This window comes from Anas acuta, chromosome 2 (genome assembly GCF_963932015.1).
Source record: "Anas acuta chromosome 2, bAnaAcu1.1, whole genome shotgun sequence".
NCBI lineage: Eukaryota > Metazoa > Chordata > Aves > Anseriformes > Anatidae > Anas > Anas acuta.
In genome coordinates this window covers 92,024,901-92,169,079 of record NC_088980.1, presented here as the reverse complement: position 1 = coordinate 92,169,079, position 144,179 = coordinate 92,024,901, and the positions used below count along the sequence as shown (strand labels likewise).

The 144,179-nt window shown below is 38.5% G+C and overlaps 1 protein-coding gene and 1 long non-coding RNA gene across 10 annotated transcripts; one reads left to right on the top strand and one right to left on the bottom strand.

Moving 5' to 3' along the window:
* Positions 1–45,043: 45,043 nt before the first annotated feature.
* Positions 45,044–110,581, bottom strand: LOC137850808 (uncharacterized). The gene is made up of 3 exons (XR_011092825.1): positions 110,508–110,581; positions 50,453–50,597; positions 45,044–45,219 (listed from the first exon to the last, which is right to left on the bottom strand). It is a non-coding gene; the product is annotated as an uncharacterized lncRNA (long non-coding RNA).
* Positions 110,049–120,079, top strand: IRX4 (iroquois homeobox 4). 9 transcript variants are annotated; one of them, XM_068671222.1, is made up of 7 exons: positions 110,051–110,298; positions 110,785–110,892; positions 115,563–115,721; positions 116,640–116,891; positions 117,260–117,366; positions 118,287–118,609; positions 118,794–120,079. In XM_068671222.1, the coding sequence occupies exons 3-7, from the start codon at positions 115,677–115,679 to the stop codon at positions 119,543–119,545; spliced, it is 1,479 nt and encodes a 492-aa protein (XP_068527323.1). In that variant the 5' UTR covers positions 110,051–110,298; positions 110,785–110,892; positions 115,563–115,676; the 3' UTR covers positions 119,546–120,079. The 9 variants fall into 9 exon arrangements, with proteins under 9 accessions (XP_068527329.1, XP_068527323.1, XP_068527326.1 ...); XM_068671225.1 differs by lacking the exon at positions 110,051–110,298 and adding an exon at positions 110,305–110,698 and having other exon boundaries at positions 115,656–115,721; XM_068671221.1 differs by lacking the exon at positions 110,051–110,298 and adding an exon at positions 110,305–110,698.
* The last annotated feature ends 24,100 nt before the right edge of the window (positions 120,080–144,179 follow it).

Sequence of the window (144,179 nt, the reverse complement as noted above, 5' to 3'; positions counted from 1 at the left end):
ACCTCAGAGTAAGTCACAAGTTATTCTTTCTTCTGTAAATATCCTAAGAAGTAGTCATCAATGGTACCTTCACTGTCAAGACTGACATTCACTCAGAGTACCTGGAATTAATTGTTGTTATCTGTTGCTGGTGTATTTCCTATCATTACAGTCACTTTGATTTACCTTATCATGATTAGATATTCTATAATATAACTTTCTATATCTGTTCCGTTGGACGTAAAACTCCTATCTATATGTATTCTATGTGTGTCTTCTTGACACACTTAGCTTCTCAATTTGATTAAAATCTAGGCTTTGTTAATCATCTAACATGAGTTTTATTCCAAAATAATTTAAATTAAACAATATTGAACACCCAAAACTAGCTTTTTTGTAGTTTTTCTATCATGTTCATTTTCTTCATGAGGTCCTGCAGCTACAAAGTGAACCACTGCTTATGCTTTCTTTCATGTATTACACTCATCTCACTTCAGTTACTCCCTTCTTCCCAGAAAAAAAAAATAAATATATATATATATATATATATATATATATATATATATATATATATATATATTTGTACATTTTACTTTTGATATTAGGTCCTGTTTGGAAGCCAGAGTAAAGAAATGCAATAGAGGTTTACTTTTTTAAGTCGCTCTTTAGCACTGTGTACTCTGTATTTGTGCATATGTTACAGTTGTATATTTTGAGATTTTCTTACATTGTCCCACAGGATAGGACTGTGGAGAACTTCCAGTTCCAGTGGCTAGCTCTGTGTTAATGAAACAGGTTCACAGATGTACATCTTGGAAGGAAAAAAAATGCACTTATACCACAAAGATGTTCAGAGAGCATCTACTGGAGGCTATCAAGTAAGGAAAGTACAACCTTTTTTTAATATCTAAGGCTTCTATGCCAGTCATATCTGTTTGGGAAATTCATCCCACACTCATTAAAAACTTTGGGGTCCACATTCACCTGGCCCTGCTGAATAACTTCTTAGTTCAACTCCTGTACTGCTGTTATATCTACCAGGTGCACTTGCCAGTTCTGTCACCTCTACATGTCTTTGCATCTAGCAACCCATTAACACTCATTAAATTAATGTATTTTGGGATACTCTTGAAAGCAAAGAACAGAAGATGTAAGAAAAATGAAGAAAGCAGTTGTACAACTGGCAAAGAGCATTGGTTCACCAGTTTATTCTGAAATAAAAATGCTGAGAGCTTCAGCTATTTATACTGTGTCCCTTTGTGTACAAAAATAAAAGGTCTAGAAGAATTTTATCCTGCTGTGCAACATTAAAGAATTAAAACAAAAACCCATAAAGTACCATCTGCAAATGACATTAAAAATAGAACAATCATAAGTAATAAAAGTTAGATCTTGCACAATTTTCCACTATTTTACAAGGTCACAGTTTCCATCTTAAAAAAAAAAAAAAAAAAAAGAGAGAGAGAGAGAGAGAGAGAAATGAATAATTTTCAAATACAAAATTGCAGATATTTAGAAAAATAAAGTAATACATTTAGCTATTTTTAAGACTATCCTTGAATCCTTGATTCTGGTGTCATTGTGTTGGGTCTGTCTGAGCTAGAGTCAACTTTTCCCTGCAGCAGCCCACACAGTGTTGTGCTCGTAGCTGGAACAGCACTGATATCACTCCAGTGTTGTGTCTATTGCTGCATAGTGCTGTCACAGCATCAGGACTACTTCCAAGCTCCGAAGTGCCAGCAGGCTGGGGGTTGGCAAGTGATGGGGAGAGGACACTGCCAGGGCAGCTGACCTAAAGCTACCAAAGGGATATTCCATAACACCTGATGTCACACTCAGCGATAAAAAGGGGGGCTCTCATGGGGGAGGGGGCTGTTCCTCCTGAACAACCATGATGCGTTTTGAGGCCTGCTTCCCAGGACGTGGCCGAACATTGCTCATTGATGGGAAGTAGAGAATAATTTTTTTCCCTCTCTCTGTGCTTCCGCGTGGACTTATTGTGTCTTTTATTTCTTTTTCTCCCCATTCCCTTTCCCTTTAATTAAACCGTTCTCATCTCAAACCTCGAGTTCTCTGTGTTGTATTTTCTCCCCCTTCCTCTTTGAGGAGAGGGGGAGTGAGAGAGCAGTTGTGGTAGAGCTCGGCTGCCCACCTGAGTAAAACCACCACAGTCATAAGTTTCAAGATGATTTGATTATTTTGGTAAATTGAAAGTCATTTCAAATAGATTAACAGTGATGGAAAACCTACTTTGCAGCACCTGACCACAAACCGCTCAATTTAAGTTCATGCATCCCAGATATGATCAAGAGGTGAGCCAGTTATAGTCACAAAGAACTTCTAGTAAGAGAACTTTATAATAAAACAATCCCTTATATATAGTAAAATATAAATTTCAACAACATTAGATTAAAAACAAACAAACAAACAAAGTTAAGTCCAGAGATTTTACTTAATCATCAAATCAGCTGACCTCACAATCCAGGTATAGGCTAGATGTATAACCACATCTAATTCAGCATTTGGCCACTATGCCATTCACAAGGTCTCAGACCAGAAATCATCTTGTTTATAGAAAACATCTTGTCTATAAATTCCCAAGTTCCAGAATTATTCCCCACAAACTCTATGCAAGTCCAGGAACCACCGCAAGTCCAGAAACCACCACCTTGATTGATTTGCGGTGTACATTTAAATTCCAAAAACAACAAGAAAGAAGCAGTTAACAGCTCTAAGATCCAATTTAATAGATATGTTGAGAATATGTGCAAGTTTCTACAAAATAAACTTTAAAAGGTGGATGAACCTCCCTCGCACATCATTCACACTGAAACTCAGAATCCATCTAAGGAACCTGAAGGTGCACAAGTCCGTGGTACATGGTGAGATACATCCACAGGTCATTGAAGGAACTGGCAGATGTATTTGCTAAGCCACTGTCCTGCTTGAGAAGTTGTGACAATTCAGAAAAGTTCCCACTGACTGGAAGAGGGGAAACATAATCCCCATTTCTAAAAAGGGAAAAAAGGAATACCCAGGGAAACACAGGCCAGACAGTCTTACCTCTGTGCCCACCAAGATCCTGGAAGAGATCTTCCTGGAGATAATGCTACAGTATGTGGAAAATAAGGAGAGGACTGGTGACAGCCAACATGGCTTCACTGAGGGCAGATTGTGCCTGACAAATCTGGGGGCCTTCTACAATGGGATTACAACATTGGTGGATAGCGGATGAGCTACCTGAACTTGTTTTGAAATTCTGAAGGCATCAATTCCTGGGCTATACCACTGTCAACTTGACTCCAGATTGACTTTGTGCTACATATGACAGTCCTCTGAGCCCAGCTGTTCAGCCACTGTTCAATCTACCCCTCTATTCACTGATATATACAGTCATTATATGAACTACTCACAACATCCAGGAGGCCTTTGTCTTTCTAGGTTAGAAACTAGTCCCACCTCTCTGGACTCAGAGCTTCTTGTTGGAATGATTCTTTCTTCTTTTCACAAAATACATTTTTTTTTCTGTGTTAAATGAAGCATTTGGGACTGCAGCACTATGCAGTTTAGTCAGAGTCTGTATTTCTGCAGTGCAATCACAATAATTATAATTATATATTCTTTTAACACACTGTTGAGATTGTTCATTGTAAATAAATATTTCTATAGAAGACAGAACCACAGGAAAGACCATGTAGTTGTATATACATTAAACAAAAAAATCTTGTGGAAGCAAGAGGCACAAATGAAATTGAAATCTATTATTTAATTTACCAAGGCACAGTTATATTTCTCTGTAATTAATGCTCACTGGATCATTCAATGACTGTGTATACAAGTGGTCAAGAAACTTCAAGGGAAGAGGTAATTTTAAGTTTTTTCTCTGCCTCGATTGACAATAAAATAGCATATATAACGTGCAATAGTTTCACCAAGAAACGTTATGAAGTTTCAAGGAAAACCTTATAGGATGATCCTTATGTCATTTTTGAGAGCAGCAGGTAATCTGGGTTGAATTCAACATTCCTGAGAAGTTCAATAAACAAACAATAAAAAAGAGACTGAATGTCAGAAGAGGAACTAGTTCTTCTGGTTGCCATTCCAAGACAGGGATGGATTAGACTGACAATTAGACTTCATTAACAAATGGTGTTTATACCTAAAGCATAAGGATAGAAGATAATGAAATGCTGGGATCTTCATTATCCTTCAGTAGGTAAATGCACACACACGCAGAATGGGCTCATAAAGTGTGAGATTTCAACTGATGATGTCAGATCTAACATATCTTTTGGCATGGAAGAGAGGAAAGAAGTATATCTGTGAAACCTTCTGCTGAAATAAGAGAAGAAAGGCATTGCTACCTGAAGATGGCACTCCCTGGAACCAAAAAACAAGTCAATGGACTAAACAGACTTGTGAATATGAAAAAGAACTGAGAAGGAGGTTTGAAACCCTAGAGAACACAAAAGCAGCAAGAAAGAAGAAAATGGATTTCAGCTCTGAAATACAACATTGAGAATGCAAGTTATTGGAAATTGAAGGGGAACCAAGTCAGTACACAGAAACAACGAAAGACAACACAAGGGACATTCAGAGACCCAGACAGAATTAAAAATGGCACACAGAGGTGAGAGATGAACATTTACTAAAACATATAGAGGCAAGCCTGTGCAAATTCTGCTTTCTACATAATGACTGAGGTCACCAAAGGGGATCAAAAAAACAAAATGGTATCAGATCTGTCAAGTGCACCTGCAAGAAGTCCAAAAAAAAATATCAAGGACTAAGTGCTTCAGGGAAGATTTTCAAAAAAAAAAAAAAAAAAAAGGAAAGAAAAACAGATGTTTGTATGAACTTCAGGAAGAATACCAAGTCTCTAGAGAAGGAAGTAAAAGCCCAGTAATAGAATAAACTAACCAATAACTAAAGGATGACTGGTATAAGGAAGATTCTGTAATGCTTGACTGTTGGAATGCACTTATTGAAGGAAGTCATTTTTCAAAAGATAAATTTGACTTAAATGCCCAAGGGAATAGCTAACTAGGATCACATTTGACACAACTGATAAGAACAGTTTTAAACTGAGAAATGATAGATCTCCAAACACTAGTCAAAAGACAAAACATAGTGTAAATGAGAATTCATAAATGGATTAAAAAGCTTGGTAGCAGGAAAACATGATAAATAAAAAGAATTAAGATTGAACAGCAATCAGGTAACGGGAAACAACTTGACTGAGTCTACTCTGTACAAGCAACAGAATAAGAAAAAACTATTCTCAGGAGCTTTCTCAACACAATGGAAGATCTTAAATACATTTATAGAATGTGGAAATGAATGTGAAGGAGAAAACAAGCTTAACAACATAAAGGTGAATACTAGGGTACAGATATAGAAGGACAAACACAATTCAAGAAGGATAATATTTTGGGAATACTATTTAGGAAAATAAGCAATGCCCACATTATATATGCAACAAACAGTAAGGTATTATGAAGAAAGCATGGTTCTGGATAAAAGCCATTGTTGGAAAGATAAGAGTTTCTGCTGGAAGCAAGGTGAAGTTTTATGGTCAGTTTCATGGTCAGTTACTAATATACATAGAAATCACTGTAACACCACTGGGAAGAAAAATGCTACTAGATATTGTGGTAATACCAGAGACAAACGTCCTGACAAAGATTAGAACTGACTACATTGGTAATAACAGCTAATGATATCAGTAGAGCCAGCTCATTGTTGGATATTACAACCAAGAAACCTCCACAACAAATAGACAGAGCTAACAAAAATTCACAGTATTTAAATTTGATTTTGTCATGTAATGAAGATTTAAATAGTTTATCACTGGCAGATGAGTTAGCATAAATTAAATCAAGTGGCTAAAACAATAATTCTGTAACTCAATAATCAACTTAAAAAGGGTGAAGTAGTCTACTGGCTATAAGTAAGCCACCAAACACAAAAAGGATTGTCAGGGTCATCTCACTTTTGTGACAATATGGAAACTGAATGGGACTTGTCAAGTATTTTCCTTGCATAGTATAGCAAAGCTAATAAATAATAATAATAATAAATGACTTGGTGAATTTGAAGAAAGACAAATGACAGTCCAAATTGGGCAAAAAGCGCAAAAAGCTAAATTTGCAGCTGTTTTCAAACAGCTTGTGATGACTGGCTTTGGAACAAAAACAATATGATTAACAAAGAAGTACGGAACAGAAATTAATGTGAAAGAGGTAAAAGTAACAAAAATTCAAAGCACTGTGTATTCTTAGCTGGGAAAGAGGAAAGTTTCTTCATAACAATACAACTGGATATAAGGAAGAGAATGCAACTTTCCTATGGCTTTTTTCTCATTAGAAGACAATATTGTTGACAGGTGACTAAGTCCATCATCACGTTTATATAAATCCCAAGAACAATGAATAACAGAAGGCTCAAAAAAGCCTTGAAAAATTGAGCTTTGACATGTAATACAGCACAGTTTCTCAGGACCTTTAATTTTCATGAAAATTGTTCTGACACATTTTTTGCCTTTTCATAACCTCAAAAAATAGGACAAGCCAGAACACAGTAACTTCACCACTCTACCACCGCATGGAAGTACAAGTGTGCAAGATCTGGGACTGCTGATAATTCAGCAACATTCAGAAACACCTTTCATTCAAAACATATGCTCTGATCTATGCATACTTCAAAACTAATTCAGACTTGCTGAAAAATTAATTCAGTAAAATCTCCTGCACTATCACATTGTATTAAGCTTCAGACATCTCTTTAAAATAGCACCCTCAGCCAACAAGCAGTGATTATCAATACACATTAAAAATAATAAATAAATAAAATAAGTTCTAACATAACAGTACAAAGACTTCGAGAATTTCAGGATACATCATCCCTTAAGAGCTCTGTTCCACCAGCTGTCCAACAAAGTGCTGACAAACCTCAACGCTGGTGCCATCCAGCAGTACGCTCAAGGCATAATTATCCAGAGACTTGGGAGACTTAGACAGCAGAAAACAAGCACAGAAGTCGCTTCAGTAACAAAAGCAACTTCCAAGGGGAAAAAAAAAAATGAATTACGAGAGAGAGAGATAGAGAGAGACAGACAGACAGACAGAAAAAATGTCCTCTTTCTGCTTCATCAGGCTATGCAGACAGATCCATTCTCAGGATGTCTCTAAACTCAGGACATCTAGGTTTCTACCTGTCAGTTAGACAGTTTCCCGGAACCAAATTCAAGCTAAGTCTATTTTATCCAAATAGAAATTACATATCCATGCTGTAATGCTGATTTTGGTATACTCTGCAGTGCTCACAGGGAACAGATTGTGCCACAGTAGGGTTCTCATTTCAGATGAAGTATACTTCTAGGTATTCCCTCTGTATAAATCGACAGCAAAATGTATTCTGAGTATTTCTAAGACAATGGTAAGCTCTTTCACTTTCTCTTTTGCTGCAAAACTCCAGCCAGACCCAGCACTCAAGCCTGGAAAATTTTTAAGAATTCATGAAATAGGTATCTTGATGAAAAATTCTGTTTTATTAAAGAGGTCTTGGTTAGGGGGCATAAATTAACCTGTAAATAAAAATTCAACTTCTTATGTATACAGCCTGTGTAATGAGCTCAGATTTAATGCATTATTGTACAAAGAACAGTTATAATAAAACAGTACAATAATGTTTCTCTTAAAAATATTGTTATTACTATCAGCATTTTACTTTTGAGTTGTGGAACACAGCAAAGCAACTGAAGATATAGGGCAGCAAACACCTGAATGAATGTTTTGGAGATATCATCAATGCTATGCTCCAAATGTCATCACTTTTTCTCTAAACCTCATGGGCTCTTTCCACTTTAAACACATGTTCAAAGTAGTATGAGCAGAAGCTGCTGAATTTCTTCAAGTAAACACTGTACAAATATAAATGTGTTTATCAGTATCTATATCTATCAGTATCTATATCTATATAAATTATTTATTAGTATCTTCTGTTGTATACAGGTTATATCATTCTGTTTTAACAGAATTTATAACACACCTCGTTTTCTTAAAATGTCTTAATTAGTTTTACAATATGCAAGACAATGGAGAAGCAGTCCCTAACAACCTGGTATTGCACTATTTCTTTTGGCTAAATGCCCAAAGAAATCAACAGGGATTTTTGATTAAGTAAGGAGTGCCAGTTATGATACAATAAAAGCATAGCATGGAACATTCACTGAAGCTAAAACATACTTGTATCTTCACTCTCTGGAACTGATCTCTTCATTTTCACTTTACAATATAGTTCTGCTAAACAACTGGTACCCCATCCCTCATTTTTATCCTTGAATTCTCACTAAATCTGCTAAGTACTGCTAATATATATGAATTGCTTCTTTAACTAGTCTTCCTTGTACAAAGTAGTCCACTGGAAGCTTTACATTTCAACATATTGAATACATAGCAGGGAAAGAATGTCACATTGATTTTTATGTACAGTGGATATGTTACAACTAACATCGAATGAATTTTTCTTTTGGATCTTGATAATGACAAGAAGACACAACCAGACAAAATAGGCACATCAGTAGAAAATGCTCATTCAAGTCTTTTTTGTTAATTTGTTTTGTTGTGTTTTTTGGTGTTGGTCCTCAAAGAGAGAATGTCCAGTTTTGCAATCTGATTTCAGAGAAACATTTAGATCTGTGCCATCAGTTAGAATGACACTAACGGAACACTTACTTATCTCACTTCAGGAGAGGTCACTCCAGCCCTGGATCCAGAAACTGAGGGTGTCCAGCTACCATGTGGGAAATCACAGAATCACAGAATTTCCAGGTTGGAAGAGACCTCAAGATCATTGAGTACAACCTCTAGCCTAACACTAACAGTCCCCACTAAACCATATCCCTAAGCTCTACAACTTAAATCTTGCATGCCAGCCTTGTCCTTAGCCATGCTTTCACATACAATCCACCTTGTTCAAGTGCTCTACTGTTCTGCAAGTAACAATAATCTGTGGGAGCTCTTTCCCACTTTTACATGTAACTACAGCCTGTTGCTCAACCCTAGCAATTCCTGATGATTAATTTATTACAGCATCAGGGCTGAGAAACATTAAAGTGACTTTTTGAGCACACTATACATATATATACATTGCATATTGTTAAATACATTTTATTTTGTAATAGCATTATTTCTACTATACCTCTGTATTTTGCTTGTACATCTATTTAAAGAATGTTATCCTTATCAACACAATTTTAGCATGTAAAAGGCTCTTAATTGCATGCCTTTGTGTATATACAAACATGTCATATATCCACACATCATCTCTGTACATATATATATAAAATGTATATATATTTGAATTTTTCTCAAAATATTAAACAAACATTTTATAATTTAGCAGAGAATTAATAACTTATCTAAAGGTTCTGAACCAACTGAGGGTTCGTTTTTGTTTTTGAATTAAAAAAAAAAAAAAAAAAAAAAAAAGCTATGAAATGTTTATTGGTAATACCATAAAAATAAGATTTGTATTTAATTTATTTTCCACTGACCATAACTGATTGCCTAGAGTTTTTTTCTAGTTTAATGACTTCTATATTTGATCTTTTTTACCAAACATATCACTGGTTTCAGACTAGAACTAGGATTAATCTATTATTTGCCCTATACTTAATGCAAGAGTGACTTCTCACAGACACTGATATGTTGCCCAGCTTTCAAGGATAAAAGATAAACCAACAGCCCAAGTCCTAAAATTCAGTAATTATCTTTAGACTAGCAACTACCATGAGCAAAACTTGCCAAGAGACATTCTAGTTAAATCTATGCACATATAAACTCAGAAAAATAACATGCTACAGGTGTAAACGGGCTGCATTAAATCACTTGAAAATTTATTAACTCTGCTTCTCTCACACAGTACAAATGATTACTTGAGCACCCTCATCCCCTTTCATTCCCTGAGAAAACTGTTTTATTGGGTTTCCTCAGGTGGAAACAGTCAAACCCAATGTAAAAACTTGCTGTCCCTGCCACTTCCTCCTCTTCCTTCTCCCATGCAACACACACACACAAGTCTAAAATGTGTGTGGCAGCTGTTCATTCTAAGACCCAGAAGAGCAGGTCACACAATTTAATTACAGGTGGGAAACTGGAAGAATTTTGCAGGACAGGAAGCTACATCACTCCCCATTGGCAGAACAGTAGAAAAGAAAATGACTTCAAGTACCAACATAAATTTAATTTTGGTTGCCAAGAGAGTTCATGAACTATGAAACCACATGCAAACCCCCCTGTGCTGGGTTTGGCTATGGAGGATGTTGATTACGGCAGGTAATTCTGTAGCTACCCTGGGAGGAAATACCTTGGACTCAGCCAATTTGGCAATATCTAACTCATCTTAACAGTCTCTAAACTGTATATTCCCCATTCAAGACTGAGACTTTATCTCTTTCTAACTAGAATGCACTGAATTAGCTGCCTCTTGCCACTGATCTTTTAGTGAAGACTGATAAAAATAAATAAATAAATAAAGACACCTGCCTCCTAGGTGTCATTTGATCAAAATAGTCCCCACCCACAGAATAAGAGTTTCCTTGATGTTCCCATTAATGCTAGAGAACATAGACAATTATTTCTTGCTATTCCTGAAAGTTGTTTCCTCTTTTGTGCCATTATGTTGCTCGTTTTTATGTGCTTCTCAGAGTAACCTGATCTTTTCTTTTCCTCTCTGCATCCTTTTTTCACCTGAGGTAAAAGAAGAACTCATGTTTTTAAAAAGCTATCTTACTACGTTTCTTATCTTTTATACAAAATGAAAAATTATTTATATCTGTACTACTTGTGTATTTAAGGAATCTCTACCCCATCCTTTAGCTCCCTTATCTCTCAGACAACTTTCCAGAAAATTATAACATCCTGATATTTGCATTTACTGAAGTCTATTTCCCTAAAATCTACCATTTCCATTTCGCTACTAGTCTTCCTAGGCTACCATCTCCCAAAAACTGTTATTTAAGTTATTTTCTGCATAAATAGTCTCACTTTACTCCCCACTCCCCACTGCCCCCCCCAAAAAAAAATAAAATAAAATAAAATAAAATCTAGGGTACTTTCACCTCTAGTTTTTTTACACTTTCTGTACAAAAAACATCACCAGTGCATTTCAAGGACCTGTTCCATGTCCTAATATATTATTTTTCCAACACAATCCAGGCAGTTAAAATCCTCTGATATAAAATAGAATAGTTACATTGGAAGTGACCTTCAAAGATATCTAGTCCAGCTGCCTGATCACTTCAGGGCTAACCAAAAGTTAAAGCATATCAATTAGGGCATTATCTAAAGTCCTCTTAGACACTGACAGGCTCGGGGCATCAACCACCTCTCCAGGAAGCCTGTTCCAATGTTTAAATAATTTTTTCCTAATGTCCAGTCTGAACCTCTAAAAGTGCAGTTTTGTGCCGTTCCTGGGTGTCCTGTCATCAGCAACCAGGCAGGAGATCGCCTCCCTCTCTGCTTCCCCTCCTCCTCCACAGCACATAGTAGAAAGTCACATTTTTGTGTTTGTTTGTTTGTTTTACAGGATTTTTCACTAAATCCCATGCTCTGGGAGTTTCTACTAATCACTAGTGAAAACCCTATCTAGCTGATTTTGGTTTGGTGGTTTGTCATGAATTCCCATTATTAGAGTGGTCTTGCTTTTTTTCCCTTTCCCCATTAATTCACCTCTGCATTCTCAGCCTCAGAGTATGAACATACCTCCTTGATATTTCCCCAAACAAAGCTTCCTATTAACTTCTCTGTCATGTCACATCACCTCTTCTCTTTCAACTAAATCATACCTTTGATTAAGACTTTACGCTTTCACCTGCTTATTCCTTCTTATCATGGTCATCCAAGAGGTCCCCCAGACCAAGAGAACAGTCTACATGGACATGAATAACACTTTATCTGTTAGTTTTAGTGCTGGTCCAAGACTGTTATATGTGCAGTTGGGCTTTTTTCATCCTCATTCTATTATATAGAAAGCCTTCTTACTAGGTTATTGAACTGGTAAATTCAATAGTAACTAGTAACAACAAAATTTTCCTTTTTTCTTTAAAAGTGCTCTACCCTATGGTCACAGAATTGTCCATTATGTGATCATACACTTCTCTCCAGGATATCTGTAACTGTGTAAACCCTAACTTGCAAACCTGATCCACCCACCCTGCTCTCAAATGCCAGAAGTTACTTTTGAACTGCTTGGGATCATTTCCGGTACAATGTTCAACGTGGATGTACAATACTGGGTAGCCTGAATGAGCTTCATCAATTGTTGAGTATTTGAGGTCCAGAGAGGAACCATACATCCTGGACTGTGAGGTAAACAGACCAGTCTCTCCATCAGTCTCAGCAGACAGTCATATATTGCTTCTTCCTAGGTTCAGTGGTGGTGAACCTTACCATCTATTACCTACACAAAGTTTTCTTTCTGCCATGGGTTGCGAATCTGCAAGTGTTGCTGGGACAGTGTACTTTTCTCAGATCTCAGCTTTTATTTAGTACTCTGTTGATTTTCTTATCATCACTGATTCTTCTCAGACTGACCATTTAGTCCTGCAGTTTGCCTATTTGTTTTCTGAGACATTTCCTGATGATACAATGTCCACAAAGCACTTCATCTCCTTGGTAATCCTCACTGGCAAGGAAACATAGCAGGAATCTCCCATTCACCTCAGAACCAGAGAGGAGTGTTTGGTCTCTTTCTGAATGGCCCTCTGCTATATACCACAAACAAATAAATAAATAAAAAGTCTAGGAGTGATACAGTCCTGGCTCATCATACGATATGTTCATCATTTTTTCTACATTACGTGATATTTGTTAACTATCCTTAAACTCCATTTTTGCTACCGCTATTTTTAAAGTCCTTCACTGAGGTCAGATCTAACTTGGCTAGAATAGCAGCAGAAATATCTGGATTCAGACTTCAGCTCCCTCATATCCATTTAGTCTATTTATTATCAGACTTTTGGATATCATCTGAGCTTTCATGTCATCTTTTCTTCCTTGTTGTCCTTTGTTTCTAGCTCTCCCATTACTTGCCAAATAGTCTTTTCAAACCTTTCTAACCAAACTGGAGTCTTACAACCATGACGAAATTGTTCCAGTGAAGAATTTAACCATGAAAGGTACTAACAGAAACACCCAATGTGATATTTTCAACAACGGATATTTTGGTTATATAATAAATTAATAATTTTTGAGAGAATGTTCAAAGAACAGACAACTTTGACTTTGTACAATGTCAGCTCATTATACTGTGCTTAAAATACTTCTGAAAGGATTATGCAGTGTGTTTTCTAAAGACCGTAAGTGAAAAACACCAAAGCAGCATTAAAAGCCCACAGTCCAAAGCTTTTCTTTAAGAACATCTTCAAAACAGTCTAACAGAAATGGAGGAAAAAAAAAATAAAGTGTATCTTACTAGATTTGCATTTTTGCACAAACCAAGGATAGGCAGAACAAAATAGGAGTGACATAACCAAGAATCTCTTTCCAAAATGTCTACCACTTACACTTTCAGTCACCATGGGTCACTAAAGGGGGAGTATTGACAGCTCCATTCTTCTGCTAGCAGAGCACCATAGCCACATCCTGCAAAATCCCAGTCAGGATAAGTAGTCACATATTTTTATGCTTTCTGAGGCTACACTGGATTAGGCTGAGCCTTGGAATCTCAGTTTATGCAAAACAATATTTTCCTCTCACAAACTTGTGTGTTTACACCGATATTTTAAAGAGTTACCCAAGAGTTCCGGGATTTGTTTTTGGCATATAAAGCTCAAAAAGCATTTAATTTGATTCACTGAAAGCTGAAGGATCTTCAGAACCTCTGCAATCTCTAATTTCAGCACCTGCAATTGTTTGCACACATCAGGCTCAAGAAATAAACAGCTTGATAAAAAGCACAAAACACATTTCAGATCATATTTACTCAAAGAAAGCCAGAGAAAACGTGAGTCATACAAGCTACTGGTATCTCTATGTAGGGAACAAATAGAACTCTGGTGATTTTGAATCATGACATAAGCTTGGAACCCTTATTTCCATTTTGCCAATAAACATATTAACAAATCACTAATTGTTCCTACTTTTGTAAACAATTATTTAGAATATAAGTTTAAAATCTATTAGTTTTGATTTTATCAAGAAGTTTCTAATCATGAAATGCATATGTGTGTGTATATATATATATTAGTGTTAACATGTAACTTCTGGTATCTCTTTTCTAACACTTTTCCATTTCTTTTACCCTTTATGTACGCTGTAAACTAAATACCCAGCCACAACCCACGTGGGCAAACCTATACTAGTTTTCAAACAGCTATCTCAGGTACTCCAGCATTACATATTTTAGGTGTGTTTCACTTTCATCTTTATTTTGAGTTTTATAACTTGAGTTAAATTCTATCCTGCCACAGCCATACTCATCAGTTGTTTAATGCAAAGGGATACTATTTCTGCCTACACATCCTGTAATCATATAATCTTCCAAGGACTATGTACACTTGCTGCAAGCCATGAAAAGTAAACTTATCCCTCTCCAGTTTTGAGAATAAAATGCCATCAGCTTTTCCTCACAGTCTATCATAGCTCAGACGTCAAGTAATGCCATGCCTGTGACTGATCAGGACATTTAGTACTCTGCAAATTTTCCAGTCAGTCAGGAGTCTGGCCACCAGGCTTCTTGATTCTGAAGGGACAAACACAGGCAGAATCCTACTTATAGAAATTCCTCATACTCATAAAAAAATAAAAATATCCTTTTAACTTACTCAATGCGCAATGGTGCATTTACATCTCTTTTTATAAAGTTCAGACTTTCTGTATAAGCAATTGATCTTGTTAGCCTTTTTTTTGGTTGTTTCAAGACTATCCAAGACCATGCATGCAAGAATGTTTTGAAACCCAAAGACAACACAGCTGTTTTTAACCATGTCAGTGCCAAGTCACACTCGAATGGATTTCTTTCTTCATGCACAAAAGCAGCTATTTTTAAATTCTGTAAATCTCCACACATCTGGGAGTGCTTACAGTACTAGTAATCCCTATATAGTATATGTTGTCATCACTAGTGGAAATTCCCCCTCCTTGATCGTAGCACCAAAGAACTCAGCATCTTTTTAAAGCAGCTCTGGTTTATTTGGGCTTTGCTTCAGATTTTTGGTCATATTCTTATCACAAATTACTAGAGATGCTTCAGTTCCAGAAGTTTCTTCCAAGCACCATGAAGTTAATCACAGAGTGCTTAAATATTGAGGCATGTATGCCCTACAGTATTCTTTATTATCCTCTCACTTTCTCACTTTTAGGTCATGCAGTTTGCAATTCAAAATCCTGAAGAAACAAACTACAAATAGGAAGCAGAAACAGTGAACAGCCATATTTCTTGATGTATTTCTTGAATAATCTCCAATAATTCTTTCTCCCCTGATAGTGGTACTTTGTCAGATGGCTAACAAATGGTTCAGTGATCTTTAGAAAACAGCTTCTGCTACCCCTATCCATTATCTTCATTTTATTCTTCCTTTAAGGAAGTGGTACTGTTTTCATGCAATTTGCTTCATCTCATACACACCTGTATATGGAACTTCCACAGATGAAATTTTAGGATGCTATTCCTGCCTGTTAGCTATACAAATAATAAAAACTGAACAATTATCGAAAAAAAACTTCATCCATTGTTTTTGTTTTCCAGGTTTCTTCTTCAAATTTCAGAGGTCAAATCTGAAGGCTCAGTTCTCTCAGTTTTGGATAAACACATATTCATCAACCATGACCTAATCAATTTCAAACAGACTGAAAGGTTCACATGGTGGCAGGGAGTAGCAAAGGCCAGCTACTCCCTAAGGCAAATCAAACCCCAAGCCAACAATGACATAGTGCAGGCAGTGCACTAGGTCACTGACCAGGTCACAGTCCCACAACATCTGAAGACAGCACACAGAACAGGGTACTTACTAGTAACAGGGCCCTCTGACAGTCCCAGACAACGTAAAGTGATGAAACAGGTCCAGGGTCCATCCAGGCAGCAGTCAGGAGCAAAAGACAAGACCAGAGGTTATAATAGGGGTCCAAAGCTCATTCAGAAAACACAGACAACACTGGAGATAAAAAATAATGTACATCTAGCGGCATCTATCCAAGAGACAAGCTACCTACAACATAGGTCTCCAGTCCATCCAGGAGTCACCTATGGCATAACTAAAGCCAGACCTGAAGTCTCAAACCTAAGCTGAGTGGAGCTTCTGGACCCACAGCAGGGGGCCTCAGGTCAGACTGCTCAGGGCCATGAGGCCTGTTGGTGTTCTCAGGTCCCTGATATGTTGTAGTTTCTAGTTATTTCCTATATACTTAATATTTGGTTTTCATTTGTATCACATCTATTTTTTATTTAATCCTATTTTGAAGACTGAGCCATTTCTAACATAACAGTAGTTAGTAAATGTCCAAATAATTTGTCCAAACAGTCACCATTCTAGCATATTTCACACACCATTTTAGGATTCACAGCCAAACCTTTGTTATTACCCTTCAGCTGCCTAGACAAGAACTAAATTTTTAGGATCACTCTATTATAGGTTTATTTACTGCTTCAGTTTTATCCTTCCATTTCTCCAACAGCTGAGTGATTTTCATATCACGCACTTGCAACTATCAGTTCTACACAAATTTATGTGTGTATTTTTTTGGGCCCAGGTCCATTTTTGTTGCTTGATTGGTTTGTTTGTTTTCCATAAAACCACCAGATAACTGAACTGGTTTTGTTGTTTGTTTGTTTGTTTTTTTTCATAATTTTAAATTACTGCTGCTAAAATATTGGACATATCTAATGGGCCTGTTTTTCTTGGACTTGGTTCCGAAGAGCACTCACTGAGTGCACTCACTCACTACTAGATCTGAACAGCCCAGTATCTTTCAAAGACCATGATCTACTGTACATGCAGAGCTTGGCCAGGCAAGCTGATTGCCAGAAAAACACTCCATTCCTCCAGCTATGGTATTTCAATTCACTCATTCTGACCATTTTTCAAAATTGGACACTGAACTGAGATAAACAACTGAGGGGAGACCTTATTGCTCTCTACAATTACCCAAAAGAAAGTTGTGGGGAGCTGGAGGTTGGCTTCTTCTCACAGATAGGACAAGAGGGAATGGCCTCAAGTTGTGTCAGGGAAGGTTCAGGTTGGAAATTAGAAGAAATTTCTTCTCAGAAAGAGTATCTAGGCATTAGAATGGGTTGCCCAGGGAGGTGGTGGAGTCACCATCCCTCGGAGGTTTTAAGGAAGGGTTGGATGTGGTACTTACAGACATGGTTTAGTGGGTGGTGTTGGTGGAAGGGGGACAATTAGATGTTGGAGGTCTTTTCCAACCTTAATGATTATATTAATTATTATTTTTTTCCTCATTCTTTTCTATCTTCTGCTGAACTTTCCATGGGCTGCAAACACATATTACAAATGTCTAACTCAGGGATAGTGCTTGCCCAGTCCCACACATTGACAACTAACTTCTTCTAAGGACTATAGCTCCTTCACTTGTTTACTGGTGTGATTTGTTTACTCCTTGAGTCTAAATTGAAGCTTCCTTCTGGTCAGTGGTACTATGTTTGTCATTTAGTACCATGATTTGGTACAGCTTGGTCCTACGGGAATTGGGATCATTAGTTTGTGCTTATACCTGTAAGTTGGCTCTATTACAAATCACAGATGATGGGCTCATATACTTTTGTTCAATTAAGAGGAAATATATAAAGCAAAATGTTATAAATTAATTTATTTTATCATAAGCCCAAATCTTTTACAGACTTTTGCTCTTAAGGTCCTAAGCTGTTGGTCCATGCTCCACTTATCAAATAATTTCAAACAATATTACAACCTCTCTTTCTCTGCCTCATTCTTAGTCAATTCAGCAACTTTTATGTATGTTGGTCCTCTTCTTGGATATGCCTTTGACTTACACTCAAGTCACATTTTCAGGTGTACCATTGTATAATTTTTGGCTGTTCCTTATACATCTCCTACATTCATGTTTGCAAACAGGAGCCTCAGTAAAGTTTTACCTGGCTCACTCAAATAATTTAATAGTAAATAATACAGCAATTGTTTAACTCACATTACATACTCACCTGTGAATCTGTTTATAAGGCCTAGACTAACATTTTTATAATTGTTTCCAAGACTGCTGCTCATGGCATACTACACTTAAAAATGAAAAGCTGAGTTATGCTTACATCTACTGCATGTCACTATCGCAGGCAATTCCTACTCTTATGATGTCCTTTTTCACAGGTATCTGGGAATCTTCACGCTTTTTCCCTTCCACATAACCCCCCCAGTACAAGTTCATTAAATAAAGAAATCTCAATTACCCTCTGGGTGCTGAAAAAACACCATTATTGCTGCTACCAAATACAATTTCAAGCCCACAAGCTTAATCTACTCACAGATTTATTCACAAAGACTTTCATGGTTTCTTACACCAGCAAAACCCAAGAGCTCCCTGCCCAGTGGGACAACCTCCAGGAGCAGACGGTAGATTAAACAATCAACGATGAGGCGAGGCCGGTGCTGGAGCGGTGGCCGTGGGGGACAAAAGCTGACCCTGCGGCAGCCCCGGCCTGCCTTCACCTCGCTTTTGCCGTCCCTTTGGCACCAGCTCTCACTTCCCCACCTGCACAAACGCTGCAGGGGAAGGGGGTGGCAGCGCAGCGCACCCACCCCGCTCTTCTGCCCGCTGAAGTCCCCGCGGCCGCCAGCGGAGGGCGCCCGCTCCGCTTCCCCGGCCGACGGCCGGCCCCGAGGGTCCGCGGAGAGGCGGCGGAGGAAGGGATGGAGGAAGCGTCCCGTAAGGCCTCCGGGAGCAGCCCCGGGGCTGGGGGAGAGATGCGGGGAGAGCGGCCGGCCTGGGCTCCTCGCTGCAAGCGGGGCTGTCCGGGGGCAGGAAGCACGCTGGCCCCTGCCTCGGCTGTACAGTGTTGAGCGGAGGCAGAGCATCCTTCAAGGCGGCGGGATAACGAGTTTTTCTTTCGTTTCTTTTCTCAATCTCTCTCTCTCTCAATTTTTTTTATTTTTTTTTTATTTTTTTTTTTTTAGCAAAACTCGCTGCATCTCATTTGGTAATTTAACGGTGTGTGATTTAAATCAATATAAAATTCAAATACTTTTGTGCCACCTGTTGGATTTTACCACTAATTACATGTAACTGGAAGTACACTTCTGTATGCAATGTGGGAACTGCTTCCCACAAACGCTGCTAGGTGCCCTTATGAAAATGCTACTTTGTTTGCTTCTTAAAAATATTTACTCTCTGGGCAGACAGAGAGATCTGGTTTTCCTCATACAAATCTAATCCATAAATTATAATCAGCACTCAATGAAAGCCCCAGTGTACATGGGTCCAGAGTTCTCGTGATAATGCAGTAATTATTTGGAAAGGTTATTAAAGGAGAAACTCCACTTTGGAAGCCCAGAAAATGAAAATAACTGGTTATCACCACACAAAACTGTACATGCACCTGGCAGTATCCATGGGCCAGGAGTACAGCAGGCCTGCGCTTTCCTCATGCCAGTGAATACACAAGTACCAGTACTACTGTTCAGACTTAGTCATGAGTGATCATGTAACACAAAGCATGCCAAATGTTGAAATTTACTCGAAAAAAAAAAAAGTTTTCATTTTCTTCAACTGCTGTCAAGCTGTAGTGTCAGGGAACATTTTATTATTTAAGAATACACTGTTTTTCTTTCACATTACAGTCGCCAGATTTATTTTTTATACATGTATATTAATATTAGTTTAGAATGTCTAGGTGTAAAGGAAATGCAAGATGAAAACATTCCTATAAGAATCTAAAAACTAACTAGTGATTTTAACTGGATTTCACTTCCAGAATAGATAATGAGTTGTTGGTTATCAAGTGTCTTGTTATGCCTTCCCTGTGTATAATCACACTTCAGATACCTTACTGTTCTTTGAGATCAGAAGGTCTTGAAGCACGTACAGAAATACATGTGCATGGGGAATGAGTGACCTGCTCTTTCTCCATACCAGGTGTAACTTCTAAACTCAATTCAGGAGGTCCCCATGATGCCACTTTCATACAGAGAAGAGTGAAATGCCCTGCTGCCATCTCTGCTTCTCATGCAATGCAGGGTGACTCCTAACACTTCAAATGATTGAAAAGAACACCAGATCCCAGAAGAGTTCTTCCATGGGGACACAGGAATAGCTGAAGCTCCAACGTTTTTTCAGTTTTCTTCCATTTTCATCTTCTTACATCATTTTCTCATTTTTAAGAGTAAGTGTACAGAACTATTAATGTATAAAATCTGGTTTCTTTTTCATTTTTGCTTACCAATACAAATGTCTTTGTGCCACATATTTCCAGTGTATTCTACATTTATGTTACAGTGCAAAAGTGTAAAAAGACATGAAGTACTGTTTAATGAAAACATGCAGATGTTTTCTAAATTGTTTGTGTTTTTTGAACCAAAGCTGGCAAAAGACTGAAACACAAAAGTAAACTACAGAATGAATAAACAGTATCAGGCAAATAATATATATAATGCACTATTTCAGTGCTCACATCTGCCCCTCTAATTCGCAGAAGACTTTAGTGATAAATTTAGTTGTCTTCTCTTAGCAAACAGTATCTTTAAAGTGACTCTATTGACCCCAATTTTATCTACTTTGGATTTTATGATTACTCAGATTCAAACTCTTCTTTGGTTTTATGAGGACAATTTTCCAGTGTTTGAACAGTCAGAAAAAATACACCAAGTAAAATTAAAGTGTTTACACACCAGTATTTTGCTCTTGGCAAGTGCATAAGTGACTTCACAAGATGCAAGTCAGTGCACATTACATATTACACATTGTCTTTTTAGGCCAGTCTGCAGGCAACATCAGCACGTCCTGGGGCTCCAACACAATGGCTGTGTTTTCACTTAGTTTATAAAGACTCATAAATAGCATCTCCGGGTTTAGTTCCTAATGTGGTTAAAAAAAAAAAAATAGTGATTCCTTCTAATCTGAAGCCCAGTTATTTAAAAATGCACAACTGACTTCACTTTCTTTAACATCAACTTCCCTCTCATGTGGATAATATTAATTATTTGTTGTAAAATTATTGCTACATATTAAAATAAGTCAAGAAGCAGGGAAAACAGAGTCCTACACCAAATGAGATTTTTCTTGCATGGAAAAAAAAAATAAAACAAAACAAAACAAAACAAAAAACACTTTGCATTTAAATATATATTTAAAACAAAAATGTAATTAAAGTGATGAAGTCTCTTGTGCAATGGAAGTTACAATTTATGGAGTATTTCTTAGAGTGGAAGAGTCAATAGGTTTGGGAAGTGTAACCCAAAATACAAAGAAAACCTCAATTAATGAGGAAACAGTGATTTTTCTAATCCTCTTTCTCAGCAAATCAGGATAGACTTCTTTGATGACGGTTGTGAGAGCAGGAAAAGTATCAATAGCCATGCTTTCTTGAACAAAGAACTATACAAGATCTAGAAGCAACATTCCCCAAAAATATTAGACCTGCAGAAGTCATGATGACATATACAATCACAGCTACATAAGGTCACAAGGAGCACAAGTACAATCATTTGCTGTAGAGGAGCTTGGATCCTTGCCTAGGAGGGATAGAGGAAGGGAGGCTGTACCTCATTGGTTGAGCTCTTCTTTGTAATTTGAACTGCAGAATAAGGTAGCCCTTTACAGTGACATACATGCCTAGAGGTGAGCCAGGAGAAGGAAATCTTGCAGAGAAAGAGAAAGAAGGGAGGAAAGATGAACCCCTTCTCCTTCAGCCAGAAGAACCATCTATCCTAACCTCAGAAGCCATCTTAGCCTCTCTCAAGTTAGAAAATAAGGCCCTTAGCCCTTTTGTTAACCTCTTTTTAACAAAGAGCTTAACAGTACCAATCTTGCAACTTTCATCAAATGACATCCTTCCCATTTTTTCCGTGATTTCCATTGCTGTGCTATGATTTCTCAGATCACAACATAACTAATCTTGCTGCCTTTATTTTATGCTCTTCCTTAGTTCTAAAGTAGATATAGAAAAAAAAAAAAAAAAAAAAAAAAAAAAAAGTTAATTTTGGGAGCAGAGGGGTTGGAAACCTATAAGACTATAAAACATATTTATCTCTTGGAATAACAAGAGGTACATCGGCAAGTCAGGCTCCAATTATTGTTTTTCTGCTTTCCTGATAGAGATACTGCATGGACTCCAAACAGGTTATAAAATATCTTCCATAGATGTGAATATATAGTAGTGTGGACAGAGTTTAGAGAAATTTGTACAAACCATCTAGAAATATATTGGATATAGCTTTCTGAGTTAGTAGCATAAACATTTTAGGTGGCAGTGTCTGTGTTTCAATAACTGTGGGAGGAAACCTGATTTCAAAAAGTGCATTCATCTTCCTAGACAAAAGAAAAGATCAGCTTCCCAGAAACTTTTGTCATGGAGTCAATTCTTGCACAATGACATGTAGTGCTAAATAAATCATTTTTTGAATTACAAATTGTGAATCCATCACCCTGGACAAATGTTATTCATTTGAGGGCAGGGGGGGAAGGGATGACCTAAGAATAATTGTTTTACAAGTATTCAAAAGAGAGTCTGATTTGTCACTCCCATTTTTCAGTGCCAGTGGATCATGCTAAAGTTGTTGCCAGCTTTTAAAATCTCCCCTTTGACTTTCAAGTAATGTGTGTGTGGTTAAAAGCCAATTAGGGAACAGTGGTGTGATTTGGTGATGCAAGGCAAATGGCACAGTTTAAAGTGTCATTAAAAATCTACTTTCTTTGCAGCTTTAGATAAGGTCTCTCTTTCCTTTAGTCATGCTTGGATGTTCTATTCAGTGTAGTTACCAGACTGATATTAACAAGAATTAATGTGTAAAACTAATGTCCTCTCTTTGCATTTTCTAGCACAATCTCTTCAAGGTAAGACTTTTTTTTTTTCAGCAGTTTAGAAAGTGCAGTGACCAACTGTACATTCAAGCAAAAGAAACTGTTCTCTCTGGCCAAACAGTGTGACCCCATCTTCCAACACTGCCCTCACTAGCTTTATGCTAGTCATATTCTTACCTTCAGTTCATATTAGTAGAATTTAGCTATATGTGTCAGCATGAAACAGTCAATTTACCTGACAAATCATAAAACAATATTTTGTGATGTAAAGAAACTATGGACTCTGCCAGTGTGCCAATCAATATACATGTATATGCACAATAAATCATCAAATAAAAATATGAGGGCATGGGACAAAAATTAAAAAAAAAAAAATCCAAATGCAACCCACATGACAATCTATCAGAGATTGCTTGAAGAATCACAAAACATATTTGGAGACAAGTAAAAAGTTTCTGGGCTCTGCCAGGATGCTGGGCCAATCAATCACAGTGCAGTTGATGAATCACAAAACACATTCTGCAGCGTGTCAGTACACATACACAGTTGGCACCATTCTCATCACCCTGAGTTTGTCTCACAGTTAAATGGAGTGAAGGTAAGCCCTAGAACTGTTTTTTCTCCCATCTATTGACCTTCAAGACCAGCCATTCTTAAATCTTCTTCTCCTGCCCTTTGTTAAAAGTGAAGATTCTAGACACAGGTTCAACACAAGAACAAACAAGTTTTTGATATCAGATAGGTTGATAACATGCCACTAAAAGTTGTTGAACATCAATTTTGACAACAGAACAGACACCTGCAAGAGCAGTATTCTCTTCAAAGTTTTCTATATTATTTACATATTATGAGAAAAAGTAAATCCAGAATTTAGGCCACTGTCCCATCCGTAAACTTTATACTTAGTCTACTTCTGTCTCCATTGTGATTCATTACACCACGGGAAGGTGGGGGGAGGCATATTAAAAATTTTATTCTGTCTTAACTAAAATCATTCAGCGCAAAATATTTCTCTTCTGGAGCAACTGAACTTTTTGCAAATTATATCAAAATCACCTGGGTAAAATTAAAACATTGTCTGTATGATATTTTCTATTCAACTTAAGAATTTTTAGATAAAAATGTATGTCTCAAAAAGCAACTTTTTACCAAATCTTACCTCTTGTAGAGTTTGAGTAGTCATTGTGTCCTTCTATCTAGTATTATTTTAGGGTGAATTTTGCTAGGCCAAAACAGACCTTACGACACCAATGGGAAAGAAGTTTGCCTACAAAGCAGTGGCACTCACTTTAAATATGTATATATACATGTATATACGCATGTATATATATACATATATATAACAAGCAAAAAGCAAGCCCACACCCATGCCAACTTTTTCTACAATCTCAGAAGATGCTATATTTAAGGACGGTTATATGATGAATTAGTGAAAAGTACTCCTGTAACACTTATTCCAATTTATATGAAATAGTTTACTGAAAGAGTAATCCGGGTCCTGATTATCCAGGTCCTGATTCCATGAGAGTATGCTGTCCAGTTCTTATGAACTCTTTAACCTAGTCATAATTTCATTAAACAGATATCTCATCATATCAGATATCCTAATGACTCTTCAGCATTCATACAGCATGGTACAGAGAATCCTACTGTACAAATTTCTTAATACAGAATTCAGAAACATCCTAAGCTGTGGAAAATTTAACTAAACCAAGTTGTTCTAACTAAACCGTATATAACATGAAAAATAATTTGGTAGAAAGAAGTTTGGTGCCTTATGCCAAGAGACAGGAAATCCATCACTAATTTCATAAAAGTATGAAAGAAAAATGTTTTGTTTTGTTTTGTTTTGTTTGGAGTAGAAAAAGAAAAGGGGAAAGAAAGAAAAAAAAAAGAGAAAAAAATGATTGTTATATAAGAAAAAATCTTGATATTTTCTATAACTTTTATTACACTTTAGTATCCATTAATAATTTATTATCTTCTGATGGTTATTACCATCCCTATCATTATGCAGAAATTGCAATTTGTGATGGCATCAGGACAAGAAGCAATTCAAGTTGTAATATGTTATTTACAAAGGACTACACCTTAAATGTAAGTTGGTAACTACCCTCAATTTCTTTTGATGTTGAGGTGATGGTAAGCATGTCACAAGATCTATAAATAATATACTCTTTTTTCAGGAAATGCTTGCGAAGGATCATAATTTCTGAAAAACGTAAGTTTGTACATATACATACACAACAAGGTTGGCTGGTATCTTTTGTTATCCTTCTTAATAATTAACTCTTGTCATGATTAAGGGTTCCCAAAACCTTCTACATATAGTTCTGTCTCACATTAAAAAATATGCTGATAAGAATAAATAATGAAGTAGAATAAAAAATGATGGAGTATATACATATGACTCCAGAGTCTACTCTTGAATCTGAGCTGTTTTATTTTCATTTATTGGTATTATACATTAAAAAATTACTCCTCTTTTCCTATGCACATAATATAGGCTAAGCTGGCTATGATTGGCTAATATTGGCTATGATGTAAATCACTGAGGGTATGCTGACTGATATGTCAAAGAATACAACCCTTTATATTCATTATTTTAAAACACACTTTTCCTACTGTGGTCAGTGTTGTTCATCTCTTTATTTCTAGGTAAGTCACATCACATTAAGTGTCAGCCTTTTTTATTTATATGTCACTGAATTAAGCTGAAGAAGATGCAGAAAACAATGTGACTATAATACTTAAGTAAAAAAGATCTAGTTCAGTTCTCTTCGTGAAGAAAAAAAAAAAAAAATTTAAATGTCTGCCAACACAGAAATACATTGATTTTTCCATGATTTTTCCAGCCACTGCTTGTTAGAATCATCCCTAAGAAATAAATGATTAAACTTGGAAAAGTGAATCCTTCAGAATAAATAAATAAATAAAAAGGAGAAAGGAAAAAGCTAAATAAAAAACAAGGCTTATTGTATACAGATGCTGGTTTATTCTAGCAAATGTGTGCCGGATATACACAGCTGTCTTTCTGTCACTTTTGATCCACCTCAGTATGTTTCCTCTTTAGTTTTATCTGTACATTGTTGAAAGTGTTAGAATGAAAAACTTTCACTTCTCTAACGTCTCTCTACCTCATATTTCTGTGTTTTTTTTATGTGTCTGTTATGTGGGAGTCACACACAGATGACATGTTCAAACACCGATTGGATATAAAGCTTGTATCTGAGCTCACAATGAAATTAAATAGAAGTGTAAAACAATAATAAGGTGGAGGTGCTAGCCCTTCCACCAAAAAAAAAAAAAAAAAAAAAAAAACCTACTGATACTTTTCACTTAATTGCCTGAAGCTTATGATTTAAAGGCTTGTTTTCTCAGCTGATAGCCCCAAGCTGTGCCCAGTTTCTCTACATATAAAAGGATAAGAGAGATGGTGACAAACACACCCCTTTTCTGAATCAGAGGAACAGTGTTCTTCTTGTTCCCTAGGCATGAGTCAGTTGAAACCTGAGCCTCAGTTTTACAGCTTAGTACTTACCAGCTGGCTTTCACGTGAAAAGCTTTTAAAATATATACATCTGCACAAATACACACACACACAATGTAAGATATATTTGATTCCAACAACAGCTACAGATATACAAAAAATGTGATCTCTAAATCATGCTCGTTCTTACAGCTGAAGCTTTTTGTAACTTCTGTGCACCTTGGACAGGGGAACAGATTGTGCCTCTCCTCTTTTCATCAATCTTTTATGTATTTGAAGGATAATGTCATATCCCCCTTCAGATGTTTCTTCTTTAGGATAAATGACCCCAGGATGTTCAATTTCTCCTCATAGCTGATATTTCCAAGTAGCCCAGGCTGGATAGTTTGCTTTTACTGACACTTTGAACATGTTGATATAATAGAAGGTTTACTTACATATCTTGTCAAGACATTTCCGTGTTATATTATCTCAGTGAGAAGTCTACCCTTCTTTATAACAACCTGGCATCACTACCTAAACAGGTTATCCAATTTGCTGCCCCCAACCCAGTTTCACTATGCACTCAATAAAGTGGATGAAAATATATCCACTTTCAGCCCAGAGTGAAACAGGACAGCCTGGTAGATGCAGTTTTCTCTACTTACTTGGTTTATTTGATCAAAAGAATGTAATATAGTTCCTCTAACTTTGTAGATATGCATATCTGAACAAGTAACCCAGTATCTCCTTGTAGTTAGTGGCAGTAAAAAGAAAGAGGCAATTTTGTGATACAATTCACCTCACTCTGATAGACATATCTCAAGTAGGTCAGATGAATCACCCCACGATCTGATTCAAAATCAAGAATGTGAACAAGCAAAACAGGTAAACAGAGGAAAACAGGTTTATCAGGGCATATGGAGAGAATATCGAGAATGAGAAGATATCAGACAAAAGATGAGAGGAAAGAAAGTGAATATAAACTATGAAGACTTAATTGATCTTTTAGAAATAGTTGCTAAGAAGTAGCAAAGAAAGAGTGTGTTTGAGTATTGAATGGAGATAATTAAAAGAGAGAAATTAAGCCACTTAAAAAAAAAAAAAAAGTGATAGAACACTAAATGTTAAGAGCTTCTCAACTAAGCAACTGAACAAATTCACATGGAAAACTCAACTGCTTCTACTTTGTACCTTCAATTAAGAAATACAGCATTTCTGCTGGAGAAGTAAATCATTTTGTCATGGAAGATGTAAGAAAAGGAATTAAGAATGGATGCATGTGAAAAGAAAAATTGCAGTGTTGTGGAATAGATACTGAAGTGTGAGAAAGAGAGAAGTAGAGAATGGAGGAGAGAGTAGAGTGATTCAACTGGAAAGGCATCAGAATAAAGGAGACAGGGGAAGGGAAGGGAAGGGAAGGGAAGGGAAGGGAAGGGAAGGGAAGGGAAGGGAAGGGAAGGGAAGGGAAGGGAAGGGAAGGGAAGGGAAGGGAAGGGAAGGGAAGGGAAGGGAAGGGAAGGGAAGGGAAGGGAAGGGAAGGGAAGGGAAGGGAAGGGAAGGGAAGGGAAGGGAAGGGAAGGGAAGGGAAGGGAAGGGAAGGGAAGGGAAGGGAAGGGAAGGGAAGGGAAGGGAAGGGAAGGGAAGGGAAGGGAAGGGAAGGGAAGGGAAGGGAAGGGAAGGGAAGGGAATCAACAAAGAACCATGGGCTGAACCATACATTAAAGAAAAGGCAGACAAGTCAGGCTGGATTAATTTTATGTACCTTGAGGAAAAACTATACTGGAGAAATATTCCATGTAATTAAACTGAAAATATGCCTTTGTAAGTTACTTTTATTCTTTATGCGGAAAAACAAAGAAGTACATTGTATTACAGGAAAACATTTGTATGTATTCATCTTGAAATACCAGAGACCAACATTTTGCATTCTTATGTATCTTTTGCAAGATATGTAAAGCAAAAGTTTTAGGTGTTCTTTACTCAAATTGGCGTTCAAGTAAGTTAAAAATATAGATAAAAAGAAAAAATGTAGGAAGGCTCTATAAAAAATTGTTCTGAGTTCTATGCTTTCATCACTTTAAACACCTTACCTGGAGGTTTTCTGTATTCATCTCATGTAGAGAAGAAATTGGCCCAAGAAAAGAAACATTCCTGAATAATGGGAAGCAACATGTGTGTATTTCTGAAAACAATGAAATTCTTTGAACGTCTTCCAAAAAAATCCAAGTATATGCACATATTCTTCTAGCTAAGAGGAGAGCTAACACTGTATTCCTACATGTTGTTTTTATTTTATCTTGTTTATTTATTTATATAACTCCTGTTTTGTGTGTGTTGACTTGATCCATTAAGTATAGTTTTGCTTGGGTGCTCTTCTTTCCTGCCACCATCCTTGGTGGATCTCAGGAAGGAATTGTGCCTTAGGGAAGGGGATGAAAATTTTTACGGGAAATCTTGTCAGGTGGGAAATGGGCATCATCCATTATGATGTATCTTAATACTACCATCCTCTATCATGTCTTGTGGATCAGCCCATGAAGGCAGAAAAGAACAAGGATGAAAGCAGTACTTTCTACACTGTTTCCCCTTTCTCAGTATTGCTCATATTTGAAGAAGTTGGAAGGAGTCACTTAAAGAATGAGAAGATGACAATCATTAAAAGATCAAAAAAGTTAATACTGATGTTCTTTCTTCTTTGCTCCTGCAGCCATTTCACATTCCCTATGTCGCAGTCAGTGAAAATGACTCTTGGAAACAGAAATAATACCAGGTCTTACCTTGTGACAATAAGTTTTAAGTTCTTTCCTATAAGGAATAACTTCACTTACCCTTGTATTAACTGGTAAAATATAATACAGGGGCACAGCTTAAGAAAAGAAGTTTTGTGACATCTGAAATTCTTGCTTCTCAGAAGAAAACTCAGAAATGTCCAAAGAAAGTAGCTCCTTCAACCTAAATAGTGCATGAAGTTCTGCAGGAGGTAAATTCAGCAGACCTAAGGTCAGGTAATAGAGGCATAGAGCAACTGTGCTCTCATTGCTCTAAATCTTAATCTCATGGTCCTACTCCATTTCCCACCAAGGGTTATTTAGAATGCAAACATTCCTTAAAACACTGTAAGAAGCCAAGAAAAGGTAGTTGAAATACTACTATTAAGTTGAAGAAGTCATAGGAAAGATAACTTTAGAAACAGCATGGAGTCTATTTTTCTCTCCTTGCCGCTTACTATTTCAGACAGAGAAATTTTAGAATGAAAAAGGCAGACAAAGACAAAGGTACTGAAATGTCTCACTTTCACTTCCCCATTTTGCCCACATTCTTATAAATTCAAGAACAAGCAAAGCAGCAAAAGTAATGCTAATGGCAAGGAGCAAGGGAGGTATCAAGTATATTGGCAATCATCCCTGGAAACTGGACAGGTACTGAGGAAAGGCAAAGGAATTTGAGGGATGAATGAGCAGCATTTCACTAACAAATAAACTCAGTGATGTCAAAGAGGTCAACCATCTGTGTTTTTGTAGATTATAGGACTGAGTTCTTAGATTTTTGTTTAAAATTCAAAGGTAATTGTAGAGAAAGTGATAGAATAAGATATAAGTATCACTGGTACCTTGAATAAAACCTGTCTCTCCTTGAAAACTGCAATACATTGGCAAGATGTATAGAAAACCATAGTGTGTTGGTTTTTTTTTTCCTTCAACAGTAGACTCAACTGAAACCAAATCTGGTGTACGGAAACAGACCTAAGCCTACAAATGCATTCATCTATCTAGGTGAGTTCTGGCTGGTGAGTTGTTCTGCATTATGGTTTTCAGAAATACCCACATATCCATTTCACCTTTAAATAAAGGCTGGGAAAAAAAATGGGCCATGCATCACTGGAGAGGTCAACATAGTTATGTTCTCATGTCCTGAAATAAATCATATTATAAAGATAAGACTTTGTGAAAGAACTTTCTGCTTCCAGCTTCCCTATATAAAAGAGGAACTAACAGATATAGTAGGCTTTCAGATAGTCTCATTAAGGGAAAAATACAGTCTTTGATGATATCCAGTCACAATCTATGAATTCATTTGTTTATTGCAAATATCTGTATTATTTTACCTTAATTTACTGGGATGAACAGTGTAATATAGTCTAAGGCAATATGGTTTTGTATGTTTACTCCAAGTGTAAATGAAGCCCCACGTACTCATTCAAAAAATAATCCTGTATAAGAGCCTATACATAATATATGTACTAATTCTGTTCAGGAGCTGAATCCTCTAGAAGCCTGGTGCACTTCTAACACCAGTAGGAAATCCACACAGTTTCTAGAATTTCAATCATAAAAATGGAATAAAAATATTTATCACTAATGTTAGTGTGTGAATTGAGTAACAGGTGGTATTGCTAAAACTGAAAAAAGCAGGTCAATATGTTGGAGAGAGCAAAACATAAGGAGCACTTCTGCATGCCTTTGGCTTCAGTGCACAACCAAAACTTTTACTTTAAACTGCCTTCAGAAGTAAGTTTAAATGGTTATGGCAGCAGTTTTTATACCGCCTTAACCGTAAGAATTAAAAAATATATCTGTTCACTCTTACTACAGTTTAAGGGAGAGCTGATCTCAGGATAATCCAGTTAAATTGAGTTTCATTGGTTTGCGTGTGATGGAGATATATTGTGAATGAAGAATAAAACCTTGTGTTTTGTTTGAGTTGTGGATTTAACTTATTGTTCCTTTATGGTTCTGCCAGGGTAGCTGAATAGATTATTTGAGTTTGTTATATCTTTGTTGAAGCAAGGAATTAACAGCCAGACTTTTTTTTTTTTTTAACCTTCACAAGACAGTACTAGCTATTTCTTCATCTGCTCACATCAAATGCAGTAGGACTGCTTGAGAAGCTAAACATTTCTCTATTTAATTATGCAGTTATACATTCTGGTATCTGTGGTTTTGTTCCAAAGCAAAGTACTGTAGCATTTGTTCACTGATTTCCCCATCATTTTTATATATCTAAATGTATTTTTTCTTGCTAATAGATAGCTCAGAAGAGATTGTTCTCTAGGTTAGGTCTTAATATTCTTATTTATTAACTTTTCCTGGATTACTTATTTTGTTAATTCTAAGCACTATATAACAGTATCTAAGGACGTCATCTCCATGCCCTTATTTCTGTTGCTTTTCATTTTTCACAAGACTCGTTAATAAATTCCAATCATTCACTAAGATGGAGACATGAGCTTGTCATTTCTACCCATTAAATTTCTGCTCACTCAATTCTGTCTTCTGGTCAAACACGCTACATTCACCCAGTAGTACAATATGTTCAAGACCTATCCATAACATGAGGTATTCCCTCAGGCTGGGAGGGGTGCTCTCTTTACTGGAAGAGCAGACCACGAGTGCCAGCTTGTCTACATTCTTACTCTCACCTGTCCACCAGTATGGAGAGCTAGTAGCAGTTCTTTCACTGACTTTATGTCAGAATACCTGGTGTAGTAGAATAAAAGTGTGCAGTAGTGAAAAGTGCATAGCCTTGATAGCCTGCTATCAAGTATTTAATTTTTAAATGCAGAATGTAGAAGCTGCCCTTTCTGGAAACAATCCACCAGTCTAGTATCCCAAACTGGAACTTACAAGATGAATTCCAGTTCTGACAACTTCTTTGTTTGCCTGGTTATCTAAATAACATATTCTCCAAGTATGAGTATTTTGTAGCAAAAAATAAATATCACAATCCTTGCTCACTTGAAATGAGAATAATTTGTATATTAAGATGATTGGAATCATTTAAATAACACATATGTCAGGTCAGACCAATGTTCAGTTCAATCCAGTAAATGCTGACAATAGCCAATGATGTATTTGGCGAAGAGGTTTGCTGTCTGCCTGGGGCCCATATTCATGATATTACAAAGAGGCTACCAAGTCCCATGGGTCCCAAAGACTACTACCTCTTCCTACTTGAAAGAGTAGGATCAAACAATGCTGTAACAAGGAAATGCTGAAATATCACAAAAGATTTTATGTCCTTTGAAAAGATTTTGAAGGGATTGGGAGCACAAGTAATGTTCTCCTCTGTTCTCTCAGGTGGTGACTGGGACCCAGAAAGAAGGAGATAAACAGGCCGAGTAAATGATTTGCTGAGAGTCTGGTGCCTTGCCCAAGGTTTTGGGTTCTACTATCTTGGATGCACTTTTGAGGAACCGGGCATGCTGATGCTGGATGGGGCACAGGTGACTAGGTGGGGCAAGAGTGTTCTAGGTAGTAGGTGGCTGGGCTTATTAGGAGGGCTTTAAACTGTATGCAGTGGGGGATGGGGATGCACCTCTGAGTGAAGAAAGCATGCCTAAGAACACTATCACTCTAAGTAACAATAGGGAAATATTTGTGAACTGTCCCAATGCAATCAGGAAGGGTTCTGGAAAAGTGATACAACCAATAACCCAGCTGACATGCCTCTACACCAATGCACACAGCATGGGAAAAAAGCAAGAGGAGTTGGAAATTATGGAACAATTAGACAACTATGGCCTGATTGCTATCACAGAAACATGGTGGGATGGATCACATAACTGGAACATTGGAATAGAGGGCTACAAAATCTTCAGAAAAGATAAGACAGGGAAGGAATGGAGGCGGTGTTGCCCTCTACATTAGGGAAGGGATTGATTGTGAAAAGTTACCTCTGAGAAACATCCATGGGCAGATTGAGAGATTGTGGGTGAGAGTTAAGGACACATCAATAAAGGACAGTTTGTCGTTGGGGTCTACTACAGGCTGCCTGATCTAGGGGAACCTGTGGATGAGGCATTCTTGCTTCAACTACAAGTGTTGCACTTGCACGTGCTCATCCTGATGGGGGATTTCAACTACCCAGATGTCTGCTGGGAAAACTACACAGCAGGCTGTAAGCAATCCAGAAGATTCCTGGAGTGTGTTGAGGTTAAGTTCCAGGTCCAGGTAGAACACAAACCAACCAGAGGAAAAGCATTACCTGAGCTGGTGCTCACCAATGTGGAAGAGTTCATTAAAGATGTCAAGACTGGAGGCAATCTGGGCTGCAGTGACCATGCCTTTGTTGAATTTGTGATCTCAAGGAATAAGGGCCTGGAAAAGATCAAAGTCAGGACCCTGAAATTCTGAAGAGCGAACTTCAAATTGTTTAAAGACCTGGTAGCTGAGATCCCCTGGAACACTGTCCTTAGGGACAAAGAAGTTGAGCAGAGCTGGTAACTTGTTAAGGAAACTGGCTGCTCTTGGCTTGGACTGGCGTACACTTCATTGGGTTAGAAACTGGCTGGATAGCCGGGCCCAAAGAGTCATGGTGAATGGAGTCAAATCCAGCTGGAGGCTGGTCACTAGTGGCGTTCCCCAGGGCTTGGAGCTGGGGCCGGTCCTCTTTAATATCTTCATCGATGATCTGGATGAGGGCATTGAATGCACCCTCAGTAAGTTTGCAGATGACACCAAGTTAGGTGCGTGTGTCGATCTGCTCGAGGGTAGGAAGGCTCTGCAGGAGGGTCTGGATAGGCTGCACCGATGGGCTGAGGTCAACTGCATGAAGTTCAACAAGGCCAAGTGCCGGGTCCTGCACCTGGGGCGCAATAACCCCAAGCAGAGCTACAGGCTGGGAGATGAGTGGTTGGAGAGCTGCGAGGAAGAGAAGGACCTGGGAGTGATGGTGGACGGTTGGCTGAATATGAGCCAGCAGTGTGCTCAGGTGGCCAAGAAGGCCAACAGCATCCTGACTTGTATCAGAAACGGCGTGACCAGCAGGGCTAGGGAGGTGATCGTCCCCCTGTACTCGGCTCTGGTGAGGCTGCACCTCGAGTACTGTGTTCAGTTTTGGGCCCCTCGCTACAAGAAGGACATGGAGGTGCTTGAGCGAGTCCAGAGAAGGGCGACAAAGCTGGTGAGAGGTCTGGAGAACAAGTCCTACGAGGAGCGGCTGAGGGAGCTGGGCTTGTTCAGCCTGGAGAAGAGGAGGCTCAGAGGTGACCTCATTGCTCTCTACAGGTACCTCAAAGGAGGCTGTAGTGAGGTGGGGGTTGGTCTATTCTCTCACGTGCCTGGTGACAGGACGAGGGGGAATGGGCTTAAGTTGTGCCAGGGGAGTTTTAGGTTGGATGTTAGGAAGAACTTCTTTACCGAGAGGGTTGTTAGGCATTGGAACAGGCTGCCCAGGGAAGTGGTGGAGTCACCATCCCTGGAGGTCTTTAAAAGACGTTTAGATGTAGAGCTTAGTGATACAGTTTAGTGGAGGACTTGTTAGTGTCAGGTCAGAGGTTGGACTTGATGATCTTGAGGTCTCTTCCAACCTAGAAATTCTGTGATTCTGTGATATTATATAAGATCTTTGTTTTTTCTTATTCTTACCATGCATGCATTGGTTCCAGCTTTAAGGAGGCAGGGTGTCAGCTGGTAGGAAAACAGGCATGGAGAAGTTCAGTCTTCAACTCAGTCTTCAAAGTCTGGGAGTTGAGAAAGAGAGAGAGACACAGAGAGAGAGAGAGAGAGAGAGGGAAGATGCATACAATAAGGCAAAGAAAAAATGCAGAAACCTATGTTTCAGGGAAAGAACATGTGACGATGACTGAGAGGACTGGTAGACCCGAAAGTAGCCTGGGACTGTGGGGAAAAACAGAAAAAGCAAGTTTCAATAACAGAAAAGGTGCAGTGGATAACAAAAAAGAAACTAAAAGGAAATAAAGAGTCAGAGGGATTCTCCAAAAAGATACTGAGTACCCAGGGACAGAAAAGAAAATTGCCCTCCAGAAAAAAAAAAAAAAAAAAAAAAAAAAAAAAAAGGGCCAGGAAAGGAACTCATTTAAAGGACAACTGACCGAAATTTTGCATTTAAAACTGTAAAGGATGTAAATTTGTTTTCCAAGTAAGCCAACCTGAGAGGAAAGTAAATTTCTACAGGGAATAATGCCATTCCAGTTCTACCATTTGCTATTACACAGTGAGATGGAAACATCACATATGCTGGCACTGGACGTGATGTAAATTACAGAACAAATGCATGTGTATTTTAGCAGTGCTTTAAGAATTGAGAAAATAATTTGCAAGTATACAGCCTGTGAAAGAAAATGGTTGTAAACTTTCCTATAAGGCCACCAAAGGGAATTGCCCATGTTGCATGCTGTACAGACTGTGCTTGTTAGACAACCACCTTCTCAGCAAGACCCAATGGATAGAAGATCTAATTGATACTGTCAAAAAAATCTGTTGCCACATTTCTAAACTCAGTAGCTGTTCACAAAGCACTGAAATCTGTGCATCTGGCAAAACCTCCCTCTGACCCATAAAATTGCCAGTTCAAACATTGTACTTGTGAGAAACAATTGAGGGATGATTTAAAAGCATTGTTCGTATTACAGAGTTCTCTCCAAACTAAGGATGAGAAAGTTATACAAGAAATAGTAAATTCCAAATCAAATTGTGCTTCACTTTTGTTTGTTTGTTTGTTTCTCATTAGCAGAATTGATATTTCTTGGCTATTTTTATCTGTTTAATTTGTAATAAGCACCAGTGATAACTCTGAAGCCTTCACCGTATAGAGTACTGCCAGCAAAAAACAAGATTTCCAATTATGAGCTGCCAAATTCCTTTAACCTTGTTACAGAAGATCTACTCAGAATGACAAATTAATTCATTTTCCTTGCCAATCTAGTCACTGTCGTCTCCACTGAGACTGTCAATAACTGCCAATTGCACTGCTGAATATTGTGATATTTTGTGAAGCACTTGGCATGCTTGCTTGTGTCAAGGGACAAGAAGTAGATTTGAGAAAATCACCTGGAATTTGTACCCTACAGAACTGGTGAAATCTTATACCTAGGAAAGTCTTCCATGTCTTTTAAAATATATAAATAAATAAATAAATAAAAATCTTAAGAACTGGGGAAAAGAAGTCTTTTAGAGTTCAGAAAAATATGGTAAAATGACCACTAAAAAATTAATAATGCTGTGTTAAATTTTGCAAAGAATATTAAAACCATATATTCTTCTTTAATCAGAGAGATGATCCTTTAAAAAAGAAAGCGAGAAGGAAATACAACACAGTGACCCAGATTGCTACAAAGTGTTTGGTACAGCTCAGCATGGGAAGTTATTAGCTAAGCAGGAAAAGATAATGATAAGTAGAAAAACTCTAAACTAAGTAGTAGGTGAAAGGAAGAGGGCAATGAGTCAATGAGTACTATTGAAAGAGGATGTATCTGGGTAGAGTGAGGATTAGTATAGGTGTTTTTTATAGATTGGTTCTTGGATATGCTTTTTTATCTGTTCAGCATTTTCATTAATTGTCTTGGCACAAGAAGTAGAATTGAGCTAATTAGATATACTGATGACAGAATGTGGAGAAGAACTGTCAATAGGGAGAAGAATCAGGACTCTTCAGGAAGTATTACTTTAATAAAATCAGATGAAATTAAATAATGGAAAGTCACAGTGAGTCACCTAACTAAGGAAAAAAAAATCTGGTAGGACCTGATCATTTAGAAAGGAGTGAGGAGAATTGTCTGGGTATATGAAGCAATCACAGTATCTACTTTAGGAACATTTGCTGATTGTATAAAAAAAAGTACAAGCACAGGATGTTCAGGTACTAATGCCATTGGTAAAGGCAAAGATAAGGAGATGTTCATCAAATCAGAGAAGTTTCCGGCAGAAGTTACTGGCTTTTTCAATGAAATTAGGTTTTGCAACTGAATTTCCACCCAGCTTCAGCAGTTACTGTCCTGGAGTGTCAACAGCACTACCTCTTGTATAATCTCTTAGGCTCTTCTTGATACTTTTTAACAACTTAAGTAAAAGGCACACCAAGCTGTAGTCAATGGTGAGCTGATGGCATCATTCCACTTCCCAGAACACAACCAGTAGCTCCTTTTGATGATGTTTACTCCCATGGCTTCTTAGGGTTTTGTTTATTTTTTCTTTTTCTTTCAATTTTGGCAAACACAGGATGCAAGCTCTGCATCAAGGCTATTCCTATGTTTCCTTCTTATACTTCTTTATGAGGCTTTTTACTGCTAACCACTTTGAAGAGCTGGGGACATTTGAAAAGAGTATATCTAAGTGTTCTTTTCCATTTCCAGAAGTCTGTAAATGAATCATTGGGGGGGGGGGGGGGGGTCAAATGCTAACAGGACTTCCAGCATAAAAATCTCAAAATTGTAACACAGTTTAATAAATCCATGGGCTTCCTTCACACCTTTTGATCTGGACCATTCCCTAAGGGCTCCTAGATTCAGTCTGGACCAGATTTTCAGAAGCCAACAGCTCCTTGATAGAGGCAGTAGCAGTTCCTGCTGGCTGAATTTTTCTTGCAATTGGCATACCATCCTGTTATTGTTATCTGTTTGAAGATAAGCTGAATATTGTCTCTGAATATTGCCTCAGAGTAAAAGCAATCAAAACTCAGCACTGCACTTCCATGAGAAAAGTCCCCCCACCCCAGGCACTTTATACAAAAATAACAATACCTTCCAGTTCAGGGCTCAGATGGCAAAATACATTGCTGAAGAGTGTGGAGAGGTCTGTTTCTTAAGGGAAAATTAAATTATTTCTCTTTTATTTTTCTTAAATGATATGGGACACACAGCTTGCTTAGCTCCTGGGGAGTCTTTGTGCTCACCTAGGTCCAGAGAGCAGCTCCCCAGGCAATCCTTGAGGCTGCAGGAGCCTGGGAAACTCCCTGACAACAGAGGGATAACCTGCCCATCTTGAAACATTAGGCTGTGTCCCAGAGAGGCTGTGTCCCAGAGAGGCTGTGTCCCAGAGAGCTGCAGCAGCATCTGCAGTACCAGGGCAGACATCCCTCATTCACAGTGCACTTTGAAGCTTTCTGTCTTTCCTCCACTGAGTTTGACAACATTGTCCAAACGTGGTGGATAATCCAGTCTCAGAGAAATCCTCACCTTGGTCCCACATGGTGTTCACTAGATCAACAGCTGAGAAGCCAGGCAGCAGTCCAATGGACTTCATTCCACACAAACATTTCCAAATGATGTTTTTCCAAAGTCTGGTTTGATTTTGTTGAATTAGTTTAAAATAATTTATGCAAAATTCCTAGGCATCTTTAGGCAATAATTCTTCTCAAAAGCATAAATAATACTGGAATAGCTCTTGGGATAATCCACTATTCATAGAAATTACAGTGTAACAGTACATGCTAAATGATGTGGCACAAGTTGTGCAAGTTGGTTTGTACAGTTTACAAGCAAAAACTCATTCTTAACATAAACAGCAAACTTTTTTTTTTTTTTTAGCCCTGAATTACTCGTGTGACCAGGCTGCAGTCATTTGTAATGTTTTATAACTTATTGTCAATGTGATGTTTCATGGTTTGTGTTCAGTGCAGATCCCTAAGCTTATCTGTAACCTCTATTTCTGCTAACTTGATGATACAAACACTTTTTTGCACAGTTTCTGCAAACACTGAGATGCACCATCTCTGCAGACTGTTAGTTTCTCTTTGCCAATTCCTTGCTTCACAAGGGCTGAATTTTAGAGATTTTCTTGGCCTTTTTCCACTTTAAGCTCCCTCCCTCACAGTCCGTCTCCCTAAGACACATTTCATTTTCTGTCAGGATGCTGGACAACAGAGCTGGTTTTCTCTCCCATTGAAGAGGATCTGGCAGCATACCACAACCAAATCTGTTGGCTGGCATTGCTCACTGCCTACCAGTGGGAGATGATATAGTGTGGCTCATGTATGGTGCTGTCTGTAATTAACCAAATGCCTACAGTTCCAAAGCTAAATGTGCATGCTGGGATGCTCAGATCTGTGATGCTAGTTTCTGTGTTATCTTCAGCATCTTGGTTCAGGGCTTAAGGAGATTGTTCCTCTAATTTCTCAGTGGAGTTTCAGTGCTTGTAAAACAAGAAGAGTTTTTTAACATCTTTTAACAGCTGTCCTAGTGTTTCAGGCATTGCCCATAAAAAAAAAAAAAAAATACACAAAAGTCTTCTTTTTTTTCTGTACTTTTCCCTGGAAGTAAATTTGGCTTTGCTGTTGAACTCCTTCGTTGCTAATACTGCTGATTTGTTCAGGGTTTTTTTGTTGTCCTAAATCCTGATAGACCAACCATGAGAAACTATATGAAACTGCATGTTTCAGTGAACATAACCATCTGTGGACATGTCCAAGTTAGGAGAGCATGCAGCTTAACAGATTTTTATGTAGATCATCATGCAAATTATAACAAAATGCTGTAGCAAAATCTGCCCTTGCATTACCAAGAAACCATGTCAAGATAATCATATAGGATGAACTCATGAACCAGTCAGATAACTATCATCATTCAGCAATGAGGTGTATTTTCCCACTGCTTTATTACAGAAGGACTGGCATCATTCAGCACATGTGAGTCTATCCTGCAGGACAGCTTTTCCTTCATTTAGAAATCAGCACTTGTTCCTTGACCCACTGTTCTACTTCTTGCTTGGTACCCCTTTGGCTTCACTTTCAGGTAGCTTCCTCCTTTATTTCTATCTACGCTACTGTCAATACAGTGCAGTCAGAGACAGGTCAAAGGTTTCTACCACAGATGCCTCCTATATCCTGCCCAGGCTGTCTGTTTACCTCTCTGAATAGGATTAATCATACAAATGGGTGCTGCTGAACTGTGAACGCGTTTTTCATCCTTTTATACCTCCTGTATGACAAAGAGGGTGGCCAGAATGTGCAGCTGAGCATAAAAACATCTTAAATGCCATTCATTAAATATTTCCTTCTATAAATATCTCTTTCTGTATAACTTTATTGTCCAATGCCATTAGTGAGGTGATATTGAAAAGCTATAGTATAGCTTTTTATGTATTGGAAAAATAAAACCAAAACACAGCATCATACTGTGAGCAACACTGAGAAAAAAAAAAAAAAAGTATTGTTATTAGAAGTGATATACATGGTAGGGCAAGAAATTCATAATATTCTTTTGAAGAGACCATATGTACTTCAGCACTTATGCTTCATCTTCAGCACAATAATTCTGTCCAATGTTAGCCCACAGTCCACTTTTAACCCAGGAGAAACAACATTTTTAAAACCGGCCAGATGAAGAAGGAAAATAACATTGTTATTTAAAAAAAAAAAAAAAAGACAACAATAACAGGAGCTAACAAAGAATATGTAATTTATTTATTAAGTTTATCATAGGAACAGATGTTATTAAGTGTTGCTAATCTCTGAGCTAGACTGACTTCTGAGCAAAAATATCACAAATACTGCAAAAATAGCACTGCACAAGCAATATCAACAAATAATTCTAATTTTTTCATTCAGAAATACCAAATTCATCAAAAACAAATCTTTTTCCAGGAGTCTTTTAATTTCAGTATTTTCCCTTGGATTTGGGATTAAATTTTTGATCCAAATTAGAGAGAAAAACAGAAGTCCCCAAGTGAATGTTGAACTTGGAAGTCACAGGTGTAAATTCCTGTCTATATCAAACAGAAGGAATTTCACTGCAGAGCCAGGATTTGGTTTCACATGAATGCCATATTGCTATTCTGAGGATAGATGTTGTTTTAGGTTTTATATCAAGAAAAAAAAATGTTATGAAGTCTTTTGTTTGTTTGTTTGTTTTTCCCCCCATATGGAATGAAAGCAAATTTTCAGATCTTCCACATTTTTTTTTCCACTGAACTTGAATTCTCATTTTCCAACTAGCTCTACAATCACATGGTCCATCTGATATTTTAGTGCCAATCTTACACATGTCATAAACAGAGTCTCCAGCTACAAAATGAATAATTTATATGAAGGGAGTGAATCCCAGAACACTGCAAGTTTCCTGCATGAATACTTTTGTGCCTCTCATTTGTCACACACTTCACTCCTTATTTGGTTCTTGTCAGATTGAGAGCTAAGGCCCAGAGTAGTTGCCCCAATAGGAGCATCTGCTCTTCCTTTTTTTTTTCCAGAGTCTACAGGAGGTAAAAATATGACACTGCTATGCTGAGAGTGTTTTATTATCCTCTTCATATCCGCCCTGTCCCTCAGTTTGCAGTCAAGTAAGGAAGATGGAAACATTTCTTAATTCTTCATGGGTTTGCTCATGGGTAGGATGGCTTCTGGCACATTGGCCCCATCCACCTGAACTCCATGATTTAGATAAGATTGGATTCCATGGTTTAGATAAGTCCTATGTAGAGAGAGAGTAAATGAAGTAGCTTTTATATTTCCAAGAATAAGTGAAAAGAAGGTTTTTACAATTTCATTATATTTTTTCAATTTGTTAGTTTTGTTCATTTGTTTGTTTGCTTGTTTTTCCTATTCTGATAAAATACCTGATTTAGTGTTTAGAACACTAGTGGGGTGATTGCCAGCAGAACCTCAAGTGTCAGTGTTACACATCATGGGGTGAACATGTATCTGAACTATTCCCAGATGAACTACAGAATTCTCCTCCAGAACTACAAACCCAGGAGAGTCTTGGAACAGGAAAATGTATGAGCTATGAAAATATATATATATTATTGAAAAAAAAAAATGAAATAATTATGAAAAATTATTATTGAAGCAGACCTACAGAGAATGATCTTGAGGGATAGGTACAAATTATGGAGGGTACATTCAGCAACATAGGGAACAAAGCAATATAAATTACATGCAGAAGAGACATAAATCTAACTGTAATTAGGTCAGATGTGCACATGTTTGTAATAATGAGTTTCTCAGATACTGCTGCATATTACGTAGGTGAAGTACTACCCCTGCCCCTCCACTTTGATGCTCCTCCCCAGCTCCAGGCTGTGACTCCAGGTTTTAGCTGTGTTTCACCAACCAAGAGCTCCACAACCTGTTGCCTACAATAGCCTTGATGCATCTCCAGAAGGCTTTGAGTGTTTTTTCTGCCTTAACTGACAGGAGCAAAGCCTTCTGGGATAATTAGTGCTGCTTCAATTGGACAGGTAGCGGATGGGAAATAAACAGGTTCAAGAGCTCAGGGGACATCCGTGTTGCTGTAGGCAGGGAGGCCATGGAAAATAAATATAGCTAAGCAGTTGGAGAAATATTTATTTATTTATGCTCCTTTTCTTTTAGATGGGAGATGAGGGCCAGCTCCTATCTGAACTCTTTTTTTTTTTTTCAAAATAACTTTCAGTTCATTTTCATCCCTTGAAAATGGCATCCCGCATAACTCTATGGCCAATTACAGTGATGACCCATTTGGAAATGCTTTTCCTTATTGTTAACTGTGAAAGGAGATAATTTGTTACATAAATAATGAATTAGATGTGTATTAATTTAGAACTGCTTGTCTGAATGGTTTGCAAAGCAGCTGTGTGATTTTAGGCAGTCATATGCTGTCAATTAACAACTTATTTTTAAGCCAAATCTGTTTAAGCCTATTATGTGTATCACACAGTGTGGAATTTCTTCATAGGTCTTACTAATTCTAGCTGTATCCTATTGGCTGCATAGTAGTTTGTACCTACAAAAGATTAGCCAAGTTAAATTACTGACAGACAGAGGGAACTTCCAGCTGCATTCCAGTTATTAATCTGATAGTGATACTTTCCCTGTTGTTGAAAGGCTGGGAGACCTCATTAAATTCCCTATTTTTTTCTTTAGGAAAACATAATACAAAAGCAGAAAGGTAACATAAAAGTTACATATTCATAATATATTATCAATATATTATTCAATTAAGAGATGGAGCTTTTCAGTTCATAGTTAAATAAGAAGCATGGCTTATATATATGGCTCTGATTGCTCACTGTCTTTCCAAAAGCAATATGCACTCAAAATTTTAAAGAACTGATCTTCTGCTGCTACATAATTTGGGAATATCTAAAAATTAATTTTAAAAATGTTTCTTCATTATAATAGATTAATTTAAACCTTTGACATGTTTCTTATGATTATGATGTGTTATTTATCAAAAAAGGGCTTCCACATCTTGATTGCTCTGACCTTGCTGAAAGCTAACAAATCTTGAAAGGTTGACACTGAACAGTATAATTTTTCAAAGCTTCCCTTAACAACACAAGTTTTCTCAGCTCAGTATTTCTTAAAAGGTAATCCTGAGTATGATAGCATGACTGAGCCATTTTCTTTTATACTTGCCATTAGAATATTCAATATATGTCACTTTATATTTTGGACTGCAGTATGCAAAATCGCTGTGGGTTATTTTCTGGTAAAGTATACCTTCTTTAAGTGTGTTTTTTTTTTTCTGGGGAGGGGAGAGGAATGCCTTGAGATATCCACTTCTTCCAGCTGTGGAAGGAAGCTCTGTTGAATACATGAATTCTCATAGTCCTGACACCCTTACTCTTCTTCATTCAGATGTTCTTGCTTTCTCCATTTCCTCATGTGTTTTTTTTTTGTTTGTTTGTTTGTTTGTGCTTTTTTTTTCTCATTATTTATTCAGTTCTATTTTACCTCTTCAATCTATCTGTTCCCTCAGTAACAAATCAAAATTTTCAAATCTAAAACTCAAAATTCCTCCTTTCCAGCTGCATGGAAAAAAAAAAAAATCTCTCAAACAAAAATTTTCAAAAAAAATTGAGTAGGAAACCTGCAGAAATAACTTAATCAAAATTTCTTCAGACATTTTTGCCTGCAGACAAACCATTTTACCTAACTTTCTCAGTGAAAAATGAGCTTCAGTATCACCACTCTCTGACCTCCCAGTAGGGAGGTCAGAGAGTGGTGATTCAGCTGTAGTTACGTTGGCAAAATTGCTGTTAACATGAGAATTGCTGTTACATAAGAGTAAATGGAACTGCCATAAAACTGGAAGGCAACAATTAAAAACTTGATAAAAAGAAACATCTTCCTAAGCAGAAAATATTTCATGCACAGTTTTCCTTAGAACAGGACATCATTGACACCAAGAGCTTAGAGCAATACAGAGAAATACAGCAATTTCTAGTGTGAACATCCAATCACATTAGACAGATTTCACAACACTTAAATGCCTGGTATCTAATCTACAGGTGTCAGACCAAGAAACTTTCTTAACAACAGATTATTTAATAATTATCTGTAATAAGTTTCCAAACCTTCTGTTCAATCATTTGGCTATTTCAGTGGTGGCAGAGAAAAGGTAACACTCCAAAATAATAGCTTGAGTCTCCCTCGTTGAATTGTAAGCAAAACAGGTTGCATCCATAGATATTTTTTTTGTTAGGAAAAAATCACAAAGATTCATCCTGTCTTTTTCAGAGCAAAATTCTTCTTCCCAACTAAAAAGAAGTGCTATTATATTGCATCCCTTCCTCTCTATTTTCCTCTGTTTCCATTTTGCCCTTTCCTCCTCTCCATACCTCCACCTGCACTCCACTCTTTCACTCAAACTGATTAATTTTGATTCCTCAGCTAAGTTTCTATGATAAGCCAAGCACCCAGTGAAATTAATAAGATTTTCATGACATTTATTTTCAATTTTCTCTATTGTTCAATTTGCTCCTATGATTGTGCAGCTGAAGAACAAGGATAAAATGTCAGAGCATTGTACAGAGCCAAACCAGCCCCTTTGAACTTTGATTTTACAGCAGAAGCATCAAAGAAGAATTACTACTCTGAGTCTTTTTATCAACAGAAATTATGAAAAAGAAATTATAAAAGAGCATATTCACATTCTTACCTCAATTTCCCATTCTAACTTCAGGAAGTTTCTACTGACTTTGATGATGTAGGATTAAGCCTTTGGGCCCAGATTCTCAAAGGCACGTAAATGTTGCAAAGCCAACATTTTTCCCCCTGTATCCTCATGGATTACTCAGCCCAAAAACAATTTCCCAGGCAATGAACGGCAAGAGTGAAGGGCTGACAAAAAAAAAAAAAAAAAAAAAAAAAAAAAAAATCAGAAATCAGCTGAGCAAGTATCTCCCTAATTCAGCCACAGCTGAAGAATAAAGAATTGGAAGTAGGCATACGCTTACTCCATATGCCTCTGCACAGTCTCTAAGGTTCCTAAATGCTTTTTTTTTCCCACCTTCATTCTGGACACTTTGGTGTGTAAGGCTGTATCTTTGATGGCTGTATCTCAGTGACAATGGATGAAATATGCCTGATCCCATGACATAGAAACCAATAAGTAAAAAGGTGGATGTGACCCAGACCCCAAACAGTCATCTAAGTACACAAGGCTGATTCACCTAAGTGAAATGCAGTTATGATGCAAGCATGTTGTTTCTGGAGCCAGTTTGCTCATGATCAAGTACCTCTCCACAGTCTTTGCAGACCTGCCAGGTCTCCTGGTGAGGCTTTTCCACTGTCTGTGAACTATTCCATGTTGAGAGAAGACAGTGAGCAGACAACCTGTGATTAGAGGACTGACTTGACATGTAGGAAGGTGAAATTCAAGCCCTTGCCATACAGACTAGACTTAGATCTAACCAAAAACCCAGGTGTGGGCTGAGGCAGGGTTCACTCACAGGTTGGCCTCAGCATTTCAGCTGTGTGTTGTCGTTGGCCCAACTACAAGTCTTAAACACTCAACCAATCAAATGGTAGCTTGGCAGAGATTTTGATGATTTCAATGTTGCATATCAAGATGGTGAAGAAATATTTTGGAGAGCTGGGCCTCAGTTTTGCTCACCTTGAGGACCTTGCTTTTCTGTTTCCATCTTACTGTGATACTTCAAGGAGAGGACACCCTTGCCCTATCCTTGAACCTGCTTCACCACATGGGGTTATCAGGGTGATGGGGTTGGCAGATTGCTGTCCCCATCACTCTGCTCACCTTGGTAGGGCAGCCCTCACTGTTGGGGCAATGCCTCTTCTGTCCCACTGCCACCTCTTGCCCTTTCAGACCACCCATTCCTCCTGTTCCCTGGCACACGAAACACAAAATAGCTGAGTGAAGAAGTATTTCAACTGCAGGGGAATAAGAGATTTCCCACTCTGTCTATCTGGCTGCTGCCTCTGACTCTCTCCCCAGCTGTATTTGTCAGGCCCACCATCTTTCACTGTGCTCCATCACCTCTCACCCTCCTCTGCTGCTCTGTTTTTATGGTAACTCATTTATAAAATGAAGACAGTTATATTTATAATGTAGAGCATGCAGGAATACTTAATCTTTCACTCCATTTTTTTCAAGTGTGCCTTACTCAGACGGGGACTGATAAGATGACAAGTGCTAAAACAATCTGTGAAATGATGCATGGACTTTTAAGCAAATTAATAAGTGCCTTGGAGCAAAGATATATATAATCACAGAAAAACCTGACTCTTTTCATAGGAGATGTATTCTTGAAATACTGTTTTATCTGGTTAATTAGAGTTAAGGGGTGGAAATGCTGGGTTTCCTGAGATTAAAGTAAAAATTTTTAATATTCAGATGGGAATTTGTTTTATATAATATACTACATACACACTTAAATATTAAAGTTTGATCCTTTAATATTTAACCAATGGACAGTCCACTGAGACATCTCTTTCATTTCCACTGGGGTGCTGGTACAAGCACCAGCTAGTTTTAATAGACATCACACATTTAAAAAAAATAGGCACAGTTAAGTCACAGTTCAGCTAAGAGCCATGGGGCACAATATGTTGCATGGGTCAAAAGCGCACGTCCTAAAGGAACTAGTGAACTAGAACAGTGTCTTTGTTATTAATCCGGAAATTGCATTTTTAGAACATATATTGCTGACTATATAAGTCTCCTTTTTTTTTTTCTTCCAGTAATTTTTTTTTTCACATGAACAGAGAAAACATCTCTCTTTGTTCCTTATAAAGATCTTTTAACTGTGCTCCTGTTCCAACTATGCAGTAACAATTCCTTATGCATCTTAACATTTATGTTTATGCAAGCTAGAAATGTTCATGCTTATACCAGACATCCTTAGCACACGCTTCCAACTGCCAGTGACCTGCACCTGACCTTCTTCAGAAATGCAAGGTAACTTGGCTAGCTCTATTTCTGGTCCTTCTGAAAAAGGATTGTCAGGTCAAATTGTGACAGTTTAAGTGTGATGTCTGATATTGACTGCTGTCCAGCAGGGACTGTAAGCACTGTGTCTCCCACTTCATTCAGGACCTTACTATTGACTTGCACTATCGTCTTAAGGTTAGTCTTTTATCTCCTGTGCTTCCAGGCAAAAAAATAAGAGGCACAAGAGAAAACTGCTGTAGCACAGCCCAATGACATTTCTCTCATAGGGCTTGTGACTGTGTGACTTTAGTGAAAACTTCAGAGTAAAAATCTTTCTAAAATGAGACAGAAAGGTAAGGAAGATATCAACATCCTCCATTAAAAAAAAAAAAAAATGCTGTTTGCTGTTTCTAACACTATTGCTGAAATAATATTTCACCTTTTCCTTCCTATTTCCATCTTCCAGACTTGTCAAACCACTTTCCTAACTCCTAAATTTGTGCTTCCCAATCCTTTCCAAGAGTAATTCATATCCTTCCGGTAACTGCCATCTGTATTTTTTTTGCCGTAAAAAATAAATGCAGAAGATTAGGAGCTTTGAAGTAACCCTTCCTAGAGTAGGAAACTGAAAATGCTTAGGAGCACTAAGGATCCCTGCTGGTTACTGACCATGGTATCTGGCAAAAGGGCAGAAGACAGAATCATCTATAAATTCTTATCTTTCTCCTTTCCAATTTAGCTGATTTGCAACATATATATAAATCAGACTTGAGAACCGAGGGCTTCAAGAATTACATCATTCAGTTTGGTCTCATCTTTCATTTAACTTACTTTAACAATGGAATAAAATGGTCTCTTCAAACTATTCAAAATATTTATAATTATTATATGTCTTGAAGATAAGATTCCATTCAAAAAATAATTTGTAACACGTCTGTTATTAGTGCTGTTTTATCTAATTGGAATGATTTCTGTTTAAACTTTAGAAATGCTTAGGTCAACAGACTATCTTTACCTTTTAAGCTGACACTTAAGCAGTCTTTTTGCTGCATGCAGCAGTTGTATTGGCTACTTTGACCCAGGGCTGTTGGTAATGATGACCACCTTGTGTTTTCTCACCAAGAAAGTATTTTTGCCTGGTACCACTGTTTTTTAAATGTTGTTTGGTAATTTGACCAGTAGTGCTTGTGTGTATAAGTTCATAAATTTCAAGAGTCAGAGAAATGTTTAAGTTCTTGCCCCCTTTTGCAGGAAAAAAAAAAAAAAAAAAAAAAAAAAAAAAAAGCAATTAAAGTAATTTATCCATTAATTGCAAAATATATATTTGATTCCCTAGTATAAGAAAGAACAGATACATCTTCAGTCTAAGTGGGTGGCGTTACATCATCCCCTATATTTTATCCCAGGATAAAACCATAGAATATTATTTTTCTTGCACGCTTTCCAGATGTAGTTCCTTACCTGGATTATTACAGGATTTGACTTTTTTTCACCTCTCTTACTAGACAAGAAACTATACCTAAGCCCTGAGGAAAACTTTGCTGAAACAAACACATCAATAGTATTTTATTTTTATTTGGATTTAAAAAAAAAAAAAAAACAAAAAAAAACTCCTGCCTCATTTCACATGTGAAAACTTTGTTCAGTGTTGGCTTGAATAGCTCAGACTACATCAAAGACTTTAGCAACAAGTATTCAGTTTTTACAATGTTGATTCACAGTTAGTCTAAACATATTTTAATGCTTCTTGAAGCACAATACTATTTTTGAAATCTCAAGTATGCCTCATTGATCTTATCCTTGTTGTTTTTGTTTTGTTTTTTTTCCCCCAAAAAAATCATTTTATTCAAGACAGTAGCTCAGAACTTTCAAGTTAAATCTGACAGTATTTTATTATTAAACTAATTGTAGCCGTAAGAGTCAATAGGATAAAAGACAAGTCTTTTGCTATTTTCTGGCCTTCAAACATGATCATCCAGAAGAAGTATTGAAAGGTGAAGTGTTGATATGATAATTTTTCAATCTACTTGGTTATCATGGGTATTTACAGATTCTGTACATGTGCCATTTTATATTAGGAAAAATGTCAGTTAACAAGATGTCATAGGAAGATGCCAGCTACAAATTTTGTTAACCAACATGACATATTACAGAAGAGAATATTCACGAGGTTTCAGAATGATAAGAATATTTTTCTTGGATTTTGAGTTATGTCAGGATATTTCCATGAAGAGGTGTTTTAAAATATATATATATATATATATATGTATATGTTTTCTATTAATTCTAGCTGAGTAATGGAGCTTATTTGCTATTCCTGAGGAGACCTTGGTATCTGAAAAAGTAATGGAGTGATAGTCACAAAATATGCCTTCAGGCTGACATGATATTTCTAAAAATAAACTGGTTTTCTGCAAATATTTAAACAATTAAGACCTACATTGAAAATGTAACAAAGGTAGGTATATGTTAAGGGGTGATTCATGGCAACTATAGTTTTAAATTGAAAACTTCAAATGAGTTTGTTAATTGTCTGCCATAGTTAGTGCCATATAACATCTGCAGAACTCACCAAAAGCACTACAAAGGTCAGGATACAAGCATTATTTAGCCTTTGCTTTTTATGTGCAGGTACTGAGCAACACCAACATCATGAAAACAACTGCAAGTTTTAGAGAATTCACTTGGCATTTATGTTGCAATGGCCTTTTTTGGTGCAGTGCAGTAAAAACTAACCATATCCTTAACTATCAATTTTCCTACTTCTGGACTACACTCCTTTGTCATAACTAATCTGTATAATTACTACATGATTTATAACCCCTAACAGTATTTAGGAAAAAAAAAAAAAAAACAGATTTTTTTTAACCTTTCCATTTAAATTTATCAACCATCCAATCCACCAATTCTCTTCCAGTTACTATACTAGTTATTTTAGTGGCCGAGATGTTTTCACTAACTACTGTCCTCTTCAGACTGAGTACAAGCTTGTGCCATGTTTAGCCCCAGGCAGCTCTCCAGAGCTTACATCAGATTGCAAGCAGGCAGTGATGGTGAGGAGGTAAGGTACCTTCTGGCTTTGGGTTTATGATGAACAGGCAGCTGCCCAGGCTGTCCATCCCTTCATCTGCAGTGAGAAAAGAAGCAGTGTCCACATGTGTCAGCATGTCACAAACTTACCTCCTGTTAGGTTCTGGCATCCACATGACTGATGTTCTCCTTCTTTGCTCATGGAAGCCATCAGAGTTCTCACACCATGCTGCAACATCCAGTGCCACTTAGGTCAGGTGTTGCCCCACTGTAGGTTGAGTGCCTAACAGGCAAGCTGCAAGGCAAAAATAAAATGACACCTAAATGGAGAAATAACTCCTCACCCACCAGTGGGGATGATTACCTTTCTGAGTAACTTTTCAAAATGAAGTGAATGAGGACAACCTCTGTATTCAACTATTGCTTTGGCAAGGTTGTAGCCCAGTCTTCAATCTATTTAGTCTCTAGCAGCACTGGCTGACAACCAGGGGAGAGGAACAGCCCTCAGGAACCTGTGACACCCCCGCCACCACTACTCTCCCCAGTGTTAGCGGACAGTGGACAGTTCTGGGGAGGGTCTGGGCCCTCTGTTTCTATCAGGGCTATGTAGCATGGAAATGCAAACAAAACAGCAATGACCCCAGCACACCCCAGTTGTGCACAACCCAAATAGATGAATGAACAAATCCCTCTCAACTCACAAAGCAACAATTCCACACATCAACAGAAACACATAGGAGATTAAAAATCACAGAAGTACAGAACATGAATATGGTGCAAATCTCCCATGTGCTATGAAGGATGTATAGGAAGAAAAATGATGAAATCTAAAGAGAATATATAAGGGCCCTATTCACCTTCTGCTCTGTAGAAGACAACTATAATGAGACTCTGATAACCACTGACATGACTGGCCAAAGGATGAAATCTGTCAGCATCATTGTGTTCTGTTGTGCAGAACACCAGAGTCTGCACAACAGAAAGCATGATTTCCTGCCAGTAAGAGTGGAGAGTATTCCTAGGATTTACCCATTACATCCCAGAAGTGCTTGAGTTTAGAGTTCTTTCTTCAAAAATCCTTAAAGAGTCCCTATAGTCCCTATATATATCCTAAAGATGCATAGTCCCTATGTACCTTTCTCAGGTAAATTTTTATTTCTTCTATGGACAAGAATGACATTTATAAATTAGGGTTGTATTTTCTGTAAATCCTCTATATTTTGTATTTCTGCTACGCAACAAAAGTGTTAGAATTTAATAAAATGCAAATTGTTATATGAATTGTGGAAAATATTTCACATTGAGAAATGCAACTGCTTTTAAAACAGTGCCTGCAATATTTTGCTGGATCTTTATACTGCAGTATCTTTTTATTTGTTTGTTTTCACATTCACGTACCACATTTGTTTTCTTATGTATTAATTTGGTCAGTTGTGTTCAGCACTTTCACTTTTCATCTTGCTTCCTTTTTTGCTTTAACAGATGAAATATTTCTAGCTGCAGTCTCTTTGGAATACCTTTTCTTTTGAGACATGATGCAGCATGTCTGGCCAGCTGGAACTAAATCTATGAAATATATTACATATGTAACATAAGAATAGTATCTCTTTTCTGTTGCAATAACTTGCACTAAATGTTGGGGTCTTATAAGAATAATTTTACAAAAATTCTCAATCTCTTTGTAAGCATTGGTACAAGAAGTTAGCGAGTTTGGTTTCTGTTTGTTCTGTGACTATTGTTTATTGTACCTTGTTGACATAATAAATGCTGGTAGCTGTACTGTGTACCTCGGGAAACACTCTGGAGGGAGAACAGGACAACATCCTGGACATGTTCAGCATGAGATGCTTCTAGGGCATGAGCAAGAATGTGAACATAACACAGGAGTCTGAAGAAGGATGAAAGATTTGGCACAAGTAAGGAATCTCCTCTACACAGAAGGGAGCAGACCTTCTTCAGGTTGCCAAGCAGAAAAAATACTTTTTTGAGCATGGCAAGGAATTTGAGGAAACTAGGCGTCATTGGCTGTTTCTGATCTAAAAGGCAAATGAGGGGGGTACCTTGCCCTGCAAGGACACAGTGGCATCGGGGGGGGGGGGGGGGGGGGGGGGGGGGGGGGCGGACATGGAGATTTGCTTTCAAAACCTCTTAGTTAATATAGATCACCTGACAGACCAGTGATCCCTCTGTACAAAGAATTATCTTGTTCTGGCTAATCAGTTTTGATCCTTCATAAAACCTGTCTTTAGTCCCAGGGAGATCTTCCTTGTGGCTGGACAAAATCTTTTCTAAAAGTCAGAGCTTTCCCACAGTCTGGCCAGTAACAGTTGGGCTTCTGCAATTCTGACTTTATTCTCACCTAATAGTATTCCTCCAGTTAAAAACAGACATTATTTTCCATCTTATGTGCTTCCCAGGAAACCCAGAAATATGAACATACCTTGATAAAATTTACCTTGAAGAAGCTAAGGTGAATGATATACTTAAGTCTGATATATTATGTTCTTTTTCAGAGGGTTATTTTGGAAACTTTTATGCATGTTAGAACAGAAAGGACAGCTGTTGCTAAGTACCATTTACACTGTCACAATACTTACGTTTTCTAGTCTACCCACCTGCATGAAACCAGACATACAACTGAAGTTATTTGCATCATACCGCAGATTATACTGTTACCTGCCTCAGACCCAGAAATGCTGGCTGAACCGGAAGGGAGATTGGAGAAAGATATAGGATCCCACCCCCTTCCTATGCCCTCCTCATGAGTGACTAGTTACGGGTGTTTTAAAAATACCTGTTCATGAAGAGGAAGTAGCCATGAACTACACATATTTTCAATTTTTGTCTGTTTCTGTTTACATTAAAATCCATCAATCATATTACTTGGTTGTCCCAAAGTTAACAAAGTTGTCCAGTTCAAACTGAGTAATTCACCCTGAATTAACAAGTCACAAGTCTTAGTTTCATCTGCAAAATTTCTATATACTTCTTACATCCTTTTCTTAATAGATTTTCTTCCAGAGAATTGATTGAACTGTGTAGGCCACACACAGAAAAAAAAAAAAAAGAAGAAAAAAAAAAAGTAACTCCAATACTTTTTAGAAATATTTACTTCCACCAAGCCAAGATGATTGTTAGCAAATCTTGTGCTCCTGTTCTATCTAATATATCTGATTTCTGGCCTCAGTGACACTTTCTTAGGGCAATCTGGGACTAGATGGTTGTCATCAAGGCCACCATAGCTTCAGGAATTTTTCAGATATCTCCCCATCATAGCACTGTGCATCTTCCCCATTACAGCACTGTGCATTTGGAGAGCACTATGCCCAATGCACATGCTGAGAAAACAGAATAAAAAATGTATGGCAGTATACAACACACACTGTAGTATATTCATTGTTTTTATTCTCCATTTACCCCATGAACCCACTGCAATATTTTCAGGATAAGACAGGCTCCAAAGGGGAAAAAGGTAATGGGCAGTGGGTTAATCTGGAAACCACTGTGTGGGGGCCATGACAACTTCAGTGTCACTTCTTCACATTCCCATTTTGCCACATGACATTTTAGCCATTGTTATATTTTGTCTAGGAGAAGCACACAGCTGATAGTCTCATTGGATCTGGGTTCATATTTTTAAGCCTCATTTACTTTTTTCCAGACTCTTGTATATCCCTTTCTGGTATAATATCCTCTCTGTTTTCCTTAAAGCAACTGGCAATAGGTACTACAATGATACCGAGAACATGCAGTTTTAAATTTTCTTATTCATATTAACTGTTATTCATATTCCTGATTAATGCTTATTTTATTTTTTTAAATTATTTCTTTCTTTATATATTATGTGCTATTTTATAACTTACAGAGTTGTTTCTTGGTCATGAAATACAGTGTGAATAAATAAACTTCATTTTCTGATTAATAGTTTGTAAACACCTCTTTTGATATCTGGACATTAGGGCTTGATACTATTACTAGATGATTTTATTTGGGGATAAAATTAACTCAATCATATGTAAATCACTTTCAATATAGGAGCTGCTGTGTTAACATTTATTTTAGTTTTATTCATCAACTTTGTATGCAAAATAATTGAAGAAAACTTTTCTAAAGTCTATCAAGAAAGAGATAACATGCCAATATTTGCTAACATGCTATTTCTAATATAGACTGTTAAGCACAGAAAGTATATGTAATGGATAATGGAATGTCATTTGTTTCTACATTTCTGAGGTTTTTCAAGCTGCAAGTTGAGTCTTTTGTCCTTTCTGGCTGTTGGCATGAAGAAGATACATACAATTTCCTGTGTTCTTTTCATAAAACATGTCAGAACAGGGGATAATCTGTATAAAGTTGCCCAGCAAATTTCAGTGCATCTTGGACAAAATATTTTCCAAGCACTGAGCTGAAGTAAGTAATGTTTAGGACTGCTATTTTTTGATATTCTGTACATGTGGCTATGCATAAGTTTGTTTGTATTCATGCACATTTATGGTTACCACTACGTACTGTTTCCTCTGCTATTACAGAATGCTTTGATACAATATTTTGCATAACCTGTATGAGTCGTTGCTGTGTTAATCAGAGCCAAAAAGTATATCCTTTCTCTGAAAAGTGCCTCTATCTGGATTATTTTTTCTGTGGTTTTCATTAATTTGAATGTGTTTTCCTCATATCTTTTTCTGTTCTTCAGAGTTTCTTTCCACCAAAGAGGTATTTCTTGTGTTTATAACAGATGGTGCATTTAAAATAGTAACTAAAGTAATGTCAATTCTTATCATTTTGGTTGAGTCATTTGTTCAACAAACGGCAATTTAACTGTTATCTGCATACTTCAAGAAAATATGTTTATGGCAGTCAGACATCATTGTTTCTAAACAGCATGACACTTAAAACACATGCATGCTTCTAGTCTTACAAACAAATTATAGAAACATTACAAATACTACTAGAAAATACTTTTCTATAGATTTGTACTACTTTGCTCTCTCCTGAACATGCTGTGGGCTGTTTTCAGTAGTAATTACTAAATCTATCTGTTGCTTTCCAGTGAAATCATGATTAGCTCTAATTTTAGGAATCGCATTTAACTGTGTTACACTAATTAAAATCGTGCTGTACATGACTATCTTTCTTAAAGACACTGATAGCAGTGGTTGTTGTATAATATATGCATCAAGTGTACAGTCATTCACAAACATGTTTATGATTTGACTATTGTGTTCAGACTACATGTATACCTGCAAATCCCATCAGAACAAGGTAAGATCTGTAGTGAGTAAGAGATCTCTTTCATTCAGCCAACTTATCGATTATCTCCTTCTACAAGTTATTTACTGCATTTGCCACAAGTGCTGCTGAAATGAATGAAAATCACACCTGCAAGTCAGCAGACAGACAATTCCCATAGCTTTTACGAATCTTAACTGAAATGAATTAGCGTGTACATTGAAACTGCCTAAACCAGAGCTAAGGCCTGGTCACTGCGAAAAGCAACTGCTGAGGCAATAAAAAGGATGATGCATGAGACTGCAGGGCAATGCAGTACTTTGCAGTCTGTAAGTAATTAAGAAGGATGTTGAACAACATCCACAAAAGATAAATATCTTAAAAACAGAAGATTCAGAAAATTCTCAGCCAAGAATTCCATGAGAATTAGCCAAAAACCTCTTCTTGCTGATATTCATCTCCAGTGCATCTTGCAATAGCAGAAAGATTCAGATGCCTAGAGAGCATTAATCTTGTGAAAGCTCTCAATAGAAGCGCAAGTGGATGACCTGTGTTACTAGGGACCAGGGAACCTGGTATTAATCCACAATAGATTAATGAAAAAAATCATGTAGGACTTACATCACAAAGAATTAAAAGATAAAAACTATGAATACTACCACCAGTCATAAAAATAAATAAATAAATAGATAGATAGATAAATTTGATTATTTGAGGAGAATGTCTCACAGACTTCAAAAAGCCATCTGCAAAGTTATATATCTATTAAAAAAATAATAATAATTTGATCATAACCACAGCCTAAGAAACTACACCCAGTTGGGGGTGGGGAAAATTACTTTCAGAAAAGCCAGTACATCTAAGTACATAGATGTATGAAGGTAAGCTTCCATTATGGTGATTTAGCAAAAGAGACTTTTGTCATCCTCAGATAGACAAAGAGCTATAAGTAGGAAAAGTCCAAGATGATTTTAGCTAGCCATATAGCACTGGTAAAGCTAATGGGAGCATGCCCTCCAGCTTTAGCATTCTTGTTTCAAGAAAGATGCTAAATGTGCACAGAAAGTGTCACTCTAATTATTTGAGAGATAAAAATAAATAAATAAAAATTCCCTGCACAGATAGAATAAGGAATCTGCCCGACTTCTCAAAAAAAATAGTGAGAAGTGGTTTGCTTGCAGCATATAAAATGTGGCAAGATATATATGTCAAGAAAATAATGATCATAAAAGAAATTTTCATAAATCAGGAAACACAGATCAAAAATCACCAAGCGAAATCTAAGCACAAGGAAATTAATATGTGAAAATGATCTGGATGTTAACTACAAGAGTGATTAATCCCTGGAGCAATGACCAATGGACATGTAGTTTCCCACATCTTAATGTCTTCACGTAAAGATTGGAAGCTTTTCTTTAAGAGCTACATAAGTCAAATGCAACATATACACCAATTAACAACAAATGATTATTACAGAGCTCATTACAGAGGATCCTACTCATACTATACAAGCGATTGGACTAGATGACCTACTGATTGCTTGTCTTTCAACTCTAGATTTATGTGAAGACCTGAACTTCCCATTTCCAACCCAACTTCCATGTATTACAGACACACAGGTGTTTTATGCTTCCTTGTTTCTCACAGAAAGCCCACTGCTAATGTGACCATGCGTGAATTACATGCAAATTCTTTTTTAAGATAGACCATTGCTTTCTCTGAGGTGCAAGCCATAATGGTCCTGATATAAGGTAAGATCTAAATAGTTGACTTAATGGTCATTAGGAATTTAATTTAAAAGATTTTAATTGAAAACTACTTTCTGCAATACATTTACTCATATAATCTGTTCTGCAGCTGTCACTTAAGTAGTTCTGAAGATTCAGGTCTGTATTATTCTTTTCTTTTGTATGCAACAGTTGTAATTAACCCCATTATGTAACCTGCTGGTGAAATAAATATGATTTTGCAGGAGATACTGCACAATTTGGGACAGGGAGAAGGGGTAGACATGAAGAATCTCTCTTTAACTCATAGTTAAAACTAATGATGACAGACTGTCAGGAAAGAAATATGAAGGTATATAATTATTGGCTGGCATGCCTCAGGCATCACCCAGGTGTTAAGAATACATAAAGGCTGGGCATGCAAAGACGAACCTCCTCCAAAGGTCCTTCGGTATCCATCTCCCAAAAGTTTTAATAGTGCCATTTATTTTACAGTATCGTAAGACTAGCAATAATTCATTATAATACAGCCAGTATAACAGAACAAAAAGCACACACACATATATTACTTTTTTTCCAGAAATTCTGAATGCACATGCTAGCTCAAGTTGTTAAATAAATTGTACCAAAAATAAATAAATAAATAAATACTATATGGTAAACTGACAATCCTTCCGATTGGATGAAGACTAACAACAGGGATTCAAAGTCAGATCCTTCAGCTGTTGTTACATTCTGGATGATCTGATTTTATATTTATTGTTCAGACTTCTTTAAAGTTTTAGTTCTCCAAAAGGGAAGCTGAAAGCTTACACTGTAATATAGTTAATCAATCACCTTATGTGAACAGCCAGCAGTGACATGCTACAGCAATCGGTTTATGGACATTCCATAGTCTGAAAATTAATCATCCAAATTATTGTATTTATACTTACAAATAACGAAGCAACAGCAGAAATCTGGATCCATTTCTGAGTGATTCATAAGCACGGATGGAAAATATAATCCGAATAACTACCTGACGAGCTCTGACACACACAAACACCCACAGACTGGCATACAGTGAAAAAAAGGTTCTTGTGGTTGCAAAAGAGTTTAATTTTTTCCCCTGTTTTCCAGACATAGAACTTTAAAATACATTTTAGGTCAATACTTTCTGATGCTTCCATCAGTGGATTTGGGGTATTTTTTGTTGTTGAGGAGAGTTTATGGAAAAGTCTGAGGGAAAATAAATAAATAAATAAATAGTCACTTTAAAATAGAAAGAAGATTAAATTTATTTTTTTGCATCATTAAAAATAAGTGAAAAGAGAGTTGTCTCATTTCCTTTAAGGCCTGGAGCCAAAAAACTATTTAAAATGTCAGCTTAGCTAGAAAACATTTCTCTTTATGCACAGTGGGCCTTCCGGAAGTATTTGTTTAAGGGCATGATCCACCTCTCATTCATTTCAGACTGATATTGACTTCAAAGGCTTTAGCTGAGGCCCTACAGGTACATTTGGACAGTGGTGAGCTTTACCATGCATAAATCTGTAGTTAAGCACACACAGAAATGCCAAGTCCCACTAATTACTCCAGTATGGTCAAACCAACTTTTCAAATGCATCAAGAAACTCAGGAGCCAACCAACAGCTCCTTCTGTCCCAGGTCCATCACCTTCTGCACACAAGAGTGTCCTGTGGGCTCTTCAAGAGATGATAACCAGAACAACACACAGCACAGGGAATGTTAGGCATCTCAGCCTCCAAGTAACCTAGAGTGGAGAAAGGAGTAGCTTTCCACCTTCTTCATCCCTATGTGTATCAACTAGAGCTGTGCCTCAAGTGTTATTTTTCCCACACACACCTTCTTTAACTCCTGGAGAATATATGACTTGAAAGATAAAATTTGGTGCTTAGAAAACAACTCTGTAACACATTGTCCTGAAAGTTCTGCTAATAGAGAGGGGTGACATTCTTCTGATCTTCAGATCAGAAGTATCACGTTTCAAAAATGGAATTCAACTTATAAAATGATATTAAACTTCCAATTAGAAATAACATTCTGTTTGAAAAAGTAATTCCTACTTTGTTCACAAAACAGAATTTTAGGAAGAATACAGGTCCAACATAGATCATAAATCAATTAGTTTAAAAGTACTCTCACTTTCTTTTAGAACATTGATCAGTTACACTTTCTGAAGAAGCCTTGTCTCGTAATAAGATCCAGTTCTAAAGTATACAACATTTGCTGTGGTGATGATCCAATTATGAAATCCCTAACATCTTTTAGTGCTGGTTTCTATAGTTTCTTCTGTGACTGGCCATATTTGTCAAGAGGTATTCTATAATTTTATTTCAAATGTTTTCTGAAACATAAAGAGATGATCACACAGATGTACTTTTCTATTTTTAATTTTGTGAGTACCAGAGGTTGTTTTCAGACAAGTATTTCACCTGTAATATTAAGAAGCACCACACTCTTATTATTACCATTATTTTATTATACATTATGCTGATTTTTGTTGTTGTTGCTGCTGCTGTTGTTGAATTTTAGTGTTTACAAGTGCCTTGGAATAGATTGGTAGCTGAGTTTTGTTCAACTTACTAATTTTTCAGCTGCTGGTTTAAGCTAAGAGTCACAGCTCTTACATAAAATTAATGTATGCACCTCCTTTAACTCCCTTCCTTCCCTTCCTCAGACCTGTTCATGCCATCCATGTCCCTTAAGGCACAAGTGTCTGTTGCAACCTTTTAATTGCTGTCACTCCCTTGTCTATTACTTCATTCTCTTTTCTTTTCCCCCTTTGCACCCCAGACAGGGTGTGGCACTTTTCTGAAGCAAATACCTCCAAAACCAGTGTGTCTTAACTCCTAAAATGGGTTGCAAATCTGCAGTACCAGACTTCATTCCCCTATAGCTCATACCAATTGCCCCAACACTCCCCAGACTTTGGCTCTCCAACCTATCACTTCAGGGACCACAAATATACAACTTATCTATCATTGTAAAATTGTCCTCCAGCAATCATACAGGCAAAGGGAGGCAATTAGTTTCCCCAGGGTGTGAGCAGTACCAGAAGTTGCTCATCTTGTGGATGTTCACTGCTTCATCTCTGGGAACAGCTTCCCATCTGGCTCTCCATATGTCCCCCACAAATGCAAACACTGTAACCTAGGGTACCACAAGTATGTGGTCAACTGTGGTGGTCATATCGAGGAGCGGCTGAGGGAGCTGGTCTTGTTCAGCCTGGAGAAAAGGAGGCTCAGGGGTGACGTTATTGCTCTTTACAGATACCTTAAAGGAGGCTGTAGAGAGGTGGGGGTTGGTCTATTCTCCCATGTGCCTGGTGACAGGATGAGGGGGAATGGGCTTAAGTTGCGCCAGGGGAGTTTTAGGTTAGATGTTAGGAAGAACTTCTTTACTGAAAGGGTTGTTAGACATTGGAACAGGCTGCCCAGGGAAGTGGTGGAGTCACCATCCCTGGAGGTCTTTAAAAGATGTTTAAATGTAGAGCTTAGGGATATGTTTTAGTGGGGACTGTTAGCATTAAGTCAGAGTTTGGACTCGATGATCTTGAGGTCTCTTCCAACCTAGAAATTCTGTGATTCTGTAAGGGGCAGGACAGTCTACATTATACCAAATCTCTGCAGGTGCTTTCTCTGAGGGCCAGCTAAATTGAACCATTATATAGCTGCCACAGGCAAAGAACAAAAAATTGGGCAGCTACCACAGCTCAGCTGACACGTGTTGACTTGCTAAGTTGTATGTGTAAGATCAAAAGTTTCCTTTATCTTATGGTACACATCAGATTAACAACACATCAAAAATTACCATATATCATTTATATAATCAAGTTTAAAATTAAAAAATAATTATTAAAAAAAAAAAAATGAAAAGAAAAAAAAAAACTCCAAACACTTTTGGTACAAATTGCCTTTCTGTTTACTTGTCCAAAATGAGACAAGGGAAGCGACAAGGGAAGCATCCATGGAGTATGCTTAGGATCATGATCACTGATGTCTGTGGTGTGGACAAACCAAGTTTTATCAAGTCTATTACAGAATGGAACAGAGACTTCAGGAGAACAGTATGGTGGCAGCTGCAGCAGCCCAACACCATACACTGATGACACCCATGCAAAGTGAAGGGTATATCAGTGCTGTGGCTCACCACAGAGCATTGCAAAATGCTTCTGCAGCCCAGCATGAGAAGACCCCATGAGGTCTCCCCCAGAAAGGAACACTCTCGGTCACTGTCTATAAAAACAGCACACCAACACAGCAGTCATTTTTCTCTAGGGATGACATGTATGAAAAATTACATCAGTCATTACTACCACAAATTTTAGGAGACATCCCACTAAGTCGTTTTAAACCTGAGGCCCCTCCAGCAATAGCCCACAAAGATTTACAGTGCCAAATCAGTAGGGTATGGAGGAGCCAGAAGCACTGCTGCCATGATAGAGTGGACCGTCACCCAAGCTAATTTACCCTGCTTCTCAGATGTTTGCTGCTGGATGATCATCTCTTTTGTCCCTGTTTATCAGAGGTTGTTTCAAAGATGCTTCAAGAATGCTATCTGTGGCAGCCCATTGCCAGCCCTTTGAGGATTTATGAAATAAGGGTCATGATTTCAGTGTCTATTAATAATAAAATGAGCAAATAGCATTAAGACAAAAGCCACTGATTCAAAATTATGTTCATTAATCTTTCTGCATTAATCACCCTGCTGCATGTTGCACCTTGTAAAGCTTGTATATCTCTTCGTAACTAGCCTCTGATCACTTTGTAGTAGTCCAGACTGGATGTGAAAAAGGCATAAATGACTGTGTAAACGCGTTGTAATCCATTTATTCCATTTGTTAATTTGTCATTATACTAAGTACCTGCAAAACAATGTTTGTCAAATGCCACGAGTCCAATGCATTAATCATGACAAGATGCAGGGCACACAAATATGCTTTAGGATGCTGACTTCAGACCTCTGCTGCTTAGTCCTTGGTTGGTTTGTTTGTTTTGTTAATGGGTGTTTACTACAAGGTCATTTATTTTTTGAATTCATGCCATTTGGGGATTTGCATGGGTGGTTTGTGGCACAGGGGTTGATAATCTCTGTAAGTATTCTGCACTTCCAAAATTTCAGGGGAAAAAAACATACATGCATACAAAAATGATCTCATGGATTTTCATACACATGCACACAAATAATCATGTGCAAACATTTAAAATCCATAAAATCATTTATGATTTTCATTTCCATAAAATCATTTATGGAAAGTGCATTTTCCAAAATTTCTTTGCTATTAAAGCCATTTATGCTTTTAATATGAACAAACAAACAAACAAACAAAAAGTAAATAATATTCTTACTATTGCAAGGAATACAATTTAATACTAATTTTCTATGGATTTAATTAATTAGGTAGTTTAAATTCCTTTATTTGTTCATTACATTTTCATACTTTACAGTTTTAGGTGAGAGGCATTTAGAAGCCTTAGGGGAACAAGTTTCGACACAATCTTACTCAAACCACATAGACCAAGTTTCCTAATACACATTTCATTGTCTAGTCCTTACTTACATTCATAATTACAACTAGAATAAACAGGAGTTAAATAAAGCTACTCTGTGTCTAAGCCTTTGTTCTCTACAAAAAGGAGGAAGAAACCGTCCAGACCTAAACTGTGACTGTTACTGTTTTTTTCCTTCCTAATCCTTCCTGCTCAGCTTAAATTCCCAATGTTAGCAGGCATTTAATGGTTATAAAATGTGCTTTTCCTTCTTGTAACTCCTTCTACAGAAGAAAGATTCTGATTAGTCTTGCTATGGATTCATCACTGCTTTTAATAACTGATAATGTATGCACTGCCTTCTAAAATTGATGTGGCAGGGGAAAAAAAGGGGGGGGGGGGGGAGGGCACACAGATTTTTGCCTGAAAAATGCCCATACACTCTGTGCAATGCAGGGAGAGCCTACAATGCTTCAATGTGCAAAAGAAGCAGCCCACCAAGCCCTGTTAGTCTCATCAGCCAGACCAGTTAACCAACTAGCTGCCTTTGAACCATATTGTACGCAATTGCAATGATTGAATTTCACTGCTTCTGTTGCAGTCTTGAATGTTTGTTAATAGTAGCATGAAACATAATGTGAACCAAAATGTCTGTTAACTCATTATCTGAGGAAAACTTGGGTGGCATGCTGGCACTTCCTCTTGTTCTGTCTCATCATCAAACATCTTACAAATCTTCAGAGAAGGAATCTCCTTTTAGCTTTGCCCACCTGTTCCTTACCACTGCAGGTCGTGTACCTTTAATTTGTGTTGTTTGGGGTTTTCTTTTAATGATTGTGACCCTGATTACATGTTTTTCTTTGGATTCTGGAAAGTTGCAGTTTGGGGAGCTACAAGATGATACACAGGGAACTTCAGAGGTGTGAAAATCCTTGAAAATACAGTTTGCGAATTCAAAGACTAAATGTATACTTCATTCCAAATTAAGGTTGTTAAATGGGATGTGTCACATGGCATCTCAACAGAAGAGAAGCATCAACTCGAATTGCAGACAGAAGCCCTGGGGAAGCAATTGTTCTCCAAAATGATTAAGGACCAAAACATTTTTTGCAGAAGGCTCACTGCAAATCCTAAGCTTGCCAAGAGCACTAGCCAACAGCTTGTTTTCAGTAGACTGAAGTCATGGCAGGAATTTGCAAGTCTTGCCAAAAGCCTCATAACTGTAAAACTGATAATCAGATATACCCACAGGTGAGAAAGCATTCTCACAGCAGCTTGTAAGAGTCTGGAGGCTTTCTCTGTTTAATTTGCCCTTACTGCACAATAGCTAGATTTCTACAATTAGAAAGGGTGTTTTCCCAGCTTGTAACTAATACTCTTAATTTCTGTACAGAACCCTCAGCTGTTCAGATCCATTTGTACAGCCTCCTTTGAGCAACATTTGGACACTTTTGCTTGTACTGCAAATGCTTCTTAGGAAATGCCTATTTTACTGCCTGGTTCACAAAGCTTCAATACCATGTATTATGAATCATAAAATATTAATCTTCAGTCTTTAACAGCATAAATAGAATCTTGTTTAAACAAGAACAAACAATCAATGAACAGGATTATGCTACTGTGAATGAAATTCCCATTACTTTGATAGTGCCAGACTTTCAGCCTGGATGCTTTCTTGCTAGCATTTCTTGAACTCTCAGAAATAAATATCACAGCAAAAGAGCATAAGAGCATAATTTTGTTTTCACTTTCATGATACAGGTACAGATGCTAGCCAAATACATACATTTCAAATTTACTTCAGGCTTTATTCCCTAAAAATAAATAATTGCATGCTTTTAACTAATTGTTCTGTTTATTTAAATAATTACTTGAAATAATTTTATTACTCTAATTTAAGAAGTATTTCCCCAAAATACTAATAGCAAAAGAAAAGTGAAGCCAGCAAAATACTTAAAAAACAGGAAATGAATTACATTTAAAAGGCATTAGACCTTTAACACCTCTGCTAAACATCAAACCCAGAGAAATAATAAATAATGCACTATAGCTCATGTTAATTCTGTCATTATTCATTCATGAATGGACAGGAATAGGTAGCTAACTCAATAATGGCACTTTTCTAGTATATCCACGTTAATGTAAAAATGTTTTGTTTTGTTTTGTGTTGCTGCTGTTGTTGGTTTGTTGTTGTTGTTTTCCCTCCATAAAATTCAGGTATCATAAAACACTGTTCATGGACATGTTATGATTCAGGATACTTAAAGTTGTGTAATTCTTTTCTTTTAAGTGAAAGGAATGAGAAAATATATTTTTCCCCACAAAGTATAAATTCATACAGATTATCACAGTGTCTTTATTTTCTCTCACATTCAAAACCAACACATTTACAAGTAAGAAATTTGGATGTGATACAAGATGATCTCAAGCATTTAATAAAGTGGATGCTGGAATCATAATATTTAAGTGGATAAGTTACCTTTGCTTTTGTTTTAGTAGAATTGTTATTCACTCTCAGAAGAGCTTATAACACTGACATTGTAAAATCCCAGGGACTCTAAAATGTTTAGTCAGTTGGCTCATTTTCCAAAGTAAGCAGAATTTACACGAACCTGAAAGATCTACTTATTTAGTGGTTCATGAGTTATGTTGGGCAATGCAATGAATACATGAGATTTGGAGCATTTAAAATATTTTTCTTATTTCTCTTCATTGTATTTTTTTATATAATATTTTTATATTAAATTAATGACATCCTTATAAGGTTATAAAATATTATTATTATGCTGATATATAATATATATACATACATTATATAATATATACACATATTATTATTATAAAATACCTTATTTTATCCTCTAGTTATCACAATCTAATTCTTTGAAAAAGCATAAAACTTCCCTTCTTAGTAATATATTTCCCATCACCAAACAGCTGCTCTAAATGTGAAAGAGCTAATGTACTATGTTTATAGAGGTTTTTAAATGTTCAAAACTTATATTAAACATCAATGTAAAATATAAATTAAATGTACAATGAAAAAGAAAAAACCCTGTGCTCTAAACACTTCCATGTTTTAACTCAATTTCATTTGAAAGATTTAATTAATAATTTTCCCTATTTAATTGTTATATGCAAAACAGGTACACATACTTTTCCAGTGTGAGATTTGCATACATGTTGTCTTCTTTTCCAAGATCAGAAAGCAAATCTTCATCTGTAGCTACTTTAAGTTCCAGTTCAAGACATTCTAAATTATTTTACATATCCATGTTAGTATTACACAATTGACAAATAACAAAAATTTGCATATAGAAAAGCCAAGGTGACTATTTCTTTGAGCAAAAAAGAATTCTCACTTTTGTTGTAGAAAATGCAGTTACTGGAAAATGTCACACTGTGCAGAAAAGTAAGCCTGTTTTCTGGCAACTTAGTTTGTATCTGAAATTCATTATTGCACTTTTTAAACACTATAAGAGGCTCTACCATTTATAAAAGAACTATTTGATTTAATGGTCTACAAGTTGTGAAGTGTCTGATTCAGGTAGGAAGACTGGATAGATTCTACAGGAACTGGCGTTCCAGTTCCTGGAGAAGTAGAAATGAAACTTGAGCATAATATAAAGTTAATTTTCAGTATCAAAATGCCTTTATATAGCTGTAATTTAACTTTTCAAAAATAAACAATATAAAATTTTATTCATACAAGAAAAGTCTTTTTATGTTCCAGTGCAGTACACTGCAGTTTCTCAATTTTCTTTTTAATTCCAAAAGTGCAGGTTTTATTTTTTTTATTTTTCTTTCAACCTGGCTCTCAGTAAGGCTACGCTCTCTGTCTGCAGGGAGGGAGAATGAGGTTTTAGTGTGACAGATGAGTCTGGTGAATACTTTTGTGAAATAATAAAAATAAATATGTCAGCTTGTCATTAAAAGAAATAGGTTGTCATTCTTTGTTTATTAGTCCTGCCTGCAACCCAGGGTTGCCTACTGTGTATAAATAGGTTTGCTAGATAACTTGATTTCCTGTTTCTTTTTAAAAAATTTGGAACAATTGGCTCATATATAACACTTGTTAGGTTGATTTTGTGTGTGTGTGTTGTTTTCCTTAAAAACATTTTATATAATAAAGGGGAGTCTATTCTAATTCTGATTTATCCTATTATTGTCTATGCTAATAGTAAGAAGAGTGTATGGTAATAGATGAAGTACCTAATGAACTTCATAGAAGAACCAGAAAGAGTCTGAATGAACACATACAAAACAAACAAACAAACAAACAAAAACACATTAGCAAAACCAGAGAAGGGCTTGTGGTAACAAGAGCCACAGAACTGCTGGATACACTGTAGGCTCTATTGAAGCCGAATACAAATGTGTCTATTACAACATACACCTTACAGTGACACTGGTCCCTTTGTTCCTAAATACAGCCTCGTGTAAAGATGGAACACTATAATTAAAGGAAATAACCAAAGTAAATTACTATTTACAGCAAATTGAAGTAATTCAGTGCTTATTTTTCAAAATGTGCCTGGCTTGGGCAGCTTCATTTAATCCTGCTTTCAAATTTTTCTGTCATAGGCACCTATAGGTTGGGTCTGCTAGTAAGAGATGTTTTGAGGGCTGACTCCCTGGCTTTGCTCATGGCAGCCAGGGAATGTTATAAAACATAGGGCATTCTAAGTTAAAATTCTCACTTTCTCCTGAACATGGTGAGATACCCTACCCAATTTCCAGAGCCAAGACAAAAGGAGGAAAGACAACAAATCCCCATAATGAAAGCACTGAAAGGTGTTTATTTTTGGATACTGCGTTCCAACCCTGGGACTCTCTCCCTGATGAGATCACTGTGTGAAAAGGCACAGTGCAGCTTTCAGTCCACATCCGTACCTTCTGGTGTGTGAGAAGAAGGTACATTTTGATGCCTCAGTGACCAGATCTCCTTCCAAGTAGTTTGCTAAATTCCCACTGGCTAGGAACAGCAAAGCTGGAAGTGCACTAGATGGAAACCAGGGGCCACGATAATTGTACCAAGGCCTGCTGAGATTTTCCTAACTGCTTCCAGTAAAATAAAAAAGTCCCCTAGTAACAGTGGTAAGTCCCACAAGAAGGAACAGTACACTATGTTCACTCATATATGAATAACACTTATTTTATCACATGAAGTTATGGATCCAGGTGCCCTAATGGAAAGAGGGATTCAACAAATATATCACTGGGTTAAAAAAATTGCCATTTTTCCTCAGATATGACTTAACATGCAATGCTCTCTTATTTTTAGCAGGAGATGTCATTTGTGAGTAATTAAAACCAGGAATATTTTTGATTTGATATCATAGCCTATATAAAGAAGATTCTACGAATTCTATCCTTTTTGTTTACATAATCTGGAAAGAAAGAAAAGGAAATCAGTTTAAAGGGCAATGTGATTGACTGTTAAAGGTAGGATATTATTGGTATGACAGAACATTCTGAGAAGAAAACCTGAGGGACCAGATTCTGATCTTCCTTATGCTGTTCTAGACTTGTTTAATTACTACAAGCTCAGTTATAATGCTGAATATAAAGCGGTTAATCCTGCCAATTATAAGAAGGTTAAATCTTTCTGATCTTTTTTTACAACTTTCATTTTTAAAGGATATGGAATATTCTACTAGTATGAAATGATATAAAATCCCATTGATCAGTATCTGACATCATACACATTTCTACTGCAGGAATCTGAAAGTCCAGGAGTACAGAAAAAGAATGCAGCCTGAACTGAAGAGAAAAGCTAGGAAAATGTCTCTGTAAGGACTCAAGGTAAAATGCTGTGTAACCAGGAAGTGCCATAAGAATATAAGAATGAATTGTCTTGATGCTTACAAAGTGCCACATTTTGAGGCCACTGAATGTTAAGAAAAAAAAAAAAAAAAAAAAAAAAAAAAAAAACAGAACTGCAGCTACCAAGCTAGTCTGTGCTTACTTACAGTGTCACTCTAAGATGAAATGTTTAAGAAGTATCTTCAAAATGCCTTGTGACATTTCACACAGGCAGTGGGAAAAAGAAAGTGGAAAAGACAGAAAACTCACCATTCTTGAACCTGTTGTTCAAGCACCCTTGTGTCAGTGGAAGAAAAGAAAAACAGTGATGATATAGTTTCTGAGACAATAAACCTGCACTTGGATCAGACCAAAGAATCATATATTCTAGCATCTCATTTCTGACAGTAGCTGCCTGAGAAATTTTGGCCATGTAAGAAAGGCCAAGGTACAGAATGGGAACATAAAGAGAAACCATGTTAAATCAGACTGCAGGTCCTACCAGTAACCCAATACGTGGCCTCTAGCATTGGTTAGTTGTTGTCAGGGATGCAGTGAGACTTCCCCTGAATACCCTCTGACCACTGATGATTTTGCTTTTAGCCAGAAGCATCTTTTCATTCAACAGATGTCAAGCTGGTAGGGTTTTGTTTAACCTGAGTATGTCTGGTCATTTTCTGAACCCATCTAAAATGATTGTTTCTTCTTTAAAAACCTCCAAGCTTCTGGTAACCTTGATTTTTTATTTTTTAAATCATTATTTTTAATCTTCATTTTTACATACAAAGCCTTTATATTTTTTTTGTCTACTGCTGCTAAAAGTCAACTCCATAGGTGAAACTTACTCTTCTCTCTCCATTTACAAAAACTGTTCTCCTAAAATACATTAGCTTTCCCTAATTCAGAGTGAAATTCACTCTAAGGTGTGCAATTTTGCCTACCCTCAGACATGGAAGGACCCTGCACTTTTGCACAGCTAAAAGTAAACATGTTATTCACTACTGGAAAGAAAGGTGCCATGAAACCCACCTGAATCATAGTGTGACTGGAGTAGAGCCATGGTGACACCATGGTGGTAAGTGTAAGTGTAGAGAGATAATCCCATTGAGATTTTAAATCTGTTCAGCAGGAGCATGTGTCTTTAAAGTAATATCTAATTTGGAAATCTGAAGTATTGTCAGAGTTAGATGAGTGGCTGACAGAGATTATGAGCAAACTTGGCTAACAGCAGAACTGCTTTCTCATCCCTGAAAAGCACCAGATCAAGAGGAATAAAGTGGTGAGTGGATGAAGGGGAGGGACAATAGGTTGGTAGAGCTCAGAAATAAAAGGTCTTGCTAGCTGTGCAAAGAGCAAATGTGATATGCAAAACTTCATCTACATGAAACATGAAACAACTTATTTTGACCTTGAATAGAGATGCTTTGAATTGAGTAGATATCTTGGAGGGAATGGTCAATTTAAAAACTAGGAAAAACAATCTTCTAATGCCTTTCTTGTCTGTAGGCTACATGGAAGAAATTATTAGAGATGCTAATCAAAATTCTAGAAAAAAAAAAAAAGTTTTGGTAATCATTTATTTTTGGAATAATTTTCCTGGCACAGCGGGAAGTCATAGCATATAAGGCCTCCAGGATCCAAGATCACTAATTACTGGCACAGTCCTCCAGAATCTTTCAGCATTACTCTTCTTGAAGTCACTTAAAATACTGCATTTGAAATACAATACTAGCAAAGAAAAATCTGTAAAGTATAATTATTTTAGGGATAATTATTTTTGACTCTATTTCATGATCCTGACCTTTCATTGATCTGGATCCTCTGCTCTTAGACTACTATATCTTCATATATTTATGCCTTTTTTATTATTCAAAGGCATATGGACCATGAAAGGAACTTTGGAAAAAATAAAAAGAAAAAAACAAAAATAGCACATAAATTGTTTCCTATGGCTACTAAGACAATATCAAATGATTATAAAGTTATAGTGCTGTTACAAAGCCAGTGAAAACTAATTTTAAACTTGTAAGGTATTGCTCATTAATGTAGCATATTTGAGTTTGTGCAATTAGAACCAACAGAATCAACTTTTAAAATTACTTGTTCTGAAAACTTTTCATTGAAAATATTTTCTATCTTTGTTTAATAACTCTGGAATTACTGTAACCGATAAGGCCTAACTTCACACAAAGCATTTAGTGATTGGAAAGTGGATGGAAATAATTTCCTTTCTGAGGGAATTCAGCACACAAGAGTAATAGTTTGATAAAAGTTTTCTGAATATTTCCAAAAAAAAAAAAAAAAACAAACAAACAAACACATTTCACAATGAGTTATGTATGCAAAAATAAAAGGTGCGCCTGGAACATCCCAGTTCCCAGTTTCCTTTACTTTCTGAAAAGCTTTGTGTAGACTTTATTTTCCATTATTGCAAGAACTTTGCCATCTCTATCCAAATATTCAAGTATTCTGAAAGTCAGCATGCTAACAGGGTAAAAACAATATTCTGCAAGAGAGGGCTAGAGTACTGTACTAGAGAAGAAAGGATTACATTTTCTTATAGACTTTTCTCTGGATCTCTTAGAATAAGGTACAAATATCAGAAATGGGATATTAGAATAAAGAAATGCGGCTTAATATTTAACTGACTGAAATGAAATTTTACTTGTTAGTCCACTAAAACTGAAAAATATTCTAAACTGACTGCAGTCATTTTTTTTTTCCATAGTTTTTCTTTTATTTTACTTCCATGTAAAATGGATTTATTTATTTGTTTTTGTTTTTGTTACAGAATTAAATGTTTCAATAGAGACTGTTTTCTGTCAGAAAATCATTTCCGTGGAAAACTTCACAACTCTATTTTGCTGTAGCAAAACTCAAAACTCAGAAGCATGCTCAAGAAACTTCAATATCTAATGTGCTGTGAGGCAGAATACTAGATGACTACTACCTTGTGCTGAAAGCATTTTTAAAAATTGTCATATGATAAACTGAAATATCTGCTTTTGAGCTTTTGTTAGTTTTTGAGGAAAAACATTTTTTGTTTGTTTTGTTTTGTTTTCAGTTGTAAATAAAAACCATTCAGACTGAAAGCACATTTTGGTATTTCAGTACTGAAAGTATATAATCGGTAATGTAAACCAGTGTTTAAAATGCTCTGATTTAAATAAAGCATGAATATTAATGTCACATTTTACTTTAAAAAGTAGAAGAGTGGTGAAGGACAGGACAACAGCAATGAAACTCTATCAGAAAAAAATAATAATAGAGGAAAATAAAGAGTAGCAAGAATTGACTGCTAGCAAATAGGGTTGTAGTAAGAAGTCATCTTCAGCTGGACTTCTCTGTGACAGGCAAGATGATTGAAAGATGTGTCCAAAAGGCAGCAAAAGCCAAGTGGGAGCAAAAGAGAGGTGTTACAGTAATGACAAAAGGACAAAAAGTGAAAGTGGTGACTACTGGAGAGCCCAGAAGATTACAATGAGCAGAGATGGCGCAGGAAGGTGTATGGCTGATGATAAATGAAACAAAAAGCAAACAAGAAAAAAGAGTGAGTGCACATACTGGATGGTCAAAAGCAAATTAATCAACTGTATTTAAAACGTCTAAAACTAATAGTCCAGAGAGCTGAGGAATGACAGCCCAACATGTAGCTACAAGAAGCATTTGATCAAGGAAAGGAGCGACCACTCAGACATTGAGCAGCAGTGGAAAGGAGGAAGGCAGCAAGGAGCACTTCATGCCCCTGCCTGCCCCTGGCTGTCTGCCATCCCCTGCACCAGGAGGGGACTTTGTGTTATCCAGGGGCGTGTGAGTCAACATGAGCGAGCAGGGGAGGGAAGCAGGTGGGAAGTGACTCCACACTGCAATGGTTGTCACGTAAGATATGCTACCCCATCCCTTCTGGGGGATTTATTTCTGAAAAGAAGCCAAGGAGCACATTGAGGCTCTCAGTGTAATGGTGCCCGACATTTTGCTTAGGGCTTGAACCTCAGCTATGGCTGAGCCTGAGAGGAGGAAAATGAAAGCATGACGAGAACATGAATTATTAATGTTTCTACATTATTGTACTCGGAAAGCAGGAGCCAGGGAACTGAATGGAAGAGAAAGGGCTTACTATGGGGAAACTGAGAGGCTACATGCAACCCTCAGAGGGGTGAGTTGTGCAGGTAGCATTTTATTATTAATCTTACATCTCTTAAAAAAAAAAAAAAAATAAGGAAAAGAAAAAAAAGAGAGCAGTAATCGTGTATCCTGATCAGGAGTAGAAATGTAGAAATAAAGCATTATGGAACTACAAATGGCATTAAGATAGCATAAGAAGCAAGACAGAGACTACTTGGGTCTCTAACATTTTGATATGTGAGAACTCATACCAGCAAAGAACTGGTCTGGCCAGCCTCCTTACACTTTTCCATTTGTGGTTTCATTGTTCTTTGTGTATACTTAATTATAATTTAAATGCCCAGTTATCTCCCTTGCCAGGTTACCAGTTAAGCATAGCTAGTGATTTTGAACACAGTTCTGAAACATTTTCAATTCTATGTGCCTCTTTACATAACGATCTATCATCTGCCATACTAAGATAGTTGCATTAAATATCATAGTCTTTCTTCTTTTTCTGAGACTTGCAGACCATGAGTGGAAAGCAAGCCTTCATATACAAACAAGAATTTTTGAAAAAACAACATTTGACAAGCCAGCATGTTTGCCTGTCTGTCATGTGACATATTAAACATAGGTTGTGGAGAGGGAATGTGCCCTCATGTTTCTCCAGAGAATTTCCATGGCAGTAGCTTCCTGTGCATCATCACACAGCAACTATTTCACATCAAGGGAAGAAAAAAAATGCAATCTATAATATATGTTTTCCACAATAACTAGCAATACAATCAATAACTAGCAATATAAATGTTCCACTAGTGGCAAGGAACATTTCATGGTCTCAGCTCCATCAGCTGACATTACTAAGAAATACATTCCATGGTTTCCTTCACAAGACAAACAATATTGCAACTACAAATTCTCTGTGTTTCTTACTGGTTTGTTGTAATCTTTATTTTCTTTCAAATTTTATTTCCCAGGTAATAAACATAGACTTTGTGCAATCCTTCAGCACATCTACAAAATTTAACTGAATATTTTAATTTATATCTTTGCTGGACCACCCCAAGCTCACTAATAAAGCTTTAGGAATGCCTTTTGAAGGATATATTTAAATACATCTGTGAGCATTCTATAAATCTATGGCCTCTTTGGCTATCAGGGTCTAGCATTAAGAGCCTCAAGTAAGAGCTTTTAGATCTCTCATATTTAAAATCAAAGTTCTGTTGATTCAACCACATTACAGCTGATGCCAGTTATTCCTGTGTAAAATGGGATGGCCTCACAGGCAATCAGTGCCTAGACACCATGGAATACCATATAGAGGACCCCAGAATTAGTACAGGAAACGAACAAGGGGGCATGTGATCACCAGACAGGTTGGGTAATGTTTCTTTTAAAATATTCTGCCTATTGTTTCCATGTCAGTTCAAGCACAGTTTATAGAGACAAAGGTCTGGAAGGTACCTCAAGAGGTCATCTTGTCCAGTCTTATTTCCTAAAACAAAATCAACTACATTTATGCATTCTTGACATTCTTTGCCATTTTCATCATCAGAGGTCTTTGCATACAATCTCCTCATCCAATTTATACCTCTGCCTTTACCACAAGGGAGATTATCTTAACATTCTATACAGTTCTTTATGAGTTTTTTATGAAATAACCCATTATTTCCTGAGCAAACCACCATCAATTAAACATTAATAAATAAAAAATCAATGTATCTTTTGTTTCTGCAGAAGGCTTTCAGATATTTAAAGCCTGCTACGTGGCACCCACCCCTCGTCATCTCTACTTATGAGAGACAGTCACTCTGAACTCCTAGGCTGGTAAATGCTGTAAATTGTGCATTTGGTTCATTCCTAGCTATCCACATTGTGGGCCTGGATAAAACATCAAGGACCTCTGCCAGCCTGCATGCCTGTTCTCCTTTCCTAGGAGCTGGGTGGATAAGGGTTGACAGAAGGATAGTGAAGGATGTGAGCTGCCCACAGAGATGAGAAATGGCTAAGGTTGGCAACCAGACCCTAGAGGGAGGAAGCACTTTCTGACTCCTACTGTGTCCAGTCCTAACCTGCAAAAGCACAATCCAAAGACAACATGGCACAAATTGCTCTGCCAAGGTCTTAATTTTAAGTGACAAATGTTACTGCTAGGCATTATTCAGTAAAAATAATGAAGAGAGTTTTAGTTTTTCAGAGCAGTGCTCACGCAACAAAAGTGTTAGCTTCACTGTTTCCTTAATCCACAACAGTGTCATAATCATTACAACTACACACAAACCAGCCTGCCTCACCAGCCTGGTTTAAAAATAAAATAAAATAAAATAAAAAATCTACATCAAAGCTATTATCTTTTTTTCCTGCTTTTTGTTGTTGTTGTTGTTCATTTGTTTGGTTTTGTTTTTCTTATTTCCGTCACCACCACAGATAGAAGGAGCATAGAAGGGCTCCCAGAGTGAGGAAGGGACCTCCTCCTTGCCCTGCTGGTAGGATCTTGAATCAACTTCAGGAGCAAACTGTGACATGTGACATACTCTTCCCCTGTTCAATGTAAAGAGCATAAATATCACATCTCACATCTCCTAGCATACAATTCTACATATCAAACGTCCCTTCTCAAGTAAGGAACTTAGTGTTGCGTGTCCTAGCCAAGATCTTCAATGAACAGAACTCCTTTTGTTAGCCTGAATCTGGAGTCACAAAAGCAGTTGGAGTACAACTGGCCTCAAGTCCTACATGTTTATTATGCACTTCAAGCTTTTTAGTACATTTCATATGTTTGTAGGACAAGGTACCTACTCGGACAGTAGCTTGGGTTTATATGGCAAGTGTTTGGTACCAGGGGGGCTGCAGAATCGGCCTCTGTGGGCAGAGCCCAGCAGCTGCCCCATGTCAGATCAGAGCCAGATCCAGCAGGCTCCAAAAGGGACCTGCTGTGAGCCAGAGTCAAGTGACAGATGTTGGTTGGGCTTCTGGAAGAACAGATTTAAGGAAGGGGGAAAATTGCTGGGCAACAGCACCTGGGAGAGAGAGGACTGAGAAGCAGTCCTGCAGACCCTCAGGTCAGTGCAGCAGGAGGGCAGGAGGTGCTCCAGGCAGGCAGCAGCAGTTCCCCTGCGGGCTGTGCAGGGAGAGGCCCCCAGTGGAGCAGGCTGTCCCCCTGCAGCCCATGGGTCCCCCATGGAGCAGATCTCCACGCTGCAGCCCCCCCATGGGTGGAGGAGCCCCCGGTGGAGCAGGTGGATGTGGCCTGGAGGAGGCTGCGGCCCATGGAGAGCCCCCACAGGAGCAGGCCCCGGGCCGCAGCTGCAGCCCGTGGAGAGGAGCCCCCGCAGAACAGGGGATCTGGGGGGAGCTGCCGCCCAACCATGGACCCCGTGGGATGGAGCCGTGTGGGAGCAGTGCTTGAGGAGCTGCTGCCTGTGGGCAGCCCGTGTGGGATCAGCTGGGGAAGAACGGCATCCCGTGGGAGGGACCCCACGGGGAGCAGGGCAGGGAGGGACCGTGAGGGAGCGGTGGAGACAAAGCGTCAGGGACTGACTGCAGCCCCCCGTTAACTGCACTGCTCAAGGTGAGAACATAGAAGAGGATGTATGAGGCAGAAGGTGCTTTTGGTTTGCTTTTTAGTTTCTCACTTCCCTAGTTTGCTAGTGATCGGCAAGAAGTTTTATAAATCTCCCTATACGGAGTCCATCTTGCCCATGACAGTAATCGGTGAGCCATCTCCCTGTCCTTAACTCAACCCTTGAGCCCTTTCCATCATATTTTCTCCCTCTTTTCCTTTGGGGAGGGGGTGTGAGAAAATAGCTATGAGCTCAGCTGTCTAACAGGGCAAATCCACCTTATCAGCCTTGTGCTGATAAGTAAAGAAGAAACTGAAATTTGATATACATAGCAAAAAAAAAAAAAAAAAAAAAAAATTAGCTGATTATCTGGTAAAACTAAGACCAAACCCATACTAAGAGATTCAAGGATCCCATGCCTGAATAATAAATGATGGGTGAGATCACTTGAGATAGTTGTAAGCATCTTTTAGTGCTGTGAGAGGAACGTATAAAAATATTTCCCAGGAGGATAAGCATGATGGAAAATGAATGGACTGAAAGGAAATCAGAGTTCTGTCATCTTTTCCAGGGTGCTTTAGATTCTGGGTCAAAAATATAAATAAAAATATGCAGATGTGAAAGCCAAAACAGGATACAAAGGACGAAAATTATTGACAGTGTTGAGTGTAAATTTTGTTATTGTTACACAGTTTTTTCAATACAACCATGTGCAACTGATAGAAATCACATACATGTATGACTACCTGTTTCTGTAACTCATTTCACTCTTTTCTGATTCATGAATGTCCAAATGTGGGTAGAAGTTAATTTCTTTAATAAGTGCTGTACTCTCACTAAATAAATAGTAATAAATAAATAATAATAATAATAATAATAATAATAATAATAATAATAATAGTAATAAATAAACTAATAAATAAAACAAGTACAGCTACCTTTTTATGTGCTTGCGACTTTTGAGAACCCTCAGAGTCCACATGCAGAACAAGGCTCTGGAGGTATCCAAATGCATACACCAGTCATTAATTATATGCATGTTGTTGTTATTATAAGACAAGGTATGATACAGCAAAGATAAAGGTCAGCTAATAAATAGTGAAAAAGTCACCAAAAACTAGGCATTATTAAGCATGAGAAGACATCAAAAAATGCCTGAGAAAATCCCACAATATTACATGTACCTGTACATACACATATAGCATTACAACAATAAACAGTAATTTTTGATAACAAACAAGTCCAACATATTTGTGTAGAATCTAGTTTTACCCACAGCATTCTGAAAACTTTCCAAAACTCCTAAGCCCTTTATCATCATTTAAAATACAATAGAAAAAGATGTAGCAATTGAGACAAAATACTGCCCTCACTTAGGAGGGAGGGAATGATTTCAAAAGAAATAGAAGTAAAAAAAAAAAAAAAAAAAAGAAAAATCTTTAAAGTTCTCAGATAATCAAAGAAAAATTCTGTCTTCCAAGCAGGTTCCTCAGTACCTGCTCAGAAACAGTTATTGTTTTGTTTTATTTTGTTTTGTTTTTGCCAAAGGTGATTTTGAAACAAACTGGCAAAGGGTTCTGGAAATAACTCAAGGTTGAATTTCTCTTGATGCTTGCTTGCAAGGTCAATTTTGGCTGCTCCAAAGCTCTGATTGGCATATCCTTCCTCCTAGGAACTTATGCTTACTATGTTCTTGTGCTCTTTTATTTTAATTCAATAAAAACTCCATTTAAAATAGCTATCTAGATCTATCCACATATAAATGAATCTGACTCAGCTCTTATGCTTACAGTAATGCTTCAGAAAGCTAAAAGACTTAGTACAAAAGTGTCTTACATTTGCTGTTGTCAATGTAGGAAAAGCATCAAAAGTACACACTACTGTACCATAATGATGTGTAACTTAGTGGAGGGGAACTCAAAATGTTACCCGAAAGCCCCACCAGCATTGCTCACACACAGCCCCAGAGAATAAAAATTTAAGAATAAGGCAATATTTGCCCCTGCAGAACTTCATGAGAAACTGCTATGCTCAATGATGTCTCACCATTGACAGCTACCTGTGTTACCTGTCAGCTAGCTAGATTTTAATCTATTTAACATGTTTTATTGACATGGCATAGCAATAGGGTTTTTTTGTGTGTGTTGTTTTTGTTTTGTTTTGTTTTGTTTTGTTTGTATGTGTTGTGGTTTGTTTTTTTGGTTGGTTGGTTTTGTTTTTTTGTTGCTGTTTGGTTGGTTGTTTTTTTAGAGCTGCATGTTGTATACACTCAAATTTCAAATGACTAAGCATGTCACATCTACTAATTCATCATATCAACCAAATTTATCATTATCAAAGGGTAAAAACAAGCTTGTTTAACAGAGATCTATTTTTTATATTGGTCAGTATTAATTTTAGTTGGAAATTTTTGTTTCCTTATGAACAAGTTCCTCCACTAGGTGTTCTTTTAATGTACCATGGCAAGAAATACAACTTATCATTTCCCAGGCATTTTCACAAGCATTCTCAGAGTTTCAGTGTAACATGAGTGGCACATTTTTGTCCTGGATTTTCCCTTAATTTTCTAAGATTTACTGAAAACAAATACGGTTGAGAACATAGAATTTCTTTGCTCATTCTTTCAGGATACTTGCAAGCAGGTCTGGGGAATCTGATGATTTGGGGGGTTATTTTATTATTTTTGTCATTGGTAGGGAAATTTTAGCCTTCTTGTTTGTAGATTGCAACTTTTACCACAGCACATTGGTATTTATACTCTGGCCTACCTAAACATCTAGGCCAGTTCTGTTAGCAAAATCGATTTAGTCTAGCAAGTTACGAGGGATATTTTTATTTTTTTAATGACAGAAGTATTTCTATATGTAAGGTCATCTGCCCTGGAATCTGGTGAAGGAAAAAATAAAATATACCCTCACAGTACATGCTCCATAGATCTAATACACCAAGGAACAAAGCAGAACAGGTGATTACAGGATGTGTTCTCTTTAACTCTGGGAAAATGAAGCAGTGCAACATTATTTAATCTGTCCCTGTCATAAACTATTATATGTATATATGTAAAATATATATATATATTAAGGGTATATAGGGGTGTGTGTATATATATATATATATGTGTGTGTGTGTGTGTGTGTATATATATATATATACTTACACATATATACACATATATATATATTGAGGGCATATATATCATAGAATCATAGAATCATAGAATATCCTGAGTTGGAAGGGACCCTTAAGGATCATCAAGTCCAACTCTTGACACCGCACAGGTCTACCCAAAAGTTCAGACCATGTGACTAAGTGCACAGTCCAATCTCTTCTTAAATTCAGACAGGCTCGGTGCAGTGACCACTTCCCTGGGGAGCCTGTTCCAGTGTGCAACCACCCTCTCTGTGAAGAACCCCCTCTTGATGTCAAGCCTAAATTTCTCCTGCCTCAGCTTAACCCCATTCCCGCGGGTCCTGTCACTGGTGTTAATGGAGAAAAGGTCTCCTGCCTCTCGACACCCCCTTACGAGGAAGTTGTAGACTGCGATGAGGTCTCCCCTCAGCCTCCTCTTCTCCAGGCTGAACAGGCCCAGTGACCTCAGCCGTTCCTCATACGTCTTCCCCTCCAGGCCTTTCACCATCTTCGTAGCCCTCCCCTGGACACTCTCCAACAGTTTCATGTCCTTTTTATACTGTGGTGCCCAGAACTGCACACAGTACCCGAGGTGAGGCTGCGCCAGCGCAGAGTAGAGTGGGACAATCACCTCCCTTGACCTACTAGCGATGCCGTGCTTGATGCACCCCAGGACACGGTTGGCCCTCCTGGCTGCCAGGGCACACTGCTGGCTCATATTCAACTTGCTGTCTACCACGACCCCCAGATCCCTCTCTTCTAGGCTGCTCTCCAGCGTCTCATCGCCCAGTCTGTACATGCAGCCAGGGTTTCCCCGTCCCAGGTGCAGGACCCGGCACTTGCTCTTATTATATATATATATTATATATATATATATATATATATATATATATCCATAGGAAAAAATAAAGCTAAAAAAGAAATGATGATTTACTTTCAGATTATTTCTCTTTCCTGCATTCTACATCAACTTTACATAGTTCCTGAATTGAAAAGGTCTCTAGTCACATAAGTTTAACTACAACATCATGGCCAGACTGCTAAAACTTTTGAAAGAAAAGAGTTAAATATGTGCTCAACTGTTTGCAAGATCAATACCACTGTTGTCAGTTACTGACATTATTTTCATTGAGAAAACAAAACAGGAAGATTAATATATATGTTTTATATATGTATATATATATATACATATATACATATATTAATATATATGTTTGTTTTATAAGATAAGTTAAAAATGTAGTTTACTGAAGTATTTTTAAACTCTAGGTTAGTTGTCATATTCTGTTGCTCTGGTTTTAATGACCTGAATCTCTCTTTTATTCAGTTTTGACTGTTTTCTAAATGAAAACAGTTTCAACATGGATAGCAAAGATTATCTGAGAACACTGGAATTAAACATTTCATTTTTATATAAATATTTTTTGTTAATAAAAAGTGTTCCTTGCATTAGACTTTAAAACTCTTGTATCTTTGATTTCTTCAGAAGGGCTATATTTTGGAAAGCACTTGCTCTCTGTTTGTACAGTGCTCAACTCTCTATAGCAACAACTAGGATGAGGGCATTGAAATACAACCATGATGTATTTTGGGTATGAGTAATAAATTATTATTAACGAGCCATTATAGTAGCTGATATTTTCCACTTAAAATTCTTGCAATACATTATGCATTGTATTTTTGTATTCTAAAACCAGATTCATAGCTAGCCTTTTAGTTAATAAAAAAGAGCTGTCAGAGACTATATTTGGCAATCAACAGTACAGTAAATTCTTGTCTGATTTATTAAGGTGTCAAAAGAAATCTTTTCAAAAGAAACCAAGAAGCTTTCAAAGGCTTGTGTTTCAGTTGGTGCAATTTTGACCATTAAGCAAGCTTCAAAATATGAAGACTGAATATGCAAAATGAATTGCCAATTAATTTCAAAGTTTAATCAGTTTTAGGGAAAATATATTATTAGCATTAAAAAAAAAAAAAAAAAAAAAAAGCATTAATACCAATACACATTTTCAAGAACTGAAACAAGTGCCAGATTTTACAATACTAAATAATTTTTCCTATAAAGTACTTTCAGAAAGACACAATGGCCAATTCAATGGCATTTTTTTCTCCCTATGCATAACAAAAGTCAAAACAAATGACATGTGAAATCAGTCTAGATACTCTAATAGTTATGAGTGTTTTTATTACTGAGTAGGCAGACCTGCATGCATGAAAAGTGGTGACTCCAGAGACAGAGCTGCACACCTTTTGACAAAGAGCTATTTTTGTTATTGTCTTTGAGGTTGCAAAATCAGTATTTCATGAATTTCCTATGAATATAATAAGTATTATTATCAGGAAAATTACTTATGTTCTGATACTAAATAAAATAAAGCTCTTTTTCTCCTAAGGGAAGAAAAAAAAAAAAAAAAAAAAAAAAAAAAAAAGCTAGAAATATTGTAAACCTTATTGCATTTCCTTGGATTTAATTTTTTCTGATTTCATGGGGGGAAGGAGAGAAGAATCCCACTAGCACTGGTAATTGCATAAATGTTACAGAAAAAAAAAAATGAATGGATGAATAAAATAATTCAAACAGTGTCGTTTACTACCTGGACCAGATTAGTGTGCTGCAGACTTAATTTGCATGAGATAGCATTAAACATAGAGGAAAATGTAACTAATGCCCAGAACAGCTTATAGATACATAGCTCAACTATCAGTAAAAGTGTGTGAATAAGTGAAAATAAGGAAATTATTATTTAAGGTCTTCATATTAAAAAGAGAAAAAAAAAAGTCATTTTGTAGGTGTTACTTTTCATCTTCACTTAATTTCCTTTCCTCCTGTCTTGCATTACTTTTGTAGTGTTGAAGTTTGCCTCCTCCAGCAGATGATCTAAGCAGCTTGTAGACATACATTTTGATCCATTATAAAGCTTCATGCACTTTATTAGAAATTAAAGCGATATTATGAATAATCTCAAAAGCAGTGAAATCTCAACACTTCTAAGAGATCAGCCAAGGTGTCCTTCTGATGCACTTATAAGATTACTTATTCATCATGCCTCTATTGAATACAATAAAAAATAAGATGCATTATGTTAGAAAGCATTTTATTGTCTTCTCCTGTATCTCATTTTATGCCTAAACCACTAAATGGACTTCTTTCTAATGACATAGCCGTGTTATTATCAAAGTGCACATTGTACTGCCCAAGATGAAAGCAGTATGTTTGGAAATCCAATTACAAATTCTTTCAATCAAAAATACTGTGAATGCATTTGAATATTTTTGACCTAAAAGAATTAAAACTACAGGTATGCTGTGTATTTAACATGTAGCTGCTTTTTCAATTTTTCATTTATTTCTAGGTTCACATGAAGAAAAAAAAAAAAAACCAGCTAAGTCAAATTCAAGTAACTTTGGCAGTTCTGAACATAACATTACTTTTCCGCAACAGGAAAAACTATTCATATTTTTCATATGGTGCCCATGAATAAAACACTTGAGACATTAACTGTTCAGCCCAGAATTTGAAATTTATCTGTCACTGTCAGGAATAGCAATTCTGTATTGCACAAATCTAAGGAGAGAAAGAAGGAAGGAAGGAAGGAAGGAAGGAAGGAAGGAAGGAAGGAAGGAAGGAAGGAAGGAAGGAAGGAAGGAAGGAAGGAAGGAAGGAAGGAAGGAAGGAAGGAAGGAAGGAAGGAAGGAAGGAAGGAAGGAAGGAAGGAAGGAAGGAAGGAAGGAAGGAAGGAAGGAAGGAAGTTTGCTTTTCTTCAAATGCCAACATACTAAATTAAAGCTGGAAAGAACACCTATTTTAAGAAAAAAATGTGTAAAAATAACAAGTTGAATTACTTAAGTTTCAGCTTCAAGTGACTGCTATACCAGCATTTTCAGTCTTGGAGAAAAAAGTACAGCTTTCTACCTGCCAGCCTTGCCAAATTCAAACTCAATAGATACACAGGCCACACTCTTCTTTTCTGACTGGTAGCAATGTTCCTTCGAGCCAGCTTAGCTCCTCTATTACATTTCTTCAGCTTCCTACATTGTTTCCTATTTAGACCCATACAAAAGGAAAGAAACCTTTTGTCTTGGTCTTGAAGATTGTAGCAGACTGTTCAATCACTTTTCCCTTCATATACCTTTCACACTCAAACTGAGTATAAAAAAGGCTTTTTTAGGTCATGATTCACATGATCTACTTTAGATGACATTTTTAAAAGAGCACGATCTGATCTGATCTCCTGGAGATGCACATTTCTCTCCTTTATTAGGAGATAAACATGAGGAATCTTTCAATGACTCGTCAGCAATGCCCCCCCTGGCCCCTCAGAAAAACTGTTTGCCATTATTACATGGCTGTTTCAGCTGAAGTCCCTTCATGGGGCAAGCATATGAGGAGGATGTAGTAGAAGCAATGAGGAAGGAAAATACAAGCTTCTCTTTCACAAGCACAAGGTTGGCTTTCTGGAAAAATAAAATAAAATAAAATAAAATAAAATAAAATAAAATAAAATAAAATAAAATAAAATAAAATAAAATAAAATAAAATAAAATAAAATAAAATAAAATAAAATAAAATAAAATAAAATAAAATAAAATAAAATAAAATAAAATAAAATAAAGGAGAGATCCAGATCACATGGTCCTATATCCTCTGAAAGTGGACACTACTTTGGGTGGTCTAAAAACCATCTAAAGATGGATGGTATTTTTTCTACCTTACAAACAAAACATAATATAAAGTAACAATTTATAACATAAATAGATAAATAAATAAATAAATAAATAAATAAATAAATAAATAGGGCCTCTTTTAAGAATCATAAATACTTACATTTAGGACAGGTTTCCAAACTGCAAATCTTTTGTGAGATATCTGTCACTTTTGGTGGCACTGTGTAAACCACAAAGAAGCCAGAAGGCCCTTCCATATTTTCTGTCTTCAGCATCCACCTCCTTAGATATTTCCTTTTCACTTCAGGGGAATTGTTTTTAACTGCTCCCATTTAGATTTTTTCCACTTTTAGGATCCAGTACTACATTTCCTTGCCTGATCTGAAAGGAAAATAATGAAATAACCAGGGTATAAGAGTCCTCTGATCACTCCCAGTGTCGTTTACCTCAGTTTCCTCAACAATTCTACACCTCACAGTTTCTCCAGTTTTTCATAATCATTCTTGATAGCAGTTAATCCAAATAACTGTCTGCTATAATCCAAATAACTGTCTATGAAATTTGTCATCCTACTATTTGCCAGCCTCTCTGGTATATTAACAAAATTGTTACAACGACACTGACCATTGTACTCAATGCTTGGCACTTCCTTGTTAATCTTTTGCCATCATGAAAATGTGCTATTTTTACTAGTCAGCCTAACTGATGTCCAACACTAGTAATGTTGTTTTCATAGAAGTAGTTTGTCTCTTTACCAACACACAAGGGGCCTCTCAAATTTTAAGGGAAAAATAACTGCTGCTGTGAAAACCAAACAAATCAAAATCTGAAAACTTAAAAAAAAAAAGAGGTTGGGGTGGGGAGGGCATGCAATGCATGCAAGGTAAATTAATACTTGCACTTTGCACTCTCCAAGAGCACTATCTCTAATCTTTCCATCTCCTCTTCCACCCCCAATGGAGCCTACCAGGAAGTCAACATCACCAACCTTTGATTAATGCAAAAAGAGTTATTAGGTTGCATATATCTCAAAGATTTTTCTCTCAATGTCTGCTTTCTTTAGAATGTAAAAACCAGTTACATGGTTGAGGGAAAATACTGTTTGGATGGACCACTCATCTCCTGAACTTCTCTACTTCAACAGTCTCTCAACCTGGCACAACTGTGGGGCTAAGGCTGGTCATCAAGGAGCAGGATGGGAGTCACATGTGTAATATAATATCAAGGTTCTCTGATGTAGCATACACAGCAGCAACACATTCTGTATTTTGTCCAGTTCTAGCCACCACATCTCAGACAATAGCTGAGGAAAAGACTTGACAAATATAATTGGATGCTCAGGAGCAATCTCAAATTCTTCTTGAACAGTCCATGAAGACCATCCAAAAATCAAACTCTGCTGAGGGCAATGATACATGTGAGTTATAAAAATTTCATTCCAGTGCCTTTTGTAAATTATTTTTATTTTAGTATTTCACACACAAAACATTCCTCATATGCTGCTCAAATACCATTCTTGCATGAGCTGTATTTTTGAGTCAACATGATTAAGTATTTCTACTATTCTTCAGTATCTGAGCAACATAACCAGTAAAGCATCATTGGCTCCACTAGAGAGAGCTCTTGTGCTAACATAATTATATTAATAAACATAATTACTTATTTGAAATCAGTGAAACTATCTGTGGGGGAAGATGTTTTATGCACAAGAAGGGGTAGCAGAATATGGAGCGGGATGACCAATGTTTCTACGACTTAACTAATACATGCTGCAAGATGTTCCCTTTGTGCTCACTTTTGGAAAGTGTTTATACAGAATGTTTTCTATTTGCATGAAGACCTTTTCAAATTACCCTAGCTGTGGAAAGAAAAAATAAAATAATAAAGAGAAAGAACAGTAAAATCACAGAAGCCTGAAACCAAATTATGCCCTAGTAATGAACATTTGCAGCTTTCTGGACTCAAAGGCCAGTGCTCAGCATAAATTCAGCTATTTCAAGATAAAGTAAATATAATCCTACTGTAATTCCAGTGAGAATAAGCAACTATATGAGGGTATAATTCAATTCAATGCGCTAAGGTGGGTTCTCTAGAGTACTTGATGTGCATAGAGCTATGGCAGACAGGAGCTGGAGCCCTGTGCTGGGGGTATTTCAAAGGAAAACACACAAAATATTACCAGCAAAGGAGTAGGAAGAGATTAAAAAAGTTTTGACTTAATCCCAATGGAGTTCAGATTTTAGCTCTAATCATACATCTGTCTTAATCCTACAAAGTGGCTTAACAGAGAAGAAAGGAAAGAGAACTACTGAAGCATGCACAAAAGGTACAGGGAGGACTATTGATTGAAGGAACAAAGCTTTCTTTTCTACTCTGTTTACCACTGCAATTGTTGTATCTAGTTTTATGTTTTCTAATTTCAATTTCTTTGTTTAAAATGTGAAGATTGGTATTGCTGTTTTTATGGATATTTTGGAAAGAAGAAGAGATCAATCATATCCTTACTTACCTGAAGGATCCTGAATTCAGTAATACTTTGGTAGAGTACTAGATTTAAGGTCTAAGACTGCACATACATGGTCTAAAAAAGAAAATGAAAAAAAAAAAAAGCATGCTTTCTTGCATAAAGTACACCAAAATTCCATCTAAGTGTCTCCAATAAATCTGTAACTTTGTGATCAATACCTGGGCAGTGTTCTATCAACAGAAGCATTAAATTTCCAATGCACTTTATTTCTCCCTCCTTGATGTCTTCATCATTGCTTCCCCAGCTCTTACTTGCTGAATATCTCTGAGATGAAAGGCAGTTTAACCCATCACAACCCATTCCATTCAAGCTGTTAGTTGTTCAGCTCCTACTAACCTAAATGAAGACTTTAGGGAGTCATCATATCACAAGCCTGTCTTCAAACTTAGATACACCAGTGTTTTGGGTATCTTATTTCCAATCGAATCTACTGTGTTCCCCTAATAGGTACAATCACTGTAAAACAAGCTCTCTTACATTTTAACTGAGTCATTAGAGATTTCTTCAGTGCATCGGCACAAAATACAAATTTATTTGGCAGATTGCATCTGCTCCTATTTCCTCTTTTAAGAAACATTAGTAACCCAAATCACATATATCAGTCCAGTACTTTTAAAATTATCTTTTTACAATCTAGTATGCAAAATTATAACATTTTTCTTGGCTCTGCATATAAACATAGAAGAACGCAACAATCAATTACATACATCGAATCGTTCAGTAAAAAAATCAGCAGTCACTAACATCTTTAGTTTGCACTGTGAGGACTTTTCCCCAAGTATCTGCTGATATTCAACATTCATTTATATTCCTGAAGTATATATCCAAGGGTCTTTCATTTAGGTACCTGTTATTCTGATGAGTTCTTCTAACCTACAGATGAGAAAAGAAAATCCATACTCCTTTTTTATCTGTTTCTACTATGCACTAAGCTGCATAATCTTGTTGCCATGTGAAACTAGCAGTAAAGATCTTTATGCAAAACAACCCCTGACCATACTGTGCATGAGTTACATTAAGACAGCTACCTAATCACAGAAATGCAGGTCAGATATCTGCAGCTATCATACATAGCTAAGATATATGGATAATTTCTCTCTCCTTCACAGGGTTTCTTTGCTGATGGTTGTTACGCAGATAAAATTTGCAACTTAGTTATTTAATATAGAAGTTTTTCACTTGAATATCTTTAAGTTCCAAGCAAGTTACATTAAACAGTACTGTCAAATGCAACTTGATGGAGAACTTCAGGTAGATTGTTATCCACCAGAATCAAGTGTGTGAAGTACGGGTTTATTATTCATCCTTCATTTTCCAGTCCTAAGTAATTGTTCTGGGTAACTGCAGAGTTAAAGAAATTCAACCTGGGCAGTCATTCAGTACTTGGAAATGTGAAATACTGCCAAAGAAGGCAACCCAATTAGAAAACACATTCAGAGGCAGCTATCCTTTATTTTATACAGACTAAAATCCTTATTTTGTGTGTGTTAACACACAAAACTTAACTCTCCTTAGAGCTCCCTCAAAGTTCACTGCAAGAATCAAAATGATGGTACAGAACAACCAGTCAACTCTCTTCCAAAGAGACCATAGAGCAGTTAACATTGTTCCAAAACCACTGAAGAAAAATGCTGATACCATATTTGATAAAAGTGACAGTGCTCGACCTGTTCCAGAAGTTTGTAACACTGTCATCCTTTATTGAAGATAACGGCAGGAGCAACGCACAATACAGAATATTAACAACATGTCAATTCTTTCTGTTTCAGACAATAAAACATTGTTTTCTGGCTTGAGTTTTTTTTTTTGTTTTTACATTGTGAATTACAGTTTATCTTGGTTTTGTCATCTCTTTAAACTGCAGTTTTATGAACAGTTGCTAAGGCTGAGAAGCAAGCCAGGCTTTTTCTGATAATGCTGTTTTGGAATGGCTGTTCCTGAGTTAGGGAAAAGGATTTAGTCCTAACACAGAATAGTTAATTGATTTCATTGTGTGTAAGGTAAATTGTAAAATAAATCAAATCACATTTCAGTGAAATGTATTTGGACTTTTGAAATAAACAAATGAGTTATGGTTTTACTGCTGGGTTTTTATTTTGTTTTATTTAGTCATTTGTTTTTGTTTGTTTGTTTGTTTTCACAGCAGGTTTCAAAATCTTACTAAAACTTACTTTTCCCATGAAAATTACTGGCAATGTAAGATCATTTGACATAAGCTTAGCACTTAATGAGCTCTGAGACGCACACATTTTGATATTGAAAATATCAGAATATTTTTAAAGTTAAAATTATGTGCTATGTATTTATAATGTGAACTAGATACAAAACAGAAAATGTATTGGAAAGATTTGCTGAACCATTTCTGTATTTAAATGTTCATCAAACTGTTAAAAATAATCTTCATTTCTTTTGAGTGTGAGTACTCTGAGCATGCCATGTCATCTCTAATGGAAAAGTCAGGTCTTTTACTCAGGTATGATGCACTTGCTACTGAAAAAAACATGATGATTTGTCTCTTTTTATTACATATTATTCAAATAAGGCTAAATAATTAAGTTATTTAGAATCTAGAAACTTGTGACATTATGAAAGTAAACAGACATGGTAATAGGAAAGGATCTAGAATGTTTTTGCTTAGATTTTTATTATCAGTGAAAATTTCTCAAAAGAAGTTATAAAGACAAATAATTTTCAAAACTGTTAAGATTTCATTTAATTAAACACTGATATACATTGTAATAGAAAAGCCAGTATAATCACAGATCAGAATTAATTTCCAGTTCCTTTATTTCTGAGGTTACTTCATTCTGTTGTTTATAATTTATAGATGACTTTATTATTTAACTACAGCCATTACCTTATCATAGAGATAAAATAAAATAAAATAAAATAAAATAAAATAAAATAAAATAAAATAAAATAAAATAAAATAATAAAATAAAATAAAATAAAATAAAATAAAATTAAAATAAAATAAAATAAAATAAAATAAAATAAAATAAAATAAAATAAAATAAAATAAAATAAAATAAAATAAAATAAAATAAAATAAAATAAAATAAAAAACAGAGCTAGGGAAGGATTTGACTCTGGATCCTGTAGCATAACTTCCAGTGTTTATGGTAAGTATTTACATGAGTCAGGGGACTGGAAGATGCTCAATTCCCTCTGAAGTCAATGGAGATTCAGCCCACACAGACAATCGTATCTGGAGCCACAAGGCAAGTTCCTACTGATTCATTCTGCCTGGCCACCAGCTGCTGCTCCAGAGGGTAATGAGTCTTTCCTACAACCTGTGCTAGATCTGCCAGATCTTTTGGATAAAGATAATGCCCGCAGCAACTCTTATGACACTTGATGCCTACAGTTAGGCAACTGAATCAAGTCTGAGAGCCCCACTGACTCTGACAGGAGTTTAGATATTAGCTCATATGTGAGCATCTTGGCTATCAATAGATACTTTTTTTGTTACCTAAATCTAAACATGATCCCACCCACAGCCTGGTCCAGCACATCTGCTTTCTTAAAGAGGAATCTAACTGTTAAGGACTCTCCTAACTTAAATGCTTAATTGTAACTGGCCCAGCAGAAGCCATTTGCTAAAATGCCTCACAACATAAAGTCTTGACACTACAATATTTTTTTACACATTAATTTTATTCTCACTTTCTTTTTACTATTCTCTGTTGAACCTTCTTAAACCAACATGAATTTCCTGAAATTAAAAAACCTTCAGCCACTGGATACTGCTAACATAATGTACTCTTTCTTATCACCTTTCCTCTGCAGTCACTTCTTGACAAAGCAATGCATGTCTCACTTTTGTACTTCTTCCCCATAAACCAATTTTGTCTCCCATTGTTTCCATCTAGATTATTTTTGCTGTTTGCTAAATTTCTCCCAGGGTCTTTTTAGTAATGTGAAATTCGGAACTGAAACAATATCAGCTGCTACCAACAAAGCTGTGTAAATTGTTGTTTATACCTGGGAAGACTTCCAGGGCAGAAAACAAAATGCAGGAATTAGAAGTGACAAAAAGCTGGTAGTAACTGATGTGCCAACTATATTACAACCATCTGTGCTCTGAATCTTTGTCTTTCCAAACTGGTAGTGTCTGTAAGAAAGACATTTTAATTCCTAAGAGAAATAAATTGCCTTAAAAGTAACTTGTATCTACTGTCTGTGGGAAATCCACTAATTAATCTTTATTCTATTCAGAGAGAATTTTCCCATTTTCCCTCAGTTTCATTTACTCCCATAAACTGGAATTATTTGGAGTGGCAAAAAAGACTATATTCATTCACTGCCTTGTGATCTACCAAAGGGTCCAAGTAAAATTTCTAAATCTTGTAAAGAATTTATAAATCAAAGCTTCATGTTCAAAAATGGGTATGACTACCATTATTTGGACACAGAAACAGGTAAACAGATGAATTTTTTAAAATTGCCTAATTTCTTTGGGAACAAAGGAGTCTCCAGCTTTTGAAAATCCCAGTAAGCACTAATAGCCCCATGAGATAATGTACAATACCACCATTTGAATCAAAATGTTGCTATTTCCAAAATAGACATTCTCTGCTATTTGGTTATGTAAAAGAAGCTACTGTAACTGGACTCTTTTTCTAGCTATATTTGGCTAAGACGTACCCATCTTAACTCTGAAGGGAAGATCAACATACTTCCTTGGTATTTCTAGATCTGAATATTGCAATGAAATCTATCTGAAGCCACATTTTTCTCAGACTGAAAACTAATATACATATCAGGCATTCTTTTGTTTTGGATGCACTCCCTGCTCCTGTCAATAGGCTATAGGATCTACTCCTAGGTGTGTTTTTAAGACACTGCTTTTCATCTGCGCAGACTTAATTTGTCTTTTCTCTTTGAGACATAATATCTCAGACACCTGAAATACATTCCTGTATTTGGGGCCTGTGGACACCTTTGCTCTCAAACAAAAGAGCTACAATCATCATTTTCTCATGACAGACAACTTTGGAGTAAATATCCTCCTTTGGCCCAGAATAACTAGGGTCTATGACTTCCTTCTCTTTAAGGTGAACCTAGAGTAAAAAATTACCTTTAAATCTGCCTAGCAGTAAGTTCTGATTTCAAAAATACCAGCTGATGGTTGTTTGTATATGCAATGACACAGGAAACAGGTTACCACTTTGGCTCTGTCTCTATTTTGTACTGTTCTCCTCATGTAAACAATAGAGCTAATATTGGAGCTCTTTTTAAAAAGGAAAATGATTAATGAATACATCTATTAATTATTTGGAAAAAGGTGACATATGTCCAAGGTGACATATTCACAGATGTCAAAATAATTTAGGTTACTAAAAACCTGACAGATTTGTGTGGAATTCCAGAGACACTTAAAAAGATATACAACTGCACAGTCTGGCTGCAGTTAAAACTCCATGTTAACAAAGGCATGCTAATGTACAGTGGAAGGTAAAACATTCAGCATGATCTGAGCTGCTGGTACACCTTCATGAGCTCTAAGTGAACTGTAATCATTTGGGATTCAAGCATAGGAGACAATGAGTTACTGTTGGTTACTAACATATTAACATATTTTTTAAGTATTTGTGGATCTGGGAAACTAAATTTCAAAATACATTTAAATTTTTGGATTAAAATAATACCTTAAAATGAAACAATGCTATAATCAATTTGATTAGTTGACTTTGTGTTGTTCATAAACCATTTTATTTCCTGGCACATTTTTCCTCTATCATTTCTATAATTTATACACCTTTTTTAATGTCTGTTTTCAAATCTGTTTGTAAGATCTTCCAGGCAAGAGTTCTGTATTTGTGCAGCATGCAGCCCAAATGAATCTTACACAGCCTAAAGGCTTGTGAATACCAACAAACAACAAGTTAACACATTACTAAGGACCAGTTTTGTACTTTCATTTGAAAGTTGTGCGAACATAACATAAATGCAGATATAATAACAGATTTTTATGAAAATAAAGCTTTTAAAGATCAGGATTATTTCTGTTGGAGAGGAAACATAAGCAATAAATAAAATAATGCATGCTAAGCAAGAACACATAGTGAACCCCATTTCCTCGTTGAAAAAAAAAAAAAAATAGCCAATAAAATTAAAGGAAAATTAATAAACAGCCAGTATAATTAAGGGGAAATTAATGACCTAGAAAAGGAATTTCATCCCTTCCTTGTGTGAAGGGAAGCAGAAGAACTCAATGTGATGGCATACAATTAAGCTCAACGGCTCAAAAATGAACAGGATGGAAGGGTGGCATTCAGTTGCCTCAGTATGGCACACAGAGGCATTTAACATGCTCTAAAGTATCCTAAGAGATCTGTGTGGCATATATGATGCAAAACCTACAGGAGATTTGCACTGTTTTGAAAGCAGGTGGAGACCAATTGAGACACTAATGACATCTCCATGGAATAAAACATCCTTAAGAATAGAAACCTTTATTTCTTCAGTGTACAAACCAACAAATGGCTGACAAAAAATGGAATAAATAATTACTTTCAAAGATTATTCTTACAGATATACATGTGATTGGTAGATAGTGATGAGCGTTATAAACAGACTGCTTTTGTAATAGCACAGAACCCTTTTACATGATTTCTTGGGTTTTCCCTAGAAGTCTATAGGGGTTGCTCTAAACTGACATTTATTGCTTACTTACAGCACGATATGATTGTGCCTGATTTGTTGACTGCAAGTTGGACAGTTATTTTTTCAAAAAGAAAGTTATCTTAATGATGACATCAAGGATTTGGGAGCAGATCTCTTTTCAATATGCTCAGCAGAGTGAAACATTATCCTACGTCACTACCAGGAAAATAGTCTTAAGTCCTAGCTACAGCAGAGGCTTAAAAATTGAGTGAGAGATCTCTGTCCCAGCTAGCAAAGTATTCCTCATGGTATTATTTGTTATTGCTGTTTATACAAAATTATGGACTTGAAGTCATAGGTTGTGCACACATCTATTTCTTGGAGGATGTTGTCTGAGATTCTTAGTTCACAGCCCTCTGGTGGGTTGAATATCAGAAGCACATATCTTTTCCTGCAGACTTTACACAGTCAGAAGCCTGGTCAGAATTTATCATGACTATCAAGGTGCCCATAATAACAGGGAAACATGGAGGGAAGTACTGTAAATACAGCTTCTTCTGTGGTTGCATTATCAGACAGTAAAATATGAGGCAATTTTAAGCCTGAGGACTTTTCCCCTCAATTCACCATTCCAAGTGGCAAGAAGATAGTGGAAAATTATATAGCCAACCCAACCTGTATTTGTGAACTTAAAACCTCTTTTATTTTTTTACACCTGAGGTCTATCTTTAACCCAAATTTGACATTGTCTTCAAAGGAGAGGGAAAATCCTTTCAGAAACGGATCTAGGGGAAGTCACTGGGGAGTACTCTGACAGAAAGAGGAATGACATTTTCTGTCTTCTGGGTAGTGGCAGCTTCTGGCCTTTCTTTTAACATGACCTCAATCTGGCCTATCTTGTATTGACAGAAAATATATTATCATCCTGATTTTTCCTAATACAGTAGCCTCAATTCTTTTGTTATTAGACATTAAGTGTAGTTTTCTGATGAGTGCCAGCAACATGTGGCAAGCTCAGAACAAGTGAAAAATAATACTTATACTGTGCATGTACAAACGTTGGAACTTCTTGCTGCAGAATGCTGCAAATGCTAAAATTCAAAGCAATTCGAAGAGAAATCATTAAGACTTAGACAGAAGGAAAAAGAAAAAAAAATCAAAGGCTACTAAGTACAAAGATATTACCTTTATCATAGGTCCTGATCTGAGAATGGCTGGAACCTAGGGGAACATCATTTTATTCTTGCCTTGTCACTATATTTTAGCATAAGGATCCTCTGTGAACCTCTCAGAAACAAGCTGTAGATGGACCTTTGATCTCTTGTTACACAGGGTTTTTTTTATATTTATTTAAAAACTAATATTTTTCAAAGCTTCTCAGAATTTAGAAAGTGAGAACAAGTTTCAGGCAAAAGAGTTGAAAGTATATTTTTCAAATAAAAGTGTTTCATAAAACCGTTTTACCAGGTGTGTTCTCTGTTCGCTCTGTTTCCCTTTTGTGATCAACACTTGCCCTTTTTTCTTTCTTTGTCCATATCCTCTTACACTTTGATTTGTAATTGATCCCTTCCTGAAAACATGTATTACTCACATTGTAAATCTTTCATTGTTTGTACAAGCCACGTGTGCAGTCAGGCCTTGACTCTCTGAAGTCCTGTAGGTATCTCAATTTGCATAGCAAATGATTGATGGTGACAAAATGTGATATCATATTGGCTTTCTTTTTCAAACTGTGAAGTGTTTATGCAAAAGCTTTGAGGAAAAATATTTGGGTTGAAAACAAAAAAATCAGTCTTTTAATAACTACCTCAGTGCTTCAGCACTGTTGTTATTATTTGGTAACAGAATCCCTGAATTTATGGAGAGGTGATAAGTATTGCTTACAACAAGAAAGTGCAGTGTCTTTGCCCAGCAAAGTCTTGTGAAAGGAGAATCTGTCTTGATATCTTTATAGGAAGGGCAGATAAGGTCTTACAGATACTCTGTGAAGACTTCAAAAACTGGCAAGCCTGATGTTCTCAGAGTTTGGGCACAACCTCTCAAACAAATATATTTTTTTTATTAAAAATTGCATCAATTTCTGTAAAAGACTTGTACATGATTTAGACCCCAGGGAAGAAAACTATTTTTGCCTAGTTTTTTTTTGTTGTTATTGTTGTTTTGTTTTGTTCTTTTGAACTACAAACTTAAAACCGTGATTATGAAAGAGTTTCAAGAAATAATATATATATATATATAACTTGTTATATCACTGTATAAATCTAAATTGAACCTATATGCTGAATTCTATGCACAAGTCTGACCTCAGAAAGATGGAAAATGTAAAGAGAGGAGTAAGAATCATTGCAAGATTTTACATTAGATATAACGGAGAAGGGAGAACTGAAAGAGAGTATGACATATCCATAAAATAGTTGAGGGTGATGGAGAAGGTAAAGAGCGTAAAACTGGTCACTGTCTCTCAGTAGAAAAACTGGGAGATGTCAGCTGAAGTGGGCAGCTCTCAGCTTCAAAATTCTCTAAAGAAAATGAATCACAGATTATATTTGACCTCTGGAGCTCCCTGCCATGGCTGCCATGAAAGCTAAGGGACTACTCCAGAAGAGGTACAACTTTCAAAGGATAAAATCACAGAGAAAATATGAATCCAAACCAACATCAGATGTTAGGAAGCAGTGAGGACTGGGGGCCCCCTGGGAGCCCAGAGTTCCCCAGGTCCAGTAAGTCAGGGACTCACCACCCAGGGACAGTCCCACCACCTCTAGCCAGGGGTACAGTAGCAGGAGACAACTGCAGCCCTGGGCATTGGGCACCTCCCTGGGAACAGGTCAAGAGCAAGAAGGACATCAGCTCACAGGTGAAGCTCAGGATCAGCCCCAGTGACTGTAACCAGGACTCTGTCTTCCTGGACTTAGAAAGTCCTTGAACCACACATGATGGAGTTTGAAAGATTATTCTGGAGAAAAATCTCTGTGTCCTCCTCCTGTTCATGCTCCCTCAGCAGTCAACATCTGCCACTGTCATAGTCAGGGACACTCCAGGACAGCCATCCTTACACTGTATTCTTACAAGAAAAAAAAAGTCAGAGATGGGACAGAAATTGAAAGCATGACTCATTCTTTTGATTGAGAACAGCATCAACAGAACTACACATCAGAGGGAGCAGCCAGAATCATCTAAACAAGACTGTTTTCCAGATGGAAAAGACTGCCTTTATCTGACACTGGTGCAGTGAAATGTTAATTTTGCATACTTTTAGTGCTGAAGTAGTCAGTTGGCTTAACCAGGGTGAGGTGATTAACTAGAGTGTGAAAAGGTACAAGAAAGGGAAGAGAGCTTCTTTAGTTGTGTAATGAAGTTATCCATCACATTGCCACATAGGACAGCTCTTTTACACTTCAGTATAAAAATCGGCTGGCTGTAGAGATATGATTTTACCTGAAGGTAAACAAATTAGTAACTCACTGAGATGACTGTAAGTCCTTTTCTGTGGGAAGAATTATTTATTGCTAATTCAGTCTGTCATAATCTCCTACACCTCCTTTCCAAAGTCCATCTGTAAACAGCTACTGCTTACTTCTCATATCGGTTAAATAACAGTGCCGTGGTCTGGAGGAAGGGAGCACAAATGACTCTCAAGTATCAAGGTCTATCCTGAACAACTCTACAACCACCTTCTTCAGACTAGAATGTCCAAAACCAAAAGAAGGGAGTGTGGATGTAGGTTAGGAAACAGAAGGTAATTACCACAAGAAGATGATTAACAAGCACCTTTGCTTTCAAAAATTTCTTACTTTTTTATCTCAGAAAAAAAATAAAATGTCTCCTCCACCCCAAAGCAGACATCAGAATAAACTAAAAAATAAAAAATAACAACAACAAAAAACTTCCTCACATTAAGCTAGTATAGCAATAATTGGCAAGGGAGGCATATCTAAAGCCACTATCTCCATTACGTAATTAGAAAATGAATTACCTGTACTGTTCAAACATTTGCTTGAGTACAAAGCCTGAAATAGAACGTGTATATTTATACATATTTTAGCAGCCACTTCTTGAAAGGCTTCACAAAATTTATCCCTGAGAGAGAGAAGAAATTCCCCCCAAATATTCTGAAGCAACCATGAAGAAATAATTGTTTTTCTCCAGAACTGCTCCTAGGGAAAGTGAATCAAGGGCAATTCCTAAGAACATTTCTCCCAACTGTTTCATAACCTAAAAGGAAGAAACCTTCATTTAAAAGGAGAATGGTGTGCTCTGAATCTCACCTAATCCTGACACCTTCAGTCTGAATAAACACATGTTGTCAGAACACATCTTGGAACTTCTCCATAGAAGGAAAACTTCATTCTTTGTTATTGAGGGGTTGCTGGTCTAAAGTGCATCAACACTTTTGCATCATCTGCTATGAAGCAAAACAGAGGCAACACCTCTGTGCTTCCAAGTTGATAATTACACTGTTTAAATTGGGTAAACATGCTAATGCTTAAAAAAAAAAAAAAAAAAAAAAAAAAAAAAGCACTTTGAGAAGCTCAGTGAGGAGGCCCAAATGCTAGGAAACAGTTTCCAGAGTAATCTTTTCAAATTATGGTAAGGACAAGGACCAAGCAATTAAGAATGAGTTTTCCAGTTTTCCAGAGAAAGATATTTTCTAAACAGGAAGGGGGTGGTAAACAAGAGGTTAGTTTGATGGTTCTTCAGGACTGTACGAAATCTAAAGACCCTGATGAAAAGGAATCCTTTATTACAAAGTCTACTCTGATTGTCAAAGTAGGCACGTATACTGACAAATACCCTTTAACATTTAACAAATATCCTAATATATTTTATCCACAGGGCATGAAATGTATTGTTACATATTGTTCCTATCAAAATGGAAAGGGCAGTTTTGGGAAGCATTTATATCATGTGATGAACAGTGAATTAGTAACCACAATTCTGTGGTTAGCTTGCCAAAGTCTTTCTGCTTTTGGTAGTAACAAGGCTGGACAAGATAATGACACATATTCCATTAATGAATTGAATACACTCTTGACCAGAATGAACCAGGTATCTGGCTCACACTTCACCAAGATTTTTAAGAGTCAAACAATCTTGGTACTGAAATGTGGACTTTCAAAAGTGGCACTTGAATAACACTCTAAAGCTGAAAATATAGATATCATCTAACATTAGGTATTCTTAATGAAATCTTATGAAGACCAATTATTCACATTTTGATTGATTTAAAGCAACCCAAGCCCTTTTCTTCTTTCTTGCAATTTTAAAGTACAATATAATCTTGCTTTTTGCATAGGTTGGATGTTAGGAAGAACTTCTTTACCGAAAGGGTTGTTAGACATTGGAACAGTCTGCCCAGGGAAGTGGTGGAGTCACCATCCCTGGAAGTCTTTAAAAGACGTTTAGATGTAGAGCTTAGGGATATGGTTTGGTGGGGACTGTTAGCGTTAGGTCAGAGGTTGGACTCGATGATCTTGAGGTCTCTTCCAACCTAGAAATTCTGTGATTCTGTGATAATCAGTTTAACATAGCTATGCTATGTTAAATATGCTAATATGCATATGCATAAATATGCTAAAGGTGAACTAGCATCATGAAAATTACCTGTGCTCTAACATAATAGATAAACTCAGAATATACTTGTTTATACAAGAAGGAAATTAAAGAAACTTCCCTGGAAATCAGAATTTCTGTATCTGGAGAAACTGGAATATCTAGAATGGTATTGCTGTGTCTAGACAAAATAAGGTCTAATAGTCAGGGACTGCATAACCAATTGACAATGTCTTTGTCAGCTGGTGAAGGTAAGCCTCTATCTATCATATTTATACAAAATCTGAGTTAGCAAATACAAGTGGAAGTCAAAGTAGTCAGAAGTCTCCACTACCTGGTCTATTTACCAGGTTTGTATGGCTTATAAAAACAACCTAAAATGCAGTAAACATTCAAGAGATTTTCTTAACTTCTCTTCTAGGAGTTTTTTGTTATCTCTAAAGTGGACAAATAGATCTCCCTAAAGTATTGAATTCAGATTAACAACAAAGATTTAGACAATTTAAATGTAAAAACATCAAGCATTAAGAGACAAGAATCCAATTTCCACTTTTTGGTCTGCTAGTTAAGTACATATCGTTGACCTCATCTCATTTATTTCCACTCCCAGGACCTCCCAGTTACTACTCCCAGTAGTAACCGGTACCAGTGTCATCCATTATTAGCTTAAAGGTTTTAAAGGGAAGTGTTTTTTGTTTTGTTTCCTATCTTGCTTCTTTAAAGGAGAAATTTTCATCACAAGTTGATCTAATTTAATGCATCAAGAAACATGTTGCAAGAGCCTTTTACTTCTAAATCTAGCATCTTAGTCACAAGTTAGAAACAATTCTTACTTTATTTCTGTAACAACTGTTAAATGTCTAAATGAAATTTCCTTCCTAAACGTGACTTTATGCATCCCTTTCTGCAAACATTGGCATGAGGAAATGATTTCCATCCCTTGATATATAAAAGAGTTAAAAGCTTTCTCCAAAAAGTGATCTAGCCAAAGAGATGCTGAGCATCAGCTATTACTGGCCAGAGCAGAAGCTGGTGATGCTCAGAAACTCTGACAAATTTATTTAGGTTCTTAAATACATATTTTGACTCCTGGTTTGTCTCAACAGCTAAAGAAATAATTAAGACTGACAGACTCCCAAAGAGATATTGCTGCCAGAAGGACAATTTCCTCTAAACTGGTTAACAGAAGTCCAGATAAATCTGTCTCTAATGAAAGTTTTAAAAACAAGACCATGACTGGCGTGTTGGGGTAAATAGCCTTGATAATCTTGGCAGTCAAAAGAGAAGAAAGAAACACCAAATCTGGAAGAAATCTGGGAATGGCTATTCTGAAACAGGCTATCTATCAAGTATTCTAGTTCCAAGATTGCCCAGTACCATCTGCTGCAGAGAAAGACTAAAAAGCCCTCTCTAAAGGCAGCTCAATTGGTTTAGCACTTGGTTTATACCCTAAGACATGGTGATTTATGGCTTTACAAATTTTGGAAGAAGATAAAGTGAGAGGAACGATTCTGGCCATTTTATTCTCTCATAAAATTACCTTTCTACTCTAGAATCCTGCTAAATTAAGCTCCTAAGTGCTGTAGGCATCAAAGCTGAACTTCTATTTACATGTTTAAAATTGGTTTGGGATAGGCAGCCTTACCGCATCATTTTACTCATTTTGTCCACAGCACACACTGTTTACAAAGTTAGAGCCTAGTAGAGGAAACAAAATCAAATTGCTTATGTACACAAACCACTTCCACGGGTTTATATTACCAGTATAAAGATATTGTGCAAAGGAAAGACAGATATGACATTTACATAAGACTGTCATTGGGATTCAGCTGCACTAGGTCATGCTTCTGCAACGCACATGTTAAAGTGAAAAAAGTTAGCATTTGGTGTGATTGACCTAGGCCTTCACCACTCTAGCTGTTTTTCACCATAAGCTTTTATTTTTTTCCTTTTTTTTTTTACCAGTCATCTCTTGAGAAAATCCAAACAAGTTTTATTTCAATCAAACTTCTGCATTGGGCTGTTTTAAGATTAGTTCCACTTAGCATTTATTCTATAGTGTGATAACTACTTGGGAATGCTGTCATTTGCTTAAAGGTAAGTTCTTTGAATTTGATTTTGAAAATAAACAATATTCTTCTCATTCAACTTTCTAGAGCATTTCAAATTACCTTCTGGATATGAAGCAATGAACAATTACTATCCTTAGTGAAATTCACTAATTGCATGATTCACACATAACATAAGATTCACTCCTCATTTGTATTGCTACAACTGACTTTAGTTCTCCTAGTTCTATCTATAAAATTTTTAATTGTAAATTATACTATTGAACAAGTTTACCTTGGCATAGACATTTCCATGGGAATAAGAAAACTACAAAAGTAAAAGTGGCAATCAAAATGATGAAAAATGTTTTTGTCCTTATCTCATTTCTCAGTCAGAATTTCATGCGTGTTTTTGGTGTTGTTTGTTTTTTGTTTGTTTTTTGTTTGTTTTTTTGTTTGTTTTTTTTGTTTGGTTGTTTTTGTTTTGCTTTTTGTTTTTTTGTCTTTTTTTAATGCAACTGAGGCAAAACAAGGGTAAACTCATATAACTCTCACGGAAAGAGAGAAATAAAATGAAGAGGGAATAGGGACTGGGCTTCCAAACTGCAGTTTTAATTACTGCACTTTTATAAATTTATAAAGATCCTCTTCCCTGCCTGTCCCTTTTGGTAATTCTGAAGTGCCTTCACAAAGCTGGTCTGAGTGATTTTAAGCACTCTAAACTGCAGGTGAGCAGCACTGGTTAGTTTAACAACCAAGCCACAACACTTTGTAATGGCAGGAAAAGAAAATAACAGAAAATAAATAAATAAATAAATAAACAGGTTAAAGAACCTTATAAATTTAAGAGTGATTACTGAAACACATATTAAGCTAGATTTCTTGAAAGCAAATATTCTGCATTAAGTAGGAGGGGGGAATGTTATTTTTTTCTTCTCTCACAGGAAGGTCAACCATTAGAGTCAAATGAATCACAATTTGCCCCCCCAAAAATCTATCTAGGATCACATACCACAACATGACGAGGCGAACAAGCTGCTCTCTGACTTGCTGTGACCCTCTCTGCTTTCAAGAGTGATTGCAGTACCCACAACTGCCTTTTTCAGCAGTATAAATCAAATAAAATATTTTAATTTGTAAAACTTCAGAGTTGTAAGTCTTACTTACATTTGTGGAATCTTCTATAGATGTCTATTGCTTTTGATTTTTCAGATCACCTTGGGTTTTCTGCTTCAAATCTTTAAGTTCCATGAAGAAGTAGACAGCCAACATAACTGCTTCCAACAAATGTCTTCCTTCCAAATGCTCAGAGAGACAAGAAAACACTGTTTGAGGCCCAGGAGCTACCAGGGCCAGGAGATCTTTCTTTACATGTGTTAGGTGGCTAACTATCTTCTGGTAATAAAATTTGATGCGCAACTTTGAGACCACAGTTCCACAGAGAATCACAAAATATATTTGACAGCTCAAGGTTTTAATTATTGGTTAAAGCTGGAAGTTTGTGGGGAAAAAAAAAAAAAAAAAAAAAAAAAAAAAAAAAAAAAAGGTAAGTTTCCAGCTTTCCAGCTGAGCTTCTGCTATAGTGTCTGAAGAAGCTGAGGGGCTGCCTGCACTTTGGTAATGCTTGAAAGAAACAGATTTTCTCACACTTGTCCCACTCAGACTTCATTATTTGGCTTACTATGTGCCCATGACCACCCAGCTTGGGTGAGAGCTGGAGAATTCTGGAAACAGCTGTTGTGCAAACCTTTCATCTCTATCAAGTCGTTTCAGCCGAAATTTCCTCTAAGTTATGACAGTCAGCCTCAGCTATCAGCTTCACCGATGTTGCCGCTGGCTCCGTTGCATCCCTAGCCACTCTGGATTTGAGCATGGTGGTGACATTTTCTCGGTTCCTGGATAAACTGTCCTTGTTCTGTTCTGCTCCACATCCATCTGAAACACAGGCTGGCCTGGGAACCTTGTGAAAAGCTTCAAATACCAGACAGTACTTGCTCTCTGTAGCATGTGCAGATGCAAAGTTTTGCCTTTTATCTTTTACCTCACAAAATTGTCCCTGGATATGAGCAAAGATAAGAAATGGGATTATCTTCCCAAGGAAGTCCTTTCCTTCAAGATTAACAAGGGTTTGGTAAAAATCTCTGTGTCCATAGACACTGTCTTTGTCCTTAGGACTGATAGCTCTCCCTGGTATGAAATTGGATGCTGGAGAGAGGAGGAGGAGTGTTAACTGGAAAATATAGAGCAGATGAAACAGCTTCTGATGACAAACATGACTACATTTCATATCTTGATTGCTCTGACTTTTGCAAACCTAAAAATTTCACATAAATTTTACATTTTCCTTTGTTAATCATATTTAACCATGCCTGACATGTATTTTCAATGAAATGATTTGACTTTGCAGACAAGTTATCCCAGGTCTACACAGCTTTAATCTGAAGCCAATATTCTGGCTTGTTATATATTTCAGCTCTTCTATACTACTCCAGTTCAACCATTTCACTACAGGTAAAGAAATTAGAGAGAGAGATAGAGAGAGAAAGAGAGAGAGACTTTTAATTCAAAGATTTATTGATTTTCTAAAAAAAATAAAAAATAAATAAAAATAAAGGAGGGAAAAGGGGGGGAATACAGGAATGTCCTACGGTTTCTCAGAATTTATAGAGATACTATGTAATCATAAATCTATGAGTTCCTTTATTAGACACACAGCCCTTCTGAGATAAACAACCTAGCTAGTCAGGAAACAAAAAAAAAAAAATCTTTTGACTGCAAAGTCCTTGGAAGATAAAAGCTTTTAAATGTTTGTGAATGGTGGCTTAGAGTAATTGGTAGAACAAATATTTAATAGAAAGTTCAGGCTTTTTTATACGGAATTGATTTGAATCTGGCTGCAGGTCACAGGTGGTAATTTGGTAGATGTGAGTCTGTTCTGAACATTATGGGTATTTGCCCATCAAACTGTCTTCTACAGTGTACAGTTTCTGATTAGAAGTGTCATAGTTAGACTTGCCCTTCTTCAACACAGACAAATCCTGGGTCTTATTGATGTTTTTAGCCTTATATGATATATTATATTATATATTAAATGTATTTTTTAAATAGCTATCATATACTACATGTATTTTTAGTGATAGTATTCTTGCAGCTGTAATCTACTGTGGATCTTGCTGCCTTTCAGCGACCATCTCACCTTCAGGGTACAGAATTACTGTGTGGGGCTATAAAATATTATTACATTTTTATGATATAACATCAATATTAAATGCTCATATTTTTTGTTGTTGTTTATGAATTTGAATGACCAAGGAAAAGAGTAGAAAGGATACAGATGCATTTATCTCTGTAATATTATTGTCATTTTTTACCATCTCAGCTTAACACATTTTAAACAGAGAGAAAAATTTTAAGTCACTCTTAATTAAATAGAGAAAATGATCAGTGAGTACTGAAACTAGGTAGTTGTTGAAAAACAGAGCAATTAGCCTTCTATAGCATATTTTTAGTTTTCTCTTAGAATACAGTCTCTTCATACAGAGCAGACAATTCTCTGCATCCTTCCCTGTGTATGTGTGTACACAGGTAAGAATGTACATGTACATGTGTGCCTAATTCTAGTTCAACTATTTCTAAACTTTCTGCACTGAGGCATAGAGTGTATAGAGTTAAATAATTTCTCATCAGTGAATATTTATAACAAGCAGCCATTTTGCAAAGCTTAGAAGTTTAACCCTTATATCTATAGTATGATGACTATGGATCTACAATCTGCTTATGTGGCCTGAGTGCAATTACAAGCATGGCTATAGATTGCAAAAGGAAGGGAAGCTCAGAACAGAGCAGCACTGCTAAAAAAAAAAAAAAAAAAAAAAAAAAAAAAAAAATGTAGTGACATTTCAGCTTCCCCGTATTTCTTAACACTTTCCTGCTGTTGAATCATGCTGATTTATTAAATCACCTAGCAAATCAGAAAATTGTGATGGTTTAAACACTTGTCTTTTAAAACAGTTTTTGCTGATCGTATACTGCAGGTCAAATGCCAAGATATTTATTCACAGAGTGGGATCCTACTGAGCGTTATCTTGCATACCACCTCAGACTACTGCCCACAAAAGCTGAAGGCATGCTGTGGTTGTTTGAGATGCTCAGCACCTTGTAAAGCCATGCATGTTCAAGTTAGCATGGTAAGTTCAAAAAGAGTGGGGGGGGGGGGGGGTAGAAGGAGAGAAAGACAGAAAGACAGAAAGAAAGAAAGACAGAAAGAAAGACAGAAAGAAAAGAAAGAAAGAAAAGAAAGAAAGAAAGAAAGAAAGAAAAGAAAGAAAGAAAGAAAGAAAGAAAGAAAGAAAGAAAGAAAGAAAGAAAGAAAGAGAAAGAGAGAAAAAGGAAAGAAAGAGAGAGAGAGAGAGAGAAGGAAAGAAAGAGAGAGAGAGAGAAAGGATAGAAAGAAAGAAAGAAAGAAAGAAAGAAAGAAAGAAAGAAAGAAAGAAAGAAAGAAAGAAGAAAGAAAGAAAAAGAAAGAGAGAGAGAAAGAGAGAGAAAGGAAAGAAAGAGAGAGAGAGAGAGAAAGGAAAGAAAGAAAGAAAGAAAGAAAGAAAGAAAGAAAGAAAGAAGAAGAAAGAAAGAAAGAAGAAAGAAAGAAAGAAGAAGAAAGAAAAGAAAGAAAGAAAGAAAGAAAGAAAGAAAGAAAGAAAGAAAGAAAGAAAGAAAGAAAGAAAGAAAGAAGAAAGAAAGAAAAGAAGAAAGAAAGAAAGAAAGAAAGAAAGAAAGAAAGAAAAAGAAAGAAACTCACAGATTTGGCCCATAATAAGATAGGTTGGACAGGTATGCAATTAAGTAAGTTAAGTAAAACATCGCAGTGCAAAATTCGTGTTCTATTTGTTCCATAAAAGTCAATAAAAAAAAATGCTTACTGGCTTTAACAAAGATAGATTTAATCCCAAAACCTAAACTATTTACACAAACCAGTTAAATTTTAGTATAATATGTCTAAATGTATGTTTTATCAAGACACTTTTATGTTTTGCTGGCCCCTTTATCTTGTGTCAACCAAAAATTCATAATACCAATTTTGACTGAAGGCTGGCTTTAATTACAATTTCTTTTACAGGTCTCAACTGCTTTTTGTATCCTGGGAAATGAGAGCAGTTCTTTCTACCATAGTCGAAAGAAAATGAAAAGGTTGGTAAATGTATAAGTAATTTTAACTGATTCATTGATCTGAATACTTTTAAAGTAATACAGTAAGTATTTCTGTCACACTTTGAAGTTAAGCTTAGAGCTCAGTTACATCCCTTAGGGTTATTTTATAGCCATTAAGAATGTGTACCTTTTATCTGGTGCCTTCAATTAATTGAATTTCAAAAATATTCTCAAATGTTTTTAGAAAATCATTTAGTTCCTGGAGGACATTCCTGTGTGATTTATTGTTACAGTAATTAAAAGCAGTGAGTATTACACTGGTCACTGTTGGAACTCCTGTCTGCCTTTGGCTATATTTTGGTTTAAGTTAAAACATATAGTGTACTTGAGAGACTTGTGAAGGAAGGCAAGGAAAAAAAAATTAATTCTTTTCAGATTGCTTCAGAATTTTGGCACACTCAGAAATAACCTCTTAAAGTGATCACAGTGATATTTACATGATAATTATATGCAAGCACAATTAAGCTTCTATATTAAACAATTAAATAATGCTTTTCCTGCTATGGTAAATTATTCCTGACTACCCATATTAGTATTCTGTAGTTCTAATCGGTGCCATAAATAATTTTCAGTTTTACACATTCTGCTCTGAAGCAATTATTAAGAGCTCTCAGGAAGAGTTAAAACAGCTAATGAAAATAATTAGCAGGAAAAAAAAATGTTGGTTCATCCTGCATGGAAAGATAACCCTAAGCACAAACTACAAATGCTTCTTTAATTGCATCATTGTTTTCTGAGGCGTACACAGTTCTTGTCTGTAATCCCTTCTGTGCAAGGAGTGATCACCCGCAAGTAACATCTTATGGCACTACTTGTGCACGGGAAGATCTCTGGGATCGGACCCACAGCCCGCTTCTCTTTAGTTGTGTAACATGGAGGAAGGACCCAGCTCCTGTCCTGCTTCCCTGGATCTCCACCTCAGCAGTGCTGCTCACCTGAGTGAGGGCTGCAGGCTCCCTCCCTGCTCAGTGTGAGAACTTGGTCCTACTGACTTACCCAATATCTTTTGCCTTTTGGGGGTGTCCCTTGTCCCTTGGGGACCAGTGTCCCTTGGTGTAGCTCAGCTTTTAAACAACGAAAACGAATCTCCTCTCCTACCAAAAGATAATCCTCTCCAGCCATATATTGAGTACACTAAGACAGCCTTAACTACTTTAACCACACCGACATTTTTTTTCTACCACAGAATAGCTGTTTTCTCAAAATCATGAGTTCGAAAGTAGAATTATTGTAACACTTGCTTAGAAAATTGTTGAAAAAGAAGCATATATATTTACAGCCTACAAAAGAGTCAGATGACCAGACAAGTCTGAAAATAGATGCCTTTTATCAGCATGAGTGCATATTTACAAACAAAAGTGTAGTTGTACAGATTCTGACCAGTGCAGGTCAGTGCCAGATAAACATTTCACATATAAATGTACTGCCGTCATTGTTCACAGTAATAACCTCCACTTTTAATAATCCATCCCTTTTACACTGAAGTGCCTAAAGGTTTTCTAATGTGTATCAGTCTTTTGAACATCATATAATCAATTTAATGCAAGAAAAGGAAAAGAAATGTACCTGTACAGATCCTTGCACATTAAGATAAACCTTGCTCTTCTGAGGGAAGCAAAATCAGATGAGGACAAAAACAGTTTCAAAGAAAATATGATTTTTCTCAATGTATTTACTACATTCTAAATTGCATTGGATTTTGTGTGTGTGAAATTGTTCTAGTTATGTAGATTATCTGGGAGGTTTCATGATTAAGCTAATGTTTTTCTAAGACTTTCATGAGTTATGAAACAAGCAGTAGTATATTATTCCTTGACTGGGTGTGATTTAATAACCTCAACAGTAAAATAAAGGCCAAAAAAAAAAAAAAGTAAGAGATCAAGCTAGTGTTTTCTCTTATCTGATCTCTTAGAAAGTAGGCCTTCAAAGAACAGCCACTGTGCTGCCGGAATTGACACTTGCAATTAAATGATATTCCTTTTCTGAATGGAAGTACATGGTGCTATCACCAGTGCTGTTTGTCTAATGACATGGAAAATTAAGGTTTTTAACCACTTGCTATCGTTTAGTGATGGCCTTTTCACAACAGAGAGGGCATTGATCTAGCTACAGAAATGGAAAAGAATGCCAGGATACACAATCCCAGCTCCATTTAGACTATGAAAAGAGCACCTTTTAATAGTTTAAACATTAAAACGATTGGAAACTCAGCATTAAAAAGAAAGGGAGAAAGAGAAGCTGTATTAACATCATGAACAACATAAAAAAATCAACAAATGCCCTTTGAGCCACCAGCCCTTCTCTGTGATTTTTTGACTGTTTTTGCTTTGATTGCAAGCACCTTCTTTGATTTATTGGTAGCCAGTGTCCCCTCAGTAGATGTGTCCTTCAGGTCACTATGGTTGACTTACATGAACATCTAGTGGGAACTCAGCTCTACTTGGCTGGGGCACCCTCCTCCCACCCAGGTAGGCCGGTCTTTCTCAGAGAGCAATCCTGCCTTGTGGTGCAAGGTGGAATGGATCGAGGTGGAAATGAGCAGCAATTTCTGAGGTGTGCAGGTCGACATAAGCAAAATGAAAAAGACAGAGTGTGCTTGCTTCCTCTCACCATCACTGGCACAGTAAAAAGGTTGCACCCGTGCAACTGAGGTTGATGTATTCCATAAAATACCTGTTAGCTCACTGCCACGGGTGGTAGGTGCTAATGAGATAAATGGCTTTCTGAACATTGCCTCCTGCCCTTGAACACCTTCAGAGGGGCAGTGGGAAGGGGCAGCACCCAACAGCCACAGATGTCCCCCCAGTCCCACTGCTCTGCACCCGTGGGGCACCCCTGACCCCGGTACCACTCCCGGCGGTGTCATCATTTTGGGGGGTGTCACCATTTTGGGGGATGTCACCACGGGCTCGGGCGGGAGGGCGGCTGGAAGGGGTCCCGCGGAGAGGGGCAGAGGAGCCCAGGGCAGCCCCGACGGACGGGCGTCCAGCGGGGGAGGAAGGGATGCCCCGGATCCGCTAGAGACGGCGCCTGCAACTCCTGGGCTGCCGGCTGGTCTGGAGAGGGCTGGAAGGTCCCAGAGGCCAGCCGGGAAGCGGAGCGGTGCCCCGTCCCCCTGATCCTCCCCGTCTCGGCTGGCCCCGGGCGGGTAACCCCGGCGTCCCCGCCGCCGCGGGTTAGCTCCCTGCTTTAACATGCAAAGGTCCGCTACGTGATTGGCTTTCTGCTTGCGAGCGCGGATGGGGGAGAAGGCGCACGTTGTCTTTCTCCGTGTGGTTTCCCCGCCTTGGAAGCCGCAAGGGCAATCCGAGGAGGGAGAAAGGGGAAAGAGAATAGGGTTTCCCACTCTCAACATCCATCAGATTTCCCCTGTCATTGCACTACAAGGTGCAACGTGTGTCGAACATTACGAGCATGGGGCCATGCAAATGACACGGGCATGAAAGAGCCCTGGCAAGAATAAATCTGTCGATGTACAGATGTTCCCTATTAACGTTATTGTTCAGCCTTGGTGGTTACGGTGGGAAGGCACCGGCTCAAAAATCCCCGCTGCCACCCCACCTCTCCCGAGCCTTTCTCCCCACACCTCTTTGTCTTCGCTTAATTAGCTAGGGCTATAATATTCTCCTTTTCTCCTCCTCCGTCTTATTGAGACGTCTGCCCGGGCTTATGCCTTTAAAGAGAAACGATATCGATCCCTCCTCCCCCTTCTGTCAATCCCGATTTGTCCCTTTTCGCGCTGCACAAACAATTAAGCCAAGAAAGTCGCGGCCGCGCCGCAAAACTTAGCGCAAGACCGGCCCCCGGAGGGGACTGCACGGGGGGGCAGCAGCGGACACCGGGGAGGGTTGGGGGGGTTCTCAGCCCGAGTCCGGAGAACTCCGCAGCAGAGAGGGGCGGCAGCCGGACGGACCGACGGACGGACCGACGGACGGCCGGAGAGCAGCAGCTGGAGCAAGCGCTCCTGCTCCCGACCCGCCTGCGGCTGTCGCCCCCCCGGGGGAAGCCCCCGGTGGCCAGGCAGCCCCCTCCGGCTGCCCCCGGGCCGGGGGGCGACGGCGGGGCCGGCCCCCGGGGCTGCGGGACCGCTGCGGGACGCGGGTCCCCGGAGCCGGGGGGGCCGCGCTGCGACGCCCCCCTCCGCCCCGCGCCCCCTCCGTCCAGCACAGCCCCGGCAAGCGCGGCGGAGCCTGGGTCCGTCGCGCCGAGCCCCGGCTATGCCCAAAAGTAAGGCCAATAGGTGGCCAGGTGCGGGGACGCGGAGGCTGGCGCCTGCGTCCGAGCCCACCTCCGGCAACGGGAGGGAGACAAAGACGGCGGGAGAGGCAGAGTTGCCCGTAAGTTTAGCGCCAGCGCAGCCTTGAGCCGCGGAGATAAATGGGAGCTCGGAGGTGCGCGCACTTAATCACGGCGCCGGCTGCCTTCCAGCGTGTGCAACCCGCCGATCATTAGGTTAAATGGAGGACATTCGTGTCCTTCCCGAATCAATGCAATTATTGTTGGCAACGAGGACAGCAATTGGAGTGGCAGCGCTAATTTTACTAACCTGCTATTAATTATGGTGTCCCCCACGCCCCAGACGGCGTTTATAACCCGAGGAGGCAAGCAGTGCTGGCTGCTGCTGTTTTAAAAGGAAAAGTTGGAACCCGAGCGCCTGGTCGTGTTGGAAAGTGTTAATCAGCAGGAAAGAGTGTGATCAGTGGAGCTATTCACTTGAACGTCACTCTAGTACAGGGGGTTAGTGAAGTGATTGTGGCGCCTGGGGACCGAAGGCACTGTGCCACTCCAGTCAGGTATTATACACTGAGAAATGTCTACATTAGTTCTCCGTAGCTCCCTGCAAAGTGAGCCAGCGCAGACAAGAGGAGAGAAGCCCTGCCATGGCACAGCTCTCGCTACGAGGTTTTAGCCGAAGCCTGGTGTGATCGCAGGTAAAAAAAAAAAAAAAAAAAAAAAAAAAAAAATCTCCTTGTTTTGGTGGTGATGCTTGTGTGTGTCTGTCTGTCTCTACGGAAGCGGGGAGGAGGGGGGCGGTGGGGTTTATTTTTTTCCCCCCTTCGGAGCCTGCTGTAGCAGCAAGGCAGCTGAAAACGAACTGCTGGAGGGAAGAGAAACTATCTGTGATGAATCATTTGGCTTTGTGCAATCTTTACCTAGGAGAGAGGGCAAATGTAATTTAACATATGTGTTATTTCTTGGGAAGGGGGTGTGGATATGATATTCAGCGAGCGCTAAGGTAAGGTACCGAGTCAAACTTTCTGGATTTTAAGACAAACTTTAAAGGGAATAGGATTTGACCTTGCACGTAGGAAAGTTTTCTCTTCGCACAGAAGTACGCTCAAGCTGTCTGCTGCCAGGCAGCTCGAAGGCGGTGGCGTTTGAATGCCTACGAGTCTGCGGCGCTTGGGGTGCAGGAGCTGGAAAGGGAAACCTCGAATAATCTCTGCTTGGCTAGGGACAGCGTAGTTGTATGCTCTGCACCGGGCAGGTAAACGTGGATGTGCGGCAGGGTCCATCTAGCCCCACAGCGGCTGCCCAGGTCGCAGCATTTGCTTATTCTCTTGCTGAAAAGTTTTGGGGGGTGAGAGTGAGCGCGCGTGTGTGTTGGCTCTAGTCCTTCAGTGTGAAAAGTTAATAAATACAAAGAACAGAGTGAGCATGTGAGGCCTTTCTGCTTTAATCTAGATTGTTTGCCAAGAGGATTGAAGACTACAAAATGAAAGCATTCAAACGGATAGCTTGGTACAACCGCTTTTACACGTAGTTGTAATCTGCGTGAATTAATTAGCGGCGCCTTCTTATGCAACTGTTGTGTTTGTCATCATAGTTGTTCTGATCACAAGCCATTATGTGGGCTGGTGCAGGTAGGCACCACCGACTCGCTGCCCCCCGATTTGCAGTGCAGTGTAGGCAATCACACCTCAGGTGGGCTCTAAAAACACCTCGCGCCTACTGGCGATACCGCCTTCCTGGGAGCTAATCTACTTGAAAATGTTGCAGGCTGCCCTCGGTTCCATGTCAGATCCCAAATGGGCAACGTGTAGAGCTTCACGGCGTTTGTCAGACGGTGTCAAGGTTGCTTTAAATCTTTAACGTGAAAACAAAGCAAACTCGACTGAAAGCGCCTGCTGAAGTCTGTTTAGCCCATAAGCAAATTCCGTCGCTGAAATATTTCCAGGAGTGGCAATAACCCCTCGGAACGAGGAGGTGATGAAAATGCAGATAGCAAAACTGTAGCTGCATTAACTGCCTCTAGATCATGTCCCTGAAGACGTCCATCAAAGCGTTAGTCCTGACGCGGTGCTCTGTTTTACCTGCTGTGGCCTGTTCCAGTATCACAGCGTTTCCTTCTAGTTTCGTGTTTTTATGATAAAACTTGCATGAACGTTGGCTCCAGCTTCCCGGGGAAGAAGCACGTAACCCTGGAAGATGTACTTAGTTTGGCTTTGGTGCGAAAATATCCGCTCTTCTGGGTGCTCAGGCTGACTCTTACGAGAGGGAAACCCTGCAGCGCTCCGTATCGATTGCCATGGCTTTTACTTTCTCAAACTTTGGAGAAAGCACGGCGTGTTTATCTTTCTGGTGTGCTGTTGACTCTTTTGTACGGGAAAGGGGCTTTGACAAGGAACAATTTTTATTGCACAGCAAAGGCTTGCATTTTCCAAGTGCTTAAGGATATAGCCCACAGCATTAAGCGTCTTTACTTGGATTTGAACAGTGTTACGTTGTTTATGTGCAAGAACCACAAAGGTTATTTTAAATCATTGTGGGGCTTATTGCATGTTTGTGCTCTGGCACCAAAAATTCAAGATGAAATATAACTCTGTTGGGTTTCTTATCAACAAAGGGCCATTATTTGTAGATTGCAAGTGAAACAAGATGTGAACGCCTTAGGAAGATGTAATGTCAGTGTTTAAATATTAAAGGGGGTTGTTGTTGTTGGTTTGTTTTTTGGTGGTGGTGGTGGTGGGTTTTTGTTTTGTGTTTTTATGACTACTTCCTAGGGAATACAGATTAGAAGTGGCACAATGCTGACCGGGTGTAAAGTATTAAAGCAGGCAAGCTGCAAATTACAATGACAAATAATTATCATTATTAATCCAGGAAAGTTCGGTTCAAAAACCGGCACCAGAGTGTTTGCGTGGGGCAGGGCAATGAAAGACAACTGTGATATATAAATAGACAAGGACTATAAGTATTGAATTTTACCTTGTATTTTAAAGTTTAATAGACTCATCTAAATATCAAAACCCATAGTGTTCTGCGGGCCACTGCAGTTGACATCTGCAGTAGTATCAAAAGAAGGTGGTGGGGGGGGGGGGGGGAAACACAACGGGACGTTTCCCAAACTGCAGCCTGGAAAACTGCGAGGACTTCTCAAGGCAGTTCTCTAGCTCTCTCAGCTAATTATAGTGCTTTACCCTGAGCCACTCTTGAGATAAGTGCAACTCTTTTCTTCCCTAGCACCGGTGAGTTATACTCCAGGGCTTAAATAAACAACCCCCAGCGTAATCAGCATAGGAGGCAGAGTGAGCAGTACCCAACACTGCAGGCAGACCATTGTGTAAACACTGGGTGTCTTTTCTTCCAAAACAATGCAACAGCCCGGCAGCACGATGCACAGAAGGAAGCTGCTTGTAAATAGTAACTTAAACTACCATTATATTCTGGCAGCACCGGGTCGCAGAAGGAATAAAGAAGCGTTTCTGTAACAGAAACCCAATGGCTAAGTTATTAATATTCCCGGGAAGAAGAAGAAATTAGCAGTTCAGGTGAGAAAAGGATAAGCACTTTTCCCCCCCCTGCCCGAAATCAATACGGAATTCAAACTCGATTATTAATGTCATTTGATTCCCGTTCTTCATACGTTTCTCCCGGCTACAGATAGCAAGCTGTCAGGATAATTTGCATGTACTGTATCTGATATCTTTTATTTGCAAACACTCTGAAGCGCCATAAAGCACCGCTCGCTGTAGTCTAACTCAATCCGAGAACTAGTATTTTCATCTGTAAATTAAAGCAATTACGCAGCAGATATTATATTATGTGTACTGTGGTCTCCAGATAGTCATCAATCACCCTCAATCGAGCTGTCAGTGTGGGCAGATTCGTTTCTGGGAGGCAGTCTTCCAGCTGGGGAGAAGAAGAGAACATCATCATTAATTAGAGTGTGACCCTGGGGCTATTCACATGTCTGAACCCAGGAATCTCTCTGAGCAAGTCTGCACACCGCGGAGCAGCGCTCAGCCCCGTCCTCCACTTCCTCCGCCCGCCGTCGGCTGCGGCCGTCGGGGGGAGAGGGGCTGCCGGAGCCCCCCGACGGCCGCCTCCGCAGGGCGGCAGCACGGAGCCTGCCCCTCCGGGGGGCTGTGGGGGACTCTGCCTGGTTAAGGAGGGGGACACGGCCCCCACAAAAGGCGACTTTGGGGAAAGGAAAGGAAGGGGGGCGGCGCGGGAGAGGCGCCCGCCCCATCGGTTCTGCTCAGAGGTCCCGCTGCGCCCTGAGGGTGCTACCCCGGACCCCACCGCCAAAGGGTCCCGAGGGAAGCTCCGCTCTGCCGGGAACCACCGGCAGAGAGATGTTTGTTCCCCTGTGGGAAGCAGCACTCGGCACGTCGGGGCATTGCCCCCCCTGCTATAACACCCCTCTTTCAGCCGTGTCCACTTGGGAGCACGCAGGCAGGCTGGATGGGGCCCTCAGCGAAGGGCTGGCTTTTCCAGCGGAGGTTTGCGACGGCACCCGAGTCGTTTTAACGTGAAAAGTCACGTCCTTCAATCACTCCCCGGAATACGCTCGTAGGGTTTTCTACCTGTAATCACACGCCGGGAATAAAAGCTGGAAAAGAAACGCAGGGTTGCATGTCATGTGCTTTATTGTCAGCATTAGCGCTAATTTTAACTGTTGATTAAATCTTAAATGAAGACTCAGTCGTGTGTCCCTTCATATGTCTTGTTTGTAATTGAGACTAATTATTACTGTGGGGTGGGAAGAAGCAGCTGCTCATTAATTAATTTCTAATTAAAAGTGCTTACCATCCCTTCAGTGACGAAGGAGGTCGGGGGGAAAAAATCTTAGCTGATAGGACATTGATTCTTCAGGTTGAAACCATTCATTTCCTTCCCAAAGAAATTAATATAGATATGTTGCGAACAGGCATAGCTGGTGCTGGAGCGCTTTCCAAACTTTCGCTCCTTTTAGGCAGCCTGAGAGAGATGCTAGAGAGTCTGTTTTCCACGCCAGCTCAAAGACTCCCGAAAATGAATGTTAAACTTCCAGGCAAGGTAATTTGAATAGGTTTTACGTGACGTCAGAGGCTCGGCTCCTGTAAAACAACGTGGTTCTGACGTGATGTGCTTGTTCTACTTTTCGTTCCCCCTTTTTTCTCTTCCTTTCCCTTTCCGTGGGTGCAAAATATGTGTTTCTGCAGTCACGTTTGCCAGCCTCGCAGCCCTCACGTAACAACTATTTCTGTGTCGCAGCTGTAGAGGCGAACTTGCTAAAATTACTATACGTCTTCTTTTTTTTCTTTAGTTAAAAAAAAAAAAAGTTCAAAAAATCATGTAAATAAATTAAATGTGGTTTTCTGCTTCGTCCTATAAGCATCTAGGGACCTGTGGTTACCAATCAATTGGTACAATAGAGCAGAGCAAGGCTGCAATAGCGTGCAGATCAGACGTCTCGCCTTGTTTCTAGATAACTGGGAGCCTCTGTACCATGTCATATCCTCAGTTTGGCTACCCTTACTCCTCTGCACCCCAGGTAAGACTTTTGCCTACAAACGTTAATTGATTGAATTTCAGTCATTATTGATCACTTCCGTTCAGTGCTAAAAGCTGCAGCGATCCTTTCTAGCATGCGAGAGCGTGAAATCGGTTACTCACTCAGCATGCCTGGATGATGCCTAAGTTATATCTTGTGCCCTTGTTTTGAAACGGGGAGGCACACTCGGGATTTAGGGTCTTTCGGGGTGATAACGATGCGTGGGGGACGATTACAGAGATGAGCGAGGTGAGAAAAGGACCAAGAGATCCCCCAGCCCCCACCCGCTCTCTCCCCCGAGCGCTTTTTTTTTTTTTTTATCTTTCCCGATTAAATCTACAGTTTACCAATTAAACACGAAAGTACTGAGGGCTGAACTGCAGAAACATAATGGGCTATTCTAAAACAGCAGGTTAATAATAGATGCGTGCATGGCCGCTACAAATCTGCAGTGAAAATAAATATGCATGAGTGATATAGAGGGAAAAAGAAGAAGAAGAAGAAAAGGGTTTAAAAATGCAGATGGGAAGCATTGTGCCGCAAGAGGGGAAAAGCGGTGTAAACCCCGTCTTGTCAGAGCACACCGGGAAAGTTGGGCTTTAAACGCAAAGGGCTGGAGCAATGCGTTACGGCGGATTAAACGCCTACAGGCACGGGGTGTTTGGTGGTGGTGGTTTTTTTATTATTATTATTATTGTTTTTTGTTTTAACTGATAAAGTACTGGCACCTCTGTTTCAACGTTTTAACCCCCAAAGCAAAACACGCGAGGGGAGGAGAAGTAGGGAGATGGGGTGGGGGAGGGAGGAGGGAAGTGGGGGGGCGACACCCCAAAGCCTCAACCGTGGCGATCAAAGTTAGTTTCAGGTGCCGAAAGTTTGCCTCCCTGCCCTGAGCGCTCCTCTCTCTCCCCCCCCCAGTTCCTGATGAGCACCAACTCCCTGACGACCTGCTGCGAGTCCGGCGGCCGGACACTGGCCGAGACGGGGGCGGCCGCCTCGGCGCAGACCCCGGTCTATTGTCCTGTGTACGAGAGCCGCCTGCTCGCCACCGCCCGCCACGAGCTCAACTCCGCCGCCGCCCTGGGGGTCTACGGCGGCCCCTACGCCGGCCCCCAGGGCTATGGAAACTACGTGACCTACGGCACCGAGGCTCCCGCTTTCTACTCCCTGGTAAGCCCCCTTCCACCGCCCCCCTTCCCGGTTCCGCTGCTTCCCGCCCGCATCCCCCCCCGCATCCCCGGTTCCGCCGCCGCCCCCCCGGCCCGGCGATGCCGAGGGTGAGGAGCCGGCCAGGACGATGGCTGCGGGTCCCCCCCTCGCTGGTAGTCACCGGGGCGCTCTTCCCAGCCAGCCCTTGCGCCCCCCTCCCCTCTTATTCCTCCTCCCTCTCCCCGCATCGCAGCACCGTCCTGAGTTCACGTCCCTACGGACCCCGCCGCGCCGGGGGGGGCCCGGGCCGGGTCGGGGGGGGATGTCCCCCTCCCCACGAGCCGGGGGTCGGCGGGGGCTGAGGGCGGCGGCGCGGTGTCTCTTTGCAGAACAGTTTGGAGGCGAAGGACGGCAGCGGCTCTGCGCATGCGGGCATCGCCCCGGCGGCTGCCTACTACCCCTATGATCACACCCTCAGCCAGTACCAGTACGACAGGTAAGGGCAGCCCCGGCCCCCCTCGAGGACCCCCTTTCCCCCCCCAGCATCCCGTGCCCGGACCTTAGCCTCGGCCAGCAGCCGCTCCCCGACGGTCCCCGCCGGGTCCCCGCCGGCCGCCCCCTTCCCCGCCGCTCAGCCTCCGCACGTGGTCCTGTGGCGGGGGGGCTGCGGACCCCTCCGACGCCCCCTCCTTCAGTTTGTTCCCGCATGGAGTCAGGAGTAGGCGGCCGGCCTGCCCTGCTGCCTTTATCAGCTTTAACAGGGCGCAGAAGGCGCTCAGACGCCGGTGCAACCTTTGAGGCCCATTGGGCGCCGGTGACCTTTGCTGGAGGATGTGCATTAAATATTCAGTTGCAGTCCAGTGTCATCTACGTTAGGTTTATATATATATATTTATTTACAATTTCAGGAACAAAAGGGTAGGGGGGGGTTGCTAATAAAAGGAGTAAGAGGAAATGTATTTCTATTAGCAGTTACACCCTGGGGTCACACAGACGTATTCTGTTTGGGAAGCACTGAGCAAAAAAACAGGAAAGCAGGATTTCTGGCCATTTGCGAGCCACTAGGATTTTACTGCTGCCCAAAAGGTTGACATTGACTTTGCCGTGAATAAAGACAGGAATTTTCTTCCCTCTTTCCCCGCAAAATCCGCGGTGCAGCGGAGCTTTACACCACCCGGTGCCCGGTGCTGGCTGAACGAGCCCACCGTCCTCCTCCTTCCTCGGCCGGGCCTCCCCTGGAAGCTGAGCTGTCCTCGCCCTCTTGTCCCCTCCGTGGTCCTGCCGTCCCCACCCACGGGGGGTGCTGCGTGTCAGAGCCGGGACCCGGGGAGCTCCCGCCCCGCAGGGGGGCATCAGGCGGGTCGTCGGGGGGCGAGGGCTGCGGGTCACGGTGGGGGTGCTCGGCTGTGCCCGCAGGTACGGCGGGATGGACGGCGGGACGCGGCGGAAAAACGCCACCCGGGAGACCACCAGCACGCTGAAGGCCTGGCTGCAGGAGCACCGCAAGAACCCCTACCCCACCAAGGGCGAGAAGATCATGCTGGCCATCATCACCAAGATGACCCTCACCCAGGTCTCCACCTGGTTCGCCAACGCCCGCCGGCGGCTCAAGAAGGAGAACAAGATGACCTGGCCTCCGCGGAACAAGTGCTCGGACGAGAAGCGGCCCTACGAGGAAGAGGAGGAGGAGGAGGAGGGCTCGCAGGAAGACGCGATGATGAAGAACGAGAAAGCCGAGGGTACCCTGCTAGGAAGGGGCACTTAGCGGCGCGGCCGCGGGGGGTCGGCCGCCAGCTGGCCCCGGGGGGGGCCTCGCCCCCTTGGCCTCGGGCTTCGCTGGCGGGGGCGCCCGCGGGGCAGCGCGGCGCCTCCAGTGACCGCGTGTCTTGTTTTTGCCGTCCCTTCCCCCCACCCCTCCCGCAGAGCCCACGGGCAAGGAGGAGAAGGAGCTGGAGCTCAGCGACCTGGAGGACTTGGACGCCGCCGAGTCGGAGAGCTCCGAGTGCGAGATGAGGCGGCCCTTCCCGCACCCGCTGCCGCACCCGCACCCGCTGCCGGGCGGCGGCCCCCCGCCCCGCGCCGCCGAGCCCCCCGCCAAGCTGCCGCTGCCGGCCGCCGTCGACGAAGAGGAGGAGGAGGAGGCGGAGAGGGCCCGCAGCTGCCTGAAGCCGGCGGCCGAGGAGTGCGAGGCGGCCTTGCTGGGGGCCCGGCCCCGCGGCTGCGAGCCCAAAATGTGCTTCCCGCAGGGACAGCAGCTGCTGGAGGCGAAGCCCCGGATTTGGTCCCTGGCGCACACCGCCACCTCCCTCAACCAGGCCGAGTACCCCTCATGCATGCTGAAGCGGCAGGGGGGCTCGGCCGCCACCGCCGTCTCCACCCCGGTCAATGTCATCGACAGGCACCAGGATTCACCGGTCACCAACCTCAGGAACTGGGTGGACGGGGTGTTTCACGACCCCCTGTTCAGGCACAGTACTTTGAACCAAGCCTTGAGCAACACCACGGTGTCCTGGGCTACCACCAAAGGAGCCATTCTGGAAACGGGCGCCTTGGGACGCTCGGTGGGCAACGGCGCCAACGTGCTCAAGGGGCAGCTGTCAAACCTGGCCCACCACGACTCGAGCAAGGAGTTTATCGCGTTTCCCAAAGCAGGAAGCAAAATGTTTTGCTCTTAACGGCCCCACTGAGGGGCAAAGAACTTCCCTGCACTGGAAGAGTCAGCTACACTGAAAAGAGACTTGTGAGAGTTTAAATATAAAACTTTTTCTTTCCTTTTTTTTTTTTTTTTTATTTTTCCTTTTTAACAACAGAAACGAGGATTTAAAGTTCAGTTTGCTCAGTTCAAAGGACAGACGACTCACTGCTCTTCTGAAGAATTAATTTCTCCTGGCTGCGACTTTAAGGGATCAATGTCGTGAAAGTTATTTAATTCCATGTCCAAAAGCACGTACTATAGCGTAGACCTACTTACAAAGTTTACATCCAAAAGTTTACAAATGAGAAATTTTAATTCAGATTTAATTTAAGGCATGCCGATATTAGTTATAAAGACTTTTTGAGAGTTTTTCCTCCTAATTTCCTTGTTAGCATATACTTCACAAACAGCACTTCTACTAAGTTTACACCTACTGCACAGATTTATCTTGACAGAAAAGAGAAATATGTTAAAAGGTATGTTCACTCCAATAAATTGTCTGTTTCAGAGGTAACACGCGTGGTGGCCTTTTGCATTGCACAAACATACTCCAGGTTTCCAAATTCCCTCTCCGGCTCGTTTTAAGGGCTGCCATGAGTGGGAAGGGGCTCGGCCGCTCCCCGTGGCCTCCGAGAGCCTCCCACACCCGCAGACCCTTCCCCGCTGCCGAGGAGGCTCGGGGCGGTGTGTTTGGCGAGTGCGGCAGTGGGCACCCGGACAGCACCGAAGGGGCCGGAGGCGCCGGCCGGGCCGCAGGTGTCCCCGCGGCTGCCATCGCCCGCTCCGGCTGCGGGCGGGGGCTCCCCCAAAGCGGCCCGGCTCTGCCGCGGCGCCTCCTCCTCGGTGCGCGGAGCCATTGATTCACGTGGAAAATTTGATCTTTTAAACAACCGCTTTAGCTTTCCAGCTCTTCTGCCAGGATGGGGAATCGCCGATCCGCCATGAATATTTCAGCACTTCAGGACAGATGCTTTACCGTTTTGACATTAAATAGAGTGCAGCCAACAAAAAGAGAGAGAGAGAGAGAGAGAGCGCTCTCGACGTGTGATTCAGGAGCACTCGCAGCCAATTTACCATTTAGATAACAGGCGTTTAAAAGATTTCCCTTACCCTTCCCCGGAACGGGAACAAACTTTTCCTGATTCCTGGACCGGGAGAGGGGGGAGAACTGCCGGAAAAGAAGCTGCCAGGCTGTAACAGCCCCCGGTTTACCCAGACCGGGCCAGATCCCTGGGCTCCCGCGCCTGGCGCTGCGGGGGGAAAACGAAAGTGCCCGAAGGACCGAGCTGACATCGGACAAGCAGAAGAGCCTTTCTGTCCTCACCCACCCCCCTTCTGTCTGAAATAAATGATAAATGAGAATGCAACCTGGGGGATATGCACATATGTATTAAAGGCGACGATGAATGTAACCAAGGCAGTACCCAGCCAAAATATAACATCCTCCAGCCAGCAAAGTTTCTAGCGAGACCTGTTAGTGCAAGGACTGAATAAAGGAATCCGGGTGCGGAGATCAGATCAAGCCCTTCCCCTCTCTGCGAGCAGCCGTAATTGGATTGTATCCAGTCATATTCCCTGTCATTGTATTGACTTTCGCTCTCTTGGATGATATTATCGAGATCACTGAACCCCTCTGCTGATCTGGCTGTCAAAAGGCTCAGACAGGAGCCCCCGGCCTGGAAAACGTGCATCAGCCAAGATAATTTGAAGTGAAATTTTCATTTTGACAGTAAACCCCTCAATTTCTAAAGGCTCTGCACCCGGAGAGCTCGGTGGCAGGGGGAGGCTTTACAGAAAGCCACGTCTTAAACTGAAAAGGGCAAAAGAACTCGAATTAGTTGTAATAGATAAAAGGGCAAAAATAAAGAGTCAAGGGTACTTGACAGTAATAGCGAAAGTGGAGTCTCCGGGGAGCCGCGATCTCAGCTCAAGGCTGGGCCGGCAGGAATTTTAATGCAGCCGGGGCGGCCGGCGAGCTTTGCCTCTGAAACCCTTTAGACAAAGCAAATTATTTTCAGCCCAACTAAGGAGGTGGGGATGAAGGAGGCGAGGAAGAGGAAAGGGAGGAAAGGCGAGTAGTCAGGCTGCCCTCAAGCCTTTGGTGGAGACAAGCGGGACGGGGGGTAAAGGCTGCGTGCTGTGTTGGGGGGGGGGGGATTCAAAGCCGAGAAATTCAGGGAGATTTACGTGGATGCAAGAAACGGGTGGGGTTACACCAGGTTTCCCGGTGGGTTTCAACACGGCAAGTGCAGCAAGTAGAGAGAGATGAATGGCGAGGGCTCCAAAGGTCGGGGGCAGGTGGAGTCGCCGCACGGAACTGAGGGAGGCGCTGCCCCTTCCCGGGGCGAGGAGGGGGCTGCTCCGCTGCGGAGCCAAAGAGCTCGGCCCGAAAAGTGCCGGACTTTGCGGAGTACTAGGCAGGGCACGCAGCCCGTAGGCTGGCATTTTACAAGTGATTCATACCTGTAACACACTAGCGGTTATAAGTCACTACCGAGCGGCGTCGGCGTGGTCAGTAATGAGATTTGGTCAGCTTGTGATTTGGGAGGCAACGCCTCCTCCCCAGGACTCAAAATGATGACAGAACTGTGGGCAACGCGCAGGCACACTGAAATATCAGAAACCAAGACAAAATCGGGCCAAAGCTTTATCTCTTCATTTTCTTATCACTATCATTATAAAACAAGTCTGAGTTAGTTTTTTGTCTATTATATAACAAGACCAGATCCCTGTGGACTACGGGACCGGCCGAGTATTAAATCTGGTAGATAGGGGTGTGCGTGTATGCATGAACTCATACACGCCGAAACGTTACTTATGTGAGAGGAGTCTGTAGAAATCGTGGGGGAGGGAAGACAGTTTCTTGCTTTGGTACAGGAACCTTTTCTATAGATCAGCCATCAAATACAGTGATCTCTCAAAATGTTTTTAAAAGTATGAACAAAAGAGTATGAGAAATTAATTTTGCCATTTGACTCAGTAGCACAAGTCAAAGATCAGGTTCAGCTGCCTTAGAGGAGGCTACAGGGCTGAAAGGGAAAGACACGCAGCTCGTATGGCTGTACAAAGAAGAAATAAAAAGGCAGGCTGAGAAAGAAAGAGAGGAAAAAAACGTAGAGAAACGGCTTGAAACTGAGAGACTCTAAATCATTCAGCCATGGCAAATTCAAACACACAAAGGAGGGGATGCTAAATTAACAGTGCTTTTTACATAGAGCCCAAATAAAACTGTAATCAGCGACGCGTTACTTTTCATTAAGCGAGTTTGACAGCAGCATATTCAGCCTCGACAAGGGAACAGGAGCGAAGAAATATACGGCTCTCCCAGCCCGAGTCATAAGATAATTCCTTAAGCTCCATTAACAACTCTTAGCCGCAGGAAATGGGCTCCCTGAAAACATCTCCAAATCTAAAAGCTTTATCGACCTCTCAAACCTCTGCTGATGGTTCTATTTTTTTTTTAAAAAAAAAAAAAAACTTAGAGGCGAGACGTCCAGCAAGGTAATAGACTTTGACACAACACCTTCTTAACTAGAGAGAGAGAGGCAGGGAAAACGAGACCTTAAATGATATTTAAAAGGCAGCCAATTAAGATTTAAAATGATTGTCTCCTGAGATTATGCATGCGATTTATGTCATCTACTTTTTTTCCCAGGCATGCATGCAAAATTGCAATGGGGCATGCTGCCTGTTCCTTAAATAAATAAATAAATAAATAAATAATAATAATGGTAGTAGTAGCAATTATCAATCTGTAACTATCTCACATAATTGTAAATGCTAATTTAGGGAAAGGCTGGTGTTTAAGTTCTACCTGATTATAGAACACCTTGCAACAGCCAACTTGTGTATAGGTACCTAATTAAAAGGCAGCTAAGGTGACATCCATTTTCTATTACTGTTTAGGAAGACTTTTCTTTTTATCCTGAGTTCATATTGGACTGTTAATTTTGTGTGATCAATTCACCATTACACGACCCAGTGTAACAGCTCCTTCCCATCAGCTACATAAAGAGAGTGTACAAGAAGACTTCATCTTGGCAAGAGTTTGAACATTATGCATTTTAAAGATATAACAGTTCAGAAGGAGACTCTGACTTAGTACAGTCTTTTTGATATACATTTACCTTTTCCATTTAAATCTGACCTTCAAATAATGTGTGCGAGAAAGTGTATTCAGTTAAATGCCAAGAAAAGAGTTAATGCTCACGTTGTTTCATTTCATGCAGAAAACTTGGCAAATGTGAGAAAGGACTATAAGTCATTGATTTTGTGAAGGATCAGAAACTGTTTCAGTGAGTTTGACTTGTGGATGAATGGGCAGAAAAATAGTATTTCAACCATCACTCAGTTTAGGCCAGAGTTTAGGCCCTCCCTTAGATGAAGTTAGTACAATGTGATGAGCTTGAATCTGAGTACTCTGTCTCTTGAGGTTTGTGTGTGTAACTTCGCACATAAAAAAGTGAAGAATGGAGGGACGTTAATAATGAAATTACAAATTTCAATGTGTCTGATAAAAAGTGTAATACTTGTACTTCCTTTTCAAGAGGAATCTATATTTTTATGGAATAGCTATGGTGAAAACACACATCCTGGAAGTGTGACATCTGGTATCAATTCCTTCTTTGTCTGAGGATGTTTTAAGTCACATTTAATGTCAAAGAAGCTGTGAAGTGCTTAGGACTTGTGGGAAGGATTCCCTTCATGCTCCTTGTGAGGTTGCATCACTGCAGAAAATAATTCCAGATTTGTATTCTCCCAAGATGCAGTTTTAATATATTCATCCATTACATAGGTCTGGGGGTATTTTGATAACACAAGGAGGCCATTTTCCATACCATATAACTATCTAGCAAATTCTTCACTTGGCTGAGATCTTGAAGAGAGTGTACAAGAAGGCTATGTTCCACATAGCCTGAGGAAGAAAAAGAAGAGGAAACACCTGGGGGAGATTCAAAAGCAAAAGATGAAAATTGCTTCCCAGTGTACCCCCACCCTATTGAGAAATGGATTGGGGCTGGGGAGTAAAGAAATAAGCCTCCATGCAACCTAGAGAGTTTGTGTATGGTAGCGAGCTCCACTGGTATTCTTCATTCCACAGCGGGGAACATAATCTGGGAATGAAAATTGCATTTGACCTACTTACAAGGCTCAAGAGTTATTTTATGTCCATCCCAGTTTAGGGAAAGAATGAAAATGAAGGAACTATCTTGAAGGAAATAATTTTCTTAACATTCATTTTTCCCCATATAAATACTTGAAAAATATTTTTTGTACCGATTCGGCTGGACATGAATGAGAGCATAAAATCCTTCCTCAGTTTTACCTCTGTTGTCTTTCTCCAAATCAGTATATCATTATTTACATTGTGAAACAGATATATTTTAGTTGCAGTTGGCAAGTATTTTGTCACTGGTTTCCATGGAATAATGATCAGACCATTTCTTAAAGAATATCTCAGAATTCAGTTCTGAAATACCACCAAGGATGATGGAAATGGAACCGAGGAAATACCTCCCACCAACATTACTTCTTTAATTCATTAGATATCTATGGAATGTAAAAGTCAAAATGTTAAATAAAAAAAAAAAAAAAAGGAAAAAGAAACCTTGAGATTTTATCACATCATTTCCACCATGTATTTTATTATGAAAAAGTATTAATTCCTGTGAACATAAAACTCTTGCTAGAAAATAAAACAAAGCTGAATAATAAAATCAATGCTAAAGCTCTGTTCTTATGACTGTAGATCTGCTGTGTCAAAGACTGGTAAAATCTTCTAAAGCTTTGTTCTATACCATAGTATTTCTTGACACTGGGATTCAGGTACTTGTATTATTCTGGCAAGTTATTCAAAGTGAGTCACATTGCCCTCAGCCTGAAGATGTTCAGCTAACCAACTGGGTTCACTACATTAGTACTTTTGTAGTACTTTTGCCAGAGAGAAAATTAATAGAAAGATAGGATAGTGCCCAGGGAAAATCTGAAGGGGAACACTACCAAGGTACCAGAAGTGGGAAAAAAAAAGGGGGGGGGGAAAGGGAGCAGGAGGGAGGAGTGTTTGGGAATCCATTGTGAATGGGATTCTTCTTCCTCCCCTCCTGGAAATGGGAATGATGATTAAGGGTGTATAAGCCACAACATAATGTTTTTCATTCTGGACTAGTTAGGTCACAGCACACAAACAAGTATGCTGTATATGACAGTGATGACATAGAAGCCAGACCTGATGATATCAGTTGTTGGTAGCCATGTGAATGCAACATTTTAATTTTGAGGCTTCATGCCTTTGGATTACCCTCATTCTGAATATTCTATCATCTTCTCACTTACGTTGTGATGCAAATGACTGACAGTGTATTGAGCAGGGGAAGTAGAAGCTGTTTCCGTTGCTGTTTCTTCAAGGAAAGGTGGCAGATAACTTTTAGCCCAAAGTCACATCTGTGATCAAGTATAGAATAAATGTTTTGTTGTTGTTGTTTTTGTTTATTTGCCTAATTTACCACAAAATCACAAGCAGTGAAACATTTGGTTTTAGCCTTCAAAACCTTCACCAATAAACAAGTGAGAACCTTCTCTCTCAGAGGAGTAAGCTCTTAATCTGACAGAAAAATATAAACTATATCTGAACCAACCTGGACAGATACATAACTAGTTCACCACAAGTCTGGCATACTGTAGCTGAAATAAATAATAACTAAAATAATCCATGCTGATCTTACTGGCTCTATGCCAGGTGGGGAAGTCCCATCATGACAGAAGGCTCACCAGAAAAAAAAAAAAAAAAAAGGAGCAGGGGTAGGCAGGTTTTTGTGACAGGAAATCAAGCTCTATTGACTCCACTTGTAGGATCAGTACTGATTTCTGCTTTCATTTACACTGGATTCAGTCAGCTATAACTCAGGTTAACTTAATTAGAACAATCCCTGTGCATGAAGCTGACTGAAGTAAAATCCCTGCCAACACAGTTGCTGCACGTAAAACTGGGGGTCTGCAGCAATCAAAAAAAACTTAAAGGAATCTCATACTATGTAAGTGTTTTCACTTAAGTATTTTAGGCCCATAAATGGCACACCTTATTGAAATAGGCCAGTTCAAGTTATGTTACTTCTATATTAAATTGAAGCAAGTGGAATCAACAAATGTGAAGGCCAAAAGACAGATTCTCACACTTATTATTGGATTTACCTTCAAACATTTCTGCTAAGCCTCTCTTTTTTCATAGTAATACAGGAGAGAGAAATAACAAGGATAGTTTTCTTTTCATTCTTTCATGTAGAGGAATGCAAGGCATCTGTTGGTTGACAGATCTGTGTAGGATAGGACATTTTCTATTCTCCAATCCACTGTCACACAACCTAGGCAGTAGAAAGTCTTCAGAAAACAAGTCTTTGCTATGCATGAATCTTTGCTGCTGCTCTTCCTTGGCCTGAATTTCTTCTTTGCCAGGAGTGATGACAGAGAAAGAAAAGCCATGTAAGAAGAAATGTCCTTCACTTAAACCAAGAACCACAAATGCAAGCCCAGGCCTACCACCATAGACTGGAGGCATTGTCATTACTGGGCTGAATTCTGTAATTGTAGCAACTGAGTAATAGAAAGGTAGCCTGGGAACAACCAGAACACCTCCATTATACTCATTTTGCAACATAAAACATTGTAAAAGACCTTAGAATAAAACTTTCTAAATAAAATGAAGGACCTAAGGAACTTAAATTATAATACACTAGAAAATTAAATAAATAAATAAACAAAGCCCAAAAGATAGATAGGTACAGTTTTGCATTGGAGAACAGGGAACTCATCATAAGGAAATACTAATGTGATTCTGAGAAATGAGTCAAGCCTGTTCTATAGTAATAGTAAAAGCCAAACAAAAGCAGATGAACACCAAACCATAACCTCAAATTATGCAGTTGGTTTATACTGAATGCATGAGCAAGACGCACAAACCAAACCTGAATTTTCCCCTAGTATGCCATGTCTCATCTTTTCCTGTTCCAAATCTCTGTTACAAAAGAGAGGAGGAAAGGAGAGAGGAGTGGAGGGATAGGGAGGCGCGGGTGTAAGTGGAGAGGGTTGGGAAGAGGGGTGGGGGGTGGAAATCCAGGTAAATTGTATTAAAATATCAGTCCAGAAACCTGAGTCACAAATCATGGAGAAATCAGTGCCTTCACTCACTTTCCTTTCAGTTCAGCCTCTCACCAGGATTGTTTGAGCTGAATTTGAGTGTGGTATTCTGTCCTCCAGAGTTGATCTCTCAGCTGACTACACCTAAGTCAATATCCCAACTCTTCACAAACAAATACCACTAAACTCTTCAGAACCCAACTTCAGGCCTAGATCTTGATGACCAGAGAGTCTTGGTACATCTGAGTGTGAGGGATTCATAGGGAGGCGACAATGCAGTGTGGCTTGAAGTCTTCTCAGTGTGGCTCCCAAGGCTGCTAGAGAAGGGATGTGGTCCACTCTTGATCAGCTGTAAGTAGCTGCTGAAGTCTTTCTCCCTCTAATCCCAGCAGAAGCTTAAATAATGTCAGAGGGGATGTTTTCTTTGATGAGGCATCAGTCACAGGAGAGTGGAGAAATGCAATGTTCTGTTCCTGAGGAACATGTTCTCAAATTTGATACAAAATCAGCTGACTACAGGAAGAAATTCTGCAGATCAAGAAATAACAGCAGCTTGTTATTTCCCAGTGAGTGGCTGCTGTCTCAAGCTATGTGTATGACAGAGCCACAGAGGTACAGATGAAGAAGGATTCCTACAAAGATAGCTGCACAGATTTGTCTTTTTGGGCATACCTCGTTTCAGCTTTTATGCCTCTTGGGTTGTTAGTTTTAAGCAGTTGGGACTTTAGATGGCCAGGAGATTGTGCTGGGAAGTATCATTACAAGACCCTGATGTCTGCTGTCACAGAGGTAGCTGACTGGTAGACTGATAACTACAAATAGGACAATGTTAAGAAGAGGATGTAAGAAAGTGTTTTATTTTCATTCCATTGCTTTTAACTACCATAAATTCTTCAGGCACAATGATGTAAGGAGACAAGGTTCTCAGCCTTCATCATCACTTATCCTGATTAATGCTCTGCCAGAAGGAAGTAATATATTAATTGTTAGTGATCTGGAAAAGGATAAGTCCCTGACTTTGCATATGTTACCAAACTCAGTCAGTTAATGCTGTGTTAAAAGCATGCTTTGGCACAGCTGACACAAGTGAGATTTCCTGAACTAAAGTAGGATGTGTGGCCATAAATTTTGCGCCCAGCTTCAAATAGAGGATACCTTCTTCAAAGCTGGAGCAAACAAGAGTGAATCCACTTCACATGTAGATTCAAGGGTTGGATAAAAAAATGGAAGATACTTTAGATATTTTAGATATTTTAGATAACTTAAGAAATAGAGACTGAATATGGTTAGTGACTGCACTCTGCACAGAGACAATATATATTCTTTATCAGTAACACATTTTCTAATAGCTTCAATAGCAATGACAGTCTATCACATATTTTGTGGGTTTGAATTAAAGGCTAAGCAATTTTCTGAGAAATGGCCCATTTTGCTGCCTTCTCTTTAGAGCCATACCTGCTGCAAATTTTACTGTATGCTACTGCTACACTTAAGTGGTTAAGCAGGTTTTTACACCTCTAGATCTGGGTCTTACCACTTGAATAAATAGTACTGTGGAAAACCTTTGTTCAGGCTAGAGTAGGGCATCTCTTTTCTCTGTTCCTCTGTGAGGTCCTTTCGAGGATATGCCATCAACCAATTTAAAAAATAATAACTGTGTTAGGCCACAAACTCAGTTTTTCTTTAAAAACTTGAAGATTTTGATTCACGCCATTGGCAATTATGTAAAGCTGTATCTATATTAAATTTGCTTTAAAGTCCCAGAAGTTCAATACTTTACTTCTCTTAAATGCCATTTTTCTCTCTATGTTGTTCCTGCTCACCAGACTTTGGCCCTGCCCTTTTGCAGAGTACAGGAAAAAGTGAAGATCACAGAAGCTTCTTTCTTTCAAGCTGTGACCCATCATATAAGTAATTTACTTTGAATAGCATGGAAACTGGACTAGGCTAACATGCGTAGAAAAATGCACTGTTGTGATCTATATTGTTTTGTAGTTTGTCAGTATCAAGTCTACAGGCTAGGAAAAGAAGGGAGCTAGTGATTCAGTATGGGATAGCTGTTCTCTGGCAAAGCTTCATGACTGATTAATCATACACACTACTTTATATAACCTGATCTAGCTTTAACAATGTCAAGTTCTTGGTTACCAGAATTATTTATATTGGTTATATGAGGAAAACAAATAAACAACCCACCAGCACCAGATTCTCAGTTATTTATATATACACACATCTGTAAGTAGAAGTAAAGCTGTTTCTGCTGGATATACTAAAACTTCAGATTTTTTTTCACCCTCATTCTATTAATATAAATATTTGAGCCTGGTCCCTAACATGTACATGTCAGCAAAAAACAAATGAATAACAACTAGTTAAACTGCACATTTTAGCTGTGATAAAATTCAGTACATTTCATTTATTTTTAATAAATTTAAGTATGACATAAGATAAAAACTATCTGTATACTTTAATACATATGGACAGACACATACATTTACAAAGCTTGCTTAAGTAGTCTTCTCATCTCCTTTCAAAGTCCCTAAAGGATTCAAATGACATATGGCAAGAATTCTCTTAAGGTAATCATATAAGGGAAACTAAGCAGACAGAAATACATGGCTGTTGACTGTAAGATCAAAGGTCCCCAGTGAGTCTGTTGTGAACACCCAGTCCATGCTGAAATGGGTTTTTATTCCTTCTAATCTGTTTTCTCTGTTTTGTACAGGATGTATGCTTTCCATATTAAAATAAATATGAAGACTGTGAACACGGAGTACCAAGATTATTCATTTTGGAAACAGTGTTACAGTGAAAATTCCTACTTCCACACTTAGGATCAGGTATTTTAAAATAATAATCATTCTTCAATTAGCAGCTCCAAAAACTTTAACTGGAATACAATTTTTATTCAGTCACAATAGTCCCATCTAAGGCAAAGACATCAGCTACTTCAGCTTCAAGTTGGAGCTCTCACTTTTCACAGTTGATGGCCTTGCTTCCTTTTTCAGCTTTCATTGGGGATATAATACAATAGAAGAGTGAATGGGCTTTTATGCTGCTGTTTCTAGTCACTTTTAATTCCTTACTGCTCGTATTCTGATAATTAGCACAATTCAGATGTAGTGATGTTTTTAATGCCTTCAGGACAGAGTGTATTTACACTAAAGAAGTTTCATATATTTCAATTACAATGCAATTAATCAAGAAACCATTAAAAATCATATCACTCTTGCAGACAAGCAATAATTAGATTTTTACTGTGGGCTTTTTGTAATACCAGCAGTATTTATGGAATTGATAATGTAACTCTGTTACAAAAATACCTAAAGATAATTTACTCATTATATATTTTCACACTTACAAGTGATTCATAGGTAGTCTATTTGTCAGAATAAGTTTGATTTTCAGAATTGGCCACTCAATAATTGCCTGCAGGTTTATTAGCAGTTTTTGCTGAGCCCCAAACCCTCGTGATAGTGCAGTCATAGGTAGTCACACCGCTTTTTTGAGTCCATAGAATAAAAATCCTCACTATCAGATTTCTTTGAGTCCTGGCCCATATATTTAAAAGCACAGCTTGATAAGCTGGACTACAGCAGTGTGGGAACCCAAGGAACATGGATATCCAAAGAAATTCAGACATCACAGAAATTAGCTAAATACTTATATATTGTTGATTTTCCATTACATATGTTGTTGGTATTTGACAGTTACACACTGTACATAATTAATTTAGTTCTTTTCCCCTTAATGTACATGACCTGATTGTAATTTTCCCAAATTAGATCATTTTTCATAATTATTCATTATATCATTTATGTGAACATATGTCAGACTGTGATTTGTCTACAAATGCAGAGCTGCATCTTCTGTTATGTATGGCTGACCACGCATATCAGCTCCTCCCTGCCCCCTTGCCTGGATACCGTTACGTTTATAAACATGAGCAAAGCCAAAAGGAAAGAAAAGAAGAAAAAATAAATTTCTAAGTCTTTGACATTTTAAGGAAAAGAAGAGAGCCTTTTAAACAGAATAAGGCAGCAAGCACAGGAAATTTAAGATAGATTATAGTTTTCCTGTTATTATTTGCAAAAGTAAAAGGATTGTTTGATTACACTCATAGAAAACAAATTAACAAATAGTTTAGTTTCTTCCTGACACTTTGAAGTCAATGGAAACACCTGATTTTAAACATTTCATTAAACTCAAGCTGCTTTGCAGTTACTAAAATGGCAGTGTAAGTATCTCATAGCAATCCAAAGGAAGTATGTGGCTTATTAGCTGAACCTAGATTCTTATTTTAAAATTTCAGCTTTTTCATTGTGTTCTACAGAGAAATTGTTCCTGCACATTGAGAAGACTGGTGAACCCCTCTGTCAATTAATAAAATAAATAAAAAAAAAATAATAAGGTGTTTAATCTAAACAACTTGTACTCTCTCTATAGCCAGTGAAAATGTATACTTCCTATGGCAGTTCCTCTGACCTCTGGTATTCGTGACAGGCTAGACAAATACTCCTCAGAAACTTGCTATGAATGTACTTTTCAGGGCTTTCCTCCTCATCATCTACTCATTGGCAGTTGGTTCATTTGAACACATTTGTCATGGTTTCAGACACAACAGAAGGCAGGTCTGATTATTTTGACTCTTTAATAATGTCCTGAACAAAGACCCAGAAGCTGGTCTGCAAAGAAGCAGGGGACCTTACCAGGAATTTTTGGCACTGAAGCTTTCTCTGACTTGAAGAACAGGCTTGTGCCTTCACCTTCACAGTCCAAGTCTCTTGACTGTCCACAGCAGGGGGTTGCTGCAATAGGTCATGCGTCCCTGCTTTCTTGTTCACGTTTCCTTCAAGTGCAGAACAGGGTGCACAGAAGAGAGGAGGATTACTTGGGACTTGTCTTAAACATTCAGGCAAGAGTGGCTAATGTAGTACCTTAATTTGGGGGTTGGGACACACCACCAATGAGTAACTCAACCTGACTGGAGTTTCTCAGCACTTCCAACAGGACTGTCAGACTTGCCTAATCCAGAGTCCTCACCATTGCTTCAGATAAAATGTCTGAGAATGAAACAACCTGGACACACCACAGCCTTTTCTCTATCTTTCTCCAAACAGTACTCTCTGTTGAGCTGGTTTGTGAAATCAGGGAACAGTATTAATATTCATAAATAAAGCAGAGAAATAAATATTCCACATACCCATTGGAATAGGGGAGGCAATGCTGGCATGTGTCTCCATCTTGCATGTGTTGCTATTACCAGCATCCAAAACTAAAAGGCATAATGCTATCTCTTTCCTTTTCCTACTAGCTTGCAGCTCTAATAGCTGCTCAGGCTGCAGGAAACAGTCTTGGCTTTGATACAGCATGAAAGTCTTTGACGTGGAGTAAATCATATTATTTTCTCTCTGTATCCTCTTATATCTAAAGAAACTTCCCTGCTTCAAACTCATTTCCAACTGTTTTTGTTGTTGTTTTTTTTTTTTTTTTTTTTTTTTTTTTTTTTTCCCAAATTCCATTCTGTCATAACAGTAGTAGCTTTAAATATCTCCCAAAAGCTACATGTGTCTTGTCAGATGTGGCCATTTCCTAAAGTGGCCTTGCAATGAGAAAGAAAAAAACGTATGAGATATATATATACACATATAAATTATATACATATATATGTATGTTCTGCTCACCACCTAAGGAAAAGGGTTACTTCAAACCTGGTATGAGGACAGATGAAGAAGAGCAGTGATAATGAGGAAAACCTGCTACCAGATCCCACCTGGACACATTCTCTTGCAATAAAGCTTCATGCCTTCACTCTTGTGGACTGTAAGAATTGCTGTCTGCTGCTGTTTATTGTCCACAGTCTGCATTCACCCCACACAGATCTGTGCATCATGGGTTTGGGAGATTCACTGGAGCTTGCTGCAGAATCTCAGAAAATAAGGAGATCACTTTATTGATCTCTGAGATCTAGACAGTTCTTAAGGTGAAGAGTCTTTGTGTGTCAACCCCTTTATGACTCCTTGAAATACAGGGTTTCTTTGAGAGAACAGTTCAAAAGGAACACTAATTGTCTGGATTCTGTGTACTGACGAACAAAAGCAGAGGGCTAGCAATAGGTTGTACCAGAGCCAAGCAAGGATAACTACCAAGGATAAAAATCCTATACCAGGTAGTTTTACTTTGAAAATCAGAATGCCAGACGAACTCTGGAGAAGAAATGTGACTGGAAGATCCCATATATGGATCACCGTCTAACAATGAGTCTTGCAAAGCTGGTAGAAAGATATGCTGTCTGAGAAATCTGAAATTGCATCACATTGGCCGTTGATGAAAACAGCTCTTTTAAATGAGCTGTTTATGTGAATGCCCTGGGCCTGATACACCTCAGCACTACCCCTTATCACTTCTACAGGTCTGTTTAAGCAGTAGAGCCATTATTCTGAATGGCTGATAGCAGAAAAATCATACATTCAAGCACAGTTAAGAATTTTACTCAAAATAAAGGCTGAGTGAATCACCATCCTTCAGATGCAACAGAAGGAGCAACCAAACTTTGACTAGGCAATGAAAGGATGAGAAGATGGGGGTGCACCACCCCAGCCTCTTGTCATGGTTGTATAGGGAGATAGAAGTGTGTTGCCTTAACTCTTTCTGTGAGTTAAAATGTAGAGACAAAGGGTGCTCTTCCATGAGCCAGCGTTGCTCACAAAAAGGGCAGAAACATAATTCATGAATAAAAATAGGTGAATATTTTTTTGCTATCTTAGTGGGCTGATGCAAATTGCAGGAGGAACCTAGAAGTGCAAGACCAGGCAGAGGTCTACAGCTGGGAGCAGAGACAGGGAGGAAGGAGCAGGAGAAGGGAGAAGGGAAGCAAGGATGGGGTGTATGAGATTTCCTCCTTTTGTTCATGCTAAGGCATTATGGATTCAACTTGTGAAACTGCAGCGTAGGGGTGAAGCTATACATACATGTCAGGCTGATAGGATTGTTCACTGCTGTCGGAAGAAGGAAGTCCTCCCAGCCCCAAGGCCCCACTGTCTTTTCTGGGTCTTGTCACACAGTTCCTTGTAACCCTTGTAACCTGCTCTTTTCCTGCAGGTTTTCTTCTGAGACACTTGTTTTTGGAACTCAAGTTAGAATTAATTTAATAATTTAAGATAACTTCAGAAAAGGGTTTCTGTGGAGAGAGTAAGTTTGTGCACCCACCATTAATACTGGCATCTTCTGACTTGTTTACTTTGCAAAGAATAGACAAACTGACAGAAGATTCCCAGTAAGGGAATGTGTAGAAGAGTCAGAAGGAAACAGGAAGCTATTGTTGATGAGAATAAAAGAAGAGGCAGTGGTTTTCTAATTTAAACAGAGACCTTCACAGTGGCGGTACAAGGTGGAAATCATGGAAACATCATCAAGTTCCTTAGGATATCTTTTTACTTGTCTTCTAGTCTGTGTCTATTTTTATTATTTTATTTTTTTTTTCAATTTGGATATCTGTCTGTGCTTCACTGCTTTGTGAAGGTCTCCATGGTATAAGCCTGAAAAGCAAAGAAGCATCAAAAACATGTGTCCTGCTATTGCGAGATGCAGTCCGTGTCTGTGTGCTTGTTCCTGGTACTGGGCCAGAATCCCTGATGCTGCAAAGTTCCCAGGGCAGACAGGGAGCTGGTTATATTTTCCTGGTTATCTGAGTCAGCTGCTGCAATGTATATATACCAGATGACAATCATCCCACAGGGACTGTTCCCCCAGCTAAGAATAGCTGGAGCAGTGAAAAGAGGGGACAATAAGGGAGGAAAGCTGTCCCAGCGTCTGCACTGAATGGACGAGGCTGCAGCTTGTACAGCTTTATCATAATTAATAACAAAAGTGATAGGGCCGACAGGCCTGTAATCTTGGCAGCTCTTCAGCATCTGATCAGCCTCATTCAGTATCTTTAAGTAACTCAGATCTAAAGCACTAGAGCAATCAGACTCCTGTCAGAGGTAAAAGAGGGTGTTTTTGAGTCTGATCAGATTAAAAAGCTTAGCCCTTGGAATAATGTCAGTAAGACCACCAACTTCCAACTATGAAGAGCCCACCGCACCCTCAGAACAGGCGCAGATTGTTCCACTGAGACCCTTGGAAGAAACATCTCGTTCCCAAGACATGGAGGGCAGAGCACTGGATTTCTGCCTTTGTGGGCCATTTTCTTACTCTCTACTCTCACCAGCACTTGCAATACCTTCTCCTTCTCCAGCAAAGGGGCATAGTGCTCAGCTAGCCTCCATCAGTCCATGGTGCTGGGAAATGTACACTCCTGCTGTCACTGAATCTGGATCTTTAGCTTTTTCTCTGCTTCAGTGTCAGGAGTAGCTATTAAAAAGTTTGAACACAGAAATACTTGAAGACAATGAACATTTAAGTTCAAGTAGCTCATTGATAAGGCTCTTATATTTCTTCTTTTTCTCTTTTCCTGTGTAATTTAGCTCATTAGAACAACAAGAACCATATTCAATTCTTTGAGTCATACAAGTAAACGCTTCTATACCCAATATACCTTAGATAATATACATGGTAACAGTCTACAATGGCAATTGCCATTTGAGAATCTAGGCAAAGCAAAGCAATCAAACTGTTGTAAAGCATTTGTTAGAAATGGTAAGCCTGCACCTTCTAATTTTGCACTCACTAACACAGATTTGTGTGGACGCAGTCTACTCTGAGTTCTATTTTCATTATGTAATTGTTGTGTGATACATAATTGCTCATTTTCTTCTTTACCATTCCCAAGTTATTGTATATATAAATACTTCATAAATGTGTAACAAGGCCATCTCCTCTTTTTTTCACTCCTCTTTTTTTCCTAGGTGGCAAAGCCATGAAGTTTCATACTGAGATGTAGTCGAAGTACAACCGTGGTAGGATTTCTACTTTTCACTTTTTTCACTTCCACTTTTAATTTATTGTGTTATGCCAGTACTATTTAGCTATAGACTAATTTTGAATAAGATTATACATATTCTATGCTGTCCACAGTTACAGTAGCTATTATGAAGGAATTTATGCCTTTGTATAATATATTCTTACAGAATTATTTGTGAAACACATATTGTGGCTTTGCAATACTTGAGGAATAAGCATTTTATAGCACAGATTCTCACTACAGTGGAGTTGTTCCGTACAAAATGCACAAGAGAAAAGCTTAAATAAAGGCAGTGGTGAATGAGAAGGAAAAAAAAAAAAAAAAGTAAGGTCTCCTTTGAAAGACAGAAACCTTTAGCTCTGAGTGTGAATTCAAGCCTCTGGCCATTTGTAAGCCATTGCAGACTAGAGGCACGAGTTATAGCCTGGGTTATGAAGCCAGTCAGACCAGAAAGCTGGAAGGACCTTCTGGCACTGACGCCTGAAAATGTAAGTAATATGTCCCTGTATATGTATTTGAAGTCAGAAATCTGTTTTTCTTCATGTATCCTGAAGTGACTGATTTCTGTCCAAAAGCAGTAACAGATAATCTGGATTTATGGAAGCATAATGACTCATTTCTTTGTAAATGTATGCTATACGCCTGTTCTATTAAATATCTTCAGAAATGTAGGCATGAAAAAATGTACATTCTGTTCCTCTGAAATAGCTGATTATGGGTATTTTTCAAAAATTATCCTGATTCATGAGAAAAAGAGTTTTATTTTCTTATTTTTAGAAATCAGCTAGACTGCTTGATTTGTATCTACTTGGCAAAGTTAGCAGTTGTGCCCCGCATAATCATTGGAGTGTCATATGAATAGGCTGTCACGTCCTCTCCCCAGAAAAGCACAAAGACTGTGGGGAACATCTGCCAAACTACTGCTCCTTCTGAAAGTGGAATTCTTCATTAGTTGATGGAGTTTTCACAAGAGATCACCTATACTTATGTTTAAGAATGCCTGGCACATATGTTTAACATCATTTTTAGTTGACTTCACTCATAATTTAGACTCCCATATTCTTTTCAACATATCATTCTATATTCCTTTCTTTTTTCTTATCATGTTTGGTCTGCTTTTCACAGATTTTCAATTTTGTCATGTTCTAAGAGTGAAGTAAATATAAGTACTTGCTTGGCCTGCCTTGGAATTGCTCAGATCACTCATTAAGATGGTAACATACTCATTTTCCTAGGGAAAAGAAGACCACATTTTCGTTTTGATGTTTCCAGTGTAAAAATCTCAAAATGTCATTAATGGTTCTTCCAAGTCCACAAGCAAGAACTGTTAACAAAATCTTGACATTTCTGCATTTTCTTTTGACAACTTCCTGGTTAATTGATCATTAAGGCAAAGATCACACTCATGCTCTGTCCCTGTCCCTCACAGATACAGATTTCTTTGTGGCACCAACCCCCCTCAAGACACACACACACATACAGACACACAGTCTCTCTCTCTCTCTCTCTTTAAGGCTCCTTGACCCCCACAAAGACCCATTTACTGTACATGGTATTGCTCCAGCTCCCTTTGCTGGCATCAGAGATGTGGGGATGCAGTAGGGTGGCCCTGAGCCTTCAGATCCTTCACCTAGGTGGCCCTGAGACTATCACCTTCAGATCCTTCTCCTGTGGGCCATGAGGGAGAACCTTGTCAAGGCAAGTGCAACATTAATATGGGTAAGACTGGATTCAGTCCTGGAAGGTTTGAAAAATCCCAGTTTGGGACTATAAGGAAATCAGGGCAGATTCAGGACCCTTGGGTACCATGGTCCATGGGTTCCAGGAGAGCTTTTCAGTGGATGGAGAAAGCTACCAATAATTTGGTGGCTAAAGTACCCTCAGGTGGTGGGGGAGGTGGGGGCTGAGGGCTGAGCCTCCACCTCTGCTGCTGACCAAACCACTAGCCCTGGTGGTGGGAAGGCGTGGGACCTCCAAGTGGGACCTATTGCATTTGGCAGGGGAGAGCCAGCCCCAGCCAGGTCCACTTGGGTGCTCCAGCTGTGTGGGGGATGAGCTGGATGATGCACTCCATGGGTCTGACAGGAAAAACACTTAAACAAGCTCTGAAGCAAGAGCTTGGATCCCAGCCTATTATAGTGCCAGTCCTTTTTTTGTACCTGGACTATAATTTTTAGGCTGTTTTCCTTGAAGATGGATAAAATTTTTACTGTGTCTTTGCCCATCTGAAACAAAGCTCAGTGATTAACATCACAAAATGAGCTTTCCAGCATTTTTAATTGCATTACTGTATATTCACAATTTAAAATTCTCAGCTGTATATTGAGCTGTGAAAACTGTCATGTCTGAGTGAGGCTGCAGTCCCATTGTCAGCCAAGCTAGTTTGCAGCAGTTAGGATATGGCCCTGTATTTTGAATGCATTTGTGTTATTTTTCACATGGATACTTCCTTTTATAATTATTTGAAGGTTCAAGCAAAATTCACATGTACACAGCTACATACATATAAACCAGCATGTACATATGCATGTATGTAAAATATGCTTACTGTAAAAAAAACTATCACTACACAGAAACAGTATTTACAACAGTCAATGAAAATAAAATATCAGGTTAATGTGCTGTGTGCTTTATCCATTACCGTGGATTTGACAAATAGCTTATTTCTTCCTAGTTTTGTTGAGACAACACAAACCTAATTTCTTCAAAGTCCATATTTTTTATGTTTGGAAGTAAGTATCTCTTAAAAACAATCACCTTTTACAATAATCTTATTTCGTATCTTCTTACTACTCAGTGGATGAATCACTCATGCAGTAGGCAGCATTTAGCTTTATGTTTGCATATCCAGCAATGTGGCCAGGTTTCATAATGCTGTGAATACCAAAGCATAAAACCGCCTCTCAAAAGCAAATTCATAAATGCACTCATGCATACCTTTTTGAGTTATGAGGTGGCTGCAGATTTGGCAGTGCTGACTTGATGCAGTTTTGACAGGTTAGGTTAAAGGATTAAGTCTAGTCTGTCTTCACTTTGCCCTGGCTCTGACACACTCTAAAAAAAGTTGTAGGCTGGCTCTGTGCCTAGTATGACCTCCACATCTCCTCGGAGTGACAACACTTCCCTTTAAGGCTCTCCAAAGGTCAGGGCAGATAACTTGTTGAGTCTTCCAGATACTTTCTTATCTGTGGCTCTTCCTCCTAACCTCACACGGTGGAAGAAATATGCAAAACCTTGAAGGAGAATAAATCAGACTTTATAAGGAGTAACTTGCATTAGATCAAATGTATCTATCCAGCTTTTCTTTACTATACAATACTTATTTACAACAAACATTCAAGACCACAGGTCACTAAAATCAGATATATGTTCTGTACGAAGAGATTTCATGGCTCCTCTTCTTCTTGCCCTGGCTAATTTGCAATTGAAAGCAACTTTCAAGCACTTCAAATGAGAGAGCTGGGGAATTAATGATATGATGATAAAGGAGTTCAATGCTATAAAAAGGCCTGTAATATTTGTTTAACAACTGTTCACCTTTGAGAAAAGATGTGAAAATATAGTAATGATAGTCACAGCCTTTTATTGTGGTATTATGCCAAAGACTTTTACAGAGAAATGTTGGCATATGCAAGATTCATAGAGGTTAATAGATTTTTAAGACCAGAATATCATCTGGTGTTCTGTATGACTTAGCCATTTAATTTTATCTGGTATTGCATTTAAGAACTTACAATGGACTGCAAAATATGCTTTAGGAAAAAAAAAATGTTTTTATGTAAAAGTTCAAATAAGAAAACAAATTATATTTTTCTATACGTAGTGTTTTCCCTTTATATTCTGACTGCTGGAGCTGGTGCCTTTGTCTTCTGAACTCAAGTGTCATATCAAAAAGAAATACACATATAGTGAGTTACATATACAGGGTGCATATGGACTATAATTATCTAAGATGCTTTAAAAACAGTAAGTTTCCTGTAGGTTTCTTCTTAAGGTGGAATTCCCTGCCCGTAAAATCATTCCTTCTCTGAACATTCTCCAAACTTTTACTGTCTTTTTGGAAGAATAGATATCAGACTGCATTTTGGTGATGGTGTCAGTAACTTCATGGACAGAAATAATATAGCTCTTTCCCTCTATTTTATGTTTTATTTTTTATAAATCCAAGATTTATCCCTTTTACCTGGACCACAGGTTCAGAAAATATTTCCATTTAAAAAGTATTGCCACCTTTTCAGGCTCAGTGTTTCTTAAATTATTATCTCCCTAATGTTAAATCCTGTACTTCCTACCCTTAGGTATTTGGTTTTGCATTTAGTTATATTAAATGGATTATTCTTCTCCCCAGTTTAGTAAATGATGTAGAGAATCCCATACAAATGACTTGTTGTCATGATGTTTTTACCATTCCATCTGTTTTTATGGCACCTGCAAACCTTATCAACAAATATTTTATATTTTCTTATGTGCTTTTCTCAATGATTTATGGCTGCACTGGAGCAAGAACTGGTCTGTGAGAGACCTCAGTGGAAACATACTGGATTATGATTCTCAAGTAATTACTCTGTTGGATATTTATCATTAGTATATCACATATCATATCATCTTATGATTGTGAGAAATTTGCATGGTAATATGTGGAAAAATGTGCAGACATTCAGCCTGATCAGGCTAATAAAGGTACCTTTAATCAGCCCGTCATCTCTTAAGAAAGGAAATGAGGACAGCAAGAACTATTTTATGTAAAAAATACTTAAAAAATGTCAACTGATATTAATTATATTCTCATCCTTTATTTTTCATATCAGTTATTCCATTATTTTGGCAGACACAGTGTCATCTTTACAGGTCTATTCTAATTATTGCTTTTAAATTGAAATTTACTTGCAATCCTTTAGAACTGCCCTGCCATACTGAAATTTTAAAATGTTACCAGGAACAAACCTTGCAATTATTTTAAAATTCTTGGATTCAAGTGCTCATGACTCTAGTTCTTTGTAAAAGAAAGGGAAAAAAAAAAAAAAAAAAAAAAAAGAAAAAAAAAAAAAAGGTGCCTTATTATAATTGTCTAACTTGTTTCTGAAGCCTATTTAGTTCTAGGACTGCAAATGACTTTGTGACCACTTTTTTCAGTTAAAGAACACCTTATCTTGGATGAACCTATCACAGCCTATTTCATTTAAACTAAACTGAATTAAGAGTTACAAAACTAGTTGCCAACTTAGAACATAATTATAAGGTAAATTACTGACATAGTGAACTCACCATTTATTTCTCTGAAGCTACAAATGAGTAATGTCAGTCTTCAGAAGATTAGGGGCTGATAAAGATATGCAAGGAGGTACAGGGTGCAGCCCAAATGCTCAACATCCGCAAATACAACTTCTTGTCTTTTCTGCATGTGTTTATCTTTGCATATTTTATTGAAATATTTTCTTTTACCTCAGAAAATGAAAACATTATTCCTTTTTAGTACCAAAACTTATGATTTGCTTTCTTTGGCAGTGCTTGAGAAGATCTGGGGCTAGAAGGCAAACCAAGACATTCCATTGGCTTTGCCAGAGCACACAGCTCTGTCCCTCTTCCTGTCCTGCGATCATATACACCAAGTACAGAATCATCTGCAGACTGCCCTCAGGGAGCAGAGAGCTTTCTTTACTAAATTTTGTAGTCACTACCTTAGCAGATATATAGGCATTCAGTGAAGGTTCAATGACATATTTTCTGCTCTAAAGTCTACAAACAGAAAGGTTAAAAGCCTATTGCTTTATATCAAAACTTAAATCTTCATTTTAAAGAGCTTCCACATCCTTAAAGCTAATTTTCCTATAGACCAGCAAAACAATTTGATGAAGTTAAGTACCCATCGATTGCTCTTCTAAAGGAGTTTTAAGCAGGCCAATTCCTACATGGAGTCATTATCCAGTGTGCATTGCTGAGTGTAAAGAGGACAATGGTTCAACAAGGAATAAAACTGAATTTCTTGTTTTAACATTAGAGAGAGTAAAGAAGATCATGTATTAATTAAATAAAAGACTAAACAGGACAAACCTTTGGAACAACAGACATAACATTTAAGAATAAAATCAACATGGCAGGGTAAAGGTCGGAGAAGATCAAGTAAGACGCTAATAGTTGTGCTTTTTCCATTTTCTTATCGATCAATATTATGTTTTTCCCAGTGAAAATGCAACAGCAGAGTTATTGCTGACCTTTTCCTCACCCTTCCATTCTATATAAAATCACAACAAAATAACAAACAACTTCATAAGCTACAGAGTTTTTTGATCCAAAAAATATACGTCCAGAAAATCATTGTTTAAGACATACAGAGTTTCTTTCTATAGTAAGAAGTAATCCACTTCTCTTCTAATTACATGTGTGAAAAACTTTGTGCTAGCTTAAAAGCCAATATTTACACATCTTAGAAAATTCAGCAACAGATTTTGCTAGCATTTTGAGAAATTGACAGGCCAAGTAGTCTCCCACTAAAAAGATGAGAAATAAGATATATATTTCAATTAGAAAGAAAACTGGACATTTCCATTGCTATTATTATAATTTTGTGATATATAAGTTTTGCTGAATTGATTCATCATTTGAGTGTCAGCATAAAACACAGAGATATATTCTAACATACCATAAAGAAATATCACTATTAATTGAAGGAAGAGAAATTTATATTTTCTACTGTAAACAGTATTTCCAGATCAGTGTATTAGAAATAATAACAATAATCTAAAAAAAAAAAAAAGTTATTTAGTGAAAAACATTCACCATTGTCCTTTCAAAAATATACACTGAAAACACCATCAAAACTTAATAGCTGCCTAGTAAAAAGGTTATTGCCATTTCAAAGGAGCATGTAGTGAAGATATAATTGCTTCATATACAAATTAGATAATCACAAGACTATCTACAATAAAATTTAACTTGATAAACTGTATAGTCTGGTGCTCAATAATACAATAAGGATATGTTTTGTTGCAGAATGTTATATGCTCACTAGATGTCCCTTTAACATGACATACAGGGTGTGGTAACTTGTAGACAAAGGAAGCCTCTTTGTCTTCTTTAAAAGTACAGCTATTTCTTTTATTAAAAGCCACCAAAGAATAGAAACATGCAAGGTAACTTAAGTATCTATGAACATTTCAACATTACATCTTAAATTTCAACACCTGGACATTGGCTACAAAAACATTCAAGATATATAGATAACAAATCCTTTGCAGGAGATTAGAAACATTGGCAGGTCTCACAGCTTATTTTGGAGTAGTGATATATTTGAAATTGTCTCTGAAACCATGACTTAGAAAGATAAGTGATTGCTGGGTAACTCTAGTTTTACTTAGAAAAGTGGGTTGCAACTAACCTGGCTGCATAAAGAAGCTGGCAAATACAGCGTTCCTAGATGTATTATTTATTATTAAATCTCATATTTGTTTTTAAAAATTAATTATTTTACAGGTCTGAATTTCATTTGTAAATATCTGGATGTAGAGTAATAGAAACTGACCTAATAAAATCTCCCTATCATGCTTTATTGGGCCAGAGCAATTACTGTAAGCAGTAGGCA

What these genes read in the sequence shown, in the direction of transcription:
- IRX4 (XM_068671222.1), top strand. Translation starts at nt 115,677, where the DNA reads ATGTCATATCCTCAGTTTGGCTACCCTTACTCCTCTGCACCCCAG. An exon ending in CTTACTCCTCTGCACCCCAG is followed by an intron (nt 115,722 to 116,639) that starts GTAAGACTTTTG and finishes TCCCCCCCCCAG; the next exon opens with TTCCTGATGAGCACCAACTC. An exon ending in CTCCCGCTTTCTACTCCCTG is followed by an intron (nt 116,892 to 117,259) that starts GTAAGCCCCCTT and finishes GTCTCTTTGCAG; the next exon opens with AACAGTTTGGAGGCGAAGGA.